At 43.1% G+C, this 144,179-nt stretch overlaps 1 protein-coding gene across 1 annotated transcript; it reads left to right on the forward strand.

The window, feature by feature from the left end:
* The first annotated feature begins 9,837 nt into the window (after window positions 1-9,837).
* On the forward strand, window positions 9,838-116,663 carry POT1 (protection of telomeres 1). Its single transcript, XM_044280265.1, has 15 exons — window positions 9,838-9,916; window positions 9,995-10,109; window positions 19,165-19,295; window positions 26,509-26,799; window positions 62,935-63,090; window positions 78,227-78,396; window positions 83,082-83,155; window positions 90,625-90,681; window positions 91,743-91,899; window positions 92,758-92,957; window positions 100,569-100,701; window positions 100,901-100,989; window positions 102,612-102,706; window positions 107,689-107,794; window positions 115,112-116,663. The coding sequence occupies exons 1-15, from the start codon at window positions 9,911-9,913 to the stop codon at window positions 115,234-115,236; spliced, it is 1,905 nt and encodes a 634-aa protein (XP_044136200.1). The 5' UTR covers window positions 9,838-9,910; the 3' UTR covers window positions 115,237-116,663.
* The last annotated feature ends 27,516 nt before the right edge of the window (window positions 116,664-144,179 follow it).

Below are 144,179 nucleotides of genomic sequence, written 5' to 3' on the forward strand. Positions count from 1 at the left end.
TAGCCGGGCACGGCACTTCAGAGGGGCGTTCCTGGGCACCGTGGAGAAAGAATAACGCCCCTCTGGGCTCCTTACAGCGTCATTTACATATCATAAGAATCGATTTTTTGAAGAAATGACCAGACACAGAATAAAAAGAACAAGACAGATGGAAAAAAGGTACTCATGGATCCATGTTTAATAAAGTACCTTTTTTCCATGTGTGTTCTTCTTTTCCATGTCAGTCTTGTTCTTTCTTCTAAAAATCGATTCTTAGGATAAGCAAATGACGCTGTAAGGACTGGAGCCCAGAGGGGCGGTTTTCTTTCTCCACGGTGCCCCTCTGAAGTGCCGTGCCCGCCTAAATATGAAAACTCTAACGCCTCCATGTTTAGCTGAATCGCCTCCCAGAGGCGCGGCTAAGTCCTCAACACCTGCGGTCTGCAAACACCCGATCCTCCTCTCGTCGGCGTCCCAAATCCCGCGCAGGCGCAGTGCCGGCGATTGCCTGCGCCTGCGCTCTGATAATACGGCTGAGGGCAACAGCTTCAACATCGTCACTGGGCTCGGCGCATGCCCAGTGACGATGTTGAAGCTGTTGCCCTCAGCCGTATTATCAGAGCGCAGGCGCAGGCAATCGCCGGCACTGCGCCTGCGCGGGATTTGGGACGCCGACGAGAGGAGGATCGGGTGTTTGCAGACCGCGGCGCTGAGGAGGGGGGCGGGTGTCTAGGGCCTTAGCCGCGCCTCTGGGAGGCGATTCAGCTAAACATGGGGGGGGCCCTGGGGAGAAAAGCAGCCGCATAGCCGGCTACAGGTCATGAGTGGGCGGGGCCTTATCTGCGCTACGGGCCCCCCAGTGCCGCGGGCCCCATAGCAGTGGCGTGGTCTGCCTCTATGGGCGGTACGCCACTGCATCTTTAGCAATGCGCTCCAAATCTTTCAGGTTGGAGGGTCTTCTTGCCATCACCCTGATATTTAGCTCCCTCCACAGATTCTCAATTGGACTCTGGCTGGCCCACTTCAGAACGTTAATGTTGTTGTCTGCTAACCATGCTGAAATGTCCACTGGTGCCCAAGGCCAAGTTTCTCTGCAGACTGCCTGATGTTGTCATTGAGAATCCTCATGTATTGCTCTTTTTTCATGGTGCAGTTTACTGTTATTAGGTTCCCTGGTCTATTGGCTGAACACCTCCAAAGCATTAGGTTCCCACCACTATGTTTGACAGTGGCGATGGTGTTCTTTGGGTTGAAGGCTTCTCCTTTTTACGTCAAATGAAGGAAACATCATTGTGACCAATTACATTTTTGTTTCATCGGACCATAAACACAGAAGACCAGAAGTTGTCTTTTTGTCCAGATAAGCTTTTGTAAAGGCCAAGCAAGCTTTTGTGTGCCTTATCTGGAGAAGTGGTGTCCTCCTTGGTCTGCATCCGTGGAACCCAGCAGTGGGCAGTGTCCGTTGGATTGTCTGCCTTGAGACATTGCCACCAGCAGAGCCCAGATTCACCAGATGGTCTTGGTGGTGATCCTTGGATTCTTTTTCACCTCTCTAACTATCCTACTGGCCAACACAGGTGTCACTTTTGGCTTCCGACCACGTCCTCTGAGATTTTCCACAGTTGCACTGTAGCCACTGGAACTTGAAAACATTTAGAAATGGCCTTGTAGCCCTTTCCTGACTTGTGAGCAGCCGCAGGTCCTCACTGAGCTCCTTTGTCTTAGACATGACTGTCCACAAACCAACTGCAGAGAGCTGCTGGTTTTCACCTATTGAGTTTATTAAAACAGCTGTTCCCAATTAACTGCTACCCGACCGCCTAAAACAGGATTGCGTCCTGCGGGCGGCCGGGTTATTCCTCTTTGACGCGCCGGCGCGTCATCTCGCGGGAGGCGAGATTTCCTGTCAACGCGCGCACACAGGAGCGCTCGTTCACAGGATATGAAGGTAAACGAGCTCATCTACAGCCTGCAAGTGGCGATCATTCGCTGGCAGGCTGTAGATACGATTTTTTTAACCCTTTAAAGGTATATCAGACGCTGTTTTGTTAACAGCGTCTGATATACCTGCTACCTGGTCCTCTGGTGGTCCCTTTTGCTTAGATCAAACCACCAGAGGACACAGGCAGCTCTGTAATAAGTAGCACCAAGCACCACACTACACTATACTACACCCCCCCTGTCACTTATTAACCTCTTATTAACCCCTGATCACCCCCGTCATTGATCACCCCCCCCCCCCCCCGTAAGGCTCCATTCGGACACCGTGGATCTGCAAAACACGGACACTGGCAATGTGCTTTCCGCATTTTGTGGATCCGCAAGTTGCCAGAACTATATAGAAAATTCCTTAGGACATGTTCTATAGGCTCTACAAAAAACGCAGTGTTCGCCCGATCAGGCCTGATCTTGTGCGCACACTTGCGTTCAGTCCGCACCACTGCAGTGACAGAATTTTTTTTTCTCTGATCACTGCAAAAACACCGTAAAATTGCTGCGGCGCTATAAAGATCACTTTTGAGGGGCATGGCAAGTTCATAGAAGATTTTTTTTGGCACAAGTTAGCGGAAATTTTTTATTTATTTTTTCTTACAAAGTCTTATAATCCACTAACTTGCGACAAAAAATAAAATCTCACATGAACTCACCATACCCCTCACGGAATCCAAATGCGTAAAATTTTTTAGACATTTATATTACAGACTTCTTCTCACGCTTTAGGACCTCTAAAATGCCAGGGCAGTAAAAATACCCCATAAGTGACCCCATTTTGGAAAGAAGACACCCCAAGGTATTGTGAGTTCCTAGAATATAATTTTTTTTTGGGCACAAGTTAGCGGAAATTTTATTTATTTTTTCTCTTACAAAATCATTTTCCGCTAACTTGTGCCCCAAAAAAATATATTATAGGAACTCGCCATGCCCCTCACGGAATACCTTGGGGTGTCTTCTTTCCAAAATGAGGTCACATGTGGGGTATTTATACTGCCCTGGCATTTTAGGGACCCTAAAGCGTGAGAAGTCTGGAATCCAAATGCCCAAAAATGCCCTCCTAAAAGGTACTCATTGGAATTTGGGCCCCTTTGCGCATCTTGGCTGCAAAAAAGTGTCACACATGTGGTATCACCGTACTCAGGAGAAGTAGGGCAATTTGTTTTGGGGTGTATTTTTACATATACCCATACTGTGTGTGAGAAATATCTCTGTAAATGACAACTTTAAAAAAAAAATTATACAAAGTTGTCAATTTACAGAGATATTTATCTCACCCAGCATGGGTATATGTAAAAATACACCCCAAAACACATTGCCCTACTTCTTCTGAGTACGGCAATACCACATGTGTGACACTTTTTTGCAGCCTAGGTGCGTAAAGGGGCCGAAAGTGAGTACCTTTAGGCTTTACAGGGTTGCTCACAGTTTAGCCCCGCCCAAAATGCCAAAACAGTAAACACACCCCACAAATTACCCCATTTCGGAAAGTGGACACCCCAAGGTATTCGCTGAGGGGCATATTGAGTCCATGAAAGATTGAACTTTTTGTCACAAGTTAGCGGAAAGGGAGACTTTGTGAGAAAAAAAAAATATCAATTTCTGCTAACTTGTGCCAAAAATATATATATATATATATATATATATATATTTCCAAAATGGGGTCACATGTGAGGTTTTTATACTGCCCTGGAATTTTAGGGGCCCTAAAGCGTGAGAAGTTTGGAATCCAAATGCCTAAAAATGCCCTCCTAAAAGATACTCATTGGAATTCGGGCCCCTTTGAGCATGGGGTGTCTTCTTTCCAAAATGGGGTCACTTGTGGGCTAGTTATACTGCCCTTGCATTTTAGGGGCCCTAATGCGTGAGAAGTAGTTTGAAATCAAAATCTGTAAAAAATGCCCTGTGAAATCCTAAAGGTGCTCTTTGGAATGTGGGCCCATTTGCCCACCTAGGCTGCAAAAAAGTGTCACACATCTGGTATCGCCGTACTCAGAAGAAGTAGGGCAATGTGTTTTGGGGTGTCTTTTTACATATACCCATGCTGGGTAGGAGAAATATCTCGGCAAAAGACAACTTTTCCCTTTTTTTATACAAAGTTGGCATTTGACCAAGATATTTATCTCACCCAGCATGGGTATACGTAAAATGACACTCCAAATCACATTCCCAAACTTTTCCTGAGTATGGCGATACCACATGTGACACTTTTTTTGCAGCCTAGGTGGGCAAAGGGGCCCACATTCCAAAGAGCACCTTTCGGATTTCACAGGCCATTTTTTACAGATTTTGATTTCAAACTACTCTGCACGCATTAGGGCCCCCCTAAAATGCCAGGGCAGTATAACTACCCCACAAGTGGGCCCATTTGCCCACCTAGGCTGCAAAAAAGTGTCACACATGTGGTATCGCCGTACTCAGAAGAAGTAGGGCAATGTGTTTTGGGGTGTCTTTTTACATATACCCATGCTGGGTGAGAGAAATATCTCGGCAAAAGACAACTTTTCCCATTTTTTTAATACAAAGTTGGCATTTGACCAAGATATTTATCTCACCCAGCATGGGTATATGTAAAATAACACACCCAAAACACATTCCCCAACTTCTCCTGAGTACAGCGATACCACATGTGTGACACTTTTTTGCAGCCTAGATGCGCAAAGGGACCCAAATTTCTTTTAGGAGGGCATTTTTAGACATTTGGATCCCAGACTTCTTCTCACGCTTTAGGGCCCCTAAAAAGCCAGGGCAGTATAAATACCCCACATGTGACCCCATTTTGGAAAGAAGACACCCCAAGGTATTCAATGAGGGGCATGGCGAGTTCATAGAAAAAAATATCTTTTGGCAAAAGTTAGCGGAAATTGATTTTCTTTTTGTTTTTTCTCACAAAGTCTCCCTTTCCGCTAATTTGGGACCAAAATTTCAATCTTTCATGGACTCAATATGCCCCTCAGCGAATACCTTGGGGTGTCTTTTTTCCAAAATAGGGTCATTTGTGGGGTGTTTGTACTGCCCTGGCATTTGAGGGTCTCCGCAATCATTACATGTATGGCCAGCATTAGGAGTTTCTGCTATTCTCCTTATATTGAGCATACAGGCAATGAGATATTTATTTTTTTCCATTCAGCCTCTGGGCTGAAAGAAAAAATGAACGGCACAGATTTCTTCATTTGCATCGATCAATGTGGATGAAAAAATCTCTGCCAAAAAAATAAAAAGGGGAAAGGCATCTGCCAGTACAAAGGAGCTCCGCCCAACATCCATACCCACTCAACCCGTATGCCCTGGAAAACCAGATTTCTCCATTCACATCAATCGAAAGTGTGCTATAATTGTTTAAACAAAATTAGGCAGGTGCATAAATTTGGGCACCACAAAAAAGAAATGAAATCAATATTTAGTAGATCCGCCTTTTGCAGAAATTACAGCCTCTAAACGCTTCCTGTAGGTTCCAAACAGAGTCTGGATTCTGGTTGAAGGTATTTTGGACCATTCCTCTTTACAAAACATCTTTAGTTCATTCAGGTTTGATGGCTTCCGAGCATTGACAGCTCTCTTTAAGTCACACCACAGATTTTCAATTATATTCAGGTCTGGGGACTGAGATGGCCATTCCAGAACGTTGTACTTGTTCCTCTGCATAAATGCCTTAGTGGATTTTGAGCAGTGTTTAGGGTCGTTGTCTTGTTGAAAGATCCAGCCCCGTCGCAGCTTCAGCTTTGTCACTGATTCCTGGACATTGGTCTCCAGAATCTACTGATACTGAGTGGAATTCATGCGTCCCTCAACTTTGACAAGATTCCCAGTCCCTGCACTGGCCACACAGCCCCACAGCATGATGGAACCACCACCATATTTTACTGTAGGCAGCAGGTGTTTTTCTTGGAATGCTCTGTTCTTTTTCCTCCATGCATAACGCCCCTTGTTATGGCCAAATAACTCAATTTTAGTTTCATCAGTCCACAGCACCTTATTTCAAAATAAAGCTGGCTTGTCCAAATGTGCTTTAGCCCACCTCAAGCGGCACTTTTTGTGCTGTGGGCGGAGAAAAGGCTTCCTCTGCATCACTCTCGCATACAGAATCTCCTTGTGTAAAGTGCTTCGAATGGTTGAACGATGCACAGTGACTCCATCTGCAGCAAGATGATGTTGTAGGCCTTTGGTGCTGGTCTGTGGGTTGACTCTGACTGTTCTCACCATTCGTCGCTTCTGTCTATCCGAGATTTTTCTTGGTCTGCCACTTCGAGCCTTAACTTGAACTGAGCCTGTGGTCTTCCATTTCCTCAATATGTTCCTAACTGTGGAAACGGACGGCTGAAATCTCTGAGACAGCTTTGTGCATCCTTCCCCTAAACCATGATGGTGAACAATCTTTGTCTTCAGGTCATTTGAGAGTTGTTTTGAGACCCCCATGTTGCTACTCTTCAGAGAAAATAAAAAGAGGAGGGAAACTTACAATTGACCCCCTTAAATACTCTCTCATAATTGGAGTCACGTGTGTATGTAGGTCAGGGGTCACTGAGCTTACCAAGCCAATTTGAGTTTCAATAATTCATTCTAAAGGTTTTAGAATCAATAAAATGACAACAGTGCCCAAATTTATGCACCTGCCTAATTTTGTTTAAACAATTATAGCACACTTTCTGTAAATCCAATAAACTTAATTTCACTTCTCAAATATCACTGTGTGTGTCTCCTATATGATATATTTAACTGACATTTTTTATCGTAACAACCAACGATTTATACAGGAAAATCATGACGATTAACAAGGTTGCCCAAACTTTCGCATCCCACTGCATATACAAAGTGTTTGCCAAAGCATATGAACACCGCCGCCTCCTCAGCTCATATGCCTCAGCAAACTTATCTTTTGCTGCAGAGGAGAAATCTCGTCTTGCAGCGCCGCATACACCGACTTGTGTGTAATCTGACAGCAGCGCAATGCTTCTGTCAGAATGCACATCAGTGCTGCAGCTAGTCGATTGGTTGGTCCACCTGGAAGGTAAAAAAAAGAAAAAACCCGGCCGCAACGCAATAAATTTATTAACTTTATAATAACATTTGAACGGAACATATAAACTTTATTTAACTTTTTGAACAGAACATTAACTTTTTTGCTTACTGGTGATTTTTTACCTTTATAGGACAAACCTCTCCTTCCCCATGGGACAATGTGCAAAGCGCCCAAAGATGTGGTGAAGTACATTATGCACTTTGTCCCAGGTGAAAGGAGAGGTTTGCAGCAGCTCTGTGTGAATGGGCCCCAATAGCCCTGTGTGCCTGTCCTGTGAGATGCAATCCCTATGCTAAGTGTACCTGTGTGTGGTACTTCTGGAAACACTCCCCAAAGCATAGGGCAGGGTGGTCAGGGCAGTCAGGACAGAAATAGCGGGTGTCATGCCTTATTCCACCCCTGCTACAGACATGACATCTTTTTCGGGGTTACGGTTGGGTTGAGGTACCAGCAACGACATTGGGGAAATGTCGCTCATGTAGACGGCTCACTACACTGGTGGATGAGGGGCCGAATTTTGTGGAGCCGGTCAAAAGCTGGGTGGCTCTGGGACGGGAGGTAGTGTTATCGCTAAAGTGCAGGAAACGCAGGATGGCCTCAAATCATGCCCTGGACATGGCAGCAGAGAACATGGACATGTGATGAATTGGGTTTGTGGACCAATATGACCGCAATTCATGCTTTTTGGTTAGACCCATGTTGAGGAGAAGGCCCAGAAAAATGTTTAATTCGGTAATTAGGAAACTTGGACGGGTTTCCACCGTAAAGGCTGAGCATAATAGCTTCCCGGGTTGGAGGCTATAAATTGAGTGGCATACCGATTTGTTTCTGCCACGACTATGTCCAAGAGCTCCGCAGTCAAGAACAGCTAAAAAAATCCCAGGGCCGAACCGATCTGAGCTGTCTCAACCCGAACTCCAGACTGGGCGGTGAAAGGGGGAACTAATGGTGCGGCTGAAGATGTGGACTGCTAATCAGGGTTTACCAGCACCTCAGGGACTCTAGGGGGTCTATGGGCCTGTCTGTGCGGTGGCTGCGACGGGGTAACTATTGCACGTGCCACCGTACCAGCTTCAACTGCCTTTCTGGTGCTCGCCACTTCACCATGTTGTACGGCAGTGCTGGTACTAGGTCCAGGGTGGGCTGCGCTGCTGGTGTATGCCTTACCGCGTAATCCGACAGCGCCAGCCCCACTCTGCTGCCCTTGAAGCGGATCCTGCGCAACCTGTGGTCTAGCGACACGGGGCCGGGTACGCCTGGTGCTATCAGGGACCTCAGCATCCTTGTCCGAACTTTGGGTCAGACTGCCACTGCTTTCTACAGGTTCATATTCTGACCCGCTAGATTCATCAGATGAGGGTTCCCATTCCTCATCCGACTGGGTCAGAAGCCTGTAGGCCTCTTTAGAAGAATACCCCCTGTTTGACATTTGGAGTACTAAATTTAGGGGGTATTCCCTGAGACTACCCAAGAAATAAAGCAAGCCTGTCTTACAAATGGGAGGCTAGCGAAACACCGGAGGCCGCTGCGGTTGATAAAAAAATATCAAAACTGATTTTTTTTATCACCGCAGCGCTTGGAAAGTGATTGTGCAGTGATCAAAAAAAAACAAAAAACATTTTTTGTCACTGCGGCGGGGCAGGCGTGGGTGAACGCACGTGTGGGTGACCGATCAGGCCTGATCGGGCAAACACTGCGTTTTGGGTGGAGGGCGAACTAAGGTGACACTAATACTATTATAGATCTGACCGTGATCAGTTTTGATCACTTACAGATATTATAAAAGTACAAATGCTGATTAGCGATACGCTAATCAGCGAATAAGTGACTGCGGTGCGGTGCGCTGGGCGCTAAACGATTGCTAACTACCTAACCAAGGAGCCTAAACTATCCCTAAAACCTAACGGTCAATACCAGTGAAAAAAAAAGTGAGTTTACACTGATCACTTTTTCCCCTTTCACTAGGTGATTGACAGGGACGATCAAGGGGTTCATTGGGGTGATGGGTGGTGATCTGGGGGCTAAGTGTGCTGTTTGGTGTACTCACTGTGCTCCTCTGCTGAGACCAACCGACGAAAAGAACCAGCAGAGGAGCACAGCAGCCATTTAACACTTTATATTTATAAATATAAAGTGTTAAATGGCCTGTGATTTTTTTTATTTTTTTTAAATCATCAGCCTGCCAGCGATGATCATTGGCTGACAGGCTGATGATGTAACCCCCCTCGAACTTTTGCCGGCCCGCGATGCGCATCCGCGGGCCGGCTATGAGCGTCATCTCGCGTCTCGCGAGATTGCGCGTAAATGCGTGACTCTGCCGCCTCCGGACCGCGATCCTGCGTTAGGCGGTCCAGAGGCGGTTAAGGGGGTTTAAGCTAGGGGAGCTGAGGTGGTTAATCAGGGTAATTAGGATGCTTTAAAACAGCTTGGACTATTTGGAATGGTATAAAACTTTTGATTTTCCCACTGACTGTGACAGTTTGTGAAGGGTATGAATCATTTTGGACTGGACACTTTTTGCTCAAATGTAAATAAAATCTGAGAAATGTTTTTTTCCCCACAATAATGCCTCTTGTACATTATCTTTTGGGAGACACCGCAGCAGGGGCACCAGCCAACAACCGCCATGTGCATGAGGCGTATTCGCATGCCAGTCTCGCTTTGTAAGAAACCTGCCTAACCCCACTCATGGTGCTAAACAAGTGATAGGTACCAAAGATGTAGCATTACTGCTGAGGGTAACTGATATACTTTACACCAGCAGCAGCCAGCATCCCTGCACAGAGACGCGCGCAGCCGAAGCTCCTCCCCTCCTGTGCCTGTCCGGTCACGTGAGCTGCGAGCGTGCTGTGGTAAACGGCAGGCGGGGAAGGCTGGTCACGTGTGTCTTTGTGGCGGCGGCGGCGTAGCTCCGGCAGGATGAGTGTAGGTTTGGGCTGTGTACGCTGCACGTGTGAACGTGGTCATTGCACCTGGTTACATGTCATTGTGTTCACGTTGCAGGGTCCTGCGCAGCGGTACGTGTACACAGCACTTGACCAGCTGAAGGCGGGCACGGTGGCCAACGTGTTCGGTGTGGTGACATTTTTTAAACTTCCGTATCGTAGTAAAGGGACAGGTAGGTATAACGCGCCTAATACTTGTGCTGCGCGCTGTGTAGAAGAGCATATAAGCTCCGCCCATCGGGACTTTAGACACGCCCACAATGTCATGCCAGTACCACTAGCTCCTGGAGCCGCTTGGAAAAGAACTTGGGTGGTCACGTGACCTCGTGACTTTTTTATTTTGTTTATTTGCCCTGTTACTGAGAGTAGGGACTCGGATGTCCGCCGTAAAGCCCAGTGCCTTTGAGTGTTTGCTCTACATCCCAACACACATCTAGGCACAGGCGTCATTTTTTTCTTTGCATCACTGTTATTGATGAGCGAAGTGAGTTTGGGTCGTTACATGCAAAGTTGCTTCATTCATAGCTTTGGGTTTAGGGATAATTCACAGAACAGTATGAAGGGGTCCGTATCCGTTTGACGATTTTGTGGATCGGTTTCGGACCCATGCATTTCAATGGGGCTGCAAAAGATGCGGACAGCATTGCTACCATGAAACCATGGGCTTTATGGTTGCAATTAAATGTGCAGCAGTTCAAGCATCTTCCCTGATTATGGATTGTCCAGATGTACAGTTTACATTTATTCCTCAATTTCATCTTCAAATATAATTGGGTTTCTTGTTGACCCCATTAATTATCATAGGGTACGACTGACAGAATGTCATTTGTGATCTATTCATTTTCTTTTTATTGCATTGTACAACCCCAATTCCAAAAAAGGTTGGGGCCGTATGTAACTAAAACCAGAATGCAATGGTTTGCGAATCTCATGGACCCATATTTTACTCTAAGTCAATCATAGAGTACATATCAGAGGTTGAAAATGAGACATTTTGCCATTTCATGATAAAAAAGGGTTATTTTCATCATGGACCGTGTCAGGGACTATCTCTAGCATATGCCCCCATTGCCTAATAGGTGCGGGTTCTACCGCTGTTACCCGCACCTATATCGAGAACGGAGCCCCAAAGGTGTTGGAGGGCGCATTACGCATGCGCAGCTGCCCTCCATTCATTTTCTGTGGGGCTGCCGAAAATAGCTGAGCACTGACTCGGCTGTTTCCGTCGGAGCCCGTAGAAGTAAATGGGAGCAGTGGCCGGACATGTGGGTGCTCTCACATTCACCTCTATGGGGAGCCGGCTTGGTGGTGGCCAGATCAGATTTCTCCAGCCACCATCTTGCGGGACTCCGTTCCCGATAGAGGAGCGGGTCCCAGCGGTGGGACCCACGCCTTTAAGACAATGGGGGCATATCCTCGTGATATGCTCCCATTGTCTGTGATGAGACAACCCCTTTAACTCATTTACAACTTTATTGCAGCAATGCATCTCAAAAAAAAAAAAAAAAGTTGGGACAGGAGAAAGAAAAGGCAGGAAAAGTAAGTGGTATGAATAAAAAAAACATGCTGGAGGAGCAAATTGCCGCCCCCAAATGTATATAAAAAAAAGCATGTTAGAGAGGCAGAGGATCACCAATCTGCGAAAAACCGTATCTAGAAATTGTGAAACAATTTCAGAAAAACTTTCCAAATTGCAAAGAACTTGAACATCCTCCCATTTACAGTATATAATATCAAAAGATTCAGAGAATCGGCAGAAATTCATGTACAAGGGACAAGGCCAACGGTCAATACTAGATGCTTGGGACCTATTGGCCATCAGGCACTGCATTAAAACCAGGCATGATTCTGTACTGGAAATCACTGCGTGGCTCAGGAACACTTCCAGGCGCCATGCAATCCACAAATATAATTTAAAGCTGTATCATGCAAAAAAAGAAGCTGTAGATCAACATGAACAAGAAACGCCATCATCTTCTCTGGGCCAAAGCTAATTTAAAATGGAAAAGCAGACTGGTACACTGTTCTGTGGTCAGATAAAAAAAGAAAAATTGAAATTATTTTTGGAAACCACAGACGCCGTCTCGTGGGGATGTGAGGAGAGGGACCATCCAACTTGTTCACAAGCCTGCATCTCTGATGTTATGGGGCTGCATTAGTGCCTGTGCTGTGGCACTATCAGTGCTGAACAGTAGAGGTATTTAGAACATATGCTCCCATTCAGACAATGTCTGTTTCAAGGAAGACCTTGCATACTTCAGCAAAAAAATCATGAGCCACATACTGCAGCCATGACTAAGGCCTCTTTCACACTACCGTTTTTTTTTTCCGTTTTGCGGTCTGTTTTTTGCGTTCCGTATACGGAACCATTCATTTCAATGGGTCCGCAAAAAAACGGAATGTGTTCCGTATGCATTCCGTTTCCGTATTTCCGTTTTTCCGTTCCGTTGAAAAGATAGAACATGTCCTATATTTGGCCGCAAATCACGGTCCGTGGCTCCATTCAAGTCAATGGGTCCGCAAAAAAAACGGAACACATACGGAAATGCATCCGTATGTCTTCCGTATCCTTTCCGTTTTTTGCGGAACCATCTATTGAAAATGTTATTCCCAGCCCAATTTTTTCTATGTAATTACTGTATACTGTATATGCCATACGGAAAAACGGAACAACGAAACGGAACCACAACGGAAGCAAAAAACGGAACAACGGATCCGTGAAAAACGGAACGCAAAACACTGAATTCAACATACTGTAGTGTGAAAGAGGCCTAAGGCTAATTGCACACGAACGTGTGCGCTCCGTGGCCGTATTGCGGACTGCATTTGTGGATCCGCAATACATAACTGATGTGGACCCATTCACTTCAATGGGTCCGCAAATCCGGAGATGCGGGATGGCGTGGAACAGGACCCTACGGAAGCACTACGGAGTGCTTCCGTGGGGTTTTGTCCTGTACTTCCGTACCGCAAAAAGATAAAACATGTTCTATCTTTTTGCGGAACTGCCGGATCGCGGACCCATTAAAGTGAATAGGTCCGCGATCCGCTGCGGCTGCCCCGCGGTGGGTGTTCGTGCATTGCAGCCCGCAGCACAGCCACGGGTCGCACACGTTGGTGTGCAAGGGGCCTAAAGCATGGCTTCTCAGAAGAGGAGTCCAGGTGCTGGACTGGCCTGCCTGCAGTCCAGAACTTTCACCAATAGAAAACATTTGGGACATCATGAAGAAAAAAAAAACAGCAAAGAAGACCCAGGACTGTTCAGAAGCTACAATCCTTTTATCAGAAAAGAATGGAACAGCGTTCTTGTCCCACAAATGCAATCGGTCTCCTCTCTTCCCAGACATTTACAGACTTGTTAAAAGATGAGGGAATGGTAGACGTGACCCTGTCCCAACGTCTTCGAGCTGTGCTGCTGCCATCGAGTTCTAAATGAGTTATTTTTTTTTTAATGGAATAATAAAATGTCTCACTTTCAGCATCTGATATGTGTTCTCTGATTGTGAATAAAACATGGTTCTATTAGGTTTTTAAATCATTGCATTCTGATTTTATTTGCATTTTACACCGCGTTCCAACATTTTTGGAATAGGAGTTGTACTTTTATAGTTTTAAGGCCTCGTTCACACCTCTGTGTCTGATAACATCCATAACAACATGCTCAGTGGTTCATCTGTGACAACACTTGGCTGTTTTCAGAACTCCCAAAGAAATGATGTAGGGAGGCTGTGCTTGAATGGTGCTCTGTCATTCACTTTGAGGGCCCCGTTCTATATGTAATGAAATATGAAATGGGTTCCAGAGGCGAGACCTGTACGTATATGACATCGGTGGCATATACTACGGTAGCTATATGCCACCAATGTATGAGATGAGACAACCCCTTAATTTTTACACGCAAAGGCAGAGTACTTAGTATTTTCTGTTTTTTACCATAATTCTTCAATTTCTACTGAGCCCAGAATGTTGCTCATTAATACATTTTCAATAAAGTGGGGTAGTAATAATGCAAGACTAATTAAATATTCCACATTACCTAGCTTTCCCTTGAAGCTACAAAATAATGAGCTTTGCAGGGACATAAATAAATTATTCTTAACTGCATTTTAGTCTATGCAGAACCGTAAGAATTTTTGAAGACCAGATAGACTATAGAATCAAAGGGTTTATATTTCGTGTTCGAGTATACAGTGGTGCATGAGAGTTTGTGAACTCTTCAGAATTTTCTATATTTCTGCCTAAATTTGACCTAAAGTAACATAGTTTGTAAGGCTGAAAAAGACATCTGTCCATCCAGTTTGTCCTGTTATCCTGCAAGTTGATCCAGAGGAAGGCAAAAAACAAACAAAAAAAAAAACAACTGTGAGGTAGAAGCCAATTAAACTCAATTTAGGGGAAAAGATTCCTTCCCGACTCCAATCTGCAATCAGAATGACTCCCTGGATCAACGACCCCTCTCTAGTAGCTATAGCCTGTAATATTATTACGCTCCAGAAATACATCCAGGCCCCTCTTGAATTCCTTTATTGTACTCACCATCACTACCTCCTCAGGCAGAGAGTTCCATAGTCTCACTGCTCTTACCGTAAAGAATACTCTTCTATGTTTGTGTACAAACCTTGTTTCCTCCGGACGCAGAGGATGTCCCCTAGTCACAGTCCTGGGGATAAATAGATGATGGGAGAGCTCTCTGTACTGTCCCCTGATATATTTATACATAGTAATTAGATCTCCCCTTGGTCATCTTTTTTCTAAAGTGAATTAGTCTATTTTTGAGTACTTAGTACTATTTTGAGTACTATTTTGAGAACTAAGTTATTACCTTAGTTGCATTAGACCTAGAACTACTAAAAGTAGATACAGATAACCAAATCAAACAAACCTTAGACTTGGTCATTTATTTATTGAGGAACATGATCCAGTATCACATGACTGTAAGTGGCCCCTTACAAGTGTGTGAACCCTTACACTTAGCAGATAATTTGAAGGTGAAATTAGAGTCAGGTGTTTTCAATCAGTGGGACAACAATCAGGTGTGAGTGGGTGACCTGTTTTATTTAAAGAACATGAATCTATTACGCTGGGTTCAGACCTGAGTGTTCTGAAACGAGCGCTCTGTATGCGCGATTGTATGGGCGTTTACAATCGCGCATACAGAGACTGGCGTTCACACATTGTCGCGCGTTCCGGAATTTCTATGTGCGGGAACGCGCGACAAACGCCCAAAAAAAAGCTCAAGCACTTGTTTGAGCGTCGGGCGTTTTACAGCGCGTAGGAACGCGCTGTAAAACTCTCAGGTGTGAACCCAGCCTTAAAGTCTGGTGTTCACAACACATTTGTGGAAGTGTATCATGGCATGAAAAAAAAAAGGATTCCGGAGGTCCTCAGAAGAACAGTTGTTGATGCTCATCAGGATGGAAAACATTACAAAACCATCTTTAAAAAGTTTGGACTCCACCAATCCACAATCAAGACTAAAGACTATTCTTAGCTCTCCCAGGAGTGGTCGACCAACAAAGATCATGGCAAGAAGAAGGTGTGTAAAAGTCCATGAAGTCACAAAGGAACGAAAGCCAACCTCTAAGTAACTATAGGCCTTTCTTATGTTAGCTAAGGTTAATGAGTCCACCATCAGGAGGACAATGAATAACACTGGTGTGCATGGCAGGATTGTAAGGAGAAAACCACTGCTCTCCAAAAAGAACATTGCTATCCATCTGCAGTTTGCGCACATTCATTTGAACAAGCCAAAAGGCTATTGGAACAATGTTTGTAGAAAGGAAAATGGTACATTCCAGCATAATAACCTCATCCCTTCTGTGAAACTCAGTGGTGATAGTGTCATGGTTTGGGCCTGTTTTGCAGTATTTGGGCCAGGATAGCATGCTACTATTGATGGATCAATGAATTCTGAATGATACCAGTAAATTGTAAAGGAAAATGTCAGGGCATCTGTCTACGAGCAGAATCTCAAGAGAACGTGATTCATGCATAAAGACAACAATCCTAAGCACACAAGCCACAAGGGGTTGTGTCAGTTCAGCAAATGGCATTTATCATGTAGAAAGTTAATACCAGACGCTAATGTATTATTATTGTCCATATGGACTCCTTTGCTGGCTGGATTAATTTTTCCATCACGTTGTACACTGCTTGTTTCCATGGTTATGACAACCGTGCAATCTATCAGCGGTGGCCGTGCTATACTATAAAAAAAAAAAGCACCAACCTATGTGAGCTCCCACTGTTCCAGTCACCAGAGAAGCCAACATTTTTTCCTATAGTGTGCAAGCACGACCACCTCTGCTGGATTGCAGGGTGGTCATAACCATGGAAACAAGCAGTGTATAACTTGATGGGAAAATTTAATCCAGCCAGCAAAGGAAGCAATATGGATAATAACAATACATTAGTAAGTGCCTTGTATTAACTTTCTCTACATAATAAATGCCACTTGCTGAAGTGAGAAAACTCTTTAAAGAAGAATAAAGTTAACCCCTTAGTGACCACTAATATGCCTTTTTCCAGAGGTCACTAAGGGTCCTTAGGCTAGGCTGCTGTGTTTTTACAGCGGCTTAGCGTGCAGCGATGAGCAAGAGCTTGGCTGTCACATGACAGCTGCTCTCCTGCATTATAGGCCCTGACTAGCAGAGACACTGAAACTGGCAAGTTAACCCCTTAGGTGCCGCAGTCAAGAGACATTTAACTGGTTCAGAGAGAGAGAGAGAGCACCCTCTGTTAGGCATCAGCACCCTCTTGAAGACCGCAAGTGGCTGATGGCTTATCATAATCAAGGCCCTCAGGCCTGCTCTAGGTGGATGCCTGTAGTGCCTATCGGTATAGTACTGACAGTATAATAAAATCCCCTTCACAATAAAGTACAGTGTATTATACAAACGATCAAAAGATTACCTGTTAAAGTTCGTTTGTGGGACTAGCAAGTCTTAAAAAATAGTTAAAAAAAAGTTTAAGTTAAAAAACAACAACTCCAAATTACCCTTTTTCATTGTAAAATTACTTGTCTGTGATAAAGGTTACAAAAATAAAACCCCATCCACATATTTGCCATCACCGTGTCTGTAACGACTTGCACCATACTGTTATCACGTAATATATCCTGCACAGCGAGTGCATTAGAAAAAAACTAAATTGATATGTTTTCCTTATTCACAACAATTTTTTTATTTTATTTTTTTAATTTAAAGTATGTACCCGAAAAATGATACCAATGAAAACTACAAGTTAAAGACTCATTCACACGTCAGTGTTTTGGTCAGTGATTTCAATCAGTGATTGTGAGCCAAAACCAGGAGTGGAGCCTCCACAGACATAAGGTATAAGGGAAAGATCTGCACCTGTTCTGTGTTTAGAGCCGCACCTGGTTTTGGCTCAAAATCACTGACCAAACACTGATGTGTGAATGAGCCATTATTATTCTGCAAAAATCAAGCCCCCACACAGCTCCGTAGAAAGTGTCTGGTTCTTGATAAGCTGTGAAGAGACCGCAACACTCATCAGAGCTCCGGTGAGCACAGTAGTATCTTCAAACAGCGAGGGAGCCAGCTGTCAGACCCCCACAGACCTAATATTGATAACCTATTCTGAGTATAGGTCATCAATATCCTGGATAATTCCTTTAAATTTGTAAATCCATTAGGATCTGTTATGCTCCCATTTGAGTCCTTTAAAATAAAACATCTAAAAATTGGCGAGTATTTTTCATGGGTTTTATTTCATCAGACAATTGCCTCAGCTACTGTACCACCCAGCATGTCTAGTGTGTTTTTATTTCTGATGTTGTATCAGGCAGGAGAGCTTCAGAGGAGGTACGCTTTAAAAATGGGTCCTACAGAAATGGAATCCGCAGCATTAGGCCTCATGCACACGACAGTATTTTTTCACGGTCCGCAAAACGGGGTTCCGTGATCCTTGTCCGTTTTTTTTGGAGGATCACCAGACATGAAGGAAAGTTAAAAGTCGTTTTGGTGTCCGCCTGGCCGTGCGGAGCCAAACGGATCCGTCCTGACTTACAGTGCAAGTCAATAGGGACGGATCCGTTTGACGTTAACACAATATGGTGCAATTGCAAACGGATCCGTCCCCCATTGACTTTCAATGTGAAGTCAGGAGTCCCTATCTGAGTTTTCTCCAATCCGATGGTATATTTTAACTTGAAGCGTCCCCATGACCATGGGAACGCCTCTATGTTAGAATATGCCATCGGATTTGAGTTAGATCGTGAAAACTCAGATCCGACAGTATATTCTAACACAGGCGTTCCCATGGTGATGGGGACGCTTCAAGTTAGAATATACTAAGAACTGTGGACATGACTGCTGCCTGGCAGCACCCGATCTCTTACAGGGGACTGTGATCCGCACAATTAACCCCTCAGGTGCGGCACCTGAGAGGTTAATTGTGCATATCATAGCCCCCTGTAAGAGATCAGGTGCTGCCAGGCAGCAGGGGGCAGACCCCACTCCCTCCCCAGTTTTAAATTCATTGGTGGCCAGTGCGGCCCCCCTCCCCTGTATTAAATTCATTGGTGGCCAACCTGCGGCTCTCCAGCTGTTGTAAAACTACAACTCCCACCATGCCCTGCTGTAGGCTGATGGCTATAGGCAGTCTGGGCATGCTGGGAGTTGTAGTTTTGCAACAGCTGGAAAGCCTCAGGTTGGCCATCCCTGGCATAGCACATGGGTACTCTGTAACTCTGTAGGATTAGATTAGCTGAGCGGAGCGGGCTCCTGCCTGTGCCTGCTTCGCTAAGGTAAAATCTAACATGCAGTTCTCTTAGCTTAGAACTATTTAGACATAAAAACATCCTATACATATGGGGTATAGTTGAAATCGTACTGACCCAGAGAACGAAGGACATGGGTCAGTTTTTCTGCAAACGAAACGTAGTTGGAACAAAACCTGTAAAACGGTTGCATATTTATTTTCCAATTCCTCCCCATTTGGAATTTTTTTACCGCTTCCCACTGCATTGTATGCCTAATTAATGGTGGCATTAGAAAGTACAACTTGTCCCGCAAAAAATAAGCCCTTATACAGCTATGTGAATGGAAATGGCAAAAACAGAACAGACAGAGTTATAGCTCAAGTAAGATGGGGGAGAAAAATAACAACTAAAAAACCTCCGGTATCTTAAGGGTTAAGCATAGTTGCACAGCAAGGTGAAGTAGCTTTATCTTTTCTTTTTTTTTTTTCTTTTTTTTACCACAGATTTTTGTTCAGTTATTACCATAGTGGACCAATCTAATGTCAAGCTAAAGTGTACATTTTTCAGTGGAAATCAAGATGGACTTCCAAGTATTTATAAAATTGGTGATATTGTTCGATTTCATCGAATAAAGGTATGCTTTTAATGCTGCAGTCATATGTGTAAATTATAAGTACGCCTAGTTCTGATTCTTTTCAGAAGAAAGACATGTAATTCACCATATTCAAAAATCACAATAAATCTTTCATTACAAGAACCAGAGAGAACTGTGGGAACACCTGGTGGCAGAACATGTTTAGTGTTTTTTGGATACAGTGGTTTCCATGTCTTTCTTCGTATTTCTTTAAAGTTTTTATTGTAAATCAATTAATTTAGGTCAGGTTTCAATGAGAGTTAATTGAATGTGGGGTGAAAGGTTTAGGGCAGGTTTCAGCAACCTTCGGCACTCCAGCTGTTGTGAAACTATGACTCCCAGCATGCTCCATTACCTTCTATGACAGTTCAGAGAACAATTCAGCAGCTTTGCATGCTGGGAGTTGTAGTTTCACAACAGCTGGAGTGCCAAAGGTTGCTGAACCCTGGTTTAGGGTCTTGGCATGTCCAATAAAGAAATGTTCACACTGCACGCTCGCTAATGTTATGTTCTGGGAGTGTCTCCCTCAGTGTAGAGCACCCATGTTTATACATTGAGGACCAGGTATATATTAGATACAGTAGTTCTACTTCTTGATGCCATGCTATTTTTATTATAGTATAGGAAGTTTCAGATACAATTCTCTTAGCATGATAAATGTCACATATTGCTCCAGAAGAAGAAACAATGGTAAAATTAGATTTAATGGCGGAGAGTTCACATGTGTCAGATTTGGTGCAGAATTATATTTGACTCTAAATCAGTTTTATAGAAATGGGGTTGTTTCTGGAGAAATTTTTGCAACAAATAGGCCGTTTGAGAGTTCTTCTGACAGAAGATTTGCCCCTTCAAAAATGGTTGAATTTGTGTTCTGTACATGAGGTCGTAAAAGGATTACTCGGGCAGTGTCCATCTACAAGTACATACAAATAGCCCCCCAATGCTATATGTAAAAATCTATGGCAGCAGTCTAAGCTGCGTGTCCACACCAGAAGTAAATTGACTGGCTAAAAAAAAATATAACAAATCTGCCACAAAAACTGTACAAGTCACCTACAGATGTTGTTGCTAATTATGCTCTGGACTTGACATGGATTTACTGACCTGTTGTGGATTTCAAATCTGCACTGCATGTCAATTTCAATTTGGATTTTTTACACAACCTATTTTCCACCAGCAAATTAGGATGAGAAATCTCAGTGTATGGGTAGTAAGGTTTGAGGTAGATTAACCTGCAGGTTTTTCAGCCAAAGCCATAAGTGGATCCAGCAGGAAGGAGACATATACCGTATTTTTTGGACTATAAAACGCACCAGACCATAAAACACATTTAGGATATCCTCTTCTCCACTGCCCAACGTAAATTTACATCGGGAGTCAGGTATTTAACCACCTCCCGACCGCCTAACGCAGGATTACGTCCTGCAGGCGGCTGGGTGATTCCTCCTGGACGCGCTGGCGCGTCATCTCGCGAGAGGCGAGATTTCCTGTGAACGCGCGCATACAGGATCGGGAGGTAAACGAGGGGATCTACAGCCTGCCAGCGGCGATCATTCGCTGGCAGGCTGTAGATGAGATTTATTTATTTATTTATTTATTTATTTTTTACCCCAAAAAGGTATATTAGACGCTGTTTTGATTAGACGCCCTTTTGCTTGGATCGACCACCAGAGGACACAGGCAGCCCTGTAAGTAGCACCAATCACCACACTACACCCCCTCACCCCGTCACTTATTAACCCCTGATCACCCCATATAGACTCCCTGATCACCCCCCTGTCATTAATCACCCCCCTGTAAGGCTCCATTAAGACGTCGGTATGTGTTTTGCGGATCGGATCCGCAAAACACATACAAACGTCTGAATGGAGCCTTACGGGGGGGTGATCAATGACAGGGGGGTGATCACCCCATATAGACTCCCTGATCACCCCCCTGTTAAGGCTCCATTCAGACGTCCGTATGTGTTTTGCGGATCCGCACATTGCCAGAACTATATAGAAAATGCCTTTTTCTTGTCCACAATTGCGGACAAGAATAGGACATGTTCTTTAGGCTCTACAAAAAACGCAGTGTTTGCCCGATCAGGCCTGATCTTGTGCACACACTTGCGTTCAGTCCGCCCCACCGCAGTGACAGAATATATATTTTTGTCTGATCACTGCAAAACACTGTAAAATCGTTGCAGCGCTATAAAAAGATCACTTTTGAGGGGCATGGCGAGTTCATAGATGGTTTTTTTTTTTTTTTGTTTTTTTTTTGCCACAAGTTAGCGGAAATTTATATTATTTTTTTTTCTTGCAAAGTCTCATATTCCACTAACTTGTGACAAAAAAATTAAATCTCACATGAACTCACCATACCCCTCACGGAATCCAAATGCATACATTTTTTTTAGTCATTTATATTCCAGACTTCTTCTCACACTTTAGGGCCCCTAAAATGCCAGGGCAGTATAAATACCCCACAAATGATCCCATTTCGGAAAGTAGACACCCCTAGGTATTCGCTGAGGGGCATATTGAGTCCATGAAAGATTTAACTTTTTGCCACAAGTTAGCGGAAATTGATATATTTTTTTTTTTCTTGCAAAGTCTCATATTCCACTAACTTGTGACAAAAAAATTAAATCTCACATGAACTCACCATACCCCTCACGGAATCCAAATGCATACATTTTTTTTAGTCATTTATATTCCAGACTTCTTCTCACACTTTAGGGCCCCTAAAATGCCAGGGCAGTATAAATACCCCACAAATGATCCCATTTCGGAAAGTAGACACCCCTAGGTATTCGCTGAGGGGCATATTGAGTCCATGAAAGATTTAACTTTTTGTCACAAGTTAGCGGAAAGGGAGAATTTGTGAGAAAAAAACAAAAAAAAAATCATTTTCCGCTAACTTGTGCTATAAAAAAATCTTCTATGAACTCGCCATGCCCCTCGCAGAATACCTTGGGGTGTCTTCTTTCCAAATGGGGTCACATGTGGGGTATTTATACTGCCCTGGCATTTTAGGGGCCCTATAGCGTCAGAAGAAGTCTGGAATCCAAATGCATAAAAATGCCCTCCTAAAAGGTACTCATTGGAATTTGGGCCCCTTTGCGCACCTAGGCTGCAAAAAAATGTCACATGTGGTATCGCCGTACTTAGAAGTAGGGCAATGTGTTTTGGGGTGTATTTTTACATATACCCATGCTGGGTGAGAGAAATATCTCTGTCAAATGACAACTTTGTATAAAAAAAAAAAGGGAAAAGTTGTCTTTTAGAGAGATATTTCTCTCGCCCAGCATGGGTATATGTAAAAAGACACCCCAAAACACATTGCCCTACTTCTCCTGAGTACGATGATACCACATGTGTGACACTTTTTTGCAGCCAAGATGCGCAAACGGGCCCAAATTCCAATGAGTACTTTCAGGATTTCACAGGGCATTGTTACGCATTTGGATTCCAAACTACTTCTCACAGCAGTATAAATACCCCACATGTGACCACATTTTGGGAAGAAGACACCCCAAGGTATTCGGTGAGGGGTATGGTTAGTTCATGTAAAATTTTATTTTTTGTCACAAGTTAGTGGAATATGAGACTTTGTAAGAAAAAATAAATAAATAATTTTCCGCTAACTTGTGACAAAAAATAAAAACTTTCATGAACTCACTATGCCCATCAGCGAATACCTTAGGGTGTCTACTTTCCGAAATGGGGTCATTTGTGGGGTGTTTCTACTGTCTGGACATTGTAGAACCTCAGGAAACGTGACAGGTGCTCAGAAAGTCAGAGCTGCTTCAAAACGCGGAAATTCACATTTTTGTACCATAGTTTGTAAACGCTATAACTTTTGCGCAAACCAATAAATGTCACTCGGGGATAATTATATGCATTCAGCCACCACTGTAACAGTCCATTGTCATATATTTAGGCCCCGGCACCCAGACAGAGGAGATTTTCATTAAACTTTGGGTTGCCCCGCAATATAATGGTAAAATGAAAATAAAAAGAGGATTGAATGAGGAAGTGCCCTGGAGTACAATAATATATGGTTAAGGGGAGGTAGTTAATGTCTAATCTGCACAAGGGATGGACAGGTCCTGTGGGATCCATGCCTGGTTCATTTTTATGAACGTCAGCTTGTCCACATTGGCTGTAGACAGGCGGCTGCGTTTGTCTGTAATGACGCCTCCTGCCGTGCTGAATACACGTTCAGACAAAACGCTGGCCGCCGGGCAGGCCAGCACCTCCAAGGCATAAAAGGCTAGCTCTGGCCACGTGGACAATTTAGAGACCCAGAAGTTGAATGGGGCCGAACCATCAGTCAGTACGTGGAGGGGTGTGCACACGTACTGTTCCACCATGTTAGTGAAATGTTGCCTCCTGCTAACACGTTGCGTATCAGGTGGTGGTGCAGTTAGCTGTGGGGTGTTGACAAAACTTTTCCACATCTCTGCCATGCTAACCCTGCCCTCAGAGGAGCTGGCCGTGACACGGCTGCCTTGGCGACCTCTTGCTCCTCCTCTGCCTTGCCCTTGGGCTTCCACTTGTTCCCCTGTGACATTTGGGAATGCTCTCAGTAGCGCGTCTACCAATGTGCGCTTGTACTCGCGCATCTTCCTATCACGCTCCAGTGCAGGAAGTAAGGTGGGCACATTGTCTTTGTAGCGTGGATCCAGCAGGGTGGCAACCCAGTAGTCCGCACACGTTAAAATGTGGGCAACTCTGCTGTCGTTGCGCAGGCACTGCAGCATGTAGTCGCTCATGTGTGCCAGGCTGCCCAGAGGTAAGGACAAGCTGTCCTCTGTGGGAGGCGTATCGTCATCGTCCTGCCTTTTTCCCCAGCCACGCACCAGTGATGGGCCCGAGCTGCGTTGGGTGCCACCCCGCTGTGACCATGCTTCCTCCTCCTCCTCTTCCTCTTCCCCCCCTCCCCCCCCCCCCCGGGATGCATGGGGGTGATGTGACAGACTGATGGGCTTGGTTTTCAGGCGCCATCTGTGCGCTTTCTGCAGAAGACTGGGTGGGTGATAATGTGAACGTGCTGGATCCACTGTCGGCCACCCAATTGATTAATGCCTGTACCTGCTCAGGCCTTACCATCCTTAGAACGGCATTGGGCCCCCACCAAATATCGCTGTAAATTATGGCGGCTACTGGGACCTGAGGTAGTTGGTACACTAGGACGTGTGGCTGTGGCAGAACGGCCACGTCCTCTCCCAGCACCAGAGGGTCCACTAACACCACCACGACCATGTCCGCGTCCTTTACTAGATGTTTTCCTCATTGTTATCGTTCACCACAACAACAAAAATATTATTTGACCCAATGTATTGAATTCAAATTCAGGCCTTTTTTTTTAAAGACACCTAACACTATTTGGCTATCTATTTAGGTACCGTATTACACTAATACAGGCACAGCAGTACCCACAGTTTTAGCTGACTATAAATTTGAGGCCTATTATTTAGGCGCTGGGTGACAGGTATACGTTTACAGACAGAATTAGACTGGGATATGCACAGTAGCGTGTGTGTGAAGTTATTGAGAATGACCCTATCTGCACCTTGAATCTAATATACCCTTTTAGGGATAGATTTAAAATAGCTCTGATACAGCAGAAACCACAAAATTAGGAAATTGCTAAATTGGGAATTGTATTTCAACCCAGAACAAAAACTGTGCTTTGACGGACACTAAATAACTTGACCAGCCACAGCAGTAACGACAGATTTAGCTGGATATAAATTTGAGGCCTATTATTTAGGCGCTGGGTGACAGGTATACGTTTACTGACAGAATTAGACTGGGATATGGCCAAAAAATAACCACACTATTGATGGTTAAATGCACTTGGTGTGACAGCTTGACCAACCACACTATTGAGGGTTAAATGCACTTGGTGACAGCTTGCCCCTGATGTAGTATTTGGCCAAAAAATAACCAGACTATTGATGGTTAAATGCACTTGGTGTCACAGCTTGACCCTGATGTAGGAGTTAGCCAAAAAACAACCACACCATTGAGGGTTAAATGCACTTGGTGGCAGCTTGTGCTGGCACACCACAAGACACAAAATGGCCGCCGATCACCCCAGAAAAAAGTGACTGAAAAACGCTCTGGGCAGCCTAAAAACAGTGAGCAATTCAATAGCAGCAGTTCAATCATCCACAGCTGCAGATCGATCTCTGAATGAAGTCTTTTGGAGGAGTTAATCACTGCCTAATCTCGCCCTAACGTCGCAGCTGCAACCGCTCCCTATGCTGATCAGAGCAGAGTGACGGGCGGCGCTACGTGACTCCAGCTTAAATAGAGGCTGGGTCACATGGTGCTCTGGCCAATCACAGCCATGCCAATAGTAGGCATGGCTGTGACGGCCTCTTGGGGCAAGTAGTATGACGCTTGTTGATTGGCTGCTTTGCAGCCTTTCAAAAAGCGCCAAGAAAGCGACAAACACCGAACCCGAACCCAGACTTTTACGAAAATGTTCGGGTCCGTGTCACGGACACCCCAAAATTCGGTACGAACCCGAACTATACAGTTCGGGTTCGCTCATCCCTACTGGTGATGGATCTACACAGAGCCTTGTCCAAGTACATTCTTCTCCTTATGTGACCAGAATGATGAGGGGAAGACTGTGGAAATGTGCAATATCAAAGTTTTGTAGTGTTACCATAACACAGTATTATTACTAATACAGGTGAAACTCGAAAAATTTGAATATTGTGCAAAAGTCCATTTATTTCAGTAATGCAAATTAAAAGAAATTGCATGAATGCAGCTTAAAATTAGAATTTTGTGAAAAGGTTCAATATTCTAGGCTCAAAGTGTCACACTCTAGTCAGCTAATTAATCCATACCCCCTGAACAAAGGGTACCTGAGATTGTGACTTTGGTTTCATAAACTATAAGCCATAATCGTCCAAATTATAACAAATAAAGGCTTGAAATATCTCACTTTGCCTGTACTGAGTCTCATTTATTAGTTTCACCTTTTAAGTTGCATTATTGAAATAAATGAACTTTGCACAATATTCAAATTTTTCGAGTTTCACCTGTATACGGTACTAAAAAGCTGTTGCCCAGCCCTATTACAGATATAGGCAGAATATTTGGTCTTTTCAAATGTTGTGAATTATTCTGTTTTTATCAGTGTTATACATACAGTGCATTTATCACACTTAATATCTATATTTGTTATATTATTTTTTTGCTCTTAGATCCAAAAGTTTAACAATGAATTTCAAGGCATTAGTAGTAGTGGTTTCTCAGCGTTAGTATTTGAAGGTACTGTTGGTGCTCCTCTCATTCCAAGGACCAGTAGTAAATCTTACAGCTTTACAGCAGAAGACCAGAAAACTGTAGAAACCTTACGGAATTGGCAATTGGGGCTGCAAGGTTTTTCCAGCTCAAGACGGAATTTATCAGATGTTCAGCCTGGACAGTATTTTGATTTGCTATGTCAACTTGTTGGAAAAGCGGAGATTGATAAAGCATCATATCTCCTTAAGGTAATTTAATTCAATGTACTGTTTACTCACTTTTACTTTGTCAGTAGTGATGCCAAACTACAGATTGGATCTCTTTCCTTACCCATAAAACCTTGCACTTTTCATTATATTTTTTTACTCCCTTAAGGGGTTTTCCCATCTCAGACAATGAAGGGGCATATTGCTAGGATATAAACCTAAACCGAGAATTGAGCCCCGAAAGTTGTGGAGGGTGCACTGCGCATGTGCAGCCGCCCTCAATTCATTTCTATTGGGCAGACGAAAATAGCCGAGCTAGCTTTCTGTTGGCCCCATAGAAATTAATGGGAGGGATGGCTGCACAAGCGCTGTGTGCTCCCATTCACTACTACGGGGAGAGCATTTCCCCGCTCCGTTCTCGGTGTCGATGCGGGTGCCAGAGATGAAAGGTGCCAGTGCTGATGCTGGCGGCTTATCCTCTCAGATGCCGCGGTCAATGCTGACCACCACATCTATGGTGTTTGCAAAGGGGGGGGACTCCCTCTTTCTCTCCATCTACATGATGACAGGGGGCGATGGTTGCTATTGCAGCCCCAAGCCTTCCAAAGGCTTTTGGGCCTGCCATAGGTAAACTCGGTGTAATATTGACAGCATGTGTTGTACTGCATTGAAACAGGGATCCCATAGTGGGATAAAAAGTGGAAAACAAAATTCACATTTATGGCATTTTAGTACCTGGTACAACTGGCCTTACAATTTAAGGGCCTTGTGTCTCATCTGGGCACAGCATATCGCACTGAATGCCATATCTGTGGAAAACATGCAATTTTCACATTGCACTTTCCACTGCACATTGATTTCTGCAAAATAACTGTAGCGTCAAAATGCTCACTCCACCCCTTAATAAATACCTTAAGGCAAAAGGGCCTGACTGTATCCACCGGCATCGCTAAAAATGCTTATGCTGGTGGATTAACCTCTCAGATGCTGCAGGCAATGCAACTGCCACTTCAGGGCCAAGCATTATGATGTTTTCACTGCCAGGTCCTGTCAAAGTGGAGAAAGAGCAGCCATTGCAGAGAGAGCAGAGGCTCTAGGTGTAACAGCAATGCCCTTTTTGCCCTCATTTGCAGATATTAAAACATAATTTTTCTCAGCAATGTGGGCACATATGACCAACACCGATGTCTTCAGCTGCCAAGCGCACATGTAACAGGTCAGCCAGTTTCATGTGTACAAATCTGCTGACAGATGCCATTAAAGTAATATTTTATGAGGTGTTGCCATCCGTTTTAAAAGCAGAGAAATTGAAGTTTCAAACATTGCAAATTTTTCCAAATTTTGGATTTTTAAAAAACTAAAGGTAAAACTCCAATTAACATGAAGTATGATATGTCACGAGAAAACAATCTCAGAATCGGTTAGATATGTAAAAGCATTCCAAATGTATAAAGTAATACATGTCAGATTTGCAAAAATAGACTGCCAGGAAGGGGTTAATTGCAATCTAAAGGTTTAAAAAAATATACTGTGTCTAAGGCTATACATGCACAAATCACTTTAAAAAAAATGCACCAAAATGATACGCAACTGACAATACTAGCTAATTCCTCAGGCCGATGTTAAAAGCTGAGAACTTTGGAAGATATTGGCAGTCAGGAACATGTCGAAACCCCTCATGCACCACGTCACGGTGTCTCAGCACGCATGGGGTCCCACCACTCCAGCTACCCGTGATGTGTGAGCAGGGTCTGAACAGTTCACAATAGGTAATAAGCAGATGGCTCACTCTGGATTGTCACAGTTGGTGCACAGGTTCAAGAAGACACACCCCTAATTCTGTGCTGCATAAATATGTGTTGAATGGAACCGGCACTCAAACAATCGGAACACACGTGGGATTGTTTTAAACTTATAAAACTTTTATTAAATAATATGTTTTTTGTGCACTTCTAAAAAAATATATAAAAACATAAAAATAATATACTGCTGCACACATTCAATTCGAGGCTTTCAGTAAAGAAGAGTCGTTACTATGCTGCCCTGTAGGTTCGCTATACCATATGTCGCTGCATCCGTATCCCGCTTGTTTAGTGGGACTAGTGAATCGCAGCCGTCTATGGTCGAGCGACCTATTTGTAGGGCTATTTGTATGGCTCCTTACAAATTGACAGTTACAAGCAGATGGTTATATGGATAGTCCCTGCGACAGATATATAGTATAGCTTTCAAGCAACAGCTCGCATTGTATAATGCACCAGTCCTCTAGCGAAGTTTTCTCAAGGCTCCGAGTGTATCACCCTAAGCAAAGTCGGTAGTTCGGTAAAGTTTTTAAAGTCCCACCTGTATTAGCACAGAGATATAGCGTCTCTCCACGTATATTTCTATCGATTGTATGTATTACTCACTGCGTTCCGTATGGGTTCACTGTATGCATCCCGTAGTCGGTTGTTAGCGTGGCGTCCCACGCTTCCACCTTTCTCCGGTATGTTTGTATTACTTCCGGCTCTGCTGAAATCTCGCCTTTAGTCTTGCGAGAGTCTTGTGTCAGGTAATTATTTCGTGAATCCCAATACGGTAGGGCTGCAGCTAACGATTATTTGAATAATCGATTAGTTGCCGATTAATTTCTACGATTAATCGGCAAAAGCGACAAAATTACAAAACAGAGGTTTATATGATCTTACTTGAAAAAATATGTTCAAAGGCCATATTAAAACAAATTGTGGACGACACTATTATGGGGGATCTGTGGACGACACTATTATGGGGGATCTGTGGACGACACTATTATGGGGGATCTGTGGACGACACTATTATGGGGGATCTGTGGACGACACTATTATGGGGGATCTGTGGACGACACTATTATGGGGGATCTGTGGACGACACTATTATGGGGGATCTGTGGACGACACTATTATGGGGGATCTGTGGACGACACTATTATGGGGGATCTGTGGACGACACTATTATGGGGGATCTGTGGACGACACTATTATGGGGGATCTGTGGGTGGCGCAGTTATGGAGAGGGGGATCTGTGGACGGCGTAGTTATGGAGAGGGGGATCTGTGGGCGGCGCAGTTATGGAGAGGGGGATCTGTGGGCGGCGCAGTTATGGAGAGGGGGATCTGTGGGCGGCGTAGTTATGGAGAGGGGGATCTGTGGGCGGCGCAGTTATGGAGAGGGGGATCTGTGGGCGGCACAGTTATGGAGAGGGGGATCTGTGGGTGGCGCAGTTATGGAGAGGGGGATCTGTGGGTGGCGCAGTTATGGAGAGGGGGATCTGTGGGTGGCGCAGTTATGGAGAGGGGGATCTGTGGGCGGCGCAGTTATGGAGAGGGGGATCTGTGGGCGGCGCAGTTATGGAGAGGGGGATCTGTGGGTGGCGCAGTTATGGAGAGGGGGATCTGTGGGTGGCGCAGTTATGGAGAGGGGGATCTGTGGGTGGCGCAGTTATGGAGAGGGGAATCTGTGGATGGCGCTGTTATGGAGAGGGGGATATGTGCATAACAGTGCACAGATCCCTTTCCTCATAACAGTGCACAGATCCCCCTTCCCATAGCAGTGCCATACACAGACCCCCCCCTCCACCCCATAGCAGTGCTATACACAGACCCCCCCCTCCCCATAGCAGTGCCATAGACAGATCCTCCCCATAGCAGTGCTATACACAGACCCCCCTCCCCATAGCAGTGCCATAGACAGATCCTCCCCCCTCCCCATAACAGCCCCGGCCCCGATGCTTATAAGTCGGATTAATCACTGCATCTTTATTTTACCTTTTTACAATGACGCTCCTGTAACAGCCAGGCAGAGCGGACGGCGGCGTAATTCACTCACTCACGTGACGCACCTGCTCCGCCCACCTCATGAATGAAGGAGGCGGAGCAGGTGCGTCACGTGAGTGAATGACGTTACGCCGCCGTCCGCTCTGCCTGGCTGTTACAGGAGCGTAAAAAGGTAAAATAAAGATGCAGCGACCGCCCGCCCGCCCGCATAGCAACGAATCGGCGATTATTCGATAACTGGATTCGTCGACAACGAATCCAGTTATCGAATATAATCGATTACATCGATTAATCGTTGCAGCCCTACAATACGGTGTTCCGTATATGTGAGTTAGCTGGAGTTCTTTCTGTCTTTGAGATTATCAGTTGTCAATCCTTCTGTACATGGCCATGCACCGTCTCACAGGTAACACCCAGACGCGTTTCGAGATACTATCTCTTCATCAGTGGGTCGCCTGTGAGTTATGGTGTCTTAGTTCTTATACTCTCCTCTTAATTGCTTGATTGATCACACTTGTTATCGCTATGAAATCCAGTTCACAATTGGTTTATCTTTTTCTCTGTGATTCTGTCATTTCCTCAGTTGTTCACCATCATTAAAGCTTTTATGCATCAGCTACTTTTCGAATTATCGAATAGTATCAATATTATACAATATAAGATAAAACATATAATATAAAAAATGTCATATAAAATGTGACATAAAAAATGTAACATAAAAAGGGAAATACAAGAATGTAATATAGAAAGATTTTTTAGAAAATTTTTTTTTTTGCACATAGGTACATTTCTATTAGCCAGGGGTTATCTGTCTGTCCTTGCTTTCCCATTACTATTTTCGATATATTGTTATTTCTTTTTTTCTCTATTTGAATCCTCAACTCTACCAATTTTTTTATTTTTTCTCTCCTAATCGAGATAATTTTTACTTAAATGGGCTATATGTTTAGCATGTAATTCGTTCATCCTACAGTATTAGAATCTCATTCTATTTCATTCAAGACAGATTTCTCATGTATGTCTTTGTTTACAGCTGTATGGAGTGATTCTACATTTTTATGGGGAGGCAGGTTTCTCATAGTGCTGTCTATCTTCTATCTACGCATTCATTCATAGCTATATGGTGTAATCCTGCATTTTCATGGAGGGACCTTTATAGAGGGACATCTTAAACAGAGGGTTTTTATCTTTGAAAATATCTGAAGTGTCTCCTCGAGACTCCACCTACATGTCGTAGATCGTCCTCTCTATCTCATTTCTAGATATGACTGTATGGTTCCCCTGTTTGTCACCATACGTTCAGATCTGATGTATCTGTATTTTATATAAAACCAAAAATTTCTAGGTCTGAATTTAGTCCTGCAGGGAGAAGACTCCCAAAGTCGTATATTCTCCTGGACTCTGCCCGTGACATTCTCATAATGTGATTCCCTCCCCTCCAGTGTATGTCTACCTTCTCCAGGGCCACGAATGAGAAACCCCTGGGGTCACTATTGTGTACCATTTTGAAATGGTTCGATAGGGAATGGTTTTCATATCCCTTCCTGATGTTGTTTAGATGTTCTGTGATTCTGACCCTCAGGGGTCTCTTCGTTCTGCCAATATATTGTTTCTGGCAGGGGCACTGGAAAAGGTAGACAACACTGGAGGAATCACACGTTAAGAAACCCCTAATGTCCATTGTGAATTGGTTCTGAGTAGATTGAACCCTAGTGGTCTTTCTCGGGAATGTTGAATTTTTACACCCTGAGCATCTCCCGCATCTGTAAAAACCATCATCCATTTTCAGCCAATTTTGTAATGTGGGTTTGATTTTTTTATTTTGATTTTTTATTGAAGGTGCAATCTTTATACCCAAATTGGGAGCTTTAGTAAAGGTGATTAAGGGGGAGGTGTGCAGTGAAGGTCCAATGATTTTGTCTCTTAGTAGAAAGTGCCAGTGTTGGTTTTGTCATGGTCTTACCTTCTTGCTGTTCTCCTTCGTTTGACATGTGCTGGCGGCCATCTTGGTTTCTGGGTTTCTTGTAGCCTCCCACCCTGCGGCTTCTCCTTCCCACTGGGAGGAGCTGGATGCCTAGCTCATATATATAGGAGGTCTGTGGCTTCAGTTCCTTGCTTGGTCCTCCTGTGTGCACATGCTTCTAAGACTGCTGCTGCTTCTGGTTCCTGATCCTGGCCTCGTCTGACTACCCTTCTGGTTCCTGATCCTGGCTTCGTCTGACTACCCTTCTGGTTCCTGACCTCTGGCTTCGCAAGACCCTGCTCCGGTTTAGCCATCCGTTTGGACTTTTGCTTACAACTTGATTTGCAATAAAGCCTTCTTATTTCCACGTATCTCTTGTTGTACGTCCGGTTCATGGTTTCTTGACATTAGGACCAAGCCATGAATTCTGACGGTACAGGGCCATCCTCGCTACCTACGCTGGTTGCCAGACTTGATCAGCAGGATCACCTGTTGGGTCGGTTCGCTGTGGCGTTGCAAACCCTGCTTGAACGCACGGCTCATTTCGCTTCCGTTGCCGATGGGTCGGTTGTCGCTCCTGGGCCCGCTCCTACTGCCGCTCCGGTTGTTGCACCAGAGTCTACCCCGACACCTGTTGCTGCGCCTGCGGTGTCTCGGGGCATGACCGGTTCTGCCCCCCTTCCACAGCGCTTTGGGGGAGAGCCAACTCAGTGCCGAGGTTTCCTTAACCAGGTGGGCATTTATTTTGAGTTGCTGCCACATGCCTTTCCTACTGAGAGATCAAAGGTGGGCTTCTTGATCTCGCTGCTCTCGGACAAGGCCTTGGCCTGGGCCAGCCCTTTATGGGAGAACAACAATCCGGTGGTTGCCGAGTTTTCCGGTTTTGTTGCTTCTCTTCGGAAGGTATTCGATGTGCCGGCTCGTGCTGCCTCTGCTGCGAAGCTCCTTATGTCCATCAGACAGGGTTCACGATCCGTAGCTGAATACGCCATTGAGTTTCGTACCCTGGCAGCAGAGGTGGGCTGGAATAATGAGGCTCTGGTCGCTGCTTTCTCTCATGTTCTCTCGGATGCCTTGAAGGATGAGGTTGCAGCTAAGGACCTACCAGTGGAGCTCGAGTCTCTTATTTCTTTCCTGATTTTGATTGACACCAGACTCAGGGAGAGACCTTCCTTTAAGGAGAGCCTGCGGAGGTCTTCTAACAGATTGGCGCCTACGTTTGCTGTCCCACCCATGCCTCCCTCTCCTCCCACGCCTCCTGGGGATGACTTGTCTGGGGGTGAACCCATGCAGCTGGGGTTTGCTCGCCTGTCCGAGGGGGAGAGGGTACTCCGGAGACGCAAGGGCCGATGCATGTACTGTGGTCTCGGTGGGCATTTTCGGTTGGCATGTCCGAACCGTCCGGGAAACGCTCGCACCTGAGATCCTGTCGGGGGCAGATCTTGGGTGGAGTCTCCTCGTCCCCGGTTTCCCGTGTTGACAAACCACTGATCACTGTTGTCCTCTCCTGGGTCGGGGGCTCGGTGACGACCCAGGCGTTGGTGGACTCTGGTGCTGGTGGTTTGTTCATTGATAGTGTGTTCGCTGCCGCCAATTCCATTCCTCTGCAGCCTCGAGGTTCCCCACTGGCTCTTGAGGCGATAGATGGCAGACCCCTTCTGCCGCCACACGTGACTCAGGAGACCCTTCCAGTGGGGATAGCCATTGGTGCCGTTCACAGAGAGTCGGTCTGTCTCCAGGTTATTTCATCTCCACACTACTCGGTGGTCTTGGGGTACCCCTGGCTCCAGAAGCATAATCCGACTTTCGATTGGAGATCGGCCGAGATCCTCTCGTGGTCACCGCAGTGTGGGGCTAGTTGCATCCATGGGCCTGTCAAGTTGCTGTGTACTTCCTCGGACTCTCTGTTGCCTCCTGAATACGAAGAGTACCGGGATGTATTCGATAAGGTGCGCGTGGTTGCCCTACCTCCGCACCGCCCATACGATTGTGCCATAGAGTTACAATCTGGTGCCGTTCCTCCTCGTGGCAAGGTCTATCCACTGTCGGTAGCGGAGAATGAGGCCATGGAGGAGTACGTGAGGGAGGCGCTTTCACGCGGACACATCCGCAAATCCTTGTCCCCGGCAGGGGCTGGATTTTTCTTTGTGAAAAAGAAGGGCGGTGAGTTGAGGCCTTGCATCGATTACAGGGGTCTCAATCGCATCACGATCAAGAACGCTTACCCGATACCCTTGATTTCCGAGCTGTTCGATCGCCTCAAAGGGGCCACGGTCTTTACCAAACTCGACCTGAGGGCGGCATATAACCTGGTAAGGATCAAGGCGGGCGATGAGTGGAAGACCGCGTTTAACACCAGGACCGGTCATTATGAATCCTTGGTTATGCCCTTTGGGTTGTACAATGCGCCCGCAGTCTTCCAGGAATTCATCAACGATGTTTTCCGTGACCTGTTGCAGCAGTGTGTGGTGGTCTATTTGGATGACATCTTGGTATATTCTGAATCCATGGAGGCCCACATTATGGATGTCAGACAAGTGTTGCAACGGTTACGAGAGAACAGGCTGTTCGGTAAGCTTGAGAAATGCGAATTTCACCGATCCCAGGTAACCTTCTTAGGTTACATCATTTCCGCTGAGGGGTTCTCCATGGATCCTGAGAAGGTTTCGGCTGTCTCACAGTGGCCCCAGCCCAGTGGTCTTCGTGCTCTGCAGCGCTTTTTGGGCTTCGCCAATTATTATCGGAAGTTCATCAGGGACTTTTCTATGCTAGCCAAGCCTCTCACGGATCTGACCAGGAAGGGCAGTAATTTCCAGGTCTGGCCGCTCGAGGCCATCCGAGCTTTTGAGGCTCTAAAGTCCGCCTTTGTGTCGGCTCCGATTCTGTCGCATCCCAACCCTGGGTTGCCCTTTGTCCTCGAGGTGGACGCGTCTGAGACGGGAGTAGGCGCCCTTCTGTCTCAGCGTAGAACACCAGAGGGTCCTCCTGCTTCCTTGTGGGTTTTACTCCCGGAAACTGTCTTCCGCGGAGTGCAATTATCTGATTGGTGACAGGGAGTTATTGGCCATCGTGCAGGCCCTTAAAGAATGGAGGCACTTGCTCGAGGGTTCGGTGGTTCTGGTTCTCATCCTGACGGACCACAAGAATCTGACCTACCTTTCTGAGGCCAAGAGATTGACACCACGTCAGGCCAGATGGGCTCTGTTCTTGTCACGTTTTAATTACGTGGTCTCCTACCTACCCGGTTCCAAGAACATCAGAGCGGATGCCTTATCACGGCAGTACTCCGAGCTGTCCGGGGAGGAGTCGATTCCGACTTCGGTCATACCTCCGAATCAGATCCTGGCCGCCATTCGCACCAGCCTGACCTCTCCCCTGGGTGAGCAGATTTTGGCGGCTCAATCTGGTGCTCCCTCTGGGAGACCCAACGGCAGATGTTTTGTGCCTGAGGAGTTGCGCACTCGGTTGTTGCGAACCTACCATAACTCCAAGGCCGCGGGGCATCCTGGAAAGAATCAGCTGTCCTGGGCTGTTTCACGTCTGTTCTGGTGGCCTTCTCTACGTTCCGACATCGCCGCATATGTAGCGGCATGCTCCGTTTGTGCCCAGAGTAAGTCCCCTCGGCACCTTCCGTTGGGCCTTTTGCAACCCATAGCCACCGGGGAGCGCCCATGGTCACACCTGGGGATGGATTTCATTGTGGACCTCCCTGCATCCCGAGGCCATACGGTCATTCTCATGATTGTGGATCGGTTTTCCAAAATGTGCCACTGTGTTCCTCTCAAGAAGTTACCCTCTGCACAAGAGTTGGCCACGATTTTCGCCAGGGAGGTCTTCCGGTTGCACGGTTTGCCCAAGGAGATTGTGTCGGATCGGGGGAGTCAGTTTGTGTCCAGGTTCTGGCGCGCCTTTTGCTCCCAGTTGGGGATTCATCTCTCTTTCTCCTCGGCCTACCACCCTCAGTCCAATGGGGCCGCAGAACGATCCAATCAGGCCTTGGAGCAATTCCTTCGTTGCTATGTCTCCGATCACCAAGACAATTGGGTTGACCTCCTGCCTTGGGCTGAGTTTGCCAGGAACACGGCGGTGAACTCTTCCTCTGGGACGTCTCCCTTCATGGCCAATTATGGGTTCCAACCTGCCGTGTTACCGGAGGTATTCTCTCCCCAGGATATTCCGGCTGTGGAGGATCACCTTTCCGTCCTACGTGCTTCTTGGGTACAGATCCAGAGGTCCCTTGAGGTCTCTGCGCAGCGCCAGAGACTCCAGGCTGATCGCAGACGAGCGCCCGCTCCTTCCTACCAGGTCGGAGACCGTGTATGGTTGTCCACCCGCAACCTCAACCTTCGAGTGCCCACTCCCAAGCTGGCGCCTCGCTTTGTTGGTCCCTTCCGAGTGCTTCGCAGGGTAAACCCGGTAGCCTATGCCCTTGCGCTTCCTCCTGGCATGCGGATCTCCAACGTGTTTCATGTCTCCCTGTTGAAGCCATTGGTGTGTAATCGTTTCACTTCCTCGGTTCCTCGGCCTCGTCCGGTCCAAGTGGGCAATCGTGAGGAGTATGAGGTGAGCAATATCCTGGACTCACGCCTGGTCCGCGGTCGGTTGCAGTTTTTGGTCCATTGGCGTGGTTATGGTCCAGAGGAGCGTTCCTGGGTTCCCTCCGCAGATGTCCATGCTCCTGCCTTGCTCCGAGCCTTCCACGCACGCTTCCCTCAGAAACCGTTCCTTACTCCGCGGAGGAGGGGCCTTTGAGGGGGAGGTACTGTCATGGTCTTACCTTCTTGCTGTTCTCCTTCGTTTGACATGTGCTGGCGGCCATCTTGGTTTCTGGGTTTCTTGTAGCCTCCCACCCTGCGGCTTCTCCTTCCCACTGGGAGGAGCTGGATGCCTAGCTCATATATATAGGAGGTCTGTGGCTTCAGTTCCTTGCTTGGTCCTCCTGTGTGCACATGCTTCTAAGACTGCTGCTGCTTCTGGTTCCTGATCCTGGCCTCGTCTGACTACCCCGCTGGTTCCTGATCCTGGCTTCGTCTGACTACCCTTCTGGTTCCTGACCTCTGGCTTCGCAAGACCCTGCTCCGGTTTAGCCATCCGTTTGGACTTTTGCTTACAACTTGATTTGCAATAAAGCCTTCTTATTTCCACGTATCTCTTGTTGTACGTCTGGTTCATGGTTCCTTGACAGGTTTATAATGTGACGTATCTGTTTGGCTTGTGTATTATACGGTAAAATTAATCTTAACTCACATTCCTCATTTATGTTTTTCTGGGTATTAGGCTGAAAAAAGGTCTTTCTCTCTGCTCTTTTTATTTTTTCTAGGGCATCTATCAGGATTTTTTCGGGGTAATTCTTACTCTCAAATTGCCGTTTCATTTTTAGGGCCTCTGTCTCAAAGTCTGTTTCATCGGTACAGTTTCGCTTGATGCGGCGAAACTGTCCCGAAGGGATATTTAACAGCCACTGGGGTAAGTGGCAGCTTGTAAATGGTATAAAGCTATTTTTAGCCGTTGGTTTATAATAGGTTTGACATATATATCTATTGTTACGTTGGGTGATCTGTATGTCCAGGAATTCTATGGATTCTTCTTTTATTTTGGACAAAAAAGTCAAATTTTGGTCATTTTGGTTCAGGGCCTCTAAGAATTGATGTAGCTCGTCTGTATCTTTTTTCCAGATGAATAGGACGTCGTCGATATAGCGACGCCATAGGGCCAGGCTCGACCCCAGTTTCGGGTTAATGTTTTCACATTCCCACTGTGCTAAGAATAGATTTGCATAACTGGGGGCGAACCTGGTCCCCATGGCTGTCCCACATAGCTGTAAGTAGTGCTCACCCTCAAAATAAAAGTGATTGTGGTGGAGTATAAATTGGATTCCCTCCATCAGATATTCTATTTGTCTAGTACATATGGTGCCATCTACTTCCAATTGTGATTTTACAGCTGCTATACCTTGATCGTGTCTTATGCTTGTGTAGAGGGACTGGACATCTAGGGTGCCAATGATCCAGTCTGGCTCCACATCTAAGTCCTCAAGCGTTTTAATAATATCTGTGGTATCTCGAATATACGATTTGGTTTTTCTAACTACGGGCTGTAATATTGTATCAATATACTGGGAAAGGTTAGAGGTCAATGAACCTATCCCAGATATTATAGGCCGCCCTGGTGGATTCTCCTGACATTTGTGGATTTTGGGCAGACAGTAGAAGATAGGAAGTCTTCCCTGTGTGCCCAAAATGAAATTGCGTTCTTGATCTGATAGAATGCTGTCTTTTAGACCTCTATCACAATAATTAGTAAGGCTCTTTTTAAATTCCTGCCCTGGGTCTCCTTTTAACTTTTTATATGTGACTGTATCACTCAATTGTCTAAGGCATTCATCTGTATATTGTGTGGTATTCATAACCACTATGCCCCCCCCCCTTATCTGCGGGGCGTATTGTGATATTTTCTTGTTTTTGTAATTCTTTAATAGCACGAATCTCTCCCTCTGTTAAATTATTTCTTTGGCTTTGTCTATCTTTGATTTTTCTCAAATCGTTCTCGACCGATCTTTGAAACGTTGCCATCTCATGGCCAATCTCATTTTTTGGAAATTTCTTAGATTTATTTCTTAGATTTGTATGTTGTATCTCTCCCTCATTTATTTTCACTTGGGGCTCTACTGTTATCGGATTTTTTAAGTAATGTTTCCTCAAACATAATCTTCTCATTAATTTTTGTAGTCCTATAAATGTGTCGAATTTATTAAGTTTAGACGTCGGTGCGAATTTTAACCCTTTATCTAGAAGGTTTAACTGTGTGTTAGAAAGTGTTGCAGAGCTTATATTAATGATGGAATCTAATGCACTTATTAATTTCTCCTTCTGTCTCTCCCCTTTCTTTCTTTGTCCTCTTCTTGTCTTTCTACATCTGGTTTCGTGTATTGGTGCTGTTGTCCTCTGTGTGGACGTTTGTGTGGTTTTTGGTAATGAATTGGAGACCAATTCCGTTGTCTCAAATTGTAGGAGTGGACTGGGGGAGTTTGTCGTGAATGTTTCCTTGGTGGTGTCTGTTGGTGTTGATTTAATCTCGGTGATAGTGGTGATCGGTAGACAACGGAATTGGTCTCCAATTCATTACCAACAACCACACAAACGTCCACACAGAGGACAACAGCACCAATACACGAAACCAGATGTAGAAAGACAAGAAGAGGACAAAGAAAGAAAGGGGAGAGACAGAAGGAGAAATTAATAAGTGCATTAGATTCCATCATTAATATAAGCTCTGCAACACTTTCTAACACAGTTAAACCTTCTAGATAAAGGGTTAAAATTCGCACCGACGTCTAAACTTAATAAATTCGACACATTTATAGGACTACAAAAATTAATGAGAAGATTATGTTTGAGGAAACATTACTTAAAAAATCCGATAACAGTAGAGCCCCAAGTGAAAATAAATGAGGGAGAGATACAACATACAAATCTAAGAAATAAATCTAAGAAATTTCCAAAAAATGAGATTGGCCATGAGATGGCAACGTTTCAAAGATCGGTCGAGAACGATTTGAGAAAAATCAAAGATAGACAAAGCCAAAGAAATAATTTAACAGAGGGAGAGATTCGTGCTATTAAAGAATTACAAAAACAAGAAAATATCACAATACGCCCCGCAGATAAGGGGGGGGGGCATAGTGGTTATGAATACCACACAATATACAGATGAATGCCTTAGACAATTGAGTGATACAGTCACATATAAAAAGTTAAAAGGAGACCCAGGGCAGGAATTTAAAAAGAGCCTTACTAATTATTGTGATAGAGGTCTAAAAGACAGCATTCTATCAGATCAAGAACGCAATTTCATTTTGGGCACACAGGGAAGACTTCCCATCTTCTACTGTCTGCCCAAAATCCACAAATGTCAGGAGAATCCACCAGGGCGGCCTATAATATCTGGGATAGGTTCATTGACCTCTAACCTTTCCCAGTATATTGATACAATATTACAGCCCGTAGTTAGAAAAACCAAATCGTATATTCGAGATACCACAGATATTATTAAAACGCTTGAGGACTTAGATGTGGAGCCAGACTGGATCATTGGCACCCTAGATGTCCAGTCCCTCTACACAAGCATAAGACACGATCAAGGTATAGCAGCTGTAAAATCACAATTGGAAGTAGATGGCACCATATGTACTAGACAAATAGAATATCTGATGGAGGGAATCCAATTTATACTCCACCACAATCACTTTTATTTTGAGGGTGAGCACTACTTACAGCTATGTGGGACAGCCATGGGGACCAGGTTCGCCCCCAGTTATGCAAATCTATTCTTAGCACAGTGGGAATGTGAAAACATTAACCCGAAACTGGGGTCGAGCCTGGCCCTATGGCGTCGCTATATCGACGACGTCCTATTCATCTGGAAAAAAGATACAGACGAGCTACATCAATTCTTAGAGGCCCTGAACCAAAATGACCAAAATTTGACTTTTTTGTCCAAAATAAAAGAAGAATCCATAGAATTCCTGGACATACAGATCACCCAACGTAACAATAGATATATATGTCAAACCTATTATAAACCAACGGCTAAAAATAGCTTTATACCATTTACAAGCTGCCACTTACCCCAGTGGCTGTTAAATATCCCTTCGGGACAGTTTCGCCGCATCAAGCGAAACTGTACCGATGAAACAGACTTTGAGACAGAGGCCCTAAAAATGAAACGGCAATTTGAGAGTAAGAATTACCCCGAAAAAATCCTGATAGATGCCCTAGAAAAAATAAAAAGAGCAGAGAGAAAGACCTTTTTTCAGCCTAATACCCAGAAAAACATAAATGAGGAATGTGAGTTAAGATTAATTTTACCGTATAATACACAAGCCAAACAGATACGTCACATTATAAACCTGTCAAGGAACCATGAACCAGACGTACAACAAGAGATACGTGGAAATAAGAAGGCTTTATTGCAAATCAAGTTGTAAGCAAAAGTCCAAACGGATGGCTAAACCGGAGCAGGGTCTTGCGAAGCCAGAGGTCAGGAACCAGAAGGGTAGTCAGACGAAGCCAGGATCAGGAACCAGCGGGGTAGTCAGACGAGGCCAGGATCAGGAACCAGAAGCAGCAGCAGTCTTAGAAGCATGTGCACACAGGAGGACCAAGCAAGGAACTGAAGCCACAGACCTCCTATATATATGAGCTAGGCATCCAGCTCCTCCCAGTGGGAAGGAGAAGCCGCAGGGTGGGAGGCTACAAGAAACCCAGAAACCAAGATGGCCGCCAGCACATGTCAAACGAAGTAGAACAGCAAGAAGGTAAGACCATGACAAAACCAACACTGGCACTTTCTACTAAGAGACAAAATCATTGGACCTTCACTGCACACCTCCCCCTTAACCACCTCCGGACCGCCTAACGCGCCGATGCGTCCGGAAGGTGGTTGCTTTTCTCCTCCTGGACGCATCGGCGCGTCATCTCGCGAGACGCGAGATTTCCTGTGAACGCGCGCACACAGGCGCGCGCGCTCACAGGAACGGAAGGTAAGCGAGTGGATCTCCAGCCTGCCAGCGGCGATCGCTCGCTGGCAGGCTGGAGATCCGAATTTTTTAACCCCTAACAGGTATATTAGACGCTGTTTTCATAACAGCATCTAATATACCTCCTACCTGGTCCTCTGGTGGTCCCTTTTGTTAGGATCGACCACCAGAGGACTCAGGTAGGTCAGTACAGTCCCACCAAACACCACACTACACTACACTACACCCCCCCCCCCTCCCCCGTCACTTATTAACCCCTTATAAACCCCTGATCACCCCATATAAACTCCCTGATCACCCCCCTGTCATTGATCACCGCCCTGTCATTGATCACCCCCCTGTCAGGCTCCGTTCAGACGTCCGCATGATTTTTACGGATCCGATCCATGTATCCATGGATCCGTAAAAATCATGCGGACGTCTGAATGGAGCCTTACAGGGGGGTGATCAATGACAGGCGGGTGATCACCCATATACACTCCCTGATCACCCCCTGTCATTGATCACCCCCCTGTCAGGCTCCATTCAGACGTCCGCATGATTTTTACGGATCCGATCCATGTATCCATGGATCCGTAAAAATCATGCGGACGTCTGAATGGAGCCTTACAGGGGGGGTGATCAGTGACAGGGGGGTGATCACCCTGATCACCCCCTGTCATTGATAACCCCCCTGTAAGGCTCCATTCAGACGTCCGCATGCGTTCTGTGGATCCGATCCATGTATCCATGGATCCGTAAAAAATCATGCGGATGTCTGAATGGAGCCTTACAGGGGGGGTGATCAGTGACAGGGGGGTGATCACCCTGATTACCCTGATCACCCCCTGTCATTGATAACCCCCCTGTAAGGCTCCATTCAGACGTCCGCATGCGTTCTGTGGATCCGATCCATGTATCCATGGATCCGTAAAAAATCATGCGGATGTCTGAATGGAGCCTTACAGGGGGGGTGATCAGTGACAGGGGGGTGATCACCCTGATTACCCTGATCACCCCCTGTCATTGATAACCCCCCTGTAAGGCTCCATTCAGACGTCCGCATGCGTTCTGTGGATCCGATCCATGGATCCGTAAAAAATCATGCGGATGTCTGAATGGAGCCTTACAGGGGGGGTGATCAGTGACAGGGGGGTGATCACCCTGATTACCCTGATCACCCCCTGTCATTGATAACCCCCCTGTAAGGCTCCATTCAGACGTCCGCATGCGTTCTGTGGATCCGATCCATGGATCCGTAAAAAATCATGCGGATGTCTGAATGGAGCCTTACAGGGGGGGTGATCAGTGACAGGGGGGTGATCACCCTGATTACCCTGATCACCCCCGGTCATTGATAACCCCCCTGTAAGGCTCCATTCAGACGTCCGCATGCGTTCTGTGGATCCGATCCATGTATCCATGGATCCGTAAAAAATCATGCGGATGTCTGAATGGAGCCTTACAGGGGGGGTGATCAATGACAGGGGGGTGATCAGGGAGTCTATATGGGTGATCACCCCCCTGTCATTGATCACCCCCCTGTCATTGATCACTCCCCCCTGTAAGGCTCCATTCAGACATCCGCATGATTTTTTACGGATCCATGGATACATGGATCGGATCCACAGAACGCATGCGGACGTCTGAATGGAGCCTTACAGGGGGGTTATCAATGACAGGGGGTGATCAGGGTGATCACCCCCCTGTCACTGATCACCCCCCCTGTAAGGCTCCATTCAGACGTCCGCATGCGTTCTGTGGATCCGATCCATGTATCCATGGATCCGTAAAAAATCATGCGGATGTCTGAATGGAGCCTTACAGGGGGGGTGATCAATGACAGGGGGGTGATCAGGGAGTCTATATGGGTGATCACCCCCCTGTCATTGATCACCCCCCTGTCATTGATCACTCCCCCCCTGGTAAGGCTCCATTCAGCCATTTTTTTGGGCACAAGTTAGCGGACATTTTTTGTTTGTTTTTGTTTTTTCTTACTAAGTCTCATATTCCACTAACTTGTGCCAAAAAATAAAATCTCACATGGACGCACCATACCCCTCACGGAATCCAAATGCGTAAACATTTTTAGACATTTATATTCCAGACTTCTTCTCACGCTTTAGGGCCCCTAAAAAGCCAGGGCAGTATAAATACCCCACATGTGACCCCATTTCGGAAAGAAGACACCCCAAGGTATTCCGTGAGGGGCATATTGAGTCCATGAAAGATTGAAATTTTTGTCCTAAGTTAGCGGAAAGTGAGACTTTGTGAGAAAAAAAACAAAAAAAAATCAATATCCGCTAACTTATGCAAAAAAAAAAAAAATTCTAGGAACTCGCCATGCCCCTCATTGAATACCTTGGGGTGTCTTCTTTCCAAAGTGGGGTCACATGTGGGGTATTTATACTGCCCTGGCTTTTTAGGGGCCCGAAAGTGTGAGAAGAAGTCTGGGATCCAAATGTCTAAAAATGCCCTCCTAAAAGGAATTTGGGCCCCTTTGCGCATCTAGGCTGCAAAAAAGTGTCACACATCTGGTATCGCCGTACTCAGGAGAAGTTGGGGAATGTGTTTTGGGGTGTCATTTTACATATACCCATGCTGGGTGAGAAAAATATCTTGGTCAAATGCCAACTTTGTATAAAAAAATGGGAAAAGTTGTCTTTTGCCAAGATATTTCTCTCACCCAGCATGGGTATATGTAAAATGACCCCCCAAAACACATTGCCCAACTTCTCCTGAGTACGGCGATACCAGATGTGTCACACTTTTTTGCAGCCAAGGTGGGCAAAGGGGCACCTTTCGGATTTCGCAGGCCATTTTTTACACATTTTGATTTCAAGGTACTTCTTACACATTTGGGCCCCTAAATTGCCAGGGCAGTATAACTACGCCACAAGTGACCCCATTTTGGAAAGAAGACACCCCAAGGTATTCCGTGGGGGGCACGGCGAGTTCCTAGAATTTTTTATTTTTTGTCACAATTTAGCGGAAAATGATGATTTTTCTTTTTTTTTCTTTTTTCCTTACAAAGTCTCATATTCCACTAACTTGCGACAAAAAATAAAAAATTCTAGGAACTCGCCATGCCCCTCACGGAATACCTTGGGGTGTCTTCTTTCCAAAATGGGGTCACTTGTGGGGTAGTTATACTGCCCTGGCAATTTAGGGGCCCAAATGTGTGAGAAGAACTTTGCAATCAAAATGTGTAAAAAATGCCCTGCAAAATCCGAAAGGTGCACTTTGGAATATGTGCCCCTTTGCCCACCTTGGCAGCAAAAAAGTGTGACACATCTGGTATCGCCGTACTCAGGAGAAGTTGGGCAATGTGTTTTGGGGTGTCATTTTACATATACCCATGCTGGGTGAGAAAAATATCTTGGTCAAATGCCAACTTTGTATAAAAAAATGGGAAAAGTTGTCTTTTGCCAAGATATTTCTCTCACCCAGCATGGTTATATGTAAAATGACACCCCAAAACACATTCCCCAACTTCTCCTGAGTACGGCGATACCACATGTGTGACACTTTTTTGATGCCAAGGTGGGCAAAGGGGCACATATTCCAAAGTGCACCTTTCGGATTTCACCGGTCATTTTTTACAGATTTTGATTGCAAAGTACTTCTCACACATATGGGCCCCTAAATTGCCAGGGCAGTATAACTACGCCACAAGTGACCCCATTTTGGAAAGAAGACACCCCAAGGTATTCCGTGAGGGGCATGGCGAGTTCCTAGAATTTTTTTTTTTTGTCGCAAGTTAGTGGAATATGAGACTTTGTAAGGAAAAAAGAGAAAAAAAAAAAAAATCATCATTTTCCGCTAACTTGTGACAAAAAATAAAAAATTCTAGGAACTCGCAGTGCCCCTCACGGAATACCTTAGGGTGTCTTCTTTCCAAAATGGGGTCACTTGTGGCGTAGTTATACTGCCCTGGCAATTTAGGGGCCCAAATGTGTGAGAAGTACCTTGCAATCAAAATGTGTAAAAAATGCCCTGCAAAATCCGAAAGGTGCACTTTGGAATATGTGCCCCTTTGCCCACCTTGGCAGCAAAAAAGTGTGACACATCTGGTATCGCCGTACTCAGGAGAAGTTGGGGAATGTGTTTTGGGGTGTCATTTTACATATACCCATGCTGGGTGAGAAAAATATCTTGGTCAAATGCCAACTTTGTATAAAAAAATGGGAAAAGTTGTCTTTTGCCAAGATATTTCTCTCACCCAGCATGGTTATATGTAAAATGACACCCCAAAACACATTCCCCAACTTCTCCTGAGTACGGCGATACCACATGTGTGACACTTTTTTGCTGCCAAGGTGGGCAAAGGGGCACATATTCCAAAGTGCACCTTTCGGATTTCACCGGTCATTTCTTACACATTTTGATTGCAAAGTTCTTCTCACACATTTGGGCCCCTAAATTGCCAGGGCAGTATAACTACCCCACAAGTGACCCCATTTTGGAAAGAAGACACCCCAAGGTATTCTGTGAGGGGCATGGTGAGTTCCTAGAATTTTTTATTTTTTGTCGCAAGTTAGTGGAATATGAGACTTTGTAAGAAAAAAATAAAAAAATAAAAATCATCATCATTTTCCGCTAACTTGTGACAAAAAATAAAAAGTTCTATGAACTCACTATGCCCATCAGCGAATACCTTAGGGTGTCTACTTTCCGAAATGGGGTCATTTGTGGGGTTTTTCTACTGTTTGGGCATTGTAGAACCTCAGGAAACATGACAGGTGCTCAGAAAATCAGAGCCGTTTCAAAAAGCGGAAATTCACATTTTTGTACCATAGTTTGTAAATGCTATAACTTTTACCCAAACCATTTTTTTTTTGCCCAAACATTTTTTTTTTATCAAAGACATGTAGAACTATAAATTTAGCGAAAAATTTATATATGGATGTCGTTTTTTTTGCAAAATTTCACAGCTGAAAGTGAAAAATGTCATTTTTTTGCAAAAAAATCGTTACATTTTGATTAATAACAAAAAAAGTAAAAATGTCAGCAGCAATAAAATACCACCAAATGAAAGCTCCATTAGTGAGAAGAAAAGGAGGTAAAATTCATTTGGGTGGTAAGTTGCATGACCGAGCGATAAACGGTGAAAGGAGTGTAGTGCCGAAGTGTAAAAAGTGGCCTGGTCATGAAGGGGGTTTCACCTAGCGGGGCTGAAGTGGTTAATCACCTTTACTAAAGCTCCCAATTTGGGTATAAAGATTGCCCCTTCAATAAAAAATCAAAATAAAAAAATCAAACCCACATTACAAAATTGGCTGAAAATGGATGATGGTTTTTACAGATGCGGGAGATGCTCAGGGTGTAAAAATTCAACATTCCCGAGAAAGACCACTAGGGTTCAATCTACTCAGAACCAATTCACAATGGACATTAGGGGTTTCTTAACGTGTGATTCCTCCAGTGTTGTCTACCTTTTCCAGTGCCCCTGCCAGAAACAATATATTGGCAGAACGAAGAGACCCCTGAGGGTCAGAATCACAGAACATCTAAACAACATCAGGAAGGGATATGAAAACCATTCCCTATCGAACCATTTCAAAATGGTACACAATAGTGACCCCAGGGGGTTTCTCATTCGTGGCCCTGGAGAAGGTAGACATACACTGGAGGGGAGGGAATCACATTATGAGAATGTCACGGGCAGAGTCCAGGAGAATATACGACTTTGGGAGTCTTCTCCCTGCAGGACTAAATTCAGACCTAGAAATTTTTGGTTTTATATAAAATACAGATACATCAGATCTGAACGTATGGTGACAAACAGGGGAACCATACAGTCATATCTAGAAATGAGATAGAGAGGACGATCTACGACATGTAGGTGGAGTCTCGAGGAGACACTTCAGATATTTTCAAAGATAAAAACCCTCTGTTTAAGATGTCCCTCTATAAAGGTCCCTCCATGAAAATGCAGGATTACACCATATAGCTATGAATGAATGCGTAGATAGAAGATAGACAGCACTATGAGAAACCTGCCTCCCCATAAAAATGTAGAATCACTCCATACAGCTGTAAACAAAGACATACATGAGAAATCTGTCTTGAATGAAATAGAATGAGATTCTAATACTGTAGGATGAACGAATTACATGCTAAACATATAGCCCATTTAAGTAAAAATTATCTCGATTAGGAGAGAAAAAATAAAAAAATTGGTAGAGTTGAGGATTCAAATAGAGAAAAAAAGAAATAACAATATATCGAAAATAGTAATGGGAAAGCAAGGACAGACAGATAACCCCTGGCTAATAGAAATGTACCTATGTGCAAAAAAATTTTTTTCTAAAAAATCTTTCTATATTACATTCTTGTATTTCCCTTTTTATGTTACATTTTTTATGTCACATTTTATATGACATTTTTTATATTATATGTTTTATCTTATATTGTATAATATTGATACTATTCGATAATTCGAAAAGTATCTGATGCATAAAAGCTTTAATGATGGTGAACAACTGAGGAAATGACAGAATCACAGAGAAAAAGATAAACCAATTGTGAACTGGATTTCATAGCGATAACAAGTGTGATCAATCAAGCAATTAAGAGGAGAGTATAAGAACTAAGACACCATAACTCACAGGCGACCCACTGATGAAGAGATAGTATCTCGAAACGCGTCTGGGTGTTACCTGTGAGACGGTGCATGGCCATGTACAGAAGGATTGACAACTGATAATCTGAAAGACAGAAAGAACTCCAGCTAACTCACATAGACGGAACACCGTATTGGGATTCACGAAATAATTACCCGACACAAGACTCTCGCGAGACTAAAGGCGAGATTTCAGCAGAGCTGGAAGTAATACAAACATACCGGAGAAAGGTGGAAGCGTGGGACGCCACGCTAACAACCGACTACGGGATGCATACAGTGAACCCATACGGAACGCAGTGAGTAATACATACAATCGATAGAAATATACGTGGAGCGACGCTATATCTCTGTGCTAATACAGGTGGGACTTTAAAAACTTTACCGAACTACCGACTTTGCTTGGGTGATACACTCGGAGCCTTGAGAAAACTTCGCTAGAGGACTGGTGCATTATACAATGCGAGCTGTTGCTTGAAAGCTATACTATATATCTGTCGCAGGGACTATCCATATAACCATCTGCTTGTAACTGTCAATTTGTAAGGAGCCATACAAATAGCCCTACAAATAGGTCGCTCGACCATAGACGGCTGCGATTCACTAGTCCCACTAAACAAGCGGGATACGGATGCAGCGACATATGGTATAGCGAACCTACAGGGTCTGAACAGTGCTAGAAACCAACTGACAACCAGACTCCGATATGTTCCTGACTGGAAGATATTGGCAAAGTTCTCAGCTTTTAACATCGGCCTGAGGAATTAGCTAGTATTGTCAGTTGCGTATCATTTTTGGTGCATTTTTTGCAGTGATTTGTGTATGTATATTTTTTCATCTGCACAATGTATCATTTTGTGTAAGATGTTTTTGTAGTGCATGCGGTCCGCACCGGCATCCTCCATTGTACGCATTTTTTGCTGGGGATTGCCGTTATCTGCGGACCGCATGCGGAGGAATTGCTCCCCTGGTTATAGTGTCTAAGGCTATGTTCACATAACACTACATTCTACATATACACCACAAAAGCTCCAGGCTTATACTCTGAATGTAGCCATAGGTCCCTATGGACTTAATGGAGGTTGAAACTGTTTCCTTTTGCCTTCTGTTTGGGTGGTAAGCAAGCACAGCAGACATTGGACAACCCCCAAAAATGTATAGCAAGCTGTATATTGTTTGTTTGCATTTTGGCCATACAGTGTCATACATCAGATTTATATGGTGGGGGTTCTCCCATTGTATTCCCCTGCTATATATAAATGACAAACCATGAACAGCCTAAAATATAACATTTGCCACCACCTTACTTTCCTATGCACCTTCCATACATTAGCTTGCAGCTGAGACAAGTAAGAGTGAAACCAGACTCTTCTTACTAAATGCACAAACTAGAGAATCTAGAGTTAGGTCCCTTTCACACGACCATGATTTCTGCGCGGGTGCAATGCGTGACGTGAACGCATTGCACCCGCACTGAATCCTGACCAATTAATTTCTATGGTGCTTTGTACATGAGCGTTGTTTTTCACGCTTCATTTCTGCGTTGTGTTAAAATCACAGCATGTTCTATATTATGAGTTTTTCACGCAGCCCTGGCCTCATAGAAGTGAATGGGGCTGCGTGAAAAACGCATTGCATCCGCAAGCAAGTGCGGGTGCGATGCATTTTTCACTGATGGTTGCTAAGAGATGTTGTTTGTAAACCTTCACTTTTTTTATCACGCGCGTTAAAAACGCATCGAAACGCATTGCACCCGCGCGGAAAAAAATGAACAACTAAACGCAATCGCAGACAAAACTGACTGGACTTACTTGCAAAGTGGTGTGAGTTTCACTGAACGCATCCGGCCCCAATCCGCAATGCCCGTGTGAAAGGGGCCTTAGATTCCTACTTCTCTTCTAGATTTTCGAAGACTAATGTTTAAGAGCCAGAGCATCGCTGTCTTGTAGCCTCAGGGTTCAGCTGCTGGTCATGAAAGTCTATGGAAAATCTATGGAAAGTCTATATAGGGTTCTGTACTGTATTATACAGACATCAGACCCACTGGATCTTCAAGAACCAAGTGGGTCTGGGTCAAAAAAAATGTAAAAAGAAGTGAAAAAAGTTAAGATAAAAAAAAAAAAAACATTTATCACTGAATAAAAAAAGGTAATAAAAGTGATCAAAAAAGTTGCATGTATGCCAAAATAGTACCAATCAAACCGTCATCTCATCCCGCAAAAAATGAGACCCTACCCAAGATAATCGCCCAAAAACTGAAAAAAAATATGGCTTTTAGACTATGGAAACACTAAAACATGTTTTTTTTTGTTTCAAAAATGAAATCATTGTGTAAAACTTACATAAATAAAAGTAAAGTATACATATTAGGTATCGCCGCGTCCGTATCGACCGACTCTATAAAAATATCACATGACCTAACCCCTCAGGTGACCATCGTAAAAAATAAAAACGGTGTAAAAAAAGCCATTTTTGTTAACTTACGTCACAAAAGTGTAATAGCAAGCGATCAAAAAGTCATATGCACCCAAGATAATCGCCCAAAAACTGAAAAAACTATGGCTCTTAGACTATGGAGACACTAAAACATTTTTTTTGGTTTTAAAAATTGTTATTGTATAAAACTTACCTAATATGTATACAATTTTTTTTATTTATTATCGCCGCATCCGTGACAACCTGCTCTATAAAATTACCACATGATCTAACCTGTCAGATGAATGTTGTAAATAGCAAAAAAAAGTGCAAAAAAAGCTATTTCTTGTTACCTTGCCGCACAAAAAGTGTAATATAGATTAACCAAAAATCATATGTACCCTAAACTAGTACCAACAAAGCTGCCACCCTATTCTGTACTTTCTAAAATGGGGTCACTTTTTTTGGAGTTTCTACTCTAGGGGTGCAACAGGGGGGCTTCAAATGGGACATGGTGTCAAAAAAACCAGTCCAGCAAAATCTGCCTTCCAAAAACCGTATGGCATTCCTTTCCTTCTGCGCCCTGCCGTGTGCTTGAACAGCAGTTTACGACCACATATGGGGTGTTTCTGTAAACTACAGAATCAGGGCCGTAAATAATGAGTTTTGTTTGGCTGTTAACCCTTGCTTTGTAACTGGAAAAAAATATTAAAATGGAAAATCTGCCAAAAATGTGAAAATTTTGAAATTGTATCTCTATTTTCCATTAAATCTTATGCAACACCTAAAGGGTTAACAAAGTTTGTAAAATCAGTTTTGAATACCTTGAGGGGTGTAGTTTCTTAGATGGGGTCACTTTTATGGAGTTTCTACTCTAGGGGTGCATCAGGGGGCTTCAAATGGGACATGGTGTCAAAAAAACAGTCCAGCAAAATCTGGCTTCCAAAAACCATACGGCGCACCTTTCACTCTACGCCTCGCTGTGTGGCCGTACAGTAGTTTACGGCCACATATGGGGTGTTTCTGTAAACGGCAGAGTCAGGGCAATAAAGATACAGTCTTGTTTGGCTGTTAACCCTTGCTTTGTTAGTGGGAAAAAATGGGTTAAAATGGAAAATTAGGCAAAAAAATGAAATTCTCAAATTTCATCCCCATTTGCCAATAACTCTTGTGCAACACCTAAAGGGTTAACGAAGTTTGTAAAATCAGTTTTGAATACCTTGAGGGGTGTAGTTTATAGAATGGGGGCATTTTTGGGCGGTTTCTATTATGTAAGCCTCGCAAAGTGACTTCAGACCTGTAGTGGTCCCTAAAAATTGGGTTTTTGTAAATTTCTGAAAAATTTCAAGATTTGCTTCTAAACTTCTAAGCCTTGTAACATCCCCCAGAAATTAAATATCATTCCCAAAATAATTCAAACATGAAGTAGACATATGGGGAATGTTAAGTCATCACAATTTTGGGGGGTATTACTATGTATTACAGAGGTAGAGAAACTGAAACTTTGAAATTTGCTAATTTTTCCAAATTTTTGGTAAATTAGGTATTTTATTGTGCAAAAAAATAAAACAATTTTACTTAATTTTGCCAGTGTCATGAAGTACAATATGTGACAAAAAAACAGTCTCAGAATGGCCTGGATAAGTCAAAGTGTTTTAAAGTTATCAGCACTTAAAGTGACACTGGTCAGATTTGCAAAAAATGGCCAAGTCCTTAAGGTGAAATAGGGATGAGTCCTTAAGGGGTTAATGGGTCACTATGGCAGATGAGGGCCTAACAGTGGCCTCTAGGTCTGCCATCCTTAAAGGATGCATACGCTGACAGGCATAATACACAGAATTGGAAAAGGTGATGTATTGAAAAAAGTTTAATTAAATGTTTAAACGGTCAAATGTTGTTTCAACAGACTTTGCATGATTCCATAGATCAGGTAAATATAAGAAACTATGTAATATATCTTATCATAGAAATGCTTATTTCTCACTTCATCCCTCTTTTGAGCTGGCACTTTCTGCTATCAGCAAACTGAAGGATCAGATTGTACATAGACGTCTATGAAGAAGGGTGGAAGAATGCTTCTAAAGGGAGAAAGGGTCATTTTATTTTTTTTTCTCTGAAAGGATATATTAGGCCCCTTTCACACGGGCGTTGCGGGAAAATGTGTGGGTGGGTTGCAGGAACACCCGCGATTTTTCAGTGCGAGTGCAAAATATTGTAATGCGTTTTGCACTCGCGTAAGAAAAATCGCTCGTGTTTGGTACACAAACCCGAACTGCTTTACAGAAGTTCGGGCTTGGGATCGGTGTTCTGTAGATAGTAGTATTATTTTTGGTGCATTTTTTGCAGTGATTTGTGTATGTATATTTTTTCATCTGCACAATGTCTCATTTTGTGTAAGATGTCCTTGTGGAGCATGCGGTCCCCACCGGCATCCTCCATTGTACGCAAAGTGGGCTGTAGTGATTTATTGTTTTTGCTGCACAGAATGGGTTTGTAACACAGGTTTTATGTGTAAAAGTGTACTAGAATGCAGGACAGCCACAAGTTACTACATTAGTTCCCTAGCATTGGTCAGTGGTCACTGAGTGATTCCCCAGCAGCCTACTCTGTAGGCTGCCAGACTGATGACTCATCCACATGAACGAGCATGCAAGGACTGAGCTCTCAGGGTGAGTCATGAGGAGGCATGGCCGGCCTTCACTCAACTGCCTAAGCCAAACCAGGAAGTTATCAGGACATCTACTGCTGGTAAGATTGAAAAAGCAAGATGGGAATACCCCTTTAAGGACCAGGCTCATTTTCATCTTAAGGATCAGGCAATTTTTTGAAAATCTGACCAGTGTCACTTTATGTGTGAATAACTTTAAAATGCTTTTACTTATCCAGGCCATTCTGAGATCCAGGCCATTAAAAACAAAAAGATAGCATTTAGGAATTATAAAAAAAAACCAAAAAACGAGGATGACAGACAAAGATTAGGCAGAGAGAGGCCAAACAAGTTATAAGAGCTTCTAAAGCACAGGCAGAAGAGAAATTAGCTCAGTCAGGGAAAAAAGGCGATAAGGCATTCTTCAGATACATAAATGAAAAAAGGAAACTAAAACAAGGAATTACCAAATTAAAAACAAAAGAAGGAAGGTACATGGAAGAAGATAAAGAACTAACTGACTGCCTCAATGAATACTTCTGTTCAGTTTTTACAAAGGAAAATGAAGGAGAAGGACCTCAGTTAGGAAAGAAGACTAATGAATCTTTTGATGCATGTGTCTTTACAGAGGAAGAGGTTCTAAGTCAACTGTCTAAAATTAATACAAATAAGTCACAGGGGCCTGATGGGATACACCCAAAGCTATTCAAAGAGCTCAGCGGTGAACTAGCAAAACCATTAACAGATTTATTTAACCAATCACTGGCAACAGGAGTCGTCCCAGAAGATTGGAAATGAGCAAATGTTGTGCCCATTCACAAGAAAGGTAGTAGGGAGGAATCGGGCAACTATAGGCCAGTAAGCCTGACATCAATAGTGGGGAAATTAATGGAAACCATACTTAAGGAGAGGATTGTGGGACATCTAAAATCCCATGGATTGAAAGATGAAAAACAGCATGGGTTTACTTCAGGGAGATCATGTCAAACTATTCTTATTGATTTTTTTTTTTTGATTGGGTGACTAAAATAATAGATGGAGGAGGTGCAGTAGACATCGCTTATCTAGACTTTAGTGAGGCTTTTGATACTGTCCCACATAGAAGGCTTATCAATAAAGTGCAATCTTTGGACTTGGACTCCCATATTGTTGAATGGATTAGGCAGTGGCTGAGGGACAGGCAACAGAGGGTTGTAGTCAATGGAGTATATTCAGACCAAGGTCTTGTTACCAGTGGGGTACCTCAGGGATCTGTTCTGGGACCCATATTGTTTAATATCTTTATCAGCGAAATTGCAAAAGGCCTCAATGGTAAGGTGTGTCTTTTTGCTGATGACACAAAGATTTGTAACAGGGTTGATGTTCCTGGAGGGATACACCAAATGGAAAAGGACTTAGGAAAACTAGAGGAATGGTCAAAAATCTCGCAACTAAAATTTAATGTTGAGAAGTGCAAGATAATGCACCTGGGACGTAAAAACCCAAGAGCAGAATATAAAATCAGTGATACAGTCCTAACCTCTGTATCTGAGGAAAGGAATTTAGGGATCATTATTTCAGAAGACTTAAAGGTAGGCAGACAATGTCATAGAGCAGCAGGAAATGCTAGCAGAATGTTTGGGTGTATAGAGAGAGGCATTACTAGTAGAAAGAGGGAGGTGCTCATGCCGCTCTACAGAGCACTAGTGAGACCTAATTTGGAGTATTGTGCTCAGTACTGGAGACCATATCTCCAGAAGGATATTGATACTTTGGAGAGAGTTCAGAGAAGAGCTACTAAACTGGTACATGGATTGCAGGATAAAACTTGCCAGGAAAGATTAAATGACTAACATGTATAGCTTGGAAGAAAGACGAGACAGAGGGGATATGATAGAAACTTTTAAATACATAAAGGGAATCAACAAGGTAAAGGAGGAGAGAATATTTAAAAGAAGAAAAACTGCTACAAGAGGACATAGTTTTAAGTTAGGCCTCTTTCACACTTGCGTTGTCCGGATCCGGCGTGTACTCCACTTGCCGGAATTACACGCCGGATCCGGAAAAACGCAAGTGTACTGAAAGCATTTGAAGACGGATCAGTCTTCAAAATGCTTTCAGTGTTACTATGGCACCCAGGACTTGTTGCCATAGTATGAGCGGGGGAGCGTTATACTTAAAGTCCGCGCAGCTCCTGGGGCGCTCCAGAGTGACGTCAGAGCGCCCCATGCGCATGGATGACATGCCATGAGATCACGTGATCCATGCGCTTGGAGCGCCCCGGGAGCCGCACGGACTGTAAGTATACTGCTCCCCAACTCCCCACTACACTTTACCATGGCTGCCAGGACTTTAGCGTCTCGGCAGCCATGGTAACCATTGAGAAAAAGCTAAACGTCGGATCCGGCAATGCGCCAAAACGACGTTTAGCTTAAGGCCGGATCCGGATCAATGCCTTTCAATGGGCATTAATTCCGGATCCGGCCTTGCGGCAAGTCTTCCGGATTTTTGGCTGGAGCAAAAAGCGCAGCATGCTGCGGTATTTTCTCCGGCCAAAAAACGTTCCGTTCCGGAACTGAAGACGTCCTGATGCATCCTGAACGGATTTCTCTCCATTCAGAATGCATTAGGATAAAACTGATCAGGATTCTTCCGGCATAGAGCCCCGACGACGGAACTCTATGCCGGAAGAAAAGAACGCAGGTGTGAAAGAGCCCTTAGAGGGGCAAAGGTTTAAAAGTAATATCAGGAAGTTTTTGTTATTTACAACATTCATCTGACAGGTTAGATCATGTGGTATTTTTATAGACCAGGTTGTTTGTTTCAGATTTATAGAAAAGCATTAAAAAAAAAAAATTAAATAAATTCTTTAATGTCTCCACTTTCTGAAAGCCATAGTTTTATTTTTTTGGGGCGACTGTCTTGCGTAGGGGCTCATTTTTTTTTTTTTCGGGATGAGATGACGCTTGGCTCTATTTTGGGCTGCGTATGACTGATTGCTTGCTATTACACTTTTTGTGATGCAAGGTGACAAAATATATTTTTATAGAGCAGGTTATTACGGACACGGTGATACCTAATATATGTTTAGTTTTTTTAATTTATTTTACTGTAACACAATAACAGCATTTTAGAAAAAAAAAATGTGTCTCCATAGTCTGAGAGCCATATTTTTTTCTTTTTTTCGTGATCGTCTCATGTAGGGGCTAATTTATTGTGGGATGAGGTGCCGATTTGATTGGTACCATTTTGGCATGCATACAACTTTTTTTGGGAAGTAAGGTGGGCAAAATTTAAATTTCATCATAGTTTTTATTTTATTTTTATGACTTTCACCGTGCGGGGAAAGTAACATGACCGTTTTATAGATGAGGTCATTACGGACACGGTAATATCGAACATGTTTAGTGCATTTTATTATAATTTTTTTTAATCGGTGATAAATGGTTTTTTTTTTTTTTTTTTTTTTTTTTTTTAACCCAGACCCACTTGGTTCTTGAAGATCCAGTGGGTCTGATGTCTGTATAATACAATATAATACACTATATAGTGTACTGTACTGTATTTTAAGTTTACACTTAGTCTGATAGACTTAGCCTTACCATGGCAAGCCGGAAGCCTGTGAAGGCGTCTGGTTGCCATGGTATCCATCACTCGCTGCCACAACAGCAGTGGGTGATGGGGAGGGAGGGGGGCCGAAACGGCACAGCAGCCCCCGATGGGAGAGGGAGGGAGCTCCCTCCCTGTTAACCCCTTCCATACAGCGGTCCCTACGGACCGCGGCATTGAAGGGGTTAAACGGCTTACATAACCGCTCGGCCATCCTGAGAGATGGGGCAGGAGTATGACCACCCCCTGGACCGCGGGGATCAGAAACTTTTGAAAGCGCTGCAAACCGCAGGTCTGAATTGACCTGCGGTTTGCAGCAATTGCCGATACTGGGGGGGGGTCACAGGATCCCCCTCGGCATTGTCGCAGAGTGCATGCTGAATGATTTCATCAGGCACTCTGTTCCGATCACCTCCCGCCGCACTGAAATCCATTAGTTGTGGTCGTGCTTGCACACTATAGTAAAAAGCAGCCAGCCATCCTGGCCACCAGAGAGGCTACCTTGTTTTCCTCTAGTTGCTCGACCACCTCTGCTGGATTGCAGGGTGGTCGTAACCATTGAAAAGACCAGTGTATATAGTGATGGAAAAATAAATCAAGGCAGCAAAGGAAGCAATATGGACAATCGCAATACATTAGTAAGTGTCTGGTATTAAAGGGGTTGTCCGGGTTCAGAGCTGAACCCGGACATACCCATAATCTCACCCAGGCAGCCCCCTCTGACTTGAGCATCAGAGCAGTTTATGCTCCGATGCTCTCCCTTGCCTTGCGCAGGATCGCGCAGGGCAAGGGTGCTTTTATTTCCTAGAACACACTGCTGGCAGTGTGTTCGGTGACACCATCGGCTCTGATGGGCGGGCTTTAGTGCTACCTTAGCCGTTTTACAGGCTAGGGCAGCGCTAAAGCTTGCCCATCAGTGCCGGTGCCGGTTCATCATTGGAACTCCACAAAATGTCTTTGCCCTGCGCGATTTAGCACAGGGCAAAGGAGAACATCGTAGCATAAACTGCTCCGATGCTGAAGTCAGGGGGGCTTCTGGGGTGAAATTATGGGTATGTCCGGGTTCAGACCCCTTTTTAACTTTCTCTACATTATAAACTTGTTGAAGAGACACAACCCCTTTAAGTTCACACTGTTTTTAGAACAAGAAAAGGTCCTGTCTGCAGGACTTTTCTTTCTGCTAAAAATAACATATACTTGATGAAATGAAGCTTTCTGGGTTTGAGTTTTTATTTAAACATTTTGGTCAATGAATGACAGATAGAAAAGGAAGGTGTTCTATTTGTATCTTTCTTTCCCAATCCGTTTACAGATGCATTATTTTCTGTTCCTTTCACAGAATAGAATAACTGAAAAGTCAATGCAGATGTGAACAAGTTTTAACCTGCCAAAATATGATTCGCTTTGTAACATTTGTGCATGAGATAACTTTTCTATTTTGATTTGGTTTTCATTCTGTATATTTTGGGAGCAGTTTTTTCCAAATTGTGTGCTTTACAAAGTTGAAAGGTTTTGATCCAGACTTTGATTTGCTACTACTTTACAGTCTCACACAATACTGCAGCATGCTCGCTGTCGTGCTGTCTTCAGGATTTTCTCCTGTAAGATCTTAACTCAGCGGGTGATCTTTGAAACCATATGTGCTGCACTGCTGATGAAAACCATGAAACAAAATGGCCTGTAAGCTTGGCTTTTTGCTTTGTTTTATGCTATTATACATTTAGTCTTTAAAGTGACATTCTCAACTGAAATATTCCCCAGATAAACTCATTAAGGTTTAGCAGCATAAATACTGAATTCTTTTGAAAGTAGAGGGAGATCACAAGAGGAGTTAGGCTTGTGTACATAAACATTGGAGGCTATGATTATTTATATATATATATATATATATATATATATATATATATATATATACAGTACAGACCAAAAGTTTGGACACACCTTCTCATTCAAAGAGTTTTCTTTATTTTCATGACTATGACAATTGTAGATTCACACTGAAGGCATCAAAACTATGAATTAACACATGTGGAATTATATACATAACAAAAAAGTGTGAAACAACAGAAAATATTCTAGGTTCTTCAAAGTAGCCACCTTTTTGCTTTGATTACTGCTTTGCACACTCTTGGCATTCTCTTGATGAGCTTCAAGAGATAGTCACCTGAAATAGTCTTCCAACAGTCTTGAAGGAGTTCCCAGAGATGCTTAGCACTTGTTGGCCCTTTTGCCTTCACCCTGCAGTCCAGCTCACCCCAAACCATCTCGACTGGGTTCAGGTCCGGTGACTGTGGAGGCCAGGTCATCTGGCGCAGCACCCCATCACTCTCCTTCATGGTCAAATAGCCCTTACACAGCCTGGAGGTGTGTTTGGGGTCATTGTCCTGTTGAAAAATAAATGATGGTCCAACTAAACGCAAACCGGATGGAATAGCATGCCGCTGCAAGATGCTGTGGTAGCCATGTTGGTTCAGTATGCCTTCAATTTTGAATAAATCCCCAACAGTGTCACCAGCAAAGCACCCCCACACCATCACACCTCCTCCTCCATGCTTCACGGTGGGAACCAGGCATGTAGAGTCCATCTGTTCACCTTTTCTGCGTCGCACAAAGACACGGTGGTTGGAAACAAAAATCTAAAATTTGGACTCATCAGACCAAAGCACAGATTTCCACTTGTCTAATGTCCATTCCTTGTGTTCTTTAGCCCAAACAAGTCTCTTCTGCTTGTTGCCTGTCCTTAGCAGTGGTTTCCTAGCAGATATTCTACCATGAAGGCCTGATTCACACAGTCTCCTCTTAACAGTTGTTCTAGAGATGTGTCTGCTGCTAGAACTCTGTGTGGCATTGACCTGGTCTCTAATCTGAGCTGCTGTTAACCTGCGATTTCTGAGGCTGGTGACTCGGATGAACTTATCCTCCTCCGCTTGATGGTTTTTGTGACTGCACTTCGGAACACTTTCAAAGTTTTCCCAATTTTTCGGACTGACTGAGCTTCATTTCTTAAAGTAATGATGGCCACTCGTTTTTCTTTACTTAGCTGCTTTTTTCTTGCCATAATACAATTTCTAACAGTCTATTCAGTAGGACTATCAGCTGTGTATCCACCTGACTTCTCCACAACGCAACTGATGGTCCCAACCCCATTTATAAGGCAAGAAATCCCACTTATTAAACCTGACAGGGCACACCTGTGAAGTGAAAACCATTTCAGGTGACTACCTCTTGAAGCTCATCAAGATAATGCCAAGAGTGTGCAAAGCAGTAATCAAAGCAAAAGGTGGCTACTTTGAAGAACCTAGAATATGACATATTTTCAGCTGTTTCACACTTTTTTGTTATGTATATAATTCCACATGTGTTAATTCATAGTTTTGATGCCTTCAGTGTGAATCTACAATTCTCATAGTCATGAAAATAAAGACAACTCTTTGAATGAGAAGGTGTGTCCAAACTTTTGGTCTGTTAGATATATATCTATATCTATCTATATCCATAGAAAAGGTCAGGCAGCACTCCCTTGACATGCAGCTATAGCTGTAAGGTGCCCGCGGTGGTCCCTCGATTCAGGACGGAAAACATTAAAGAAAATACGCAGCACTCCTTGAAGTATAAAAAAGGTGTAGTTTATTCACACATGTCGAAATTTGATAACGTTTTGGTTCTCTCACAGAACCTTTCTCAAGTCAGGTGAACATATGTGCAAGTATAAATACATCATTACATTGTTAGCAATTAATTCATCAACCAATGCAAAACCAGTACACTCCCATATTTAAGACATGTTACAATTCATTCATTAACTCCATGTGTACAGATAAAGACGGATCGCAGTTTCCTCGTAATTTCCATATCGATCGTGATTATTCATCATCATACTGGGTGAATAAAAGTGCATATGGTAAAGTGCAAAGTGCAGTGTAAATCCTAAATACTAAAATACCTTGCTGTGGATTCATGTAATGGAATAGACTTGAGAAAGGTTCTGTGAGAGAACCGAAACGTTGTCAGATTTCGACATGTGTGAATAAACTACACGTTTTTTATACTTCAACTTTTTTTTTTTTTAACTACCCACAAGTCACAAAAGAGGGTGAAAGTGGTCCCTATTCGCGTCTCTGTATCTTTGAGCGTGTCAGAGTTATGTTGGCTGATACTGCTTGCATCTCTTCAACAGTGATGCTGCAGAAGAAAAATTGTCCTGCTTCATAACGAAGCCATCTTAGGTATGTTAAAGGTAATGCAACCGGATCCATTCATAACGGATGCAGACTGTTGTATTATCAGTAACAGAAGCTTTTTTGCTGGACCCTGCCTGATCCAGCAAAAACGCTAGTGTGAAAGTAGCCTTATTTTGTAAATTTGAGATTCTCGGCCAATACTAAATTATTTGGGCCGTCTGCCGAACGCATTGTATTTTTTTTTTCTTTGTGTTTCTAGCCATGGCAGCGTGCACCTGCGCATGGCTATGTACTGACTGACCCCCCTTTTTCTCAGCTTTTTCCAACAAGATGGGGCAACATGCCACACCCCATGGAACTCACTGGCAAAGGATCATGAACTGTTTACGGAGGAGCGAACTCTCAGCAAGGGGTTATTGGCCACCATGTTCCGCAGACATGTTCACATATGATTTTTATCTGTGGAGAAATTTTAAACAGAAAAGGGGACATTTATGAATAATTTCCGCCCCAAAAATACTAACTTTTCAAATTAAAGTGGTGATTTGTTTCACCTCCTATATCAAAAGGCACACGCCACTTTTAAAAAATATATAAACTTGATTATCCACCTATGTCTCTCGATTTGTAGCATTTTAATGCCAATAGCACTAAAATGTGACTTTTTAAAACCAAAATGCGCCATTTCAGCCAACTCTGCCAGACCACAATTGTGACTTTTGAAGCATGTTTGTGACATTTCCAGTGGTAAATTGTGACTTTTGTCTCAGACTCGGGATGTTTTTGTTATTGTTTTTTGTTGAACGTCAATTTACTGACAAAACAGTGCTGTTTAGCTCATTTATATTAGATAAAAATAAATTCCTCCTGTTTTAATACTCGCCTATCACTTGTTCACACGACAAAGTTTTTTCATTAATGCGACTTTTCGACAAAGTCACATCTTTTTGCCATAAATGCGAATTTTTACACAAAACACCACCACATAATCTGACTTAATTCTCAGCAACAATTTGAGTCATTTCCTTCAATAAAAGAATGAGGCGTAACATGCGCCAATCTGATAGTCCCGCCAACTGACATTTATAACTTATTTTCGGCATGCTGTATTCTTTATGGTGAAAATTCTGCAGAAAACAGTTGATATATTTGGCACAAATCAAAATGCCATTTTTGTGGCACATTTTATGCCATAATTCTGGGGCAACATATTTTAGTAAATGCCCCCCAAAGTGTACACATCCCCTGGATGAACTCGAGGAAAATCTGCAGAATGACATTCGGTATGAGCCAATATAATCCGACATGCCCAAAGATGCATGGATGTAAACGGGGACCACTTACAGCATCTTTTTAAGCCATACATTTGTGATTAACCATTGTCTTGTGTGGACTCCACTACTATTGAAAATCTGGTTTAAAGTATGTATGCTCTCATCTCCTTTCAGGTTTGGGATGGTACTAAATTTGGTTCCCTACCTTGGAAGGTTTATGTAGAAGATGAAGCACTTGAAGGAGACCGAGATTCTATCAGTCGGCTACAGAACTTTACCATAGACGTTCTGGTTTATGATAATCATGTGGAACTTGCAAAATCTATAAAGGTAAATAGTTCACACTCTACCCTGCTCATATTACTGAACTCAGTTACTGTTTCTGTATTAGTATATTATCCAATGCTGACAGTACATATAAGAAATCTTTAATTCTAGCACTTGAAAGGGTTTTCCGACATTTAAATATTGATGACCTATGCTCTGAATAGGCCATCAATATCTGATTGATTGGTCCGGGACCCCAGCCGATTAGCTGTTTGAGAAGGCACCAGCACCCCTGTGAGCGCCGCTACATTCTCGCAGCTTACCAAGCTCAGCACTGTACATTGTACAGCAGCTGTGCTTGGTGTCGCAGCTCTGCCCCATTAACATCTATTGGGCTGAGCTGTGCCTAGGTTGTGTGACCCATGAACGTGTCGTCACTGGCCTAGTGAAAGCTGCAAGAAGGCCAGCTGATCAACAGGGGTCTCTGATGTCGAACCCCCACCGATCAGGTGGATAGGTCATCAATCTTTAAGTCTTGGAAAACCGCTTTAATGGTCCACAGGATAAGGGATAACTTACTGATCGATGGGGGTCAGAACGCTGGGACCCCTACCAATCCTGAAAATGCTCCATTTATTCTTTACGGGACCACCTGAAATAGCTGAGCACTGTACTCAAGTATCCCCAGACATAGAGATTGAGTGGAGCAGCAGGGTGGGTGCATGTGCTGCCTGATGCTTCATCAGAACAGGGTAACTGGTCCCTCGTTCTTGTAATTGGTGGGGATCCCAATGGTTGAACCCCCACATTGATCAGTTAGTTAGGCACAACTCTTTTAAGGAAAAGGCATATTGCTGTTCTGATGGTCTAAATGTTTCAAGACTCAAATGCACAATTAATAGGTAAAAGGTTCAGCAAGCAAAGGGGGCATCATGAAATGTGATTAAAGGCTATGTACCCTTTCACAACCATTTGTTTACTCCTGTAAATTAATATCCACAGTGAAGCAACTTTTTCATGATTTAAAAATGCCCTGCTCCTTCATGTACAGGTGAAACTCAAAAAATTTGAATATTGTGCAAAAGTCCATTTATTTCAGTAATGCAAATTAAAAGGAATTGCATTAATGCAGCTTAAAATTAGAATATTGTGAAAAGGTTCAATATTCTAGACTCAGTGTCACACCCCCTGAGCAAAGGGTGCCTGAGATTGGGACTTTTGGGTTTCATAAGCTGTAAGCCATATTCATCCAAATTATAACAAATAAAGGCTACACAGTGCTTTACCGATCATTTTATGTGTGTAGCCTGATGCACTCGTCTATTACTTCCATCGGTCTGTGCCTTTTATTTTTTTTGCTAACCTCATTCTGGATACTGGAAAAGGAATTCATGCTCAGAGAAGGTTAATAGGAGAAGGCACCATTTTTTCCAGAAATCGCAACTTGCACAACTGTGTTAATGTAAGAGAGGTTTGAGGCATGGGCATTTTCTCCTTTACACTTTGCGCCCTGCAGCGCAAACATGTCGCAACTAGCTAGTACACACCACTATGGCCATAAGTGATTGATTTCAGTACTTTTGAAATAGCTTTACAACAACAGTATGGCTGCTTTTCAGATGGGTGTAATACTGGTGTTTTTTTGTGTCCATATTATACATACAACACCCAGACCTCCTGTCTTTTATCAGAACCAGAGTTATGGTTCTCTCCCTCCAGGTCTGTTGAACTCCAGATGGTTCAGGTAGAGGAGCAGTATAGCCATCTGCATTACACCTGTCTGAATGAAGGGTTAATGCATTATAGCAGGGTCAGGGATTTATATAAACTTTAGAGATTTCCCCATCAGAAAGTGGAAAGAACATAATTTCATCATAAACCGGCTACAACCAGATGCTCCGGGTAAGCTTTGAGACAGAGTAGTGAAAATAAGTATTAGAAGAGTTGTCCAAGAGCCAAGGACCACCTGTGGTGAGCTACAGAAAGACCTGGAATCAGCAGGTACAATTGCTTCAAAGAAAATAATAAGTAATGCACTCAACCTCCATGGCCTGTAAGCATGCTTACCACGCAAGACTCCACTGCTGAACAAAAACATGTTCAAACACGTACAAGTTTGCTCAACAACATTTAGACAAGCCTAGGAAATGGAGAATATAGTCTGGTCAGATGAGACCAAAATTGAACTCTTTAGATGCCATAATACACACCATGTTTGGAGGCCAAAAGGCACTGGATATTACCCCAGAAACACCAAACCAAAAGTGAAGTTTGCTGGTGGAAACATCGTGGTGCGGGGCTGTTTTTCAGCATACGGCACTGGCAAACATCATATAATTGGAGTAAGGATGAATGGACAAATGTACAGAGACATTCTTGATAAAAATCTGCTGCCATCTACTAGGATGATAAATATGATCCCAAGCACACAGGCAAGGACACTCTCATTTGGTTTCAGAGATAGAATGGTACAGCCAATCGTCTGACCTGAATCCAATAGAAAATGTATGGAAGGAACCGAGGGAAGGAAGGAAAACTCAGACTTCATAGGAGTCCACGTAAACTTCAGGATTTGAAGAGTGTGTGGAAGAATGGGCCAAAATCACATCTGAGCAATGCATACAACTAGTTTCTCCATACATAAGGCATTTTGAAGCTGTCATCACCAACATAGACTTTTGTACAACGTATCAAATACATTTCAGTAAGCGTGTTCAATACTTTTTCCCTGTGTCATGTCTCATTATTACACATAACTTAGTTTGTGGATATGAATGATTTGAGTTATTTGCCTGTGTGGATTGGATGGGTTGTTACCGGTATCTAGTTAGAATTTCATGTCAATAGCACCTTTTAGAGATATATTTACTTAGAAAATTGGTGACATGTTCAATACTTATTTCACCCGCTGTATCTACTCAAATTTACTAACGTCATGAAGTACAATGTGTCACAAGAAAACATTCTCAAAATGGCGTTCCAAAGTTATTATCACATAAAGTGACACTTGTCAGAGTTGCATAAAATGGCCTGGTCCTTCAGTTGAAAAATGTCTGTGTCCTTAATGGGTTAATATTCATGCAAAACCCTTTTACAGACTCTGTTAGAATATGCATTTTAGTCACAAATTAGAATCTTTGTGCAATTTTTACTCTTCCAGCTAGGAAACAACCCCAAAGTAGAGTAAGCGTTGTATAGTGTAAGTGATGCTGAGTCCAGTTTAGTTATTTTTAGCTTCATGCTTACTTGCAGTCCAACACTGTGCTCCGAAAAAACAGCAGTAAAATTCATTGAGAGGACTTCTCTTTTTGTGTCTCTTTCCACTTCTGGTGATTTTAGGAAGTCTGTCCAGGGGAAAACCGCTTACTGTTAAGTGTGAACTGTTTTTAGCCACGTGGCACACTGCTGCTATATGTACAGACACCGTAATGTTGCTCTTTTAACTTTAAGGGGTATTCTGGTTATAACAAGTTATCCCTTATCCACAGAATATGAGAAAACTATTAGATAGGTGGGGGTCTCGCGTCTGGTTGAAAAAGCGCACCACCGCTCCATTAATTTCTATGGGGGTGCTGGAAATCATTGGAATACCACTTTAAGACATTTAGTTGTACATTTATCTAATTGTGTAGAAATATGAAATTGCAGTAAATATTAAGTGAATAGACATTTGAAAGGTAAAGAATAAAAAAAATATTGCTTCTTTAAAAATGATGAATGAAACAAAAAATGCAACTTGGTTATAAACATACAGCGCTAAAACAACAAACCTGTACAACAACAAAAAAATTGTTCTGATAAAGTTGTTTTTTTGCTATTTGATTCTCCTTCTCTAGAAAGATATTGCACAGAGACCCAGACACCCACTTTGTCTCAGACTATTTAATACAGACAGTAGTGATTATATAAGAATGAATATGAGCTGTATAGAAGGCTATCTATACTTAACATGGTAGTTTGGGAGATATAGCCCACATATATCTCTGAATGGCATAATGGAAGTGGCCACAGGCCACATGGCATCAGATGTGAACAGTTGTCATCTGGGGAAGTCCAGTTAAAGTGCTTTTCTGATACAGATGTAGCAGGGTTAGCACTCCGGCTCTTAATGCGATGAGTTAAGAAATTTGAGTTATCTTGAGACAAAAGCCATTGAAAAGCAATTGAAGGTGTTTGCTTAGATTAGATAACTCAGAAATCTCAGAAAACTGGAGTGTTAACTCTACTCCCTCCATGTAATAAAAGTTCACATTGTTGACGTCTCAGTGATCTTAGACCACCACTACTTTCCAGAAGTAAACTGCATTAACCTCTCAAACTATTTTCTAAGCACATTTTACTTAGGCAGATAAAATGTTCCATGTTTTTTTATCTTAAGGACAAAACCATTAAATGCAGTGCAATCTGCAGGCAGCTTGTTATAGAGCAAAAGGAGCTGAACAGAATTATGTATAATTTTGTGGGAAAAGAGTAAGCAAAGCTTCTAAACATTTAAATGTCTGCTCCGCTCGTTTTTGTCTTTTGTCAGTGCTGTTGTAGAGGGAGCAGAGAGCTTTTTTAAGCACTTCTGCTGTGTGAACGCTGAACTAACTGCTTCAGCTCTAAGAGCAGCCTTTGCTCTACAGCCAGGATAGGCGGTAGCTCCAGCCCCAAATGTTAACCCAGTGATTGACACAGACTGTGAGCGCAGCATGATCAAAGGGATTTCCCCTCTGATTGGATTCCAGAGATCTGATCACAGGCTAGGTAAGCCCTCTGAAGTCAGCTCTGCCCCAGGACTGTAAGTTCAGTAGTCCTGCTGTTGGAAACACAGAGCATAATGTGTTAGCAAACAGGAGTATGCTAATACATTATAAGAATAAAATCATTTTGTATGACAATTCCTTGATGGATTATAAAATAAAATGTTAACAAATGTAATTAATTAAAATGTAAATAAAAAAGCCTGCAAAAAGTGATTTTTCATAAAACATATATTTTATGCAAAAGCAAAAAAAAACAAAAAACTACACTTATTGGTTATCCACATCTAATATATAAAGCTGAGTGTATGTATGTATGTATGTATGTATGTATGTGTGTGTGTGTGTGTGTCCGCTAAAGGAATCCGCATTATAGCATTTACAATCACAAAATTCGGCACACAGGTACATCAGGTGTCCGGGAAGGTTTTAGACCAGGTCTCAGCTCTCTAGCATTTACTGTTCCTGAGATATTCCCAAAAAATGCAAATATTGGCACCATTACATGACCTACATTAGCCAATAGAAGCCTGCAGGTCTTTCTCCTCATATCCCAACTGCCATACACACGGTCACATGACCCTTATCAGCCAATAGAAGCTCGCAGGCACTTAGTCTCTACATACACACAGTTTTACACCAGGTTTCCATAACAACCCAGCCATTTTTATTCACTGTAAATCAGCTTTAAATAGGCAGGGCACTGTGGGTGACACTGTTAGGGTAGCGGAGTGCTGTGGAGGTCACAGTTAAAGGGATTCTATCACCAAGTTTTGGGCTATAGAGCTGCGGACATGCACGGCTAGATCGCCGCTAGCATGTCTGCAATATATCTGTCCTATAGGGCTGTGTGGTTTTAATTTCTTTAAAAAAGGATTTTATAGATATGTAAATGAGTCTTGTATGTGTCCAAGGGGCTGTACTAGCCTTCCTGGAGCCCAGCCGTGCCTAGCCACGCTCGCCTGTGAAGGAGCCCAGCACCGCCTATGTCCTCCGAATCTCCTCCTTTCATCAACTATAGATTGCCGTAATCTCGCGATGCGCAAGCTCGTGCATGCGCAGTGCCGGTATAGTGTTCCTTCCCTGTGCTGGCATCGGCCTCAGGGAAAGAACTGCGCATGCCCGAGCTCGTGCATCGCAAGATTACGGCAATCTATAGTTGATGAAAGGAGGAGATTCGGAGGACATAGGCGGTGCTGGGCTCCTTCACAGGCGGCCGTGGCTGGGCCCCAGGGAGGTTAGTATAGCCCCTTGGACACATACAAGACTCATTTACATATCTATAAAATCCTTTTTTAAAGAAATTAAAACCACACAGCCCTATAGGACAGATATTTTGCGGACATGCTAGCGGCGATCTAGCCGTGCATGTCCGCAGCTCTATAGCCCAAAACTTGGTGACATCATTTAAGGGGGCAGGTAGGGTGGCCATTCAGGCCACCCTCAAAAGGCGGACTTAAAAACCTGGCTCGGTTAGGCCAAGCCCCCTCCCACTTCGCAGCCAAAGAGGATTGAAAAAATGAAGGTAAAAATCAACTTCTGTCAGCTGCAGGGTTGGGAGGGAGGGTGACTTTCTCACTGCCGCTCACGCTTAGACAGCACCGTGCTGCTGTCTGAGAGTGAGCTGTGAAGGACATCCCTGTGTCCATCCAGGCCCTGCACAGGGAGTCTGAAAGCCGGACTATCTGGCCTAAAATCGGACCAATGGCCACCTAGGGGCAGACTGCTGTGGAGGTCACAATTAAGGGGACAATCCGCTATGGAGGTCAGTGTTAGGCCGAGTTCACACGAACGTGTGTGATCCGTGGCCGTATTGCGGGCCGCAATACACGGCCACAGTTCCGTGTGCATTCCGCATCACGGATGCGGACCCATTCACTTCAATGTGTCCGCAAATCCGGAATTGCGGAACGGCCACACGGAACGGGACCCCTCGGAAGATTACGGAGTGATTCCATGGGGTTGCGTCCCGTACTTCCGTTCCGCAAAAAGATGGAACAGGTCCTATCTTTTTGCGGAACGGGCAGATCGCGGACCCATTAAAGTGAATGGGTCCACGATCCGATGCAGGTGATCCACGGCCGGCGATTGTGCATTGCGGTCTGCAGCACGGGCACGGGTCACGCGTTTGTGTGAACTCGACCTTAAGGCCCCTTTCACACGAGCGAGTTTTCCCGCGCGGGTGCAATGCGTGACGTGAACGCATAGCACCCGCACTGAATCCTGACCCATTCATTTTAATGGGGCTGTGTACATGAGCGTTGTTTTTCACGCATCAGTTCTGCGTTGCGTGTAAATCGCAGCATGTTCTATATTCTGCGTTTTTCACGCAGCCCTGGCCCCATAGAAGTGAATGGGGCTGCGTGAAAAACGCATTGCATCCGCAAGCAAGTGCGGGTGCGATGCATTTTTCACTGATGGTTGCTAAGAGATGTTGTTTGTAAACCTTCAGTTTTTTATCACGTGCGTGAAAAACGCAAAAAATTTTTGCACTGTGTTGAACATAATATATGACACAAGAATTTTGTAAAATGATATTGTTTATTTTTACAAAATAATAATAAAAAATTTATCTGATTTAAAAAAATAAATAAAGGGATGGCCGCTGTGGAGGTCACTGGTAAAATGTTTCTACCACCAGATTTTCACCTATTTAGCTGTCTGACACTAGCGATCTGCCTAACCATGTTCATGTATTACCTTTGTCTGGAGCGGTTAAGCTTAAAAAAAACGTAGTTTTATTTATATGCAAATGAGACTCTAGGTGCTATGGGGGCTTTTTTCAGCACCTAGAGGCTCCGTCTACTCACTATTTCTGTGGCCCAGCGCGCTCCACCCCGCCCCTCTCCTCTAGATTGACAGCCTACTTCTCTCCATCTCGGCCGAATTCTCGCGCCTGCGCCGTGTGCTTCTGTATTCGGCGCAGTGACTGTCGGACTGCTCCCTGCGCCGCCGATTACGGCAATCGTGCACAATTTTTATTTTGGCTTCTGTACTCCAAATGATGTCTTCAAAACTAAATGCAAAATTGTCAAATGCCAAAAGTAACTTTTAATGCCAAGTTTAAATGTGCCATTAATTCTGACCCTTTCACTGAAGATGGACACTTCCTCCTTCTAATGTTACCTGCAAGTGATTACATTCAATCTTAGAATATTATTGCGGCACAGAACAGTGAAGTAAAACTTCTTGTTTCAATAATTGCATACTATTCTCTGCTTCTCCTTGTGCCGCTGTGCTGCAGACATATAAATATAGGGCTTCAAAGCGAGATGGAAGAGCTTGTACCTGTAATGATTACAGTATTAGGGCAAAGAGGAGGAGAAGGCTCATATATAAACAACCTGCTGTTCTGAAACACTTAAAGAGTAACTAAACTTTTAATAATAATTTTTAATGCTGTCCCTAATCGCCCCAATTTTTTTTTAATATACTTTATTTATTCATTTTCTATTTTTACTATACTTTTACATCCCTAAAGCGCACCATTCAGTGTGTGCTTAAAACTCTTCTGCCTGCTCCGTTCAGCTAATCCTGGCATAGTACATTGGTACAGGGTACCCGTGTACTATACCAAGTGTTCGTAATTGCAATGTGCGCTCCTGCCCATACTCCCTGCGCTGCTGCTGCCCATTCATAAAATTAGTACTCGGTACACCGCTGAGTTGTCAGCGGTTTACGGAGATCTGAGTTAAAACGAGTTTGATCAATGAGGAAATGCGTCCTGAAGGTGCCCAGAGGGGCGTTTTTTTCTTCAGAGAGAGCCCAGTCCCGCCCCTTTTTCAGTGCCCAGCCCGCCTTCCTTTTACTTCCTAACTGCCGCCTCCAGCCTGCCACAGCCTCCCCTTCCTCTCCTCCCCCTCCCTCTTGCCGAACGAAGTCTCGCACAGGCGCAGTACCCACTGAGGGCTGCGCCTGTGCGATCATCAGGAGACTGAGGGCGGCAGCTTCATCTTCGTCACTGGGCATGCGCCGAGCCCAGTGACGTCCGATGCTCGCTCTTCCCTCAGCAGGGAAGAGCGAGCATCGGACGTCACTGGGCTCGGCGCATGCCCAGTGACGAAGATGAAGCTGCCGCCCTCAGTCTCCTGATGATCGCACAGGCGCAGCCCTCAGTGGGTACTGCGCCTGTGCGAGACTTCGTTCGGCAAGAGGGAGGGGGAGGAGAGGAAGGGGAGGCTGTGGCAGGCTGGAGGCGGCAGTTAGGAAGTAAAAGGAAGGCGGGCTGGGCACTGAAAAAGGGGCGGGACTGGGCTCTCTCTGAAGAAAAAAACGCCCCTCTGGGCACCTTCAGGACGCATTTCCTCATTGATCAAACTCGTTTTTTGAACTAACTGCTGGACGGATTTCAAGATTGAACAGCACAGCCTAATCCAGGTAAGCTGTGCTGCATGGCTGGTTTTAAATCGTTTTTTGCCTTAGGGGAGGTGACAGAATCCCTTTAAGTGCACACTGACTTAGGGATGTAAAAGTATAGTAAAAATAGAAAATTTATAAATAAAGTATATTAGAAAAATAGGGTATTAGGGACAACATATTAAAAATTTATTATAAAAGTTTAGTTACTCTTTAACCACTTAAGGACCACAGGTTTATACCCCCCTAGTGACCAGGCCCTTTTTTACAAATCGGCACTTCACAACTTTAACGGTTTATTGCTCGGTCATGCAACTTTGCACCCAAATGAATTTTACCTCCTATGCTTCTCACAAATACAGCTTTCTTTTGGTGGTATTTCATTGCTGCTGAGATTTTTAGTTTTTCTGATATTAATCCAAAAAGACCACAATTTTCTCAAAAAAAAGTATTTTTAACTTTTTCGGGTAAAATTGTTCAAATATAATTACATTTCTATACAAGTTTGTGTCAAAATTTATTGTGCTACATGTCTTTGATAAAAAAAATCCAATAAGTGTATATTTATTGGTTTGCGCAAAAGTTATAGCGTTTACAAACTATGGTACAAAAATGTGAATTTCCGCATTTTGAAGCAGCTCTGACTTTCTGAGCACGTCATGTTTCTTGAGGTGCTAGAATGCCAGGATAGTATAAATACCCCCCAAATGACCCCATTTTAGAAAGAAGACACCCCAAAGTATTCGTGGAGGGGCATGGTGAGTTCATGTATGATTTAATTTTTTTCCACAAGTTAGCGGAAAATGACACTTTCTGAGGAAAAAAAATAAATAATAAAGTTTCCATTTCTGCTAACTTCTGGCAAAAAAAGAAATCTATCTCCCACGGACGCACTATGCCCCTCAGTGAATACCTTGGGGTGTCTACTTTCCGAAATGGGGTCATTTGTGGGGTGTGTTTACTGTTCTGGCATTTTGGGCGGGGCTAAATTGTGAGCAACCCTGTAAAACCTAAAGGTACTCGTTGGACTTTCGGCCCCTTTACGCACCTAGGCTGCAAAAAAGTGTCACACATGTGGTATTGCCGTACTCAGAAGAAGTAGGGCAATGTGTTTTAGGGTGTATTTTTACATATACCCATGCTGGGTGAGAGAAATATTTCTGTAAATTGACAACTTTGTATACATTTGTTTTTAAAGTTGTAATTTACAGAGATATTTCTCACACACAGTATGGGTATATGTAAAAATACACCCCAAAATACATTGCCCTACTACTTCTGAGTACGGCGATACCACATGTGTGACACTTTTTTTGCAGCCTAGGTGCACAAAGGGGCCCAAATTCCAATGAGTACCTTTAGGATTTCGCAGGGCATTTTTATGCATTTTGATTCCAAATTACTTCTCACGCTTTAGGGCCCCTAAAATGCCAGGTCAGTATAATAGTATATATAGTTTGGAATTCAAATGCGTAAAAATGCCCTGTGAAATCCTAAAGGTACTCATTGGCATTTGGGCCCCTAGCCTGCAAAAAAGTGTCACACATGTGGTATCGCCGTACTCAGAAGAAGTAGGGCAATGTGTTTTGGGGGGTATTTTTACATATACCCATGCTGGGTGAGAGAAATATCTCTGTAAATGACAACTTTTTTTTCCCATTTTTTTTTATACAAAGTTGTCAATTTACAGAAATATTTCTCTCACCCAGCATGGGTATATGTAAAAATACAAGAAATATAAAATAGTAGGGCACACCAGCACTTGGATTACACACGGAGAGTTTGGATATAACAATCTATGTTTATTGTAACACATAAAACTATCTATTCCGACATATTATAATGCATAGCTAAAATCTATAAAATACATAGATACAGTTGGTATGTAAAAATATAAAAATATAATATAAAATGAATAAAAATTCCCTATATTTGACCAATGGGTCAGAGTCTTTTGAAACAAATGATAAAGTGCTTCACATGCTCGGCGTAATGTATTGTTACTGCAGAGTCAGTAAATTCACTATGAATAGTAGAATGGATAGGTCGCAGTTGTTTTACTCACTGTTTAAATACTGCCGATTTGATTGTAACACTGGTGGCGTCCCACGAGTGATACTATTCTCGATAAGTTGCGGTGTAATAGGAATTTCCACCGAGTCTATGTGAATATCAGGTCCGGGATCTTCAGTGATGTATAAAGCTGTGCTGTCGCAGAGGCCGCTCGATGGTATCTCTATGCTGCGCTATTTCTTTGTATCACGCAAGCTATAGAGTCACCAGATGCGCTTCTCATAGATTGCCGACAGGTATCCAGCTTTCCTTTAAGAAGGTATATTCTCACCGATCCCTTGGCTGTTAGTTCCTTTTCTTTAAGCGCTTAAATCTTCTGATTCTGTGTCTTATTTCATGGGATTTACCATACGCGTTTCAGAGTGCTCCGACTCCTTCCTCAGTGGCTCAAAATATGTAAAAATACACCCCAAAACATAGTGGCGGTCAGGGACGTGTAAGTATTGAAAACATAGTTCTAATTTTGTATGTTTCTTTTTCTGACTTTCACAAAATTTTGTTTTTCTGTTTTCTTCCAGGGTTCCACCAGGGAAGATGAGGAGTTCCCCACATAGATAATTAACTCCTCATCAAACTGGTGGAGGCGTGTCCCACTTTATGGGACCACACCAACCGCCACCATGCTGACCATCAATGGACCCAGCAGCTCTGGAGGAAGATATACAGTCAGGTCCATAAATATAGGGACATCAACGCAATTCTAACATTTTTGGCTCTATACATCACTACAGTGGATTTGAAATGAAACAAACAAGATGTGCTTTAACTGCAAACTGTCAGCTTTATTTGAGGGTATGTATTTACATCCAAATCAGGTGAACAGTGTAGGAATTAAGACAGTTTGCTTATGTGCCTCCCACTTGTTAAGGGACCAAAAGTAACAGGACATAATAATAATCATAAATCAAACTTTAACTTTTTAATACTTGGTTGCAAATCTTTGCAGTCAATTACAGCCTGAAGTCTGGAACGCATAGACATCACCAGACGCTGGGTTTCATCCCTGGTGATGCTCTGCCAGGCCTCTACTGCAACTGTCTTCAGTTCCTGCTTGTTCTTGGGGCATTTTCCCTTCAGTTTTGTCTTCAGCAAGTGAAATGCATGCTCAATCGGATTCAGGTCAGGTGATTGACTTGGCCATTGCATAACATTCCACTTCTTTCCCTTAAAAAACTCTTTGGTTGCTTTTGCAGTATGCTTTGGGTCTTTGTCCATCTGCATTGTGAAGCGCCATCCAATGAGTTCTGAAGCATTTGGCTGAATATGAGCAGATAATATTGCCCGAAACACTTCAGAATTCATCCTGCTGCTTTTGTCAGCAGTCACATCATCAATAAATACAATAGAACCAGTTCCATTGGCAGCTATACATGCCCACGCCATGACCCTACCACCACCATGCTTCACTGATGTGATGGTATGCTTAGGATCGTGAGTAGTTCCTTTCCGTCTCCATACTCTTATCTTCCCATCACTCTGGTACAAGTTGATCTTGGTCTCATCTGTCCATAGGATGTTGTTCCAGAACTGTGAAGGCTTTTTTAGATGTCGTTTGGCAAACTCTAATCTGGCCTTCCTGTTTTTGAGGCTCACCAATGGTTTACATCTTGTGGTGAACTCTCTGTATTCTCTCTGGTGAAGTCTTCTCTTGATTGTTGACTTTGACACACATATACCTACCTCCTGGAGAGTGTTCTTGATCTGGCCAACTGTTTTGAAGGGTGTTTTCTTCACCAGGGAAATAATTCTTCGGTAATCCACCACAGTTGTTTTCCTTGGTCTTCCGGGTCTTTCAGTGTTGCTGAGCTCACCGCTGCGTTCCTTCTTTTTAAGAATGTTTCAAACAGTTGTTTTGGCCACGCCTAATGTTTTTGCTATCTCTCTGATGGGTTTGTTTTGTTTTTTCAGCCTAATGATGGCTTGCTTCACTGATAGTGACAGCTCTTTGGATCTCATCTTGAGAGTTCACAGCAACAGATTACAAATGCAAATAGCACACTTGAAATGAACTCTGGACCTTTTATCTGCTCATTGTAATTGGGATAATGAGGGAATAACACACACCTGGCCATGGGACAGCTGAGAAGCCAATTGTCCCATTACTTTTGGTCCCTTAACAAGTGGGAGGCACATATGCAAACTGTTGTAATTCATACACCGTTCACCTAATTTGGATGTAAATACCCTCAAATTAAAGCCGATAGTCTGCAGTTAAAGCACATCTTGTTTGTTTAATTTCATATCCTTTGTGGTGGTGTATAGAGACAAAAATGTTAGAATTGTTTCGATGTCCCAATATTTCTGGACCCGACTGTACATGATGTGTTTTTTTTTTTATAGTCCTCTGTGTTTCTCTCTTTACAGTGACTTATCTATATCCCTCTCTACCTGGAGCTACTGCTAGGCTCGATATAGGCACATCACCTGCTGTGCAAGACCAGTTTGATTTCTGTACGCTGTATTACAGCTAAAAGATGGTTTAAAAAATTTGAATGAACAAATTAGATTGAGTTTGATAGCATTCAATTAGGAAATGGGAGTACATTTTCATTGCACAAGTAGACTTTTTGTTAAAGGGGTTATCTGGGTATCAATTCTTCCCTTTCCTTGTGCTTCCCCTACCGGATCCTGCAACTTAGGCTACTTTCACACTAGCGTTCTGGTGTCCGCTTGTGAGCTCCGTTTGAAGGGGCTCACAAGCGGCCCCGAACGCATCCGTCCAGCACTAATGGATTCTGAGTGGACGCGGATTCGCTCAGAATGCATCAGTCTGGCAGCGTTCAGCCTCCGCTCCGCTGAGCAGGCGGACACCTGAACGCTGCTTGCAGCGTTCGGGTGTCCGCCTGGCCGTGCGGAGGCGTGCGGATCCGTCCAGACTTACAATGTAAGTCAATGGGGACGAATCCGTTTGAAGATGACACACTATGGCTCAATCTTCAAACGGATCCGTCCCCCATTGACTTTCAATGTAAAAGTCTGGACGGATCCGTTCAGGCTACTTTCACACTTAGAATTTTTTTTACAATATAATGCAGACGGATCCGTTCTGAACGGAGCCACCGTCTGCATTATATGAGCGGATCCGTCTCAGACGGATCCGCTCTGAACGCTAGTGTGAAAGTAGCCTTACTAATGCACTTGTGCAATTTTTTTTTGTCTCGCTACTGAGATCAGGGGAGTGATCATGTTGACTGCACCCTCTGTGGAAGAATGTATTTCTTCTGACATGACCACCAGCCCCCAACCCCCCATGACCCCCTCATTGACAATCCTGATGTCAGAACCATGTGATTCCAAATGGGCTGGTCTATGCTCTTGGTCCACAAACAGGAAAGGCAGAGTATGAGAAGTGTTGTGGCTGTTGTTCATCTACATCCACAACCTGGAAATTTGGTTTGTAGACAATGGAGCACAGCAGGAGCATGGGGATTGAAGTTAAGACTTGAGAAAAGTTGACCGGTACTCTATTATGCTCTGTAGGGGACTAGATGAGATTTACACAATACATTTTTTTAGTATCCGGCTCAACCTGTTAAATGGCGTCTGTCATCAGCAAAATACATAGAGATACCTGTGGTTCACCTGATTAAAACACTGTTTTTCATTTATTGATCCAAAGCTCTGAGTTATGATACTTTTTCCGTATATGCAAATTAGGCATTTGGTGCAACGAGGGTGTTGCCATTGGCACAAAAGCTCCACTGGTGTCTATAGCTAGCTCCTTCCTCACTGGGATGACAGTCCTAGTCAGAACTGCAATTTTCTATTTTTTTTATCTATATGTTGCATTTCACGTGTTTGCAGAGAAATGCTTTGGCTGTAACAGAATCCGATGTTGCTATGCCTGTGTCTAGCATTAACCTTGTGTCCATGTGCCTTTATAGTTTTTCTGTGTTAATTTTGCTCATTATCGGTTATTCATTAAAAGAATGAACTAATCTCCTTGATCTGCGCCATATCACACCTTCACTGCAGTACTTCACTAAAGTATTTATCAAGAACCAATTTTTGTACTATCAATATTCCAGATTGGAAGTCATATTGTTATTCAGAATATACATGCCAAACTACACGGCACAGCCAATGAAAACCAAGGACATGATACATATGTGGAATTTCACCTTCATGGGGGAACAGGTTTTGGACGAGGAATCTCAGTGCCTCCAGAAGACGATTCTGATGTTAAAGAACTGCAAAAGTAAAAAAAGAGTATTATTATATTTCATTTACAGAATTTGTGTTACCAGTCTACATCAATCTATTCTGTTTGACAGCACCAAATCCAATCGCGCTAAAGGGGTTGTCCAGCCTTTTTTAACACCTTCAGGGCCTTGTGGTTTTCAGTTTGTTACTCCCTGCCTTCCGGAAGCCATGACTTTTTTTAATTTTCCCATTCACATAGATGTATCGGGGCTTGTTTTTTTTACAGGGCAAGGTGTACTGTCTAATGGCACCATTTAATGTTGCAGTGCGAAATGGGGTGGAATTGGAAAAGAAAAATGCAGTTCTGCAACAGTTTTATGGGTTTTGTTTTTATGGCATTACCTATCTGGTAAAAATGACCAGTTGCCTTCATTCTATGGGTCAGTATGATTACAGAAAAACTACATTTACAGTGCCTTTAAAAAGTATTCATACCCATTGAACTTCTCCATATTTTTTCACTTTACACCCACAACCTTAAACGTATTTACGGGGATTTTATGTGACAGACCAACACAAAGTAGCAAGTATGTGGGAAGTGAAAGACCAATGATACGTGGTTTTCAGAACTTTTAATTTAAAAAAATCTGGAACGTTTGGAGTGCATTTGTATTCAGCGCCCCTGAGTTAATACTTTGTAGGACCACCTTTTGCTGAAATTACAGCTGCAAGTCTTTTGGGGTATGTCTCTACCAGCTTTGCACATCTAGAGGCTGAAATATTTCCCCATTCTTCTTTTCAAAATAGCATTTTCTTAAAGGGGTTGTCCCACGAAAAATATTCCACAGTTTTCAAATCAGCACCTAGATCTGAATACTTTTGTAATTGCATGTAATTAAAAAAATTGTATAGCTACTGAGTTATTAGGAAAAAGTATCTTTATAGAGCCACTTAATTTCTTTTTTCTTTGACCTGCTCACTGAAAAGGCCGCACATGCTCAGTTTCATCTTGTAACTGCCTCCTGAGCTGTGATAGGCAGAGCAATGAATGGGAGATGTCTGGATCCATGTGAGGTATAGGGCTGGTTCTAGCTTTGTTAGATGTCTGATTTTGTATTAAAAATGGTAAAAGTTGTCTTTTAGAGAGATATTTCTCTCACCCAGCATGGGTATATGTAAAAATACACCCCAAAACACATTGCCCTACTTCTTCTAAGTACGGCGATACCACATGTGTGACACTTTTTTGAAGCCTAGGTGCGCAAAGGGGCCCAAATTCCAATGGGTACCTTTTATGAGGGCATTTTTACGCATTTGGATTCCAGACTTCTTCTCACGCTTTAGGGCCCCTAAAATATTTTTTAATTTTTTGGCACAAGTTAGCGGAAAATGATTTTGTAAGAGAAAAAAAAACATTTTCCGCTAACTCGTGCTACTTATTACAGAGCTACCTGTGTCCTCTGGTGGTCGATCCAAGCAAAAGGGACCACCAGAGGACCAGGTAGCGGTTATATCCGACGCTGTTAACAAAACAGCGTCTGATATACCTTTCAGGGGTTAAAAATCGCATTTACAGCCTGCCAGCGAATGATCGCCGCTGGCAGGCTGTAGATCCACTGATTTACCCTGGGTTCCTGTAAACGCGCACTCCTGTGTGCGCGCGTTCACAGGAAATCTCGCCTCTCGCGAGATGACGCGCCAGCGTGTCTAGGAGGTATAACAGGGCCGCCGCCAGGACGCAATCCTGCGTGCGGTGGTCCTGGGATGGTTAAGAATGCTATTATTTTCCTTTATAACCATGTTATAAGGGAAAAGAATAAAGATCGGGTCCTCATCCTGATCGTCACCTAGCAACCATGCGTTAAAATCGCACCGCATCCGTTCTTGCTTGCGATTTTCACGCCCTATTTGGAACTATATATATATTGGCTTCATTTATTGTGGGTTTAGTCATTGCATGCGTTCCACTGCGGAACGCATGCAATGCACCACTTCCGGTTTTGCTTCCGAAACCGGAAGTGATGTCTTTCAGGCGGGAATTTTGTATTATTTATATCTGTGTAGCACTGTTATCTTGTTATTAGCTTTGCTCCTGATGAAAGGGATTTTATGTTCTCCCCGAACCGCGTTGAGCCATTTCTCATTCCAATAAAAAAAAAAGATTGATGAAGAGTCGCTGTCCCACGTGCCGTATATTTCCATCCTGGTACAACCGGAGCGCTGACATCTAATCTTTAACATACTACAGGCGATCCTGGCTGGGGGGTTGTTGCTCCAGGTGTCTTGAGCTTTATCCTGGTGGCACACCCCCTGTGAAGTGAGTTCTTCAGGGTGATTCCCTGATTTGTTTTTATTTAACACTTTCATTAGTGTTTATTTGATCATTATACACTATTTTTTGCTTATTTTATTTTCTTAAATATTGACAATACTTAGCAAAACACTACGCTAGTTGTATTGCCATCCACTTGGGTGTTAGAGTATCCCGCCCTGAGGCTTATCTATGAGCCATTAAATCTTTGCTGAGAGTGGCGCTGATATTTGTTTGATTGTCCGTTTGTCTTTTATGTGAGCAGGGTCGTTTTTGCGACGTCCTTCTTGACGTTTCAGCCGTTCACGGACCAACTTTTCTCCTTCACCTGTTCATCAAGTGTTTAGCTCCGCTAACACTGGCTCCAGCTGCCTTGTCTATTATTTTCTATGCTGTCACCATCATTATTCTCTTACATCACCTCTGGCGCCTCTGGCTTGTTTCTACCTTTTGTGTACCCTGTACCTAGGTAGTTTCTGGTAACCGCATCCTCCTTTTTTTCTTTTATACATACCCATTAATACAGAATGCTAAGTAAATTAGGGATGGAGTGGTTAAAAAAATAAATTAAACTCACCTCATCCACTTGTTCGCACAGCCCGGCTTGTCGTCTTCCTTCTTTGAGGACCTGGGAGAAAAGGACTTTTGGTGACGTCACTGCGCTTATCACATGGTCCATCACCATGGTGATGGACCATGTAATGAGCGCAGTGACGTCACCAAAGGTCCTTTTCCTTCCAGGTCCTCAAAGAAGAAGAAAGAAGACAAGGCCCTGTTGGCTGCTTCTCTAATTAGTGCTCTCCTGCCTGGGCTTCACAACTTTATCCCTGACCTGTCTGCTGTGATCTTTGGTTTTCATGATGCTGTTTGATAGCTAATGTTCTCTAACAAACCTCTGAGGCCTTCACTGAACAGCTGTAGTTATACTAAGAACAAAGGGTGTCAGAGTAGGGGGCTGAATATAAATGTATGCCACCCTTTTCAGATTATTTATTTAAAAAAATGAAAAAATACGTATCATTTCCTTTTCTCTTCACACATACTTGCTTCTTTGTGTAGGTCTATCACATAAAATCCCAATAAAAAATTTACATTTTTGGGTGTAAAGTTCAAGAGGTATACATGTTTTTTCAAGGCACTTTTCTTTACATTGCCATATTCTGATCCCATAAATTTCTTGTATTGACATCTATGTGAGCACCGCATTCTGTAGTTTCTATTGATACTATTTTGGAGTGCAAGTGAATTTTTTTTGTCTTTTTATTTACTTTTTTTTTTTGGGGGGGGGGGGGGGGGTGAATCGACGGACATTGAATTGGCCATTTTACATTGGACAGAATGAATATATTTAGAATTTAATAGTACAGGGACATGGCAATACCGATGAGTTTTATTTTTATTGTTTATTTTTAAATGCGGGGAAAGGGAGGTGATTCAAATTTTCAAATTTTTAATTATTATTTTATTATTATTATTTTTTTTCACTTTAGGTCCCCCTAGAGAACTTGTCCACCTGGTCATCTGATTGCTTCTTTCATAGGCTGCATTTCAGCCTGTAGAACTTTCATTGTGTTGTTAATGAGCCCTTCCACAGACAGGTTTCCTAAGGAACATTTCTGTAGCAGGTATATGAGCCTCTAGCAGGCTCAAGGCTACCACAGCAAATCAACGACTCCCCCAGTCTCATCGTGGAAGAGCCGTTCGGGCCTCGGGTGCGCAGCGCTCTCAGGGAAAAGCCTCTCAGATGCTGTGGTCACAATTGACCATGGCATCAGAGGTGTTAAATCTCTGTGATCGGCATCCTGTTTAAATACCAGTAGGGGTAAAATGATTTCCTATCCTTAGATCTGACACCCTACACCCACTTTTCTGTGTAGCTCCATCGCCAGTGCTGGAACTACAATGCAGTATCAGCATTTTAGCTGACAGCACTCATTACTGCCAATTGATTTCAGTGGGAGCAGCACTGCTGACAGTGCTCTTGTGCTGACTTACGGCAGCGGAGCTAAACAGAACAGCTAATCAGCGGGGGTGCAGGTCACCAGTCGACAGGACAACCCCTTTAATAATGCTACTGTATGCATTACTCTGTTGCATTATTCTGATTCTTAAATGCTTTGGTGTAATTTTGTTACGTAAGGCCTAATTTGGTAGGTGATTTTCGATTGAAAATATGTTGGGGGTTTTTAGGTGAAAGAACTTTTATACCACCTCACTAAAGAGGGGTTAGTGGAAATATGGGAACATTGCTGATCTTGAGTACAAATGGCTCATTGACGTGCTATTGAAGTGAATAAGACACTTTGTAAGTGTCTCAGAAAAAAGGATTTCTTTTCTGTTTCTTTTTTGTTGGGATTGCACAAAAGGACTTTCATATTTCTATCGCTAAATGTGTATTCATTATTGACCTATATTTTGTTTTCTGTGAGGATCCTGGATGCTGTAGATGTAAAGCAGAATCAGCCATTAGATCCTGATGCAATCACGTCAGACATTCAATTAAGTATGTATACACATTTATATATTATATATTTATGATGTGCGTCTGTATATATGTATTGGGCATTTAAAGGGGTTTTGCGGGTTCAGAGCTGAACTCAGACATATCCCCTTCTTCCCTCACTCAGCCCCTCTGACATGAGCATTGCGGCATTTTATGCTCCGATGCTCTCCCTTGCTCTGTGCTGGATCGCGCAGGGCAAGGGCTTTTTTGTTTTTAATTTTATTTTATTTTTTATATACTTGGTATGCAGAAAAAGCCCTTGCTCTGTGCGATTCATGAAATGCTTCGAGGCTCATGTGAGAGGGGCTGAGTGGGGGGAAGAAGAGAATAGGTCTGGGTTCAGCCCCTTTAATGGTGTAACTTAAAGGGGGTTGTCTCACTTCAGTAAATGGCATTTATTGTGTAAAGTTAAAAGGGTTTTCTCATCACAGACAATGGGGGCATATTGATAGGATATGCCCACTTTGTCCTATAGGTGCAGGTCCCACCGATGGGACCCACACCTATATCGGGAACAGAGCCCCACAAAGTGGTGGCTGGAGGACTCCGGTCTGGCCACCGCCAAGCACGCTCCCCATAGAAGTGAATGGGAGCGCACTGCGCATGACTGGCCACTGCTCCCATTCACTTCTATGGGCCCGACGGAAATAGCAGAGTCAGCACTCAGCTATTTTTAGCGGCTCCATAGAAAATTAATGGAGGGCGGCTGCGCATGCACAATGCGCCCTCCAGCACTTTCGGGGCTCCATTCTCTATATAGGTGTGGGTCCCAGCGGTGAGACCTGCACCTATAAGACAATGGGGGCATATCCTAGCGATATGCCCCCATTTTCTGTTATGAGACAACCCCAAGGTGCTTACTAATGTATTTGTGACTGCCCATATTGCCTCCTTTGCTTGGTTTTTCATCACATTATACACTGCTAGCTTCCATGGTTATGATCACCCTGCAATCCAGCATCGATGGCAGTGCTTGCACACTATATGAAAAAGCACTGGCCTCTCTGGTTGCCAAGACTATGGGAGCGCACATAGGGACACAAACAGCAACTCTTGTTCAGGCCACCTCATATCTGCACTGCAGAGGTGGTCGTAATCCTTGGATACAAGCAGTGTGTAATCTGATGGAAAAAATGAATCAAGCCAGCAACTAGGCAATGTGAACAATCACAATACACTAGTAAGTGCCTTGTATCAACTTTCTGTACATGACAAATGCTGAAGTGAGACCACCCATTAAACCTCCCTGGTAGTCTGATTAGGTCAGTAATTTTGTACCCAAAGCGGTACATTGTTTTGCATGGAAATTTGTTGTTTTATATTGTAGGCCTGTAATTCTTAGGAATTACTCAATTAAATCTGTCTAACCAAAAGTCTAGTAGACATTTCAGGTATGATAAAGTTTGAAACACAAAATCATAAATTATAATACAATAAATAATTTAAAAAAATATCATTTTATTCAATAATGTAATCAAATCAAAAACAAGGTTGCAACATCACTAGTCCCTGTAATAATAGACACTGCATATTGGTTTAATAAACCTCCAGGGTGCGACATTTTTTGAAACATGGGACTGCACAAAGTCCGACATCACAATCAGGACAGTGGAACCTTGTTTCCTTTTGGATTCTCTTTTCATTATCATCTCGCTTTGAGCAACAAACCACGCACATCCTTGTAGGTGCTCACTCTTTTTCGGTTGGTGGGATGTAGTCCATGAAGTGACGACCAGTCAGGCGTTCCGGGTTGACAACATCAACAGCACGATGTCCAGGTCTATTCACAGCCATTGATGGTGTTTGGTGGTTCACAAAGATCCGTTCAGCAACTTTCCAAATAAAGTCAGAATGAACCAGAGGCTTGTCACTCTTTTCTCTGTGCAGAATGTGGGCATTCCACAAGCATTGCTCAAGATGCCTAAAGATCTTCTTGTAGTACTTCTTTTGCTGTTTCCGCATTGCTGGGTAGAATGTAATTGCTTGGTTGGCTCTGTCGACACCTCCCATGGTTTTATTGTAGTTTATCACTACTTGTAGCTTCATGACTTCTTTACCACCTTTCGTGTGTACCATAACAGTCGAGGTATTATGAACAGTACTCATTAGGCACCCATCTTTTTTGTCATGCCAAAGCAGTGCCATCATCTTGCCTTTCTGCCAGGCAACAATTTCTCCAGTTTTCAGCTTCTTCTTGCCAAACCTTGATGGCATGTCACAGCGGTTAGCCCTAACGGTTCCTTAGGCATCTGTTTAGTTTTTTACAAGAAACTCATAAAGTTCAGGAGAAGTATAAAAGTTACACAATAGCCCTGATTTAGCAATGGTTCAATGAGTGTGAGGACGGAAGATGTTGAACATTCCATAGTTGCTGTACTTTGGATTGAATTGTGCCTTTTCCAGTCTTTATAACTGAATTCCAAATGTAGCCAGTTGACGATTCTCAGAACATATAGGATTTTTTGCCAAATCGTGCCCTCTTTGATGCAATGTACTGTATCTAGCTGAGCCGTCCCTTGTAGGCCATTAGACTTTAATCTATGCTGATGCCTCTTTCTGGCACATAGGTCTGTTGGAATTTTTTACAAGTCATTTGATATATTTCCCAAGTTTTCTTTAGCAGGAATGAGTAGTTTCATCAAATTCTTCATTGTTTTTGAAGTGAAAAAAATGTCATAAATAGGGGAAAATCTGTACTGGAGTTGGAGTTGCAAGTAATTTATTAGTGGTCCAATACCATTTCTGCAGGGGTTTTCCCACCACTCCCCGAAGTATTATTAGCCCCAGAAATTTCCAAATGTCATCTTTGGTCACTGGTTCCCACTTTCTGCTTTTTGAAAACTTGCAAAACAGAGTAGTGGATTGTTGCTCTTTGTACCGGTTTGTCTCCGTAACAATTTTTTCAATTACCTCATCGGTCAGAAATAATTATAGGTATGCCAAAGGGTTGTTGTGATCAAAGTCTACTTTGACACCAGGCGTTCCAGTAAACGGGAATCTTTGGGGCGCTGCCTGACCCGTTACCACAGTCAATAGAGCCCCAAGTTCGCACATCGCTGAGCTCAGGTGCAGATTTGTCACGGTCACTTGTTTAATCAGTGTCGGATGAGGAATTTCCCCATGAATCAATATTGCTCAATTCAGCGAGTACTTCTAAGTCACTTCTAAGCTGTGGACAAGAATAGGCATTTCTATAGGGGTGCCGGGCGGGCACGGACGTGTGAATGGAGCCTTAAAGGGCAGGCAGGGCACTGGAGAATGATCCCTAGGGACAAATCTGAGGTGATTTGGTTTGATACAGTGTAATCCTCACAGATTACACTGTATCAATGTTTGTGTGTGTATGTTACTTTATTGCTTTGAATTTCCCTCCCAGTTCTGCCTCATGCGCCGCCCGACTCGCAGGGAACAGGTAATGGACTTTCTGGGACACTGCAGTGTAAGTTCAGACGTCTGTATGAATGGTCTGCATCCGTTCCGCAATTATGCGGAACGCAGTGCGGACCCATTCATTTTCAATGGGGCAGGAATTGATGTGGACAGCACACAGTGTGCTGTCTGCATCTGCATTTCTGGAGCGCAGGCCCGAACTTTTGATGCAAAGTAAAGATCCTTTTACATGGGCCAATGATCCTAGGAACGCATCTTCCCAATAATTGCCCTATATAAAGGTGCAGCCAATGTACAAATGCTCATTTTTCAAGTGAAAGCATTATTGATGTGGCAGGCAAAATCATAATTTCTGTGCAGCAGACCGTCCTGTGTAAACAGCATTCTGTTGCCCAGGAACAATGAATCTGCATAAATATTAAGGGGCTGTTCACATCTCATGTTTGCTTTACGTGAAGCGTATATGTTTGAATCTAGTGAAAACCTGCTAAAATTTGTGGCTCCACATACTCAGGACTACAACTGGACAAACATACAGATGCAGCAGAGTTAACAGTCACAGTCATAACGCTTTAACTAAATGTGATAACTCACCACGTGTTTGTGTTAACTCTGCTACATCTGTAGTTTTAAAGTGCATACTTTTAATTCCACTTGCCTTAGTTTATGTTTCTGTACTCTTATTTTAAGGACAGAAGAAAAGAGGGTTAAGGTGGATCCTACCTCCCATATCTCCATCAATGTGATTTAACAGAAGGTGTTACTCACCTCTCCCCATTCTGGTGGCGGGTCACCAACTGTTTAAGTTTGCTGGACAACCTGACTCTAACGCCTTCCCGACCTATGACTTATTACTAAATCATGGGAACCACTGCGTTCCCGCAATTGGATGTAATGGTACGTCATGGTGATCACGCGGGCACCGGAGCGGTGCGCGCGCGATCACTGCAGGGGCCTGGCAGTCCCTGGTAGCCGGGCCCCTGCTGTATCCGCCAGCATCGCTGTAAAAGCCGATGCCGGCGGATTAACCCCTTCTATGCTGCGGTCCGCCCTGACCGCGACATAGAAGGGGTTTGTGTCGGGTGAGTGATCGCATCAAGTCCCCGCACTGCTGTGGCGGGGACCCGATGCGTGACAAGGCAGCCCTATGCCGTGCAGAGACTGACAAATGCCTTGCACGTCATCGGGAACTGCCTTCTACAGGTGCCAAGGAGATCCAGCCTCAGGCTGGGTCTCCTAGGCAACCTGTTAGTGTATGACTCAGTGTCGTACACTAACAGGCAATGCATTACAATACAGATGTATTGTAAAATCTGCCCAAAAAATGAAATTCTGAAATTCCATCTCCATTTTCCATTAATTCTTGTGGAACACCTAAAGGGTTAACAAAGTTTGTAAAATCTGTTTTGTATACCTTGAGGAGTGTAGTTTCTAAAGTGGGGTCATTTTTGGGTGGTTTCTATTATATAAGACTCACAAAGTGACTTGAGACCTGAACTGGTCCTTAAAAAGTGGGTTTTGGAAATTTTCCGAAAAATTTCAAGATTTGCTTCCAAACTTCTAAGCCTTCTAAAGTCCCCAAAAAATTACTATTTTTGGAGGTCTCTATTGAGAAAAATAAACGTTTATAATATGCTAATTAGCCTCGGGGGGGGGGGGGGGGGATTGAACCTGCTCCTAGAGGCCCTGTTTGCCCATCTCTTTTCACGCCCTTCTTCTCTTGATTGACAGGGCCAGGGCAGCGCTGCTCTCCTCCCACTGGCTGTGCCTGAAGTGCACCCTCTTGACTGCCACCCACAACCTTGTCCCTGCCTACTTGTACCACCCGCCCTAGGTGACGGGGTGCAACTGGGTGGCGGTCCCTGACCTACGTAAGTGCAGAGTAGAGAGGATAGAGACAGAGAAGGAACCGGACAGCCAAGACAGAGAACGGTACACAAGACGTAAGCAAATGGATGGACAGGGAAGTAATCAATACAAAGGTACCCTGTGATGGAAGTGGCGGGTCAACTAGCCGAGGTCAGTCCGGGAGGTCACGTCAATACAAAGAAGAGGCGAGAGACAAATCCGAGAACGAGCCGAGGTCAAATCCGAGAGGTAGCTTCAGTACCAAGGGAGCAGGCAGAAGGGAGGTCACGAAACGGTCAAGGTCAAATTCAAATTCCTGTGGCCTGCAGGTTGCCTGTTTAAATAGCGGAGGAAAGGGATCATGTGACGTGGCCAACGTCACATGCCCCATCCTCCCTGACAGTAGCCGAGTGCCTGGCTCGGCGCTCAGCCCCACCTGGTCCCTATGGTGACAGGGAACGCCGACCGCTCCTGCAGGAGGCGTGCCACCTGCCTCTCATGACACTCGCGCCGTTCAGTATTCGGCGCAGGCGCAGTGAGGAAGCCAGCAGCCGCCGAGAGTCCTTCCCTCAGCCGAATACTGAACGTGTTTTTTTTTTTTACCCCAGTATTAAAAAAGAAGAAAAAGTATACAAAAATGTGGTATCACTATAATCTTTCTGACCTGGAGAATGAAGGGAACAAGTCAGTTTTACCACATTGGGAACACTATAAAAATTTATAAAATTCATAAAACTTTGGTGAAATTGTGTTTTTTTTATTTTCCAATTTCACCCTATTTGGAATTGCAACTGTCCCGGTTCACTCCAGACTAGGTGTTAGGTCGGAGAGGCTGTCTGCACGTGATGTCATCTGACAGCCTCTTTTAATTTCACTTTGTTGTTGATGGTAATGACCACAACTCTAGTCAGGTACAGCATAGTTGTCATTGCTATTGAAGTCTGGCTACTCCCTTTACTCCTTGCTGTGTATAGCTTAAAGGGGTTGTCCGGGTTCAGAGCTGAACCCGGACATAACCTTATTTTCACCCAGGCAGACCCCTGAGGCTAGCATTGGAGCATCTCATGCTCCGATGCGCTCCCTTGCCCTGCACTAAATCGCGCAGGACACTGTCTCTTTTGTTTTCAATAACACACTGCCGGGCAGTGTGTTCGGTGACGTCACCGGCTCTGATGGGCGGGATTTAGCGCTGCCCTAGCCGTTTTACTGGGCTAAATCCCGCCCATCAGTGCCAGTGACGTCACCGGGCTTCCTGGCAGCCCCATGGAGAGCCCCGGTACGTCACCAGATCTCCAAAAAATGCCTTTGCCCTGCGCGAAAAAGAGCATCGGAGCATGAACTGCTACGATGCTCAAGTCAGAGGCTGCCGGGGTGAAATGGAGGGATGTCCGGGTTCAGATCTGAACCTGACAACCCCTTTAATTTGCAAGTGGAAGAGCTGGTGTGTGTTTTCCCCTCTGGTGTTCCTTCTTCTACTTCAGGAAGTGTCTCATTCCTTTGTATTTGTATCGTGTTGTTTTCCCTGCCTTCTGGTATCTGGTCTGAGTCAAGACCCCTGTTCCTTCAGCTTAAGTAACGGGTCATCTGTGTGCCCTATCACTACCTTAGGGCATTACAGGGTTATCAGGCTTTAGGTTCCAGTGAATGAACGGTCCTACCACTGAGGTCCATTCATTCAGTTAGCTAGGGATAGAATTCATTAGGTGGTGACCTGTTCCTCTCCCTAGCTTCTAGGCCAGATACCTCCCCCCCCCCCCTCTTGTGTTTGGTGTGGTGTTCCCTCCCACACCTCGCCGTGACAGCAACTTTTCCTGCAAAAAAACAAGCCCTCAAATGGCTATGTGGACAGCAAAATAAAAAACTTACGGCTTTGGGAATGCTGGAAGTAAAAAACAAAAATGGGAAATCCCAGGGTGTTGAAGAAGCTAAAAAGATGACATATTAAAGCTTGAGCCAGCAAAATCTCTCTGTATATAAGAGTAGACTAGATTTTTCTGCTTGGATTCTTCTATGTTTCTCTGAAAACAAATCTGCATAGTAAGCACACCTGCCGTGAGGTTATTGGGCAACATTGAATGCTACTGGGAAAATCTGTTTGTTCTGTGTGTCAACTTTTTTTTGTGGTAAATCAACTATATATCATATTGTGAGATTCAGAGCAGAATCGAGAACTGTTTGCTGAGGTGCAATCATACAGTAAGTTATTTTCTTTTCTTTTATCTTACATGCAGGTCAGATGTCACCGCCCTTTGATGCTCTGGAGAGATGCCAGCAGCTTTCTGTGACAGGTATAAAACCATTAATGGATTTGAAGATCACAGTGAGAAAAGCTTCCTGCACAGCAGGTTGTGCAGTTATCTGAAATGAGCTGTTCTCTTGTTGTAGGGCTCATATCAATCTAGACTTTAGATGAAGGAAAAAAATAAATGGAGGATACAAAATGCTTTTTTTAAATTTATCAAGATATTCTTTAGTCCACAAAATGACTTATGTGTTTAGGTGTGTGTAGATACACTTCTGGAAATGTAAACAAAATCACCTTAAAAACTTATCGCGATTGAGCTGAGATTGACTAATTGTAAACTGCTAGTGGTGCTCGGTCAATGATTACACAGCCAAAGTGGTGCACCCTTTTTATTTTGGGGTGTGCAGTATGTTGAGGCAGGGTCACATTAATACTGGGTGCCATCTCCCCTTGCTGTGATACAGGGTGTCATGGTACACTCTTGCATGGTAATGGTCATACAGATGATGGAAATAATCTGGAGATCCCCCATGCACAGCAGCCAACAACCTTTTTTGCTGAACTATGGTTCCAAGTATCCAGCATCTGTATGACCATTACCATGCCAGTGTGGCAGCTTGTATCACAGCAAGGGGAGATGGCACCCAGTATTAATGTAACTCTGCCTCAACATACTGCAGAACTCAAAATAAAGGGGGCACCACCTTGGTTGTGTGATCTTTGACCAAGCACCAAATCTCAGCTCAATCGTATTAGTTTTCCAGGTGATCCTTTTTCACTTTCCAGAAGTGTAGTTGTAATATTTGTAAAGTGATTGTGAAAAACTATTAGATCCGCATATGTCTTCTTAATTCTTAGCTATTCTATGGTTTCTACCAACCTGCTAGCTCACATTGAATCTGCCACTTCTCATTGCTTCACACATTATGCATGCTTTAACCAAAATATTCTACGCATAAAGTTGTGCAGTTTGTCAGCTATGCCTCGTGACATTCTAGTAAAGGATGTGTATTGGAGCTACAGTGAGTGATGTGAAGCTAAATGCTTCAATAATATATGCTTCATGTGACTGAATTTTTCATTTGAAGTGTCTTTTTTTCGTAGTGCTCCCAGCTCATCAACAATGGCAGATAACTCCTCTCGCCTGCATCATTAAAAACAAGGCTCCTCAGAAATTTCGTGTAAGAGCAAGACTAAAACATGTCCAACCCCATCACCTGTATCAGTCTGTTAAGCTTCACTGCAGTAAATGTAACTTCTTGTAAGTAAAATGTACACATTATAAATTGAAAGTGTGAAGCCTGCCAACCATTTAAAAGGTTTGTCCGGCCTTGGAGCAGACAACCCCTGGGGTGCTCCACTGTACTCCACTGTACTCACAGAACCAGGATGCAGCTTGGTCCTGTCACCGCTGCAGCCAGTCAGTCCTCACCGGTCACCTCAGCTTGAATGCTACAGCACCTGTGACCGTTGAGGCCTATCTTACCAGAGCAGTCACAGGACAAAGCCGCTGGCTGGTCCTGCGGGGATTGGAGCAGTGGCTGGACTGCAGACAGGTGAATGGGTTTTTTATGTTCAGGGGAGGACCCTAGGGGTTGTCGGCTCCAAGGTCAGACAATCCTTTTACAATAACCTTTGATATAATGCCTGTACAGCTAACTGCTCCAAAAAACACATTTGCAAGTAGAGTACTTTCAGGGTATGGTACCAAAATTAAATGTTAAAGAAAACCTGTCACCACAAAATCTAATGCAGTCTGCAGGCATCAGGTTATAGAGCAGGAGGAGCTGAGACCACTGATTATATAGTTTTGTGGGAAAAGAGTCAGTAAAACTTGTAATTTATACCTTTTATATCTTTGCTTTTTCCACCTCCTGTAAACAAAGCTATCAATCACTGAAAGGGTCACACGGCACAATTTTGTTGCCGATACCAGCAGTGTGGTGTCTACTTTTCATTGACATTCAGTGGAGTGAAGCCACAAGTAGATCTGTGGCATCCAAATTCAAAAACCGCGGCAGAAAATCCCCGGTGTGAATATTAATAATAATATTTCTGTTGGTTATTTGTTGACTGCCGTTGCCAATAACATGACTACTCTGTGCTGCCTATTGTTTAGAATGGATGCCCCAGATGAACAAAGCCTGAACAAAATGTTTGAAGATCGCTTTACTAATAGTCCAAATACCCCAAATGCATTTTGGTATCAGTCAGCATTATGGAACACTGGAAATCTTGATAACCGGACTGTAGTGATTCATTTTGTGAAAAAATATGATATTCTGCAAAGTCCTGAAGACACTCTAATCATGGTAGAAGGTGAGAAGCCTGTATTGAAAGTTGAAACTGTAGTTCACAATGATAGCCTCTGGGTGGCAGCATCATTACATGTAAATCTGAAATTCTGTGCTGTGACTACTCAGAGTTTAGGTGTTAGTCACTACAGAATCTTTTGTTTTCTTCTAGTTTTTACTGAACACTAGGATTGATTGTACCTTTTGTTATGGCCGCATTATAATCCCATAATTGTATTGGTTAGATCCATACTTGGAATATGGTATGAGTAGAATTAAAGTTTTGTTTGACCACACTCTCTCAGATAAGTAGGTTAATGGGATAGGTTATCAGTATTTAAGTCTCTGAAAACTTCTATTCACAGAATAGATCCATTGCAGAAATTTCAGTTAAAGGGGTTGTCTTACTTTAGCAAATAGCATGTACTATGTAGAGGAGGTTAATACAAGCTACTTTCTAATGTATGGTTATTATCCATATTGCTTCCCTTGCTGGCTGGATTAATTTTCCTATCACATTACACACTGCTCGTTTCCATGGTTACGACTAGGGATAAGTGAATCGACTTCGGATGGAACATCCGAAGTCAATTTGCATAAAACTTTGTTCCAATACTGTATGGAGCAGGAGTTTCGTACATTATTAGAATGTATTGGCTCCAATGAGCAGAAGTTATTGCTTTCTGAAAAATGTTCCTCAACGTAAAATCGTGACGACTTTAACCCCTTTCAGTACTAAGCCACTTTTCACCTTAAATCCCAGCCTGATTTTTGCAAATCTGACATCTCACTTTATGTGGTAATAACTTTGGAAATCTTTTACTTATTCTGAGATTGTTTTCTTGTTTGTACTTCATGACAGTCATAACTTAGTCAATATATTTCACCTTTTATTAATGAAACAATCCCAAATTTACCCAAAATGTTGAAAAATTCAATTTCTCTGTATTTAAAACAGAAAGCAATACCTCCTAAAATATTTTACTTAACATTCTCCATATGTCTACTTTATGTTGGCATCATTTTGTAAATGTCATTTTATTTTTTTAGGACATTAGAAGGCTTAGAAATTTAGAAGCTATTTTAAAAATTTTCAGCAAAATTTCCCAAACAATTGTAATGTGACCCCTCCGTATCAGCGATCGCAGAAAACCGCAGGTCAATTCAGACTTGCGGTTTGCTGCGTTTCCGGTCCATTCGGGTCTCCGATGAACCAGAAAAGGACTGTGATCGGTGGTGTGATTGCACACCACCAATCACAGTCTGTGCATTTGGGAGAGGCGGTGCTGGCCATGGTGCTGAATGCCGCTGTCCAGGGTGCTGATTGGTGCAGGGAGAGAGGCGCGAGATTCAAACTTCCAGTGCTCCTCTCTCCCCTCCTCTTCCTGTTCAGCACCTGCACAGTCCAGCACCGTCCTCACCAGGCTTCTGCGATCCCCCCATCGGCACCCAGCGCCCTCTAGGTAGGTTAGGGTCAGTGAGGGAGAGGCACCGTTAGGCAGGGATAGAAGGGAAAAGTTAGTTAGGAAAAAAGCAAAACGCTTTATCTAAACTTATTGTTTTTTAGCTTTGAAACCCTAGCCCCCCCCTGCCACTTGCCACCCCCCCCACCAGCCCTTATGTACCCACTGCTAGATAAGGGTTATCACTTGTACGTGGATAACTTTTATACTAGCATTCCCTTGTTCAGGTCCCTTGCCGCCAGATCCACGTTCGCTTGTGGGACCATGCGGAAAATCAGCGCGGCCTCCCTGCCTACCCCCTCCAGGTACCTATCCCCAGGGTTGAGACCCGTGCCCTTACCAGTGGAAACCTGTTGCTGGTCAGATATAAGGACAAGAGGGATGTCCTTGTACTGTCCACAATTCATGGTAACTGCATCACCCCTGTCCCTGTGCGAGGTACCGCGGCAGCGGTCCTCAAGGCCGATTGTATCGTCGACTACAATCGGTATATGGAAGGAGTTGATCTCTCTGATCAAGTCCTCAAGCCATATAATGCCATGCTCAAAACCCGGGCATGGTACAAAAAAGTTGCGGTCTACTTGGTACAGGTTGCCTTGTACAACGCTTTTGTACTATTCTGAAGCGCTGGCAGCACAGGGACATTTCTCCAATTCTATGAGGCAGTCCTCAAGGACCTGATTTTTTCAGACCGGGAAAGAGCAGGCCGGAGTACCTCGGGAATTGGAGGCGCCTGGATCGTCCCTGGCCAACATTTTCCAGGTGTGGTCCCCCATACTGGAAAGAAGGGACGAACCCAAAAAAGAAGCAGAGTGTGTCACAAGAGGGGGATACGGAAGGACACCACCACTCAATGTGACACTTGCCCCTCTGCGTTATCGATTGCTTCAGGGAGTATCACACTTCCATGGAGTACAACATTTTTATAATCCCCAACAGTCCCCTAGAGAACATAAGCTATGGCTCTCAGACTTTGAAGACACAGAATTATTTGTATTTTTTTTCCAAAAATATTAGTTTTAGTGCAGGCATCCTAAAACTGCGGCCCTCCAGATGTTGTAAAACTATGACTCCCAGCATGCCCAGACAACCTACAGCCATCAGCAGGGCATGGTGGGAATTGTAGTTTTACAACATCTGGAGGGCCGCAGTTTGAGGATGCCTGCTTAGTGTCTCCATACATATTGGGCATCGCCATAAAAAAAAAGTGTTAAAAAAAAAAAAAAAGCTATTTTTGGTCAACTATCATAACAAAAAGTGTAATAGCGAGCGATCAAAATGTCATATGCACCCCCAATTAGTGCCAATAAAACCGCCATCTTATCCCGAAAAAATGAGCCTCTACATTAGATAGTCGCCCAACAAAAAAAAAAACTGTAGCTCCCAGGCTATGGAGATACTAAAATAATTTTTGGGGGTTCCTAAAATTATAATATAGTGTAAAATCTAAATACATTTTAAAATGTAGACATATTAGGTATCGCCGCATTCGTAAGAATCTGCCCTATAAAAATAACATTTGACCAAACCCCTCGGATAAACAGCGTTAAAAATATAAAATAAAAACTGTGCCAAAACACCAATTTTTGGGCAAAATTTCCTTTTGAATCCTTTTTTTCCGGTAATAAAGCAAGGTTTAACAGCCAAACAATACTAAATATTTATTGCCCTGATTCTGTAGTTTTCAGAAACACCCCATAAGTGGTCGTAAATGGCTATATAGCCACACGGCAGGGCATAGAACGAAGGGAACGCCATATGGTTTCTGGAAGGCAGATTTTGATGGACTGGTTTATTTACACCATGTCCCATTAGAAGCCCCCCCTGATGTAGCCTAGACTAGAAACTCCAAAAAAGTTACCCAATGTAAGAAACTACACCCCTCAAGGTATTCAAAAGTTACTTTACAAACTTTGTTAACCCTTTAGGTGTTCCACAAAACTAAATAGCGAATGTAGAAACAATTTTAGAATTAAAATTGTTTGTTACCTTGCCTCAAAAAAGTGTAATATAGAGCAACCAAAAATCGTATTTACCCTAAAATAGTCCCAAAACAACAACCACCTTATCCCGTAGTTTTCTAGATGGGGTCACTTTTTTATGGAGTTTCTACTCTAGGGGTGCATCAGGGGGTTTGAAAAGGGTACATTGTGTAAATAAACCAGTCCAGCAAAATCTGCCTTCCAAAAACCATATGGCGTTCTCCTTCTTCTATGTCCTGCCGTTTAGCCAAATAGTAGTTTATGACCACATATGGGGTGTTTCTGCAAAGAATCAGGGCAACCCATATTGAGTTTTGTTTGGCAGTTAACCCTTGCTTTGTTCCTGGAAAAAAATTGATTATATTGGAAAAATTTCCCCAAAATTCGAAATTCTTAAATTTTATGTCCATTTGCCATGAAGTCTTGTGGAAGACCTAAAGGGTTAACAAAATCAGTTTTGAATACCTTGAGGGGTGTAGTTTCTAAAAGGGTGTCATTTTTGGATGGTTTCTATTACGTAAGCCTCACAAAGTGACTTCAGACCTGAACTGGTCCATAAAAAGTGGGATTTGGAAAATTTCTGAAAAATTTTAAAATTTGCTTCTAAACTTCTAAGCTATGTAACATCCCCATAAATATAACTACCAAAATTATACAAACATGAAGTAGACATATGTAAGGTCATCACAATTTTGGGGGGTATTACTATGTATTACAGAAGTAGAGAAACTGAAACTTTGAAATTTGCTAATTTTTCAAAATGTTTGGTAAATTTTGTATTTTTTATGCAAAAAAATTAACTTTTTTGACCCAATTTTAGCAGTGTCATGAAGTACAATATGTGATGAAAAAACAATCTCAGAACGGCCTGGGTAAGTAAAAGCGTTTTAAAGTTATCAGCACTTAAAGTGACACTGGTCAGATTTGCAAAAAATTTCCTGGTCCTTAAGGTGAAATAGGGCTGTGTCCTTAAGGGGTTAAGCACCAATTTAGTTATAAAGTGATTTTGAGGGGCTTATGTAATGGAAACCATCCATAATTGAGCCCATTTTAGAAACTACAGCTCTCAAATTATTCAAATCTGATGTTACAAACTTTGTTAACCCCTTAGGTGTTCACAAGAATTAAAGGAAAAAGGAGGTAAAATTTCACGTAATAACTTCATAAATTAATTTGTACTGTAAAATAACATTTCCCGAACTCAGGTTCAGTTCCAAGGTACCACTTGGAACCGAATCAGAGTTCGGGAAATGCTGTGACGGGGACCCGATGGCTTGGACGGCAGCCCCGACGCCTGTGAGATCCAGCCTGTAAGTGTATTATATTGTGTAGTACACTTACAGTCAATGCATTACAATACAGATGTATTGTAGTGCATTGGAGAAGGGACCAGACCCCCAAAAGTCCCAGACAAAAAAAAAAAGTTAAAAAATATGTAAAAAAAAAAAAAAGTTTTTTGCAATTTTTTTGTTTCAAGTGAAAAAAAAGCATCCTTTTCCTAAAATAAAGTTAAAAAAATAATAATTTGTGAAAAAGAGAAAAGTAGACATATTAGATATCGCCGCGTCCCTATCAACCGGCTCTATAAAAATATCACATGATCCACCCCGCCAAGTGAACGCCGTAATAAATAATAAAAAATTGACAAAACAGCGATGTTTTGTCACCTTGCCTCAGAAAAAGTGTAACACCAAGCGATCAAAAAGTCTAATGTACCCCAAAATGGTACCAATCGAACCGTCATTTCATCCCTCAAAAGATAGGACCCTACCTAAGACAATCACCTAAAAAATATAAAAAAAAATAAGGCTCTCAGAAAATGGCAGCACAAAAACAAGATTTTATTCTGTTCAAAAATACTTTCACTGTGTAAAACTTATCAAATCTAAAAATGATAGACATATTAGGTATTGCCACGTCCATAACCACCTGCTCTATAAGGCTACTTTCACACTTGCGCTTGATCGGATCCGTTCTGAACGGATCCGATCATATTAATGCAGACGGAGGCTCCGTTCAGTACGGATCTGTCTGCATTAATAACTTAGAAAAATTTCTAAGTGCGCAAGTAGCCTGATCCGTTCAGACTTTCAATGTAAAGTCAATGGGGGACGGATCCGCTTGAAGATTGAGCCATATGGTGTCATCTTCAAGCGGATCCGTTCCCATTGACTTACATTGTAAGTCTGGACGGATCCGCACGCCTCCGCACGGCCAGGCTGTCCGCCTGGCCGTGCGGAGGCGAGCGGAGCGGAGGCTGAACGCCGCCAGACTGATGCAGTCTGAGCGGATCCGCATCCATTCAGACTGCATCAGGGCTGGACGGAAGCGTTCTGCTCCGCTCGTGAGCTCCTTCAAACGGAGCTCACGAGCGGACAGCAGAACGCTAGTGTGAAAGTAGCCTAAAATATCACATTATATGCCCCCTCAGGTGAATGTAAAAAAAACGATGTATGCCAAAACGAGTAAAAAAAAGTGTAATACCAAGCAATCAAAAAGTCTCATGTACCAATGAAAACATCACCTCATCCCACAAAAAATGAGCCCCCACATAAGACAATCACTCAAAAAAATAAAACCAATGGCACCCGTAAACCAATCCATCAAAATCTGTGCTGCAAAAGCTATATGGAGTTCTTTCGGTCGAGTCCTGGCCTGTGACCCCATAGCAGTTTACCACCACATATGGAGTATTTCCATAAACTGCAGAATCAGAGTAATATATTGAGGTTTATTTTGCTGTTAACCCTTGCTGTGTTGCAAGAAAAATTGATTAACCTAAAAAATCTACCAAAAAAGTGAAATTTGGAAATTTCACCTCCATTTTCCTTTACCCTGCTTTCAAACCTGAGCGTTTCTGAAACGCGCGTTTAACGCGCGTTTTTATGCGCGTTTTTTGTAATAGTAAACGCGCGTTTGTGTCATTGACTGCAGTGTCCTATGGCCACAAACGCACGTCAAAACGCCCCAAAGAAGCTCAAGAACTTGCTTATGCGTCGGGCGTTTTACAGCGCGATCGTACGCGCTGTAAAACGCCCAGGTTAGAACCATTCCCATATTCTTGTGGAACACCTAAGGGGTTAACAAAGTTTGTACCATCAGTTTTGAATAATTTGAGGGGTGTTATTTCTAAAATGGGGTCATTTATAGATGGTTTCCATTACGTAAGCCCCTCAAAATCACTTCATAACTGAATTGGTGCTTAAAAAAAAAATGGTTTTGGAAATTTTGTTGAAAAATTTAAAAATAACTTCTAAGCCTTCTAACATCCTAAAAAATATAAAATGACATTTACAAAATGATGCCAACATAAAGTAGACATGTGGGAAATGTTAAGTAATAAATATTTTATGATGTTTTAAAAGCAGAGAAATAGAAATTTTGAAAATTGCGAATTCTTCAACATTTTGGGTAAATTTGGGATTTTTTCATAAATAAAGGTGAAATATATTGATTCATTTATGACTGTCATGAAGTACAAACAAGAAAACAATCTCAGAATGAGTAAAAGATTTCCAAAGTTATTACCACATAAAGTGACACGTCAGATTTGCAAAAATCGGGCTGGGATTTAAGGTGAAAAGTGGCTCAGTAACTGAAGGGGTTAAAGTCTTCACAATTTTACATTAAGGAACATTTTTCAGAAATTGTTCTGCAATTTTTAGTTATTTGCAGATTGGTGAACCTCTGTGATCTTTGCTTTTTAGCGACTCTGCCCCTCTAACATGCATTTTTTATACCCAGTCATGTGACTTAATTGGAAATAACTCCTCCAGCTGTTTTTGTTACACTTAGGGATTCCGTTATGGCTTTCCGTTATAATGTGGTTATAATGGAAAATAACGGAATCCATAAGACTGAAATCAAAACGGAAGCCCTTAAGAGGCATTCCGTTTTGATCCTTCATAATACAAGTCTATGGGCAGCATAACGGATCTATTGTGCAGGAGTCCAGTCCTGCATAACGGAAACCAGGACGGATCCGTTATACTGCCCATAGACTTGTATTATGACGGAATGCAAAACTGAAGCCTTTAAAAGGCATTCCGTTTTGATCTGTCATAATAGAAGTCTATGGGAATTATAATGGATCCGTCTGGTTCCTGTTATGCAGAACGGACAAAAGTCATGTCGACAGGACTTTATTTTCCATCTTGTGACATTTGCGTATTATTCTTGTGGTTATTCTAGGTGGATCTTTCAAAGAGCTCTCTAAGTTGTCAATTCATTTTAACACTATAATACCTGTGAAATCAAAAGAAGAGCACTTGGAAATAGACCTCTCTGCTCCATTTCTTATTCAAGGCAATAAGTGGCTTTATGGGTATGTCCAGCTTGATGAGTGACATGATGCAAACTGCTTTTTCCTTTTTTGTATATATTTCTTTTGTAAAATTGAGGGTTTTATTTCACATACACTATTAATGTTTAATGAAAAAATATATATTGTATGAAAATGAAGCCTTTTTTAGTTATAGTATTGGGATCCTGGTGTTTTCTCAGTTCATTGTTTAACCTTCTAGGTGCATTAAGTGTTCTAACATAAAGTCACTAGAGGAGCTGCAGTCCTTATCACTGGGAGTAGGATGGGATGCTGCAGACATAGCAAAAGGTAAAAATGTAATGTTTAACCTTTAGATTATTTTATTATTTTGTCTTCTACTATGACTCACTATGAATCAGTTTTCTTCTACTGTATCCCTGTCCACAAGCAATTATAATATATCTAAGGAAGGCTCATTTATTTGAAACCAGCATATGACACGCATACATCTGTGTATTAAAAACAGCAAAACAGATTTGGGGACCACAGCCATCTAGATGGCACAGTTTGTTTGATCTAATTTATGCATAGTGTGCCCTGAATGCCAAGGCCTCCAAAATCCGCCCTTGGAGAGTGTACAATACACTTAACAAACTGTAAGTACATCCTGTCCTCAATTCTACTAAGGTTGTTTGTCAAACCCCAGAGAGCCCATTTAATAGTGCTTGAAATACAATTTAGTCTGGATGTCACTGGCACTCTTAATACTAGATGCACTTCTTAGTAGTTTGGTTTTTAGAAAGCTAGTGCTCTCAGTACTTTGCACCACTTGTTCCCTGAAGGACTCCTTATTTTTTAATATTTTTTATTATAGCTCCAACGTATTCCTCAGCACTGTGCAGATGTGGAAATAACGTACAAGTGAAATTACAAGTAATTAAAACTAATTAGACAAAAGGAGAGCTTTTCTTGCCCAAAGAGCTTGTGACACAATTGGTTCACAATGCTAATTTTTTCCAAGTGACCAGTCCAGTGCTGGTATGGGTAATATTAATAAAACTGTTTGCGCCCATCACCCAGTATTAGAGCCAACACTGATATAAACTGAAGAGTGATGCAGGGTAGTTAGTTGAGGACAGGATTAAGGGGGGGGAATATCTGAGACCAAGTAAAGTTTTGTACAAGCTATTGTTTTATGATATAAGACTATTTGAATAAATATGGGGGGTCATTTACTAAGCTGAAATATGTCTAAATTTAGGCTTATTTCAGGTGCAGATGGCGGTGCAACAATTAGTTGTGCCACTGACTGCGACTTCGCCCTGCTAACGCCAGGTCTAAAATTGTGGAAGGGGACGGGCCGTCTCATTTACCATTTTCTACGCCTGTTTTAGGCGTAGAAAATGGTCTAAATGTAAGACAGCTTGGAAGCGGTCTTAGGGTACTTTTACACTAGCGCTTTGTGTGGATCCGTCATGGACTGATCCATTCAGATAATAAAGCCGTCTGCATCAGTTCAGAACGGATCCGTTTGTATTATCTTTAACATAGCCAAGATGGATCCGTCTTGAACACCATTGAAAGTCAATAGAGGATGGATCCGTTTTCTATTGCGCCAGTGAAAAATGATATGTCCCCATTGACTTACATTATGTGCCAGGACAGATCCGTTTGGCTCAGTTTCATCGGACGGACAGGAAAACGATGCAAGCAGTGTGTTGGTGTCCGCCTCCAAAGCGGAATGGAGACTAAACGGTGGCAAACTGATGCATTCTGAGCGGATCCTTTTCCATTCTGAATGCATTAGGGCAAAACTGATCCGTTTTGGACCGCTTGTGAGAGCCCTGAACGGATCTCACAAACAGAAAGCCAAAACGCGAGTGTGAAAGTAGTGTGACATTTTTTATGATTTTTCTTATTTTTGGGTGTCTGGGTGAATATAATTCTAATAACTCTTTTTCCTCATTTAGTTTTGGGTGTTGAACTCTTAACACACCTTTTTGTTATGAATTTCACTCTTGAAGATGAAACTGGATCTCTAAATGCCTATTTGTGGCGGCATTCTGTGAGTATGACTTTCTTAACGCTAAAAAAGTGTATCTTTGTCTACAGTCTAGTATGACTGAGATCTTTAATTTCTCACCCCTACCCCACGGTCCAACTGTCTGTATGCAGTGTAAAACAAAACCACTGACCATAGTGCACTTTTTTGTTCAGCACTCTATGCTTCCCCTGTTATTGTAGTGACTGCAGTGTCTGTAGTGACTTTCAAGTCCTGAATGATATCTACATTTAAAAATGGTTTCTCAGGTTTTGAAAAACTTATCTGGATTAAAAAAACAAAACAGCAGAACAGCTGTCCACAGTTTGTGATATTGCAGCTCAGCACCATTCACTTCAATGGACCCAAGCTGCAATACCGCAGCATGCTGTGGTATTTTCTCCGTCCAAAATTCCGGAACACATGCCTGATGTGGCATTATTTTCCATTGAAATGCATTAATGCCCGTTTCCGGAAAAAACGATCTGGTTTTGCAGTCTGCGCATGCGCAGACCTTTAACTATGTGAAAAAGATAAATATCGGATCTGTTTTTCCGGATGACAACCGGAGAGACGGATCCGGTATTGCAATGCATTTGTGAGACGGATCTGCATCCGGATCAGTCTGCAAATGGTATCCGTTTGCATACAGATTGCAGTTACGGCGACAGAGCTGCCTCCCGGAATCCAACAACACAAGTGTGAAAGTACCGTTAGCCCGGCACGGATGTTCCATGCCAAGTGGAGCAGGTGTCTATCTGTCTATATAAGTAGCACAATAGCTATCAAAGCATATGTGGTAAAAATAGCAAAATAAATAAAGTTTTTTTTTTTTTTTAAAAGGGCCTTAAGTTAAAAAAACGTAAAAAAATTTTTTTTTCTCAAACAGTTTTAAAATGGAATAAAATTTTGAAAAATCCGCTCATATATTCATATCACCACATCCAAAACAAATTAAAGCATACAATGATCATTTAATTTATGCCACACAGTCAATATCATCAAACAAAACGATAAAAAATAAATAAAAATTATCAAGCTTTCACCAATGGGGCTCAAAATGGGTTTCCCTCAGGTATTCCAGTTCCCCCACAAAAAAATTAGAGAGCAATAGAAAAAGAGTGATGTGAGAGATAGCAATGTCTGTACAGCACAGAAGAATATGAAAGAGCTAAATAAATAAATAAAATACTAAATAAATGTTTGATTGATGAGGATTCAGTCACTGGTAACCCAAAATTATGAGCAAGCAGGACACTGCACTCTGAGGGGTTCAATATTAGAAATAATTCCCAAACAGTTTGTATGGTGGTAAAACTTTGAAGGAGTTGCAGTGCTGTACCACAGCCCTATTTATTGTGATTTGTGAAGGTTCTACCAGTCAAACCCCCACATAGCAAGATACTATAACCAAGCTCTAGTGACATCAAATCCCTGTTTAAAGGCCCCCTTTAAATTGCCTCACTAGAGCAGGCAACTACTGTATGCCACATAATGGCCTGCCGACTCCCTGTATAACATTGCATGTGGTAATAATAATGACGTGTCATCCACATGGCAACTGAGAAGTCGTTTACTAGGATTTGGCTGCTCCCAGTGACCAAACAACCCCCACAACAAGATTGCAGGAGCCGTACATGTGCTATGGCAACTAGGAGTGTTTTGCTTGTAAGTTCATTTAAATCCGTACTCATTCTGGGCTTTGAAGTCAAGAAGACGGTCCTATCAGTGACTGACAGCCTTCTCTCTATGGCTGTGTATTGTAAGGGACTGCTCTCTCTCAGGGGGTCGCAATCACAGACTTTTCCTCTGACAACGGAGTGCGAGTCCAAAAGGTGCTTTATTTCGGCACATCAGCACCATCAGACACACATAAACATAAAAAAAAACACTTGCCCGTCTGGGCTCTACCTAATACACGTGTTGTCTCTACCTCACCTATAGAGTGCCGTTCACGGATTAGATTCGGCTTCCTCAGCCATATACGGTCCAGCAGCCTCCAGGCTGTGACCACACCAGCACCCTTGGGGGAGATGGTCCAGAAGTCCTCCCGACTCTGACCGTGCGACCTTCTTTCCGTAGGCGTCGCTGGGCCCCCAAAACTTCAGGCTTTACAAAGCCTCGTGGCCCCTCAGCCCTCCTGGCTGAGACCACACAGAGCGTCTCAGGCTTACTCTCTCTCTCTCTCTCCCAGGCTTTCTCAGCCTTTCTCCCCCTCTCTCATACACAGAGGGTTGTTTTATCCCTCCTTGATTACAGCAGAAGGCCTCACCTGCGACAATACATGTGGTGGAAGGGTGTGGACTGGCAGATCCCACTGCCAAACATATCCCCCAGTCCACATGAAATCCAGCCCAGAACAACATCTAGACAAAACTGTCTCAGCAAACTACACTTTGCTAAAACCACTGCAGCTTTCTGGATTTCAGTTAGCTCACCCAGCTGAGGTATCTAGGTGGGCTATACACGCTTCCCGGCACTTATTCTGTAAACATCACCGCAGTATAAACAAATAGCTGTAAATCACTGATAGGACTGTCTCCTTGACTTCAAAGCTAGAATTAATTAAATAAACTTGTACTGAATCTTTTCCCCCAAAACTATATTTCAGTCTGCTCAGTTCCTCCCACTCTACAACATGCAGATTACTTTGCATTTGATGATAGGTTCCTATAAGTTCTTCTTAAGCTTAATGAGAACACAACAATTTTAACATATACTACAGTGGAAAACCATTGCAGATTATGGTATAAAAGATCTACCAATCACATGGTTCAGGGAACTAAAAAATGAGCTTACAGTTGTAAAAAAATCACCCCTTCCCCAATGTTACAAATAAAAATGTAAACATCATTGGTATCACCTCTTCCAAAACTATCAAGATATAAAAGTATTTATCCCATAAGGTGAATGCCCTAATGAAAAAAGGCTGAATTGTTGTATTTTGGCTGCTTTGCCTCCCCAAAAGAATTGGAATAAAAAGTGATGAAAAAGGGATACCTACCCAAAATGGTATTACTAAAAACTACAGATCACCCTGCAAGACAAAAGCCCTTACACAGCTCTGTAAACAGAAATATAAAAAGTTGTGGGTGTCAAAATGGAGATGCAAGGTTTTTTATTTTATTTTTTAAACCATTAAACATAACAATTTGGTATCACTGTAATGTGACTGACCCGCAGAGTAAAGGTAATGTGTTATTTTTTCCACTGCTGTAAATATGAAACCTGTAAATGGCAGAATTGAATTATTTCCCATTCATCCCATTAATTTTTCAACCTTTCCAATCCCAATAAGTGGAATATTAAATGGTGCCATTAGAAAGTACAACTTGTCCTGCAAACAGCAAGAATGCAAGCAGCTATACTGTATTAACAGAAAAATCTAAAGTTTCTGACTCTTGGAAGGCAGGGTTATGGAGATAATGTCTATTCACGTGAGATCACTAGAATTCCTCTCAACCCTACTATAAACATCATACTTTCCAATGTTTCAATTAGGGCTGTTTCGGGTATCGAACTTACGATATTTGTCTTTTATCGATACTAGGCTGTGGTACGTGCCCCATGTTCCCTCAGCAACACAGGGAAGAAGGAAGCAGTCTCTCCCTCCCCCTGTGCTGGCGCTGCCTCCAATGAGAGTGCGGAGGAGGGGAGCGCCACCAATGATAACTAACGTTTAATACATTACAAATGCATGCGGCGGCAGAAACACATTGCCGTAACCCTGCATTTGTATATTAATAATAATCCTAACATTTGTATAGCGCTTTTCTCCTGTCACACTCAAAGCACTCAAGGGGCCACCCTGCAGTGTTAGGAAGTCTTGCCCAAGGATTTCCTACTGAATCGGTACTGACCCTACATAGCCAGGATTCGAACCCTGGTCTCCCATGTCAAAGGCATAAACGTTAATTATCATTGGTGGCGCAGCGCTACCCATCCTTCCCGTCCCCAGTATTTCAAACATTGGTGGTGCAGTGCGCCCCCCCTTCACAGTATTAAAATCATTGGTGGCAGTGGCCACAGAGTCCCCTCACCTTCTCTCATTGGTGGCAGTGGCTGCTTCTGATCGAAGGCCCAGCAGTGTAATCCTGGGGCTCCGATCGGTTTCCATGACAGTCAGGACGCTATTGAAGCCCTGGCTGCCATGGTAATTTCCCTGCTGCTGTTTCTACTATGCACATGGCAGCAGGGACAGTGTGAAGTTCTATTCACCCGAATAGAGTTCTATTAGGGTGATTAGGACAAGGGATTAAAAGATCCCAGGTTCTGGCCTCTAAGGGGGGAAATTGTTATTAAATAAACTGTAAAAAAAAAAAAGAAAAGTTTAAAAAAAACACACCAAAATATTAAGTATAAATCACCCCCTTTCCTAATTTTACATATAAAATAGATAAACCTTAAATAAATATTTCATATCGCCATGTCCGAAAAGTCCAAACTATTAAAATATTTTTTAAAAAAAACGTTAACGCCGTAAAAGAAAAACCGCGCAATTCGCCATTTTTTTTTTTTTTGTCGCCTCGTCCCCCCAATAAATAGGATCGGACTGTTCAATTATGGGCCGGACGTTCCATAAAATGCGGAATGCACGCAGCTTTTTTTGGCGTTTTTATTTTTTCGCGTGGTATCGAATGGTATAGAGTATCGCAATACTTTTTTATGGTATCGAAACCGAATCAAAATTTTGGTATCGAAACAACCCTAGTTTAAATTGGTAAAATCAGCGTATACAAGCCCCGCCCCTGGGAATGCCCAGATCGCATCGGAAGCACTCACTTATGGGCAGTGTTTATGCTGTCCCCCGATTTATTTTTGTCCCGGGACAGCATAAATTTGTTGAGACTGTCTCTGGAAAACGGGAACAGTCCCACCAAATTTAGGACAGTTGGCAACTATGCAAACATGTTTCCTAGGCTTGTCTGTTTCAGTTATATACTGTTTGAAGTTGGTAATTATGTTTTTACAAACTGCATTTTTCATTTTGTCCTGTGCAAACATAGGAACAGTTCTTTCAGATTCCTCCCTCTGAGATACTCATGAATAGTGATCTCCAAGAAAGACTTCATATGATCATGAGTACATTGTGTCCATCAACAAAGCAAATTAGTAAGTATTATTTTTAAATATTTCATACTGCATACCAGTATGGCATGCAGGTGTAGCCTGCTTGCAGGTTGCAGGGCTACCACCAGTAATGGTTGTTGCTTCGTTATTACTTTTACTAAATTGCACCCCACACCTTCTGCATGGCATGTATACCACTACATTATAGAACCACGTTATAAGGATAGTAGTACTATATGATATACCTGTGAAGAAAACATAACAGTTTATAAGGCTGAAAAAAGACATCTGTCCATCTAGTTCGGTCTGTTATCCTGCAAGTTGATCTAGAGCAGGGGTGCACAACCTTTTCTGGTCGGGGGCCACACTGTAAGACTGAAGGAATCCCAAGGGCCGAAAAATAAAAGTTAAAGGGGTATTACCAACTGATATACTGTATTTATTGCATATTGTACATACAGTATATACTATAAATATCTGGTTACACCTCCAGGATTTACATCTAATAGGAGAATACATGAGAAATGCATGCGAGCAGCCACAAGACATAGTCATACATGTCTGTCAACAGATGGTTGGGGGCCGCACAGAATGATATCGAGGGCCGCATGTGGCCCCCGGGCCGCAGGTTGTGCACCCCTGATCTAGAGGAAGGCAAAAAATAAATAAAAATGTGAGGTACGTAGAAGCCAATTTTCCTCACTTTAGGGGGAAAAATTCCATCCAGACTCCAATCAGGCAATCAGAATAACTCCCTGGATCAACGACCCATCTCTAGTAAGTATAGTCTGTAATAGTATTACACTCCATAAATACATCCAGGCCCCTCTTGTACTCTTTTAGTGAACTCACCATCACCACCTCCTCAGGCAGAGAGTTCCATAGTCTCACTGCTCTTACAATAAAGAATCCTATTCCATGTTTGTGTACAAACCTTCTTTCCTCCAGACGCAGAGGATGTCCCCTCGTCACAGTCACAGTCCTGGGGATAAATAGATGATGGAAGAGATCTCTGTACTGACCCCTGATATATTTATACATAGTTATTAGATCTCCCCTCAGTCTTTTTTCTAAAGTGAACAACCCTAGTTTTGATAATCTTTCAGGGTACTGTAGTCCACCCTCTCCAGTTATTACTTTAGTTGCCGTCCTCTGAACCCTCTCCAGCTCTGCTGTCTGCTTTGTTAACAGGAGCCCATAGCTGTACACAGTACTCCTGACTCCTGACTAGAGATTTGTAAAGTGGTAGGACTATGTTCTCATCACGGGCATCTATGCCCCTTTTGATGGAACCCATTATGTTATTGTCCTTGGCAGCAGTTGCCTGACACTGGTTTCTACAACTTTGCTGTTCACTAAAATTCCTAGGTCCTTGTCCATGTCAGTGTGAAGGTACTTTCACACTAGCGTTTTTCTTTTCCAGTATTGAGTTCCGTCACAGGAGCTCAATACCAGAAAAAAACTAATCAGTTTTACCCTAATGCATTCTGAATGGCGAGCATTCAGTTCAGGATGCATCAGTTCATTCCCCCTTACATTTTTTGGCCGGAGAAAATACCGCAGCATGCTGTATTTTTCTCTCCGGCCAAAAATCCTGATCACGGGCATCCAGTATGGTTTTACGGCCTTGACCCTTACGCACAGAGATTGTTCCAGATTCTCTGAATCTTTGGATGATGTTATGCACAGTTGATGATGATAGATGCAAAGTCTTTGCAATTTTTCGCTGGGTAACACCTTTCTGATATTGCTCCACTATCTTTCTACGCAACATTGTGGGAATTGGTGATCCTCTACCCATTTTGGCTTCTGAGAGACACTGCCACTCTGAGAAGCTCTTTTTATACCCAATTATGTTGCCAATTGACCTAATTAGTGTTAGCCTCTTATTGCTACTTGTCCCAACTTTTTGGGGATTTGTTGACACTGTGAAAATTTGAATCAATGTATTTTTCCTTTAAAATCATACATTTACTCAGATTAAACGTTTGATCTGTCATCTATGTTCTATTACAAATAAAATATTGACATTTGCCACCTCCACATCATTGCATTCAGTTTTTATTCACAATTTGTTTAGTGTCCCAACTTTTTGGGAATCCGGTTTGTACTTTCAATTTGTTGTCAGCCTATGTACCTTTAAAAACATGCTGCATTCATACATATGATACGGCAATCTCCCCTTTGTATTCTCCCCATATGCGTACTGACTCGCATTTAGTTGCTGAGGAATCTCAGTTACATGCTGGCCGTGGCATCCCACGTGCCGCTCGGCTTGAAGCGATCTTACCTTAGATGTGAAGTTTCTGTTCGCTCTCGTACGCTGGGGGGTGGTATCAGCTGGGTGCCGCAATTGTTTGCAAGCCATGCAGCGATGATGTTGGTAGGTATGGTCCTTTCATAAAGTTGCGGAGCGCTCCGATATATTGTTAAATTCTGGATCTATAGCTGCATAAATGTTCGGGGGGCTCTTCCTCTTTCCACTGAGGAACTACATACAGACATTTTCTCCCAGTCCAAGCATTTTCATTTTATATACTAACCTTTTATGTGGTACAGTTTTAAATGCTTTGGAGAAGTCAAGATATACGACATCCATTGATTCACCACTGTCAAGTCTAGAACTTACCTCCTCATAGAAACTAATTAAATTAGTTTGACATCACCGATCCCTCATGAAGCCATGCTGATATGGCGTTATTTGCTTATTTTCATTGAAGTACTCCAAGATAGCATCTCTTAGAAAATCATCAAACACTTTACCCACCACAGATGTTAAACTTACCGGCCCATAGTTTCCAGACTCTGTTTTTGGACCCTTTTTGAATGTTAGCACCACATTTGCTATGCGCCAATCCTGTGGAACACTCCCTGTCAGTATAGAGTCCTTGAATATCAGAAATAATCTGGCTAATTCTCTTAGGATACAGGGGTGTATGCCATCTGGTCCCAGTGATTTGTCTATTTTAATCTTTTTAAGATGCCTTCTTCCTGGGTCAGACAGGGCACTTATAATGGGGAATTTACTTTCCGCATTTTATCTGACAGTTTATTTTCTTCAGTGAATACAGTGGAGAAAAAAATATTTAATAGCTTTGCTTTCTCCTCATCGCTCTCTGCAACTCCCCCCTCGTTACTCTTTAGATGGCCGACACCTTCAGATTTATACTTTTTACCATTTATATAATTGAAGAACATTTTAAGGTTAGTTTTACTTTCTTTGGCAATTAATCTCTCGATCTCTAGTTTGACTGCTTTTATTTGTCTTTTACATATTCTATTTTTTTCCTTAGTTTTTCAGTGCTTCCTCTCTACCCTCCTGTTTTAGTGATTTAAATGCTTTCTTTTAGTCATTTATTGCTTTCTTTACATTTTGTATTTGTCCACATAGTTTTTTTTTCTTGTTCATTAACCTTTTATTCCCATAAGGTATGTACCCAGTTAGTTAGGCCTATGGCCTCTCTTAGGGTACTGTCACACTAGCGTTTTTCTTTTACGGTGTTGAGTTCCGTCACAGGAGCTGAATACCGGAAAAAAACTGATCCGTTTTATCCTAATGCATTCTGAATGGAGTGCATTCCGTTCAGGATGCATCAGTTCAGTCCCTCTTACGTTTTTTGGCTGGAGAAAATACCGCAGCATGCTGCAGTTTTCTCTCCGGCCAAAAATCCGGAACACTTGCCGGAATGCCGGATACAGCATTAATTTCCATTGAAATGTATTAGTGCCAGACGGATCCGGTTTTCCGGTCTGCGCATGCGTAGCCCTTTAAAAATGCAAAAATAAATAAATACAGGATCCGTTTTTCCAGGTGACACCGGAAAGACGGATCCGGTATTTCAATGCATTTGTCAGATGGATCAGTCTGACAAATTCCATCCGTTTGCGTCCGGATTGCCGGATCCGGCAGGCAGTTCCGGCGACGGAATTGCCTGCCGGAATCCTCTACCGCAAGTGTGAAAGTTCCCTTAGATGGCTAAATTTAGCTTTTTTGAAGATTAGTATTTTTGTTCCTCTCTGAAGAAACACTCTTTTAAATGACAATTGGAATGATATTACTTTATGGTCACTATTTCCTAAGTGTCCCCAAACCTGCACATGTGTTGTTCTGTCAGGCCTATTGGTTATTACTAAGTCCAGTATGGCCGTCCCTCTAGTCGGGTCCTGAACCAGTTGGGAAAGTAATTGTCTTTGGTTGTTGCCAAGAACCTGTTATCTTTATGAGATGTACAGGTTTCAGTTTCCCAGTTTATATGTGGGTAGTTTAATTGACCCATAATAACCATACAACCTCATTATGATTTGCCGCCTTGTCTATTAACTAGATTTTCTGTGGACTCTGGTATATTAGATGGCTTATAAGAAACTCCTATTAGTATTTTATTATTGTTTTTCCTCCATGTATTTCTACCCACAGTGACTCCACATGTCCATTTCCCTCACTTATATCTTCTCGGACTGTGGGCTTTAGACAGGACTTTACATAAAGGCAGACCCCTCCCCGTCTCCGGTTTTGACGATCCTTTCTAAACAGACTGTAACCCTGTACATTAACTGCCCAGTCATAGCTATCATCCAGCCATGTCTCAGTTATTCCCACTATGTCATAGTCCCCCTCACACATCACTAATTCCAGTTCACCAGTTTTATTAGTCAGGCTTCTAGCATTAATATAAATACAATTAAGAGATTTTTGTATATTTTTTTACCCTACACCTTTCCTTATAAACTGTTCTAGTCCCTTCTTCTATTCCTCCCCCAGTTCCATTACCTTGCCCCCGGTCTCTATCTGCACTATCTCCCCCTCCTATAACGTAATTACCCGACCCATCAGTCCCTAGTTTAAACACTCCTCCAACCTTCTAGGCCATCTTCTCCCCCAAAACAGCTGCCCCTTCCCAATTGAGGTGCAGCCCATCCCTACGATAGAGCCTGTAGCCGAAGTCGGCCCAGGAACCCCAACCCTCTTTCCTACACCAGTTCTTGAGCCAATTTTTAACCTCCCTAATCTCCCACTGTCTTCCTTGTGTGGCTCGTGGTACAGGTAGTATTTCGGAGAACACTACCTTTGAGGTCCTTGCCCTAAGCTTGTGACCTACAGCCCTAAAATCATTTTTAAGGACGCTCCACCTACCTCTAACTTTGTCATGGGTTCCCATATGGTCCATGACTGCTGGATCTTCTTCAGCCCCTCCCTGTAATCTGTCAACCCGATCAGCGATGTGTCCAACTCGAGTGCCAGGAAGACCTCACACAGTTCAACGATCTCGGTCTTTGTGACAGATCACCCTATCTGTACCCCTAATAATTGAGTCTCCCACTACCAGCACCTATCTGGCATGCCCTGGTCTCCTGCTTACTGGAGCCGACATTCCCCTGACTAGCAGAGCAAGTGTCCGGCTGCAGCAGTGCTATTCCTGAACCCTAATCTGCCAACCTTGCAAACTTGTTGGGGTGTATCAGATCAGGGCAACCCTCCCTGGCACTCTTCCCTCTACCCTTCTTTCTAAAGGTTATCCAGCTACCTGCCTCATAGTATTTAGCTTTTAAGGCACAGATAATCCTATATTTATAACAACATAATTCTATAGTGTAGTGGTAAACTTGCTACTTGCCATGCAGAAGATCTGGGGTTCAGTTCCCAACAAAGACCTGTCAAATAATATTCAGTAAAGGTTATGGCAGAAGCACTGAACTTTTACTTTCCAGCTTTTCTTTTACCATAAAAGAATTGTCTGAAAAACTACTAAACAGTAATGGCTAATAGCATACCTAAAACACTAACTAATTGGTATGTATCATTAAAAGTGCCTCTTTTTTTAAATATTTTACCCTTTTTCTGCCTGCTTGTTGTCAGGGGATACAGCCACTGCTGTAATGTTGTGGCCAGGAGCGCACACGCATGCACACCAGCTCCTCTTCTGACCACCTTGCATCAGTCTGTGTAAAACAGCTCCATGGAAATATTCTGCAAACTACGTCACTGTCTGTCCACTCCAGCGTCTCTCTGTACTGAAGGTGCTAATGAAAATCCTTTTGAGCGTGCTGCTTGTCTGTGCTGTCAATCAACTTCAAAGTCAACGCCCCCATATCAATCAGGAAGTTCAGGGCTGCGGAACAGTGGCAGCAGTGAACAGGGGAGATGGGACAACCCCTTTAATATTATGCCTGTAAGGAAAAGACTAATGCTGTTTAGTAGCTTTTTAGGCACATACAATCCTATTCTTACAGGGCAGATCTATAGTGTAGTGGTAAACTTGTTGCCTGCCATTTACAGGTTCCTGCATTCAGTTCTCAACAAAGACCTGTAAAATAATTTATAAAGTAAATGGTTTTGGCTCAGAGAGGGCCCCTCCTTTACTCAAATTGAATGGAAGCTTAATTATTATTATTCATTGCACTGAAGTGAATACTAATCAGACTGATGATGTCCAGCCCACCAGCTGTGCTGGCCCTTTCCTGTATTACTGCCCTGATGGTCACCCTGCTTATTTAAGATGAAATAGTGGCTAACAGTAAGCTGGATATTGCTCTTTTATTTTCATTATTTAGTCTCCATGTCTAATAATACAATCTCAAGTCCCCAAAAATTTGGACGGTGTGTGAACTGTAAATAAAAACAGAATGCAGTGATTGCAGATCTCATAGACCAGGGATCAGCAACCTCCGCCACTCCAGGTATTCTGAAACTACAACTTCCAGAATGCCCCATTCACTTCTACGGGAGTTAGGAGAGCAGCCAAGCTTGTTTCCATGTGGGGAGTTGTAGTTTCACAGCAACTGCCAAAGGTTGCTGATCCCTGTAATAGACCCATAGTTTTTTTTAAATAGATCACAGAACACATATTAGATGTTGAAAGTTAGATTTTTACCAGTTCATGAAAGAAATAAACCTATTCAGAACTTGGCAAAGGACCATGTCTACCATTTTATAGCATCGCTTCTTTTAACAAGAGTCTGTAAATGTCTGGGACGTGAGGAGACCAAATGTTGAAGTTTTAGGAGAGGAATGTTGTCTGATAAAGTATTCTAGCTTCTCAATAGTCCTTTTTTGCCAGATTTTTCTTTCTATGATGCAGGCAGGCCAGTTCAGCACCCGGACTTTTCCCTCTGAGAAGCCATTCTCTAGTGATGGATGCAGTATGTGGTTTAACATTGTCTTGCTGAAATATGCAAGGCCTTCTCCAAAATAGATGTCTGAATGGCAGCATATGTTGTTCAGTCTACTTTTTTGGGATTGAGGCTGTATACACTCCGAGGAAAATAAACTGTACTGTGATTTATTAACTAGACATCTGTCAGTTTTTGTTATTATTGTTATAATTTGTTAATGTTGTACACTTTGCTTTTCCATTTTAGGTGAATATCCCTGGATGGATTGTTGCATAAGATCATACAATTCTAGCCATGGAAGCAAAGAACAAATATGTTATGAGATTTTTGACACTTTACTTTCAGAAAGAGATTTGAACAGATTTTCATAATGTGAGATAGATGCAGGAAGTAGTGAATATTTTATACTCTCTATTAAAGGAGTTGTTCAAGAATGGGGGGTTGGCAAACACCCCCACTTGGCCAGTCTTGTAGAGGAAAGATTACTTACCTGCTTCCCATGCCAGCTCTCTGCTCCTTCTCCTCCAGGCCTGCAATGCTGGGTTCCCTCGATGTCAACATCTGGTTTGACATCGTTGCAGCCAATCACTGGCTTGGCAGAGACTGGATACCCTTGTCTCATGTGACCATTTGTCATGATGTAAGGGGTACCAGTCACCGCTGCGTCAAATGGTTTACTGTGGCGATGTCAAACCGGATTTTAACATCAAGAAAGCCCAGCAGAGCATCACAAGCCTGAAAAAGAAGAAGGGAGGAGTCGGTGCCAGAAAGAAGGTTACTAATCTTTCCTTTACAGGTATGGCCAAGTGGAGGGTTTTGCCAAACCCCCAGCCCCTTATTATTTCACAACCCCTTTAAGCTCTGTTCACACTGCCATAGTATTTGGTTTTGGATAGCAAAACATTGTTGTCTCCAGTACTATTCCTCCATAGAAAAATGCCAGAAACCAGGGATGGTCACAATTCATTGTTATGCATTTGGTTTGGCTCCGTTAAGAATATGAAAGCCATTATGGTAATGTAACCATTGCCTGAGGTCGGAATCTGTTTTATGGATACATCTGTATCTAATATAGGAAGTAGAAAAAAAAATGCCTAAACAATGTTCAGTACATGTGTCTTGGTTTGTGCAATTAAACTTGTACATATGTTTGTTAAATATCCCATGTCTTAACTTTTTTTGTGTAATGATTTTTCTCCAATTAGGAGAAAAACCTAGCTATCATCTACTTAAAGAATTTGACCATTGAACCACATTTCAAAGCTTCCCATGAAATTTCTTTAAAAAAAATCTTAGAACAGTTAAGTTGGTGGTTCAGTTTTAACAAGAAACCAGACAACAATGGGAAATGGCCTATAATAAAAAAAATAATGTAGAAGTACTTGCGTAGTGGATTTTGCACCACAGCCCGGCTCAGTGGTCATGTTTTGTAGACTGCAGCTAGGTAAGCAAAGTCCAGCAGGAAGAACTGGGGCTGTGGCGCAGGATCTACTAGGTAAGTAAAGCTTTATTTTTTGTTTTTATTTCAGGCCATTTATACACTATTCACAGTGTATAAGCCAAACGTACAAATTCAGGTGGTGGTCTGGGGCAGTGACTCATTACAACTTAATGGGTTGGTATTTATATATTGTAGTTCCCACTTGGGCTTTTCATTTGTGACTTAGCATGTGCAGCATATTGTGTATGCTTAGTACTCGATACCATTCGATACCACGCACCAAAAAAATAAAACCCCAAAAAAGCTGCGTGCACTCCATATTTTATGGAACGTCCTGCCCATCACAGTCCTATCCTATTTTTTAGGGGGTGAGGTGACTAAAAAATGATGAAAAAAATCATACGTTTTTCTTTATTTTCTGTTATGGTGTTCACCGTATAGGAGATATTTTTTAATAGTTTGGACTTTTTTGGAGGCGATCATACATAATATGCTTATTTATATTTTTTTGTGGCTAGAACCTGGGATCTTGTAAGGGGTGAATAGGACTTTACACTGTCCCTGCTGTCCTGTGTTTTGTGCTCACAGCAGCAGGTAACTTGCCATGGCGTCCTGGCTGCCATTGTAACCGAGCAGAGACGCACAATTTCACTGCTGGGGCTCCAATCAGGTGCTGCCACCAATGAATATAACAATGGGGGGGAAGGGGCGCGCCTGTGGCCACTGCCACCAATGATTATAATACTGGGGTGGGAGAGCGCACTGCACCACCAATGATTATAATTAACATGAATATAATACTGAGAAGGGGGGGCTGTGGCCACTGCACCACCACTGCATATTATTAACCCTTAAATACAAGTGTAGGCTACTGCGATCCTCATCAATTAACCACTCAATTGTGTATTGTCCTGAGGAAGAGGGCACTAAATTAAACAACACACAGAGATTCTACTGAAAGACACGAGGTACTGCTGCAGGTAGTCGTACAGGTTTTGCTCCACAATACACTAACTATTACCTGTTAGATACCTGGGGAGTTAACTGAAAGCCGGGTCACATGACTGACACCATGTGTAATCCTGACTGGCTCTCCTGCGGATGAATTTCACAGGCCTGTAGGGAGAGGCAAATGCACAGATGTAATACATTTTAAATAAACGTAAATTAGAAGTTTGTTCCACATCCTATTGTCTAAAGAAAAAAATGTAATCCTTAAAGTCAGAATACCTCTAAGGGTACTTTCACACTAGCGTTAGAAGAATCCGGCAGGCAGTTCTGTTGCTGGAAATGCCTGCTGGATCCGGAAATCCGTATACCAACCGATATCATTTCTTTCTGGATGAGCATCCGTCTGAAAAATGCATTGCAATACCGGATCCGTCTCTATGGTGTCATCCGGAAAAACAGATCCAGTATTTACTTTTTTTCACAGATTTAAAGGTCTGCACATGTGCATATCGGGAAACCGGATCCGTTTTTCTGAAACACTTGGTACCGGATCTGACATTAATACATTTCAATGGAAATTAATGCAAGTGTTCCGAAATTTTGGCCGGAGAAAATACCGTAAAAGGGACTGAAGGGAGGGCATCCTGATGCATGCTAAACAGATTGCTTTCCATTCAGAATGCATTAGGGTAAGGCCTCATGCACACGACCGTTGTGTGCATCCGTAGCCGTTGTGCCGTTTTCAGTTTTTTTTCGCGGACCCATTAACTTTCAATGGGTCAGTGGAAAAATCGTAAAATGCACCGTTTGGCAGCCGCATCCGTGATCCGTGTTTCCTGTCCTATTTTTTTCACGGCCAACGGTTCACGGACCCATTCAAGTCGATGGGTCCGTGAAAAATTACGTATGCACACAAGATTGTCATCTGCGTCCGTGATCCGTGTCCGTTTTTTCCTGTCATTTGAATGGGAAACTTGACTTAGATTTTTTTTTTTCATTTTTCATGTCCGTGGATCCTTCAAAAATCAAGGAAGTCACCCGAAACATGTGACTGCACATAAATTTGCTTTATTTATGTTAGTTTTTGTGAGGGGAAACCACAATCCATCGGCTGCTGAGAAATGATTGACATGCAATGGATTTTAAAGTCGCTCCGCAGGCCGATGTCCTTGAGTACAAAATACCCAAAATGTACATGAAATTTGGCAAATCGCATTCACTTTGCTGGTGCTGTATTGCGCAGCCACTTTTCTGCAGTAAAACCTATGCATAATATGCCCTGTGTGAGTATACCCTTTAGCTTCAGTACTGCTTTCTCTAACAAGGCTGCTTTGTGTTGTTGCACGTTTAGAGCTCACTGATTGTTGTGTGTAAAACAAGGTCTTTCTCTCCTTTTTCCTTCCATCAATGCTCCAGAAAGTTTTTTTCTCTCTATCTCACAATGTCAAGGCTGTATATTTAGTAATTCCAGTTTAACCCCTTCAGGACCCTGCCATATTACACCTTAAGGACCAGGCCATTTGTGCAAATCTGACATGTGTCAATTTACCGTATTTTTCGCCCTATAGGACGCACCGGCCCATAAGACGCACCTAGGTTTTTGGGGAGGAAAATAAGAAAAAAATTATTTTTAACCAAAAGGTGTGCTTTTGGTGGGTTTGGAACTAATGGTGGTCTGTGGGTGGCACTATTACTGGGGATCTGTGAAGGACACTGTTATGGGGGGATCTGTGGATGACGGACACTGTTATGGGGGGGATCTGTGGATGACGGACACTGTTATGGGGGGATCTGTGGATGACTGACACTGTTATGGGGGGATCTGTGGATGACGGACACTGTTATAGGGGGGATCTGTGGATGACGGACACTGTTATGGGGGGATCTGTGGATGACTGACACTGTTATGGGGGGATCTGTGGATGACTGACACTGTTATGGGGGGATCTGTGGATGACGGACACTGTTATGGGGGGATCTGTGGATGACGGACACTGTTATGGGGGGGATCTGTGGATGACTGACACACTGTTACAGGGGGGGATCTGTGGATGGCACTGTTACAGGGGGGGGGATCTGTGGATGGCACTGTTACAGGGGGGGGGGATCTGTGGATGGCACTGTTACAGGGGGGGATCTGTGGATAGCACTGTTACAGGGGGGATCTGTGGATGGCACTGTTACAGGGGGGATCTGTGGGTGGCACTGTTACAGGGGGGATCTGTGGGTGGCACTACATATGTGCCATCCACAGACCCCCCACCCCATAACAGTGCCATCCACAGTCCCCCAGCCCATAACAGTGGCATCCACAGACCCCCCCCCCCCTTAACTGTGCCATCCACAGATCAGCTCGATCATCCAATAGCCGCCCCCCCCCCCCCCGCCGCCGCCGCCTGTATACTAATATTAAATGTCTTATTCAATTAAATTGTATTAGATATGCCCCCTCACTCCTATATTGCTAATCGAACCTTAAATCCTTTTCCTAGGTGCTGTAATGCAGGCCGGGCGGCCGGCGCGTCACTCGCTGACGTCACTTGCCTGCGCCGCCTGCTTCATTCATAAAGTAGGCGGCGCAGGCACGTGACATCAAGGAGTTACGCTGCCGCCCGCCCAGCCTGCATTACAGCACCTAGGAATAGGATTTAAGGTACGATTAGCAATATAGGAGTGAGGGGGCATATATAATACATTTTAATCGAATAAGACATTTAATATTAGTATACCGGAGCGGCGGGGCTATAGTACATTGATTGCACCGCCCCGCCGCTATTCCCGGCCCCCAGCTCCTGCTCCCAGTCCCTCCCCCGGCCCCAGCTCACGCTACATCGCATCCAGCGATGTTAAATTGTCAGCATTCGCCCCATAAGACGCAGGGGCATTTCCCCCCGATTTTTTTTGGGGGAAAAGTGCGTCTTATGGGGCGAAAAATACGGTATGTGGTGATAACTTAAAACGCTTTTAATTATCCAGACCATTCTGAGACTGTTTTCTTGTCAGGTATTGTACTTCATGACAGTGGTAAAATTGAGTAAAAAAAAAAAAAAAATCATTTTTATAAAAAGAAATTAAATAAAATACCAAATTTACCCCAAATTTTTTAAAATTAGCAAATTTCTATTTCTTTACTTTCATAATAGATAGTAATACCTCCAAAAATAGTTTTTACTTTACATTCTCCATATGTCTACTTCATGTTTGGATCATTTTGTGAATGCCATTTTATTTTTGGGACGTTAGAAGGCTTAATAGTTTAGGCTAAGTCTACACGATGACATTTGTCGCGCGACAGATAGGGCGCAACAGTTGTCGCGCGACATTTTGTTGCACCAATGTCGCGCGACAATTTTTATAATGGCAGTCTATAGTGTCGCACTGCAACATGCGACATGTTGCGACTGCGACGCGACAGTCGCAGAAAAATCCATCTTGAATGGATTTTCTGCGACTGTCGCGTCGCAGTCGCGGCATGTCGCATGTTGCAGTGCGACACCATAGACTGCCATTATAAAAATTGTCGCGCGACATTGGTGCAACAAAATGTCGCGCGACAAATGTCGTCGTGTAGACCTAGCCTTAGAAGCAAATCTTGAAATTTCCAAAACCCACTTTTTAAGGACCAGTTTAGGTCTGAAGTCAATTTGTGAGGCTTACATAATAGAAACCACCTAAAAATGACTCCATTTTATAAACTAAACCCCTCAAGGTATTTGAAACTGATTTTACAAACTTTGTTAACCGTTTAGGTGTTCCACAAGAATTAATGGAAAATGGAGATGAAATTTCAGAATTTCACTTTTTGGGCAGATTTTTCATATTATTCCATTTTTTCCAGTTACAAAGCAAGGGTTAACATAACAGCCAAACAAAACTCAATATTTATGGCCCTGATGCTGTAGTTTACAGAAACACCCCATATGTGGTCCTAAACTGCTGTACGGGGGGGGGACACAGTATTGCGCAGAAGGAAAGGAACGCCATATGGTTTTTGGAAGGCAGATTTGCTGGACTGGTTTTTTGACACCATGTCCCATTTGATGCACCCCTAGAGTAGAAACTCCCAAAAAGTTACCCTATTTTGGAAACAACGGGATAAGGTGGCAGTTTTGTCGGAACTATTTTAGGGTACATATAATTTTTGGTTGCTCTATATTACACATTTTGTGAGGCAAGGTAAAAAAAATAGCTGTTTTGGCACAGTTTTTATTTTTTGCTATTTACAACGTTCATCTGACAGGTTAGATCATGTGGTATTTTTATAGAGCAGGTTGTTACAGATGCGACAATACCAAATATGACAACTTTTTTGGGTTGTTTGTTTCAGTTTTACATAATGCGGTTTAAAAAAAATAATGATTTTTTTTTCTGTATGAGATGACTGTTTGATTGGTACTATTTTAGGGTGCATATGACGCTTTCTCTTACATATTTTGTGATATAAGGTGACCAAAAATTGCTTTTTCGATACAGTTTTTATTTTTTTACGGTGTTCACCTGAGGGGTTAGGTCATGTGGTATCTTTATAAAGCAGGTTGTTACGGATGCGGCAATATCTAATATGTATACTTTTTTTTTATTTACTTAAGTTTTACACAAACAAAAAAAATGATGATTTAGTGTCTCCATATTCTGATTTTTATTTTTTTGGGCGATAGTCTTAGGTAGAGGCTCATTTTTTGCGGGATGAGGTGACTGTTAGATTTGTACTATTTTGGGGGGCAAACGCCTTTTTGTTTGCTTGGTGTTGCACTTTTAGTGATGTAAGGTGACAAAAAAATGTTTTTTTTTAGCACAGTTTTTATTTTATTTTTTGACTGTGTTCATCTGAGGGGTTAGGTTATGTGATATTTTTATAGAGCCGGTCAATACAGACACGGCTATACCTAATATGTCTACTTTGTTTTCCCTATTGTACACAATTTTTTTATTTATTTTTTTGGGGAAAAGGATGCTATTTTTATTTATTTTTTCTTGAAACTTGTAAAACTTTATTTTTTCACTTTTTTTTTTGTCCCACTCTGGGATTTCAACTTTTGGGGGTCTGATCCCCTTTACAATGCTTTACAGTATTTCTGTATTGTAAAGCATTGGCTGTAAGTGTATTACCAGTGTAATACACTTACAGCCTGCTTGCCTGTAAGATCCAGGGGGCTGGATCTCACAGACTCTTCCGGAAGGCAGCCATGATGCCTAAGTAAGGCCTCGGGCTGCCTTCCATGCCATCATGTCCCTGTCACAGCAGCGCGGGGACCCGATGCCAGCTCCGATCTCCGCATGGACAGACTATGTGTCGCGGTCAGCTCGGACTGCGGCACATCACCGATGCCGGTGCATGCAGCAGGGGCACCGGCTATCAGTGACTAGTGGACCCCCAGCTGTGGATCGGGCGGGCACAACTCCTGCACCTACCCGATCACCACACCATACATGTATCTGGCTCTGGTCCGTAAGTCATGGGTCCTCTACAGGTAAAGAGTATTTTCACACAGCTTTTTGTTTTGCTGAAAAAAAAACTAATGCGGAATCTGCTTCAGGATTCCTAGTGGTTTTTAGGCCCCATGCACACAGCCATGTCCTTGTCCACAACAAGTGGATCACGGACCTGTTGCATTTAATGGGTCCACTCCACTATGTGGCTTGCACACGGGCAGTATCCATGTTTTGTGGATCCACAGTTTGCACAAACATGATCGTGTGCATATGGCCTTATTCTAAAGTGGTTTTTGGTGTGTTTTTTTATTTGGTTTTAATCCTGCCCATTTTGAAAGTGGAAAAAACAGCATCATCTGAATTAAGGCTACATGCACACAACCGTATGAGTTCTGCAGTCCGGAAATTGCGGATCCGGAAAAAAAAACGGATGTCATCCGTATGCCATCCGTTTTTTTTTGTTACGGATCCATTGTAACAATGTCTAAAACGGACAAGAATAGAACTTGTTCTATATTTTTGGTGGAGCTACGGTATGGACATACTGATGCGGACAGCACACGATGTGCTGTCCGCATTTTTTGCGGACCCATTAAAATAAATGGGTCTGCATCCTATCCACAAAAAAAACTTTACTTACACACGGAAACAAACAACGTTTGTGTGCATGTAGCCTTAACAAGCTGTTTTCCATTTAAATCAATGGATATGATTTTGTAGGTGTTTTCAGTGTGGAATCCGCATCAAAATCCACATTGAAGAAATCCCATGGGGTTTACCCTAAAAGTTTACTCAGGAATTTATTACATGCCAACTCTAAAGTGCTCAGGAGCAGGCTAGCAATAAGCAGTGTAAACCAAGACTGCAGGATGATATACGTCTGCATAGGAACTGCATGCAGTTTTCATCAACATTATTGGCACCCCTGAATATTAAGTACACAAATATCTCCTAAAATGTTTAGAGAAAATGCTTAGATATAAACGCGTATATTTAATAAAGGCACAAGACAAAAAAATAACAAAATGAAAACTTAAGAAAATAAAGATGCTAAATTTACCCTTTTTTTTTTTTCAGTTTGAATGGTTCAAAATCAAAATGAGACTTAAAGGAAATTTAGTCAACAATTTTTTTTCTGCCAGATAAAACCAGATAGCAACAAATATTATATCAGTTTTTATTTTCTGATTACAGATATATTTATTCTATTTCATGAACCTGATAATGATGGCTGCCATCTTGCCTGAGCTATTATTAATAGCATTAAGAAAATTGCTTTACAGCAGCCACATGGGCCATAGATGTGATGGTCTAGAGGAGACCTCATTGACTTATATGAGAACTTGTTCTAGGCATGCTCTGTGACCTGTGCAAGGGTTGTTACCAAAGGTCCAAGATAATCTAAAGAGATCTTAGTGTCCCAGCTTCGGCAGTTCAAAATGTTTTCAAGAAGTTTGCTTCTCATGGAACAGTCTAGGACCTGGTTGAAAGAGGAAACTTGATGAGAGGACCCTATAAAAGGTGGTTCAAAATGTAGCAAAGAAACCACATACCATATTTAATGAACTTCAGGCTGAGATGCAGACATCTGGAGCGAAGGTTTCCGCCTGCACCATGCGCCGCACACTCTACTTTCACGAAGTCTAAAGCCTTATGCACACGATCCCCATTTTTGCAGATCAGAATCGGACTCATTAATTTCAATAGGGCTTTAAAAATGAATCGGTATGTACTTTCCACGGCCCCGCAAAAAAGATAGAACATGTCCTACTTTTGTCTGTTTTGTGAACAGGGATCGGACATTTCTACAGGAGCAAAACAATTCTACGATTTGTGGACCACAAAACTGATATGGTAGTGTGCATGAGGCCTAAGGAGGACCATTTCCTTAAAGAGAACCTGTCCTCATGAAATGCAGTGTTGTCTGCTATAGCAGCATGGTATAGAGCAGGAGGAGCTGAGCATATTAATATGTAGTTTTGTGGGAAAAGATTCAGCAAAACTTGTAATTTATACATTTATGTAAGTCTGCTTTCAAGAGCTCTGTTGTACACAGGGACTGTCATCAGTAATGGATAGCATTCTCTGTTTAAGTGTCTGTACAGATAAGGTTGTTGTCAGTCACTGATGAGTTAGTCTGGTTGTACAATTGAAGTCAGAATAAGCAGGAGACTTAAATGTAGAAAATAAATATTTTTCTGAATCTTTTCCAACAAAAGTCTGCTGAGCTCCTCCTGCTCTTTAACATGCTGCCTTCAGATTACACTGCATTTCCATTAGAATATACATAAAGATAAAACGTAACCTTTAATAATTTTACTATTGGGGTCCATTCACATGTCCGTAAGTGTTTTGCGGATCCTCAAAACATCGGCATTGTGCATTCGGCAATTTGTGGACCGCATATCGCCGGCACTATAATAGAAAATGCCTAATCTTGTCTGCAATTGCGGACAAGAATAGAACATGTTCTATTTTTTTGCGGAAACGGAAGCACGGATCTGCAAATACGCATGCGGACAGCACATTCTGGCCCCATTGAACATGAATGGGTCTGCATCTGTTCCGCAAAATTGCGGAATGGATGCGGACCCATTTTGCGGACGTGTGAATGCAAAAGATATCCTTCAAAATGAAAACAAATTAAATTATTAAAGTTAAAGGGGTTCTGCACTGGATAGATCACCAGCATATGATCGACGGGGGCCCGACACCCAGGACTCTCGCCGATCAGCTGTTTGAGAAGGCAGCGGTGCGGCCTTCTCACTGTTTACCGCCGGCCCAGTGACACCACGACTAGTATCAACTAGCGTGGGTGGGGCTAAGATCCATTCAAGTGAACAGAGCTTAGCCCTGCCCACGCTAGTTGGGACATCACTCGGACAGCGTTAAATAGCGAGAAGGCCGCGCCGCTGCCTTCTCAAACAGCAGATCGGCGGGGGTCCCGGGTGTCAGACCCCCGCCGTTCAGATGCTGATGATCTATCCAGAGGATAGATCATCAGTTAAAACAAAGTGCAGAACCCCTTTAAGCAAAAAGCATAGCATAGATGTGGTTGGCAATAACAAAGTTTGTTGCAAAACGACCGCCAGGCGAACCGCAAGGCCATCTCTAGTGACAGGTTCCCTTTAGAGAAATACTTAAAAAAGAGCAGCTAAACCGTCAAAGATTACTTAGACAAACCGCAATAGACAGATCAAACGAAAGTACAGTTTTCTGACGATACATACCAGCATTATATTTATAGATGACGAAATGAAGCCTGTAAAGACAAGTGTACCCTACCTGCAGTGAAGCATGGTGAAGGATCCATAATATTGTGGTGCTGCCTCTGAGACTGGAGGCTTTGAATGTGTTTTAGCAACAGCAAAATTTCAAATGTGAGTCAAAATGGGTCCTACAGCTACACATAAGTACACAAGAATGGTTAAGAAGGAAAAATTGACTATTTTAAACTGACCAGCAATGAGTCATGATCTCAATCCCAATTGAAAATCGTTGGAGAATGCTGAAATCTATTAGGAAAAGGAACCTTGCAAAGATTTAGGATCTTGAAAGAAGTGCAGTGGAAAAAACTACCAGCAGACAGATTCCGAAAGCTCTACAAAAAAACCTTGGAGGCCGGTATTGTTGCCAAAGGTTATGTCACCAAGAATAAGAGAAGAATGTCTTTAATCCTGTCCAAGCCATTATGTTTATGACTACATATATGTTCTGTTTGTTGAATGTATTGGAACATGCTATTAAAATATTCTAATGATACAAAATTAGTACATCATACTTATTTCTGAAGGTTGATAATAATGGCCCCAACTGTACAAAAATGATATTCGATTTTAAACTTTACTGTAAAAATAGGGAGTTTTGAAGCCAGCCTCCTGAGAATATACACTAAGGATACTTTCACACTAGCGTTAAAGTTTTCCGGTATTAAGTTCTGTCACAGCGGCACAATACCGGAAAAAAACTCTTCAGCTTTATCCTAATGCAATCTGAATGGAGAGCAATCCATTCATTATGCATCAGGATTTCTTCAGTTCAGTCGCTCTTACGGTATTTGGCCATAGAAAATACTGCAGCATGCTGCAGTATTTTCCACAGCCAAAATTCCGGTACACTTGAAATGTATTAATGCCGGATCCAGTACCAATTGTTTCGGAAAAATGGATCCGGTTTCCCGACCTTTGAAAATGGGTTAAAGATAAATACGGAATACGTTTTTCCAGATGACACGGAAGAGACGGATCCGGTATTTCAATGCATTTGTCACCCGGAAACAAATGCTATCCGTTTGCAAACGGATTTCTGGATCCAGCGGGCAGTTCTGGCAACGGAACTGCCTGCCAGAATCCTCTAACGCAAGTGTAAAATTACCCTAAATATACTATTCCCCTCAAAATTACATTTCTTTGAATTCTCATTTTGTGATTGTATCATGCTCCATTCTCATCAGTTCTGATGCCATGTTTTCCCTTCTGCATACCACATGGCCGTGAAGAAGGTCTAAGGTTAGACCGAAAGACTAGCCACGGCCTATGATCTTGTCTGTTATGGAGTGCCTGTAATAAAACAAAGCATAATTTATGAGTGCTGTGGTATTCATACACATTTCCTTACAAGGATCCCTTTTACCGCTGAGCACCACATCATATCCTGGGGTGCTGACTAATCGCTTCTAATTCTAAGGCGCAAATGCAATCTGGTTGATCCCATTTCTGTAAAAGTATGCCTGGTGTGTGAAGCAGTGGCGTACATACCAGGGTCGCAGTTGCGACCGGGCCCGGCCGCCTGTGGACCCCCCCCCCCAGGCCGATGGCAGGGCTCCCGCTGTACTCACATGTAATGGAGCGCTCTGGTGGGGCCCGGCATGAAGTACAGTGGCAATTTCGGGCCCCATCAGAGCGCTCCATGCCACTATTACATGTATAATATGGGGGGGGGGGGGGGGGGAGCACTCACACACACACGGCCGGCAGTTCCGTTTCTATAGTGAAGCAGGGAAACCTCTCTGCTCCCTGCTTCACTGATCTTCAGAGCTCAGGAGCTCCCCCTGCTGGCCCCAGATCGCGCTGCTGCCTGTGGGAGGAGACCTAAAAACCCGGCAATCTGCCTACTCTCATCAGGGAAAAAGGTAAGTATGGAAGAATTATTTTTTCTAACGCTGCAGACTGGGGGCAAAGGGGCAAAGGGGCAGAGGGGGATGGTTGATGGGAACAACTAGAGTGAGGGGGCACAAAAGTTGGCATCTCTACTGAGGGGCACCTAATCTGCCATAACTAATTTGAGGGGGCACCTAATGTGGCATAACTACTGTGAGGGGCTCATATAAAGGCATAACTATGAGGGGGCACATATGAAGGCATAACTACTGTGACGGGGCATGTAATCTGGCATAACTAATGTGAGGGGCACATATGTGGGCATATCTAATGTGAGGGGCACATAATCTGGCATAACCACTCTGAGGGGACACATATCTGGGCAAATTTACTTTGAGGGTGCACATAACTGGGCATAAATACTGTGAAGGGGCACATAATCTGGCATTATTACTGTGAGAGGACACGTAATCTGGCATAACCACTCTGAGGGGGCACATATGTGGGCATATTTACTTTGAGGGGGCACATAACTGGGCATAAATACTGTGAGGGGCACATAATCTGGCATTACTACTGTAAGGGGCATATAATCTGGCGTTACTAGGTGAGGGGCACATAGTCTGGCATTACTACTGTGAGGGGGCACATAATCTGGCATTACTACTGTAAGGGGACACATATTTGGCATAACTACTATGAGGGGGGCACATATCTGGGCATAATTACTGTGACGGGAACAAAGGTGGGCATAACTACCGTGAGGGGCCACAAGGTGGGCATTAGTACCGTGTGGTTGCACTTAGGGGAAATGTCCTAGATTACCCTGCTACACATTGGCATGGCTCAGTCTTACAGGCCAGCTGGTGATTTCACAAGGGCAGTCACCATCCCTTCCTTATGTGATTATTCTTTTTTTCTCACCACAGGGACTCTGGATCCAGCGGACATCACGCCGACGCCAGTGACACCCTGGATGAGGTAGGACCAGATTTTATTAGGACTGGGTGAGTGTAGCCATGCATTGGGCTTAGGGCTCTTTAACACAAGCGGATCCCGTGCGAGGAATCCGCTGCGTAAATGAGAGCCAAGCCCCGTTCCGGACAGCAGAGACACAGAGCATTAACATGACTGATAACGAGCCGTGCCTCTCTGTGATCTCTTTACTACAAAATCACAGAGACATAAAGTTGTCACCGTGATTTTGTAGTAAAAAGATCACAGTCAATCATGTTACTGCTCCGTGTCTCTGCTGTCCAGAATGGGGCTTGGCACTCAGTCACGCAGCAGATCACCCGCACGGAAAGAGCCCTTAGTAAGAAAATCTGCCGGTTCTTTGCAAAAATGTTTGCACTGTGGCCCATAACACTATAGTTACACCACTGGTAGGGGAGGTAGTGGGGGGGGGGGGCTAGGAGGCAGGTTGGGGGGGGCGACGGGGAGGGGGCCCCATAGATCAGTTTTGCACCGGGGCCCCATGGATTGTGTGTACGCCACTGGTGTGAAGGGTTAAATAGAATTAGCTGTATGATCTGTATGAAGGACAGGAGGTTGGGTGACTTCATATTAGAGGGTGACTATATTTCCATTGACCTTCTGTCTGTATAAGGAACTGTTCCTAGTCAGCATTATTGTAATGAGAGCTGCAGCTGTTCTTGTATGTATGGGTGGATGTATAAAAGGCCTGTATGGTCAGGAATAAACATTGCATGTGTCACCGATAGTTCTCCAGGCGCCTGTCTTCGGGGTATCAAGGTGCATTGAGAAGGAAAAAACACTTTGTGTGGATTTGTGCTTTTTTTTAAAGTCGCACTTTTATAAATAGGACAAGAGTTATCCACTCTGAAATTCTGTCCTGAATCTTTAGGTGGCACTGCGGTGCTCAAAAAGTCGCAAATATAGCGACTTTTTCAAAGCCAGAATTTTGCTGTGCAAGGCTTGATAAATTCCCCCCACCCCATGTGTTTTCAGCTCCATGTTCTGCTCCCATATACTGGTTTTCTTCCTCAGTTGTCACATATGAGGAGATAACATTTTTCAATCTTGTTCTAGATAGTACAGGATACAGGCTTTGCTATGACAAGTCATGTGTGTTCTAAAAAGGGTAAAGTATTTAGAGTTTACATTCTTAGAATTAAAGGCATATTGCTCAGCGCAAGTATGCATATCTGGACTCTTGTTGCTTAATTTGCAAGTAGTTTTCAAGTCTTTCTATTCCCTACAGTATGTTGTATGAATGCATCTATTGTCCTAATTATTCATCCACTTACAATGACGTGTCTTGAGGATGTTGCTTTTAGATGCATTGTCCATTTTCTATTGTAGCAGCGTTAACAATTATGCCATTATTCATCACTTTGCTCGTACGATTGACATGTTATAGGACAGGGATCAGCAACCTCCGGCACTCCAGCTGTTCTGAAACTACAACTCCCAGAATCCTACTTTCACTTTTGTGGGAGTTACAAAAACAGCCAAGTTGTGTGTGCATGCTGGAAGTTGTAGTTTTTACAGCAGCTGGAGTGCTGAAGGTTGCCGATCCCTGTCATAGGATGTTGTGTATATATAACCTGATGGACATGAAGTATCTTAATGTTTACACATACACTTTGGAGGTTATGGCTTATACAAATATGAAGTGAGATTACTTGATCTTGTACAGTTGGTGTAATATAAATCTACATAGAGCATGGATATTTATATAGTGAGTGTATTTCTATAAATAAAAAAAATTGCCATTTTTGTTTTCCTTCTTTTTCCATATTATTGGATTGATATTTCTTATGATATTTAAGATAATACATTCTTATTAACGTGGTTATGCCATGAATTAACCCCTTCAGGACATTCGCCATACATGTATGGCGGAAGTCCATTCTTTAAAAATGGTGCCCACACCTGAGGCAGTGAGCACCATAGCTGAACGGCTCCCCTGTGCAACGATCTGGGGAGCCTTTAGTTCTTTGTGGTAGCCTCGGTCCCTCTGAAGTATCCGAGGCTATCACAGCAATAGTTCCTATGTAGCCTTGCAGGTAGCAGGGATCCATAGGAACACAGCATAACTCCTTTAAGCTGCGATGGTAATTCATGTTATTTTTTTTAAGAAGAAAGATGGGGCTTTTTTCTTTAGCCTATATAGTGCAAGATAGGCCATTATTAAAGAATAAGCTAGAGGCTGTTTTGTATGCCTTGTGTATACCTGTTTTGTTTGATGTGTAATTTGTGGATTGTTAGTCATCTTGATTCCTTCTCCTGTCGGATATGATTTTCCTAACAAATCCTAAATTCCCAATCATGGCTGGCTTTGCTGAGACAGAGGGGCGGAGTGTCACCAGGCAGCTGCATGCAAGCATTATATCACCAATCACAGTGGCAAGCATCAGATGGAGTGACGTAAACTACGCTGACACTGGACTTTAGAGCAGTGTAAATGCATCTCTATTTAGTAGTCTCCAGGGCAAGTCGGATTTGGCAAATGCCAGAAGAACCTAACATGCATGACTGCATTGTGTGAACTGTAAAGTTTGGTGTAGGAGGGATAATGCTATGAGGTTTTTCAGGGACTGTCCTATGTCCATTAGTTCAAGTCTATAGAAATCTTAATGCTGCAGCATACCAAGACATTTTGAACAATTTTATACTTCCAACTTTGTGAAAACAGTTCGGGGAAGACCCTTTTGCTCCAGCATGATTTTGGACCAGTGCATAAAGGAATGGTTGGGTGAGTTGGTGTGGAGGAACTTGACTGGCACACACAGAGCCCTGACCTTAACCCCATTAAACACCTTTGTTATGAACTAGAACGGAGATTGTTATCCAGGCCTTCTGGTCCAACATCAGACACTCTTCTGGGTGAATGGGCAAAAATTCCCACAGACACACTCCAAAAATGTGTACAAAGGGTTCTTAAGAGTTAAAGCTGTTTTACCTACAAAGGTGGGACCATCTACATATTAATGCCTTTGGATTTAGAATGGGATATTATAAAGGCTCTTGTAGGTATAATGTTTAGTAGTCCCAATGCTTTTGTCCTTAACCACCTCCGGACCGCCTAACGCAGATGTGCGGTCCGGAGGTGGCAGGGCTGCGCACAGTCACGCATATACACGTCATCTCGCGAGACGCGAGATGACGCGAGTATGCGCCCGCGCGTGCGCAGTTCGCGCCGGCATTTCATCGAGAGGTATTTCGTCAGCAACCTGCCAGCCAATGATCGTGGCTGGCATGTGCAAACTGTCACTTTTTTTTTTCACTGTTATTGACCGTTAGGTTTTAGGTATAGTTTAGGTCCCTTGGTTAGGTAGTTAGCGATCAGTTAGCGCCCAGCCCACCGCACCGCAGTCCGTTATTCGCTGATTAGCGTATCGCTAATCAGCATTTGTACTTTTATAGTATCTGGAAGTGATCAAAACTGATCACGGTCAGATCTATAATAGTACTAGTGTCACTTTAGTTCGCCCTCCACCCAAAACGCAGTGTTTGCCCGATCAGGCCTGATCGGTCGGCCACACGTGCGTTCGCCCACACCCGCCCCACCGCAGTGACAAAAAAATTTTTTTTTTTGATCACTGCACATTCACTTTACACGCACTGCGGCGATAAAAAAAATCAGTTTTGATATTTTTTATGAACCGCAGCGGCCTCCGGTACTTCGCTAGCCTCCCCTTTGTAAGACAGGCTTGCTTTTTTTTTCTTGGGTAGTCTCAGGGAATACCCCTAAATTTAGTTGCCCACATGTCTAACAGGGGGTATTCTTCTGAAGAGGCCTACAGGCTTCTGACCCAGTTGGATGAGGAGTGGGAACCCTCATCTGATGAATCCAGCGGGTCAGAATACGAACCTGTAGAAAGCAGTGGCTCTCTGACCCAAAGTTCGGACGAGGAGGCTGAGGTCCCTGATACCACCAGGCGTACCCGGCCCCGTGTCGCTAGACCGCAGGTTGCGCAGGATCCGCTTCAAGAGCAGCAGAGTGGGGCTGGTGCTGTCGGATTATGTGGTGAGGCATTCACCAGCAGCCCAGCCCTCCCTGGACCTAGTACCAGCACTGCCGTACAACCTGGTGAAGTAGCGAGCACCAGAAGGGCAGTTGAAGCTGGTACGGTGGCACGTGCAGTAGTGACCCCGTCGCAGCCACCGCAAAGACGTGCCCGTAGAGCCCCTAGAATCCCAGAGGTGCTGGCAAACCCTGATTGGCAGTCCCCAACTTCAGCCGCACCTGTAGTTTTCCCTTTCACTGCCCAGTCTGGAGTTCGGGTTGAGACGGCTCAGATCGGTTCGGCCCTGGGATTTTTTGAGCTGTTCTTGACTGCGGAGCTTTTAGACATAGTTGTGGCCGAAACAGGTATGCCACACAATTTATCACCGCTAACCCGGGAAGCTTTTATGCCCAGCCTTTCCGGTGGAAACCAGTCTAAGTTTCCGAACTTAAAACTTTTCTGGGCCTCCTCCTCAACATGGGCCTGACAAAAAAGCATGAATTGCGGTCATATTGGTCCACGAACCCGATTCATCACATGCCCATGTTCTCTGCTGCCATGTCCAGGGCACGTTTTGAGGCCATCCTGCGGTTCCTGCACTTTAGTGACAACACCGCCTCCCGTCCCAGGGGCCACCCTGCTTTTGACCGGCTCCACAAAATTCGGCCCCTCATAGACCATTTCAACCAGAAATTTGCAGATATTTATACCCCAGAGCAAAACATCTGCATAGACGAGTCCCTGATACATTTTACCGGGCGCCTTGGCTTCAAACAATACATCCCAAGCAAGCGCGCCCGGTATGGGGTCAAATTGTATAAGCTCTGTGAAAGGGCCACAGGCTATACCCACAAATTTCGGGTCTATGAGGGAAAAGATCAGACCCTGGAGCCGGTCGGTTGCCCTGACTACCTGGGGAGCAGTGGGAAGACAGTTTGGGACTTGGTGTCACCCTTATTCGGCAAGGGGTACCATCTTTATGTGGACAATTTTTACACAAGTGTGGCCCTCTTTAGGCATTTGTTTCTAGAACGGATTGGCGCCTGTGGTACCGCGCAAACTAGTCGCGCGGGCTTCCCCCAACGGCTCGTTACCACCCGTCTTGCAAGGGGGCAGAGGTCCGCACTGTGTAACGAAGAACTGCTCGCGGTGAAATGGAGAGACAAGCGTGACGTTTACATGCTCTCCGTCCTCCATTCACGCAGACACGACAATACAAATTGAGCGAGCAACCCGTGTCATTGAAAAGCCCCTCTCAGTCCACGACTATAACCTCCACATGGGAGGGGTCGACTTCAATGACCAGATGTTGTCTCCGTATTTAGTTTCCCGACGCACCAGACGCTGGTATAAGAAGGTGTCTGTATATTTAATTCAATTGGCTCTGTACAATAGTTTTGTTCTCTACAGTAAGGCTGGGAGAACTGGATCCTTCCTCAAATTTCAGGAAGAGATCATCGAGAACCTCCTGTATCCAGGAGGTTCCGTGGCCCCAACCACCAGTGTAGTTAGCCGTCTACACGAGCGACATTTCCCCAATGTCGTTCCTGGTACCTCAACCCAACAGTCACCCCGAAAAAGATGTCGTGTCTGTAGCAGGAGTGGAATAAGGCGTGACACCCGCTATTTCTGTCCTGACTGTCCAGACCACCCTGCCCTATGCTTTGGAGAGTGTTTCCGGAAGTACCACTCACAGGTACACTATTAGCATAGGGATCATCTCACCAGGACAGGCACACAGGGCTATTAGGGCCCATTCACTCACTGCTGCTGCAAACGTCTCCTTTCACATGGGACAAAGTGCATAACGCACTTCGCCACATCTTTGGGCGATTTGCGCTTTGCACATTGACCCATGGGGAAGGAGAGGTTTGTTCTATAAAGGTAAAAAAAAAAAAAAAAAAAAAAAAAAAAAAAAACACACCAGTAAGCAAACACGTTAATGTTCAGTTAAAAAAGTTAAAGTTACATGTTCTGTTGCAAAGTTAATAAAATTATTGCGTTGCGGCCTGGTTTTTTCTTTTTTTTTTTTTTTTTTCTTTTTTTACCTTCCAGGTGGACCAACCGATTGACTAGCTGCAGCACCGATGTGCATTCTGACATAAGCATTGCGCTGCTGTCAGATTACACGCAAGTCGGTGTATGCGGCGCTGCAAAACGGGATTTTCTCCTCTGCAGTGACAGATACGTTTGCCGAGGCATACGAGCTGAGGAGGAGGCGGCGTTCCTATGCTTTGGCAAGCACTTTGTATATATATATAAAAAAAAAAAAAAAAAATCCCGGCAATGATTTATTCATCCACATCGATTGATGTGAATGGAGAAATCTGGTTTGCCAGGGCATACGAGCTAAGTGGGTATGGATGTAGGGGGGAGCTCCTATGTCCTGGCAGACGCCTTTCCCCTCCATTTTTTTTTTTTGGCAGAGATTTTTTCATCCACATTGATCGATGCGAATGAAGAAATCTGTGCCGTTCATTTTTTTCTTTCAGCCCAGAGGCTGAACGGAAAAAAAAATCTCATTACCTGTATGCTCAATATAAGGAGAATAGCAGAAACTCCTAATGCTGGCCATACATGTAATGATTGCGGAGACCCTCAAATGCCAGGGCAGTACAAACACCCCACAACTGACCCCATTTTGGAAAGAAGACACCCCAAGGTATTTGCTGAGGGGCATATTGAGTCCATGAAAGATTTAAATTTTTGTCCTAAGTTAGCGGAAAGTGAGACTTTGTGAGAAAAAAAAAAAAATCAATTTCCGCTAACTTATGCAAAAAAAAAATAATTCTATGAACTTGCCAGGCCCCTCATTGGATACCTTGGGGTGTCTTCTTTCCAAAGTGGGGTCACATGTGGGGTATTTATACTGCCCTGGCTTTTTAGGGGCCCTAAAGCGTGAGAAGAAGTCTGGGATCCAAATGTCTAAAAATGCCCTCCTAAAAGGAATTTGGGCCCCTTTGCGCATCTAGGCTGCAAAAAAGTGTCACACATCTGGTATCGCCGTACTCAGGAGAAGTTGGGGAATGTGTTTTGGGGTGTCATTTTACATATACCCATGCTGGGTGAGAAAAATATCTTGGTCAAATGCCAACTTTGTATAAAAAAATGGGAAAAGTTGTCTTTTGCCAAGATATTTTTCTCACCCAGCATGGGTATATGTAAAATGGCACCCCAAAACACATTCCCCAACTTCTCCTGAGTACGGCGATACCAGATGTGTCACACTTTTTTGCTGCCAAGGTGGGCAAAGGGGCACATATTCCAAAGTGCACCTTTCGGATTTCACCGGTCATTTTTTACAGATTTTGATTGCAAAGTACTTCTCACACATATGGGCCCCTAAATTGCCAGGGCAGTATAACTACGCCACAAGTGACCCCATTTTGGAAAGAAGACACCCCAAGGTATTCCGTGAGGGGCATGGCGAGTTCCTAGAATTTTTTATTTTTTGTCGCAAGTTAGGGGAATATGAGACTTTGTAAGGAAAAAAGAGAAAAAAAAAAATCATCATATTCCGCTAACTTGTGACAAAAAATAAAAAATTCTAGGAACTCGCCATGCCCCTCACGGAATACCTTGGGGTGTCTTCTTTCCAAAATGGGGTCACTTGTGGCGTAGTTATACTGCCCTGGCAATTTAGGGGCCCATATGTGTGAGAAGTACTTTGCAATCAAAATCTGTAAAAAATGACCGGTGAAATCCGAAAGGTGCACTTTGGAATATGTGCCCCTTTGCCCACCTTGGCAGCAAAAAAGTGTGACACATCTGGTATCGCCGTACTCAGGAGAAGTTGGGGAATGTGTTTTGGGGTGCCATTTTACATATACCCATGCTGGGTGAGAAAAATATCTTGGCAAAAGACAACTTTTCCCATTTTTTTATACAAAGTTGGCATTTGACCAAGATATTTTTCTCACCCAGCATGGGTATATGTAAAATGACACCCCAAAACACATTCCCCAACTTCTCCTGAGTACGGCGATACCAGATGTGTCACACTTTTTTGCTGCCAAGGTGGGCAAAGGGGCACATATTCCAAAGTGCACCTTTTGGATTTCGCAGGCCATTTTTTACACATTTTGATTGCAAAGTTCTTCTCACACATTTGGGCCCCTAAATTGCCAGGGCAGTATAACTACCCCACAAGTGACCCCATTTTTGAAAGAAGACACCCCAAGGTATTCCGTGAGGGGCATGGTGAGTTCCTAGAATTTTTTATTTTTTGTCGCAAGTTAGTGGAATATGAGACTTTGTAAGAAAAAATAAAAAAAATAAAATCATCATCATTTTCCGCTAACTTGTGACAAAAAATAAAAAGTTCTATGAACTCACTATGCCCATCAGCGAATACCTTAGGGTGTCTACTTTCCGAAATGGGGTCATTTGTGGGGGTTTTCTACTGTTTGGGCATTGTAGAACCTCAGGAATCATGACAGGTGCTCAGAAAGTCAGAGCTGTTTCAAAAAGCGGAAATTCACATTTTTGTACCATAGTTTGTAAATGCTATAACTTTTACCCAAACCATTTTTTTTTTTTTTGCCCAAACATTTTTTTTTTTATCAAAGACATGTAGAACAATAAATTTGGCGAAAAATTTATATATGGATGTCGTTTTTTTTGCAAAATTTTACAGCTGAAAGTGAAAAATGTCATTTTTTTGCAAAAAAATCGTTACATTTTGATTAATAACAAAAAAAGTAAAAATGCCAGCAGCAATGAAATACCACCAAATGAAAGCTCTATTAGTGAGAAGAAAAATTCATTTGTATGGTGAGTTGCATGACCGAGCGATAAACGGTGAAAGTAGTGTAGTGCCGAAGTGTAAAAAGTGCTCTGGTCATGAAGGGGGTTTCACCTAGCGGGGCTGAAGTGGTTAAAGTGTATCTATAAGACTATAGTTCCTTGACTTGTGTGCATTTCTTTTAATGTACCATCTCCAAAGAACCTTTCTTCCTTACACTATAGGTGGACAAAGACATTTCAGGATTATAAAACCTGTCGTTGAAAAGACATTGTTCTGACAAGCAATGAAAATATTCCCTAAATATATTGAGTCAAGCAAAAAGGGGGTCAAAGAAGGAATGTCGCCTTTCTCAAGCTACAAATAAGATATTTTATAAAGTGAACATAACTGTAATACATCTTTGTATCACTTCAGGAATGGAGAATGATAAATTATCTATATACTAAATGCTCACTACATTTTTAATTAGGTAGATAGAGGAAAAACACTTGCATCAGATTCCTTTAACCCCTTATGGACCGGGCTCATTTTCACCCTAAGGACCAGGCCATTTTTTGCAAATCTGAGCAGTGTCACTTTGTGTGAATAACTTTAAAACGCTTTTAATTATCCAGGCCATTCTGAGATAGTTTTTTCATAACATATTGTACTTCATAACACTGATAAAATGGAGTAAAAAAATAAATCATTTTTAGTTATAAAAAAAAAAAAATTTGGAAAAATTTGCAAATTTCCAAGTTTCAATTTCTCTACTTCTATAATACATGGTAATATTGCCAAAAATAGTTATTAGTTTACATTCCCCATATGTCTACTTCATGTTTGGATCATTTTAGGAATGCCATTTTATTTTTTAGGGATGTTACAAGGCTTAGAAGTTTAGAAGCAAATCTTGAAATTTTTCTAAAATTTTCCAAAACCCACTTTTTAAGGACCAGTTCAGGTCTGAAGTCACTTTGTGAGGCTTACATAATAGAAACCACCCAAAAATGACCCCATTTTAGAAAACACCCCTCAAGGTATTCAAAACTGATTTTACAAACTCTGTTACCCGTTTAGGTGTTCCACAAGAGTTCTTGGCAAAAAGAGATGACATTTCAGAATTTCAATTTTTTGGCAAATTTGTCATTTTAATCCATTTTTTTCAAGTAACAAAGCAAGGGTTAACAGCCAAACACGGCAGGGCGCAGAAGGAAAGGAACATCATATGGTTTCTGGAAGGCAGATTTTGCTGGACTGGTTTATTTACACCATGTCCCATTAGAAGCCCCCCTGATGCACCCCTAGAGTAGAAACTCCATAAAAGTCGCACAGGGACAGGGGTGATGCCGTTAGTACAAGGACATCCCTCTTGTCCTTATATCTGACCAGCAACAGGTTTCCACTGGTAAGGGCACGGGTCTCGCCCCTGGAGATAGGTACCTGGAAGGGGTGGGTAGGGAGGCCGTGTTGAGGTAGGGAGGCTACAAGCGGACGTAGATCTGGCAGTGAGGGACTGGAACAAGGGGATACTAGTATAAAAGTTATCCACGTACAGGTGGTAACCCTTATCTAGCAGTGGGTGCATAAGGTCCCACACAAGTTTCCCGCTAACACCCAGAGTCGGGGGACATTCTGGGGGTTCAATATGGGAATCTCGCCACTCGTACTCACAAAACTTGTTAGTGTACCCTGAGGTACTCTCACAAATTTTGTACAGCTTCACGCCATACCTCGCCCACTTAGAGAGAACATACTAGCGGAAAATGAGTCTCCCCTTGAAAGCAATCAGAGGCTCATCAACGGCGACCTCCCTTCCAGGTACATAGGTCTCCAAAAATTTGGCCCCGAAGTGATCGATGACCGGCCAGATTTTGTACAGGCGGTCATACGCAGGATCTCCTGGGGGGGGGGAGGGACATGCTGCATTATCTGCAAAATGCAGGCATTTGTCATGGCCATACAGTAGAGTGGGGTCTGGTAGAGGACGTTCCCACTCCAGTACTGCCTGACACTGGATTTTTTTTTTGACTAGGCCCATGTGCAGCACGAGGTCACAATACGTCCTCATCTCAGCTGTACTGACTGGAGTGCAGCCACCGGACCTAGCCAAAAAGTAGCCTGGGTGTTGAGCAATGAACAAACAAGTTTGTTTGCTCCACCATCAGATTCACAAAGTGGTCACTGAAAAAAATTATAATAATGGTCATATTCAGTGAAGCCCACTGTGGGAATCTGGATTCCTGGTTGGCCGACAAAATCAGGAATCACAGGCTCATAATCCTCTGGGGTACACCATGCAAGTTCACCGGTAGGGGGCTCAGGTGGACTTATCTGGTGGGCCGGAAAACTAGTACGAGCCCCAGAGCTTCTTGTAGTAGTGTGGGCCACAGGGTCCCTGGCATGGGGGTCCCCTGGCTCCGCCAAAGGTACATAAGTCACCCACCCGACCCCCCGGCCGCCCTATCGTGGCGGGGATTGGGTCGGTGACTGAACCTTTGTCGAAGTACCTGGATTGGCTCTTGCGACCAGCCCTGAAGAAATCGGTCACATACCTTAAAGACACCAGGGACTTTCTTCTGGCACTGGAGGACGTCCAGTGGCAGGAGGATTGGAACCTGGTGTCTTTGGATGTAGAAAGCCTATATACCCACATTCCCCAGCGAGCGGGAGTAGGGGCAGTCGCAGATATGTTGAAATCAACTGATTAAGACGAGACGTATGTCCAGTTCATAGAGGAAGCGTTGCTGTTTGTCCTAAGCAACAATATTTTCAGGTTTGGTGAACAATGGTATTGGCAGGTGCACGGCGATGGGGACGCCAGTGTCGTGCACCTTTGCCAATATATACCTCAACACCCTGGAAAACAAATATATATTCAGCACAGGTAACCCCTTTCTACCTAACATCCAGATGTTCTTACGCTACGTAGATTATGTCTTCATGGTGTGGAGGGGAAGTCAAGCAACATGCGAAGATTTCGTGGCACATTTAAATCGCGAGAATGAACTGAACATGTTTTTCACCTTGGTGGTAATATTTTAGAATTTCTTGATGTCCGTGTCATTATTATTCGTGATGGTGAGATCATAACAGAAGGTTTTCGAAAACCTACTGCTTCAAACTCCCTTCTGCACCATGGAAGTTTCCATCCACGTAGCGTGAAGGAGGCCATACCATACGGGCAGTTTATGCGACTAAGACGCATTAACAGCTGCAATGAAGGCTATATGAGACAGGCTACGGAACAAAAAAAATAGCTTGGTGAAAAGGGAGTATCCAGTTAGAATGTTAGATGCAGCTTTAAAGGGGTATTATCATCTTAATGATCACTGTTAAATCTGTTAATGATCAGACATCGCCTCCTGTTACAGAAAGAAGCGAGATGGATAATCCGCACAGATGCCATGGGACCCTTAGGCCTGAACGATCGGCATGACCTCAATGTATTCATTTAAATGTACTGATTGCTTTTGATTTTGTTTCAGTTGTATACGTACACAGGTGTTGCCCTTAATTGCGATTGAGATCCAGTTACCACACACAGGGTTAATTTTCATGCTCCTCTGTGAAACATTCAATTTTCTGTATGTTATATTGAAATTTCTTTGAAAATTCTAATAAAATAATTTTGTTCTAAATGGGCTGGCACACCTGTGCACGTCATTCAGGTAGCCGGAAAAAGCACATATTGTGCTAAACGGCCGTCGCTGCCACACGGCCGTCGCTTTTTTTATTTCAATGAAAGGCTTGTCCGCCCCAGCCCTGTAAATGCATGTACCTGTTGTCACAATAAAAGTGATGATATGTTGAAAACCTGCAACTGGTGAGTGCCGCTGATTTTTCTATTTTCTCGATTGCACTATTATATTCGCTATTGCAAGCAGGCACCTCTGCATTGCCGCCTGATACCCGACTTTCACAGAGGAAATTTTTTTATTATTACCAGCGTGTTACAAGGGGAGTGGTGCCGTCTGGACTATCTTTATCTGTGGTGTGTGTGGAAAACGTTATTTAGTGTGCATGTGTGTGGGGGCACGGGTGTTCGCGTACATACCCTAAACCTAACAGAAGGAAAAAAAAAACTAAATAAAAAAAAATTAAAGCCCCAAAAAAGTGGGAAAAAAAAAGATTCAAGCTCGCTGATCAGCGGTGGGGTGGGCGATGTGCTAACACTGGCCGGACGCTAAGAGTGCCGGCCACAGTCAGCACATGCACACAAAAAAAAAAAGCCCCAAAAAATTTATGGGGGGTAAGCTGCAGCACCCCTGGGGGTCTAGGGTCACACAGTTGAGTGCTGTGGACCCCAGAGACCCGATCCGGGTGCTAAGCCCCCCCAAAAAAACTTCCCTAACTCTCCCTCACTATCCCTGCCTAATCTAATCTCTCCCTCACTATCCCTAACATCCTTTTTGAAGAAGGCTTATGTTGGTGGCAGAAGACCAGACGACTCCTCTCTCTCCTCGCTCCACGGAAGTCTATGGGCGGGGAGCTCCGGCAGTTCAAATCTCCCGCTCGCCCAGCCAATCAGATGTGATCCTGAGAGGTGGCATCACCACCACCTCAGAATCTAAGGACTGTGATTCGTGGTGTATTATCACACTACTGATCACCGTCCTATTCCGGGGGATCGGGTCACTGGAGACCCGAATGACCCGGAAACGCAGCAAACCGCAGGTCTGAATTGACCTGCGGTTTGCTGCGATTGCCGATATGATGAATGATTTAAGCAGGCACTCTGTTCCGATCACCGCCTGCCGTGTGGCAGTTATCGGAACTACACATGACGTACATAGTATCGGGGTATCATGCCGTACCTGTACGTCATATGTCCCTAAGAGGTTAAGATGACTTGTCAGCTTCCCCTGTCCTGTTTTAGTAAATATTTGTATTCCCTGTGTAATAGCGATTCTGGAGCGTCTTCTCTTAGAACTCAGAGTTGTACTGTTCCTCCCTTTGTACTGCTAGAAATCTGTGAATACATTGACAACTGCATGTTACCAGGTTGGGGGGAGGGGGTCTCTACAAATGCTGCTGTGTCTAATCAGTTTCAGAGTTGGTAGGGACATACTGTACCCCTTTGCCATGAAGGAATGGTAGCGCCCATTTATAAATATTTTAGGAACTAATAGGAGGAATAATTGGAATAGCACATACAGAGTCATAAGAAAAGATGATCCAGAATTGGTATTCCATGAAGTATGCTGGTATTTACTAAAAACAGACATGTCAAGAGTGGTGACAGATCACCTGTAAAATGTTGCCTTGTTAATTGTGATTTTTATGAGGAAAATAACTTTCTAGACTATTCTTTTCACATCTTAAGTCATTTCACATGGTCATTTGTCTTTTTTCATCTTATAATTTTCTGCAAGCACTCTAAATGACTACTTGCATTAAGCAAAACATAGTTGATATTTTCCATTGTGCCCACTGCTGTCTTTATTGCTGCAGGTGTATATTCTTTCTGTGAAACATCCACGTACTCTGGCTTCTTCACTGTCCACTTCAATCAGCTCAGAGTCGCTTGTGTCTACCGCCTGAAGACATCGCTGGGTAAAGCACTGCTGGGGAATCACGGCTTGTTTATACGTCTATACTGTCAAAAGAAGAGTTCATATGTTTCCATTTTTGTTATGTTCATTATTATAATTTATACTATCTACTGTTTTTATCCATTTTTGTTCATAATCCTTAAAATTATAGCTATGAAGTGAATGGAATTAATGATTAATTTCATACAGATTTTTATGTGTTATTAGTATTGTCTGGTAGGATGATTCATTTGGGTTTTCATCATTTATTATGTTACTGCTGTGGCCAGTGCCTTCTTCTATTGAGCCCAGGTCATTTTCTTTTTTCATTAGAGGGTTGTGCCCCCATTGTCTTATAGGTATGGGTCTTATCGCTGGGACCCTCACTTATATCGGGAACGGAGCCCTGAAAAGTGGTTGCTGGAGGACTCCGGTCCGGCCACCAGCAAGCGCTCTCCCCATAGAATTGAATGGGAGCGCACCGCGCATGAACAGGCATTCCTATTCACTTCTATGGGCCAGACGTAATGGCCGAGCCAGCACTTGTCTATTTTCGGCGGCTCCATAGAAAATGAATAGAGCGTGCATGCGCAGTGCGCCCTCCTCCGTTTTCAGGGCTCTATTCTCGATATGGGTGCGGGTCCTGCACCTATCAGACATTGGGGGCATATGCTATAGATATGCCCCCATTGTCTGAGATGAGAATAACCCTTTCAAGTTTTCTGAATGGAATTTATTACTATATTCTTTTGCTTTATAAGACACACCTAGGTTTTAGAGAAAAATCTGAAAAAAAAATATATTTTTCATCAGACCCCCCAATCTTTATTATACCTCCCAATAAGACCTCCAATCTGTATCAGACCTCCAATCACACAATATAAATAAATTTACCTTTCCTTCTCCACTCTGAAGATCCAGCTGACTCTTCCTGCACTCACTGATCCCTGTTCTTCTTCCAACCCCTTGCTACACTGTGACCTGATGCCTACATGCACTACATCCTGATGCTATACGCAGTTTGGACACTGAACACTTCCCCAGTGCCCAGACAAAGACCAGAGAGCGGTAAGTATAACAGCGCACGATCCATGCACCTCCTGCATACTAATTAGTACTTCCATAATGTAAGCGCTTATTATTATTTGCTTTAT

Source organism: Bufo gargarizans, chromosome 2 (assembly GCF_014858855.1).
Source record: "Bufo gargarizans isolate SCDJY-AF-19 chromosome 2, ASM1485885v1, whole genome shotgun sequence".
Taxonomy (NCBI): Eukaryota; Metazoa; Chordata; class Amphibia; order Anura; family Bufonidae; genus Bufo; species Bufo gargarizans.

What these genes read in the sequence shown, in the direction of transcription:
- POT1 (XM_044280265.1), top strand. An exon ending in CACTCTAATCATGGTAGAAG is followed by an intron (nt 92,958 to 100,568) that starts GTGAGAAGCCTG and finishes TGGTTATTCTAG; the next exon opens with GTGGATCTTTCAAAGAGCTC. An exon ending in CCTATTTGTGGCGGCATTCT is followed by an intron (nt 102,707 to 107,688) that starts GTGAGTATGACT and finishes GTGCAAACATAG; the next exon opens with GAACAGTTCTTTCAGATTCC.